The following is a 121,896-nucleotide window of genomic DNA, read 5'->3' on the forward strand; positions in this document are numbered from 1 at the left end:
AGTGTACAGCACCTTTGGGAAGTCCTAATAAGTGAAACAGCACAGATCTGTCTAAGTTCTCTGTTGCCATGTGCCAAATGACCCCAAGATTTAGTGGGTTAAAGCAACAAACATTTACCGTCTTCTAGTTTCTGAGCTTTAGTTGTGCCACCACAGCTTTCCTGGGGCCTCTGGCTCAGGCTCTCTCATTGGCTGCAGTAGGTGTCGTCCAGGGATGAATGCAGAGCTCATGAATGCAAACACATCAATTTTCTTTTCCCTGTCCGTATACAAATGGCCCATGTAAAAAGTGGCGATGGTGACATATAGGATCAATCCCATGAGTTTCTGCTCACTGTGGCTGATCTGAGTTATACCACTGAATTCCCATCAAAGGCTGGCACGTGAGACTGGATATAGCATCATTACCCAGGAGCAGTGGCCGGCAAGCTGGCAGCAAGTTAATTTGATAGGATTCCTTCCATTACAGAGGGCCAGGGGCACATAGTTTGGGTCTGGACATGCCTTCCTTCTGAGCCTGCAGCCCCTGGCAGCACCACCACTCACTTGTGAATTTACAGCAAGTGTAATCCAGTGCACAGAATACATCACAACACATTTTAGGTCAAAGAAATAGAACAATGTCCCAGCTATTCGCTGGTCTTTCCACATGCCCACCACCCAGGAGCAGCTAGCTTCATAGAATGATGGACCTATCTGCTTGGCAGCCAGCAGTATATGCCTCAAACAGCAGCAGAATACGGGACCATCTCAAGCCAAGTGTGCCTGTCCAGAAACCAAGCAAGAGAAGTAGGAGTGGATTTTCTGATGACTAAAGGATGTAAGAAATTTTGCTTCCCATCCCTGTGACCATGGCCTGAGTGCTGTTGCCCAAGAGAGGCTGGCTTCCACTTAGAAACACACTCTTGGTTCCACTGAACTGGCAGTGAAGATAGTACCCTTGACCTCTTCAGGCCCCTGAACCAGCTGGCAGAGAATTATCAACTAGAAGGAGTGGTTCTAATTCCCAAAGGAAACTGTGTAACTGCTGCACCGTGGGAACCAGCAGGATAATGCTTGTAGCCCAAGGGGGTCACTGGTAGTGCTTTCTCACTCAGGGGTCCTGGTCGATGAAAAACCAAAGCAATGCAGTAAATATAAGACTACTTAAGAACTCATATCCTACAGATGTCAAGATTTGGGTCACCCTACCAGGGAGATAACCACATCCAGCTGGAATGACTGCAGATGATAACGGGACATGAAATGGGAAGGAAGCAATGATAACCTACTTTGACCTCTTGACCAACAACCAAAGCAGGTACTGTTGCAGCTATGTTTAATGTAAATTAAAGAAAATGACAGTAAATACTTAACAAACTTCTGGAAGCTTTAGGGATTTCTAACCCTTGGAAAAATGAGAGAAATCATCTAAATGTATATAAATATGTAGGTAGAGAGCAAATTTGACTGTGTAAAATATCTTGAACTTTGGATATCAAAAAATTTTAACTGTGCAAAGTTTATAGTATATATAATGGACAAAGGTTTAAAAACTTTAAGATGTAAAGATCTCACACAAAATGATTTCTAAAACCCTGGAACTCCAATAATTAAAGAAACAAAGAACATGAACACAAAATTCTTAGAAAACAATATGCAAATGATTAAAAATTACAGGAAAAGTGAGAAAAATTATTAGCAATCAAAGAAATAATTTAAAACAATAACAATATTCAAACCAATCAAACTGTCAGATTTTGATTTTTTTTAAGAGAAGATTCAATGCTGCTGAATGAAGCTCAGGTGAAATGAACACCTACACCCATAGTAGGTGGAAATCGGCATCACCTCTGTGGAAATCAACATGGTATTTTGTACCAAGAATCTGCGAAACAGCACACTCTCCGACTCAGTAAATCTACTTTGGAGATGTCCTAAAGAAAGAATCCCAAGCACAGAAAAATCACTCTTTTCCCCAAGAAAAATCATTTTGCATGAAGATGTTCATCAAAGGAAATCTTACTAATAGTGAAAAATTATAAGCAACTCAAATTACCAGTAGTAGAGAAATCGCTAACACATCTTGGTTACAGCTACATGGTGAAACATGCAACCATCACTAGTGTATTTCTATGGAATTTGTAATCACGTGGAGAATTTTCATCCTGCAGTGTTAACTCAGAAAGAACAAGACAACAAAGCTTTACAAACAACTCAGTAGAAAAAAGGAGAAAAAAGAAGATACACCAGTGGGTGTCACTGTGAAATGGTGAGTTCCATCCCTTCTCTTGGATTCTGCTTTCCTGGTCATTGAAATGTTTTTTGTTTGTTTGTTTGTTTGTTTTTTAATCTATGTATTTTATTTATTTTTGGCTGCATTGGGTCTTCGTTGCTGCGTGCAGGCTTTTCTGTAGTTGTGGCAAGCGGGGGTTACTCTTCATTGCGGTGCAGGCGCTTCCCATTGTGGTGTGTGGGCTTCCCTTAGTGGTGTCTTCTCTTGTGCGGAGCACGGGTTCTAGGTGAGTGGGGTTCAGTAGTTGTGGCACGTAGGCTCAGTAGCTGTGGTGCACGGGCTTAGTTGCTCTGCAGCATGGGGGATCCTCCCACACCAGAGATCGAACCTGCGTCCCCTGCATTGGCAGGTGGATTCTTAATCACTGTGCCACCAGGGAAGTCCCTGAAATGTTTCTATAAGGCACATAATAAACTTTTATAATTGAAAAATACTGTATTTTTAAAAATGAGGTGTAATGGCTTTGCTCTCCCCAAAAAGAGAAAAAGAGGGGAGTTCCCCTGCCACCTCCCCTCCATGGGTGAGGCAGTGAGTCAGTCCTGGAGCAGGTATTTGACCTTGGAGGGGTTCCCCACTGGCCACACCCCACTGACCTGCTTCCCCCAAGACCTGCTTGCTCACACCTTCCCTAAACCTTCCCTAAAGTTAAACACAGGTCAGGAGTTGGTGTGAGCTGCCCATAATCCCATAGATTTCAGCAATCCCGCTGAGCAAAGCCACACATTCCTGTCCACTGAGTCCTCGATCCACACAGAGGCCGTGTCAGTGAGGTGCAGGCTCGCCCAGGCCTCTCCACACTTTCCTCCCTGCTGAGCCCAGCAATAGCCTTCACCACCCTTCTCTGTTCAGAGAGGGAATGCCAAAGCCCAGCAATCCCTTCCACTAACCAAGGCTCCAAACACCCACCAAGTCCTAACCATGGCCTCCAAGGAGTTTAAAACTAGGAGTGAGAGACAAGGAGTCTGATACCGGATTCCTCAGCCCCAAGCCATCCCCGCCAGCCTCCCTGACTCTGCCAAGCTGCAGCTAAGCATCCTACACTCAGCTCGGCACCAGCCAGGGTTGTTCTGCCCAGCAAGTGAGCCTGGAATTCATCTGCTGATTCCTTGCCTAGGTTCCAGGAGCCTGGGGTAAGTGCGGACACTGTACATTCTCCCATTGATCTGCACCTCAGTCCCCAAGGTGAGGACTGCACCAGCCCCCTCCCAGTGACACTGGCTGTGTTACTTCCTCCCGCCTGCTGTCCCTGGCTGGAGTCTTACCCCCTCGGGCCTTGGTGCTGCACCTCTCCTGACCATGAGACCAAATTTCAATCCATGTCTACCCCAGACAGAAGTGTGTGAGTACATTTGTTATTTCAGGCATGAGGACTTTCCATCTGGCCGGGACTGGTGGTGAACCGTCTCCACTCCAGCAGAGGAAAGAATAAGAAGAATTACATGTAAACTACCCTTAAGTGGGGTTGCCCAAGGATGGCAGTTACTAGCCCCTGCTTTGCTCTGAGGCTGTTTCTGTAATACTGTTTCATAAGCCCCAGATTATCCTGTGGTTTAGTGATCAGTCGTGATTGACCAGTAGGGAGCACTTCATTTACTGGACAAAGGGCCTGGATTTGATCATCTCAGAAGAGCCTGACTAAACTTTATTTCAATTTTATACGTTTTGTTCATGTCTTCCCTCTACTTCTTCTAAATAGAGTTCCCAAAGACTGGGCCCTAGAATTCAGGCAAATCTGATTGCACGTCCATTGGTTGGAGTACGATGTATAAAGGATTATGATTCTTGGGCCAAGTCTTATCTCACTGGTTGTGTCCTAAACTGGTTCTCTTGTCCCTGCTGTGCAGCACCTTCCACAAGACAGAGGCTCTGACAGCAGGTGTGGCACTGGTCAGAGGGGTGTGGAATAGACCACCTCCCAGACTTAGTTATTAGCATTCCAGCGTCGATGCAAACTTCACCCTGATGGAGACGAAACCACTTTTACCATTCAAGATGCTACACAAGTTTATGCAAAAACAAATGACAGAAAGAGTCCCCTGTACCAAGGATCCTGTTTTCTCTTCCTAACAGCCCTAAGATGTAGCCAAGGCTGGTTATGAAGGAGGACTCAGGGGCCTGGGGGTGAGGTTAAGAGAATGTCCTGAACCCTATGGTTCTTCAGTGGAGGGTAAGACCTGGACCAGGTGCCCTGACCTCACCCTTCACCCACCGCCCTCCAGGATGGCATTGCCTAGCTTCTTGGTGAAAACCAGAGGCATCTCACCAAAGCAGCCTGATGGCTCAGGTGCCAATCACGTACCCAAAATGTTACCACATAAAATGTGAACCAGCTTGGGCCGTTTAGCATCTTCTTTATGGTGTCACCAGCAATGTTAAAATGAGTGGCTTTGGTTCTGAGCCCCATGTCAGGCTTCCCAACCTGGGAGTCCAGCAACAGGAGGAGGAATTCCTAGAGAATCAGACTTTGAAGCCTAATGGGATTTGATTGCGGGACTTCGACAGGACTGGGGGAAAGAGAGACTCCACTCTTGGAGGGCACACACAAAGTAGTGTGTGCATCGGGACCCAGGGGAAGGAGCAGTGACCCCAGGGGAGACTGAACCAGACCTACCTGCTAGTGTTGGAGGGTCTCCTGCAGAGGCGGGAGGTGGCTGTGTCTCACTGTGGGGACAAGGACACTGGCAGCAGAAGTTCTGGGAAGTATTCCTTGGCGTGAGCCCTCCCAGAGTCTGTCATTAGCCCTACCAAAGAGCCCAGGTGGGCTCCAGTGTTGGGCTGCCTCAGGCCAAACAACCAACATGGAGGGAACCGAGACCCACCCATCAACAGTCAAGTGAATTAAAGTTTTACTTAGCTCTGCTCACCAGAGCAACAGCCAGCTCTACCCACCACCAGTCCCTCTCATCAGGAAACTTACACAAGCCTCTTAGATAGCCTCATCCACCAGAGGGCAGACAGCAGACGCAAGAAGAACTACAATCCTGCAGCCTGTGGAACAAAAACCACGTTCACAGGAAGACAGACGAGATGAAAAGGCAGAGGGCTATGTACCAGATGAAGGAACAAGATAAAACCCCAGAAAAACAACTAAACGAAGTGGAGATAGGCAACCTTCCAGAAAAAGAATTCAGAATAGTGATAGTGAAGACGATCCAGGACCCCAGAAAAAGAATGGAGGCAGGGGCTTCCCTGGTGGCGCAGTGGTTGAGAGTCCGCCTGCCGATGCAGGGGACACGGGTTCGTGCCCCGGTCCGGGAGGATCCCACATGCCGCGGAGCGGCTGGGCCCGTGAGCCATGGCCGCTGAGCCTGCGCGTCTGGAGCCTGTGCTCCGCAACGGGAGAGGCTACAACAGTGAGAGGCCCGCGTACCGCAAAAAAAAAAAAAAAAAAGAATGGAGGCAAAGATTGAGAAGATGCAAGAAATGTTCAACAAAGAACTAGAAGAATTAAAGAACAAACAAACAGAGATGAACAATACAATAACTGAAATGAAAACTACACTAGAAGGAATCAATAGCAGAATAACTGAGGCAGAAGAACGGATAAATGACCTAGAAGACGGAAAGGTAGAATTCACTGCTGTGGAACAGAATAAAGAAAAAGAAATGAAAGGAAATGAAGACAGCCTAAGAGACCTCTGGGACAACATTAAATGCAACAACATTCACATTATAGAGGTCCCAGAAGGAGAAGAGGGAGAGAAAGGACCAGAGAAAATATTTGAAGAGATTATAGTTGAAAAATCCCTAACATGGGAAAGGAAATAGCCACCAAAGTCCAAGAAGCACAGTGAGTCCCATACAGGATAAACCCAAGGAGAAACATGCGAGACACATAGTAATCAAATTGGCAAAAATTAAAGACAAACAAAAATTATTGAAAGCAGCAAGGGAAAAATGACAAATAACGTACAAGAGAACTCCCATAAGGTTAACAGCTGATTTCTCAGCAGAAACTCTACAAACCAGAAGGGAGTGGCATGATATACTTAAAGTGAGGAAAGGGAAGAACCTATAAACAAGATTACTCTACCCAGATCTCATTCAGATTCGATGGAGAAATCAAAAGCTTTACAGACAAGCAAAAGCTAAGAGAATTCAGCACCACCAAACCAGCTCTACAACAAATGCTAAAGGAACTTCTCTAAGTGGGAAACACAAGAGAAGAAAAGGATCTACAAAAACAAACCCAAAACATAAGAAAATGGTCATAGGAACATACATATCGATAATTACCTTAAACGTGAATGGATTAAATGCCCCAACCAAAAGACACAGGCTTGCTGAATGGATACAAAAACAAGACCCATATATATGCTGTCTACAAGAGACCCACTTCAGACCTAGGGACACATACAGACTGAAAGTGAAGGGATGGAAAAAGATATTCCATGCAAATGGAAATCAAAAGAAAGCTGGAGTAGCAATACTTATATCAGATAAAATAGACTTTAAAATAAAGAATGTGACAAGAGACAAGGACGGACACTAAATAATGATCAAGGGATCAATCCAAGAAGAAGATATAACAATTATAAATATATATGCACCCAACAGAGGAGCACCTCAATACATAAGACAACTGTTAACAGCTATAAAAGAGGAAAGCGACAGTAACACAATAATAGTAGGGGACTTTAACACCTCACTTACACCAATGGACAGATCAGCCAAACAGAAAATTAATAAGGAAACACAAGCTTTAAATGACACAATAGACCAGGTAGATTTAATTGATATCTATACGACGTTCCATCCAAAAACAGCAGATTACACTTTCTTCTCATGTGCACACGGAACATTCTCCAGGATAGATTACATCTTGGGTCACAAATCAAGCCTCAGTAAATTTAAGAAAATTGCAATCATATCAAGCATCTTCTGTAACCACAATGCTTTGAGATTAGAAATCAAGTACAGGGAAAAAAACGTAAAAAACACAAACACATGGAGGCTAAACAAAACATTACTAAATAACCAAGAGATCACTGAAGAAACCAAAGAGGAAATCAAAAAATACCTAGAGACAAATGATAATGAAAACCGGACAATCCAAAACCTATGCAATGTGGCAGTACAGTTCTAAGAGGGAAGTTTATAGCTATACAAGCCTACCTCAAGAAACAAGAAAAATCTCAAATAAACAATCTAACATTACACCTAAAGGAACTAGAGAAAGAAGAACAAACAAAACCCAAAGTTAGCAGAAGGAAAGAAATCATAAAGATCAGAGCAGAAATAAATGAAATAGAAACAAAGAAAACAATAGCAAAGATCAATAAAACTAAATGCTGGTTCTTTGAGAAGATAAAGAAAATTGATAAACCATTAGCCAGACTCATCAAGAAAAAGAGGGAGAGGACTCAAATCAATAAAATTAGAAATGAAAAAGGAGAAGTTACAACAGACACCGCAGAAATACAAAGCATCCTAAGAGACTACTACAAGCAACTCTATGCCAATAAAATGGACAACCTGGAAGAAATGGACAAATTTTTAGAAAGGTGTAACCTTCCAAGACTGAACCAGGAAGAAATAGAAAATATGAACAGATCAATCACAAGTAATGAATTTGAAACTGTGATTAAAAATCTTCCAAGAAATAAAGTGCATGACCAGATGGCTTCACAGGTGAACTCTATCAAACATTTAGAGAAGAGCTAACATCCATTTTTCTCAAAGTCTCCCAAAAAATTTCAGAGTAAGGAACACTACCAAATTCATTCTATGAGACCACCATCACCCTGATACCAAAACCAGACAAAGATACTACAAAAAAAGAAAATTACAGACCAATAGCACTGATGAATGTAGCTGCAAAAATCCTCAACAAAATACTAGCAAACAGAATCCAACAACACATTAAAGGATCATACACCATGATCAAGTGGAATTTATCCCAGGGATGCAAGGATTCTTCAATATAGGCAAATCAATCAGTGTGATACTCCATATTCACAAATTGAAGAATAAAAACCATATGATCATCTCAATAGATGCAGAAAAGGCTTTTGACAAAATTCAACACCCATTTATGATAAAAACACTCCAGAAAGTGGGTATAGAGGGAACCTCTCTCAACATAATACAGGCCATATACGACAAACCCACAGCAAACATCTTTCTCAATGGTGAAAAACTGAAAGCATTTCCTCTATGATCAGGAACAAGACAAGGATGTCCACTCTCATCACTATTATTCAACAAAGTTTGGAAGTCCTAGCCACAGCAATCAGAGAAGAAAAAGAAATAAAAGGAATACAAATTGGAAAAGAAGAAGTAAAATTGTCACTGTTTGCAGATGACATGATACTATACACAGAGAATCCTAAAGATGCCACCAGAAAACTACTAGAGCTAATCAATGAATTTGGTAAAGTAGCTGGATACAAAATTAATGCACAGAAATCTCTTGCATTCCTATATACTAATGATGAAAAATCTGAAAGAGAAATTAAGGAAACACTCCCATTTACCACTGCAACAAAAAAAAGAAAATACCTAGAAATAAACCTACCTAGGGAGACAAAAGACCTGTATGCAGAAAACTATAAGACACTGATGAAAGAAATTAAAGATGATACAAACAGATGGAGAGATATACCATGTTCTTTGATTGGAAAATCAATATTGTGAAAATGACTATACTACCCAAAGCAATCTACAGATTCAATGCAATCCATATAAAATTACCAATGACATTTATTTTTTTACAGAACTAGAACAAAAAATCTTAAAATTTGTATGGAGATACAAAAGACCCTGAATAGCCAAAGCAGTCTTGAGGGAAAAAAACGGAGCTGGAGGATTCAAACTCCCTGACTTCAGACTATACTACAAAGTGACAGTAATCAAGACATTATGGTACTGGCACAAAAACAGAAATATAGATCAATGGAAAAAGACAGAAAACCCAGAGATAAACCCATGCACCTATGGTCAACTAATCTATGACAAAGGAGGCAAGGATATACAATGGAGAAAAGACAGTCTCTTCAGTAAGTGGTGCTGGGAAAACTGGACAGCTACATGTAAAAGAATGAAATTAGAACACTCCCTATCACCATACACAAAAATAAACTCAAAGTGGATTAAAGACCTAAATGTAAGGCCAGACACTATAAAACTCTTAGAGGAAAACATAGGATGAACACTCTTTGACATAAACCACAGCAAGATCTTTTTTGATCCACCTCCTAGAGTAATGGAAATTAAAAAAAAAAAAAAAAAACAAAAACGAATGGGACCTAATGAAACTTAAAAACTTTTACACAGAAAAGGAAACCATAAACAAGATGAAAAGACCACCCTCAGAATGGGAGAAAATATTTGCAAATGAATCAACAAAGGATTAATCTCCAAAATATATAAACAGCACATGCAGCTCAATATTAAAGAAACAAACAACCCAATCCAAAAATAGGCAGAAGACCTAAATAGACATTTCTCCAAAGAAGACATACAGATGGCCAAGAAGCACATGAAAAGCTGCTCAACATCACTAATTATTAGAGAAATGCAAATCAAAACTACAGTGAGGTATCACCTCACACCAGTTCGAATGGGCATCATCAGAAAATCTACAAGGAACAAATGCTGGAGAGGGTGTGCAGAAAAGAGGACCCTCTTGCACTCTTGGTGGGAATGTAAATTGATACAGTCACTATGGAGAACAGTATGGAGGTTCCTTAAAAAACTAAAAATAGAATTACCATATGACCCAGCAATCCCACTACTGGGCATATACCCTGAGAAAACCATAACTCAAAAGGACACATGCACCCCAATGTTCATTGCAGCACTAGTTACAATAGCCAGGACATGGAAGCAATCTAAATGCCTATCGATAGACGAATAGATAAAGAAGATTTGGTACATATATACAATGGAATATTACTCAGCCATAAAAAGGAATGAAATTGAGTCATTTGTTGAGACGTGGATGGATCTAGATACTGTCATACAGACTGAAGTAAGTCAGAAAGAGAAAAACAAATATTGTATATTAACGCATGTATGTGGAACCTAGAAAAATGGTACAGATGAACCAGTTTACAGGGCAGAATTTGAGACACAGATGTAGAGAACAAATGTATGGACACCAATGAGAGGAAAGCTGTGGGGGGTGGGGATGGTGGTGTGGCGAATTGGGAGATTGGGATTGACATGTATACACTGATGTGTATAAAATTGATGACTAATAAGAATGTGCTGTATAAAAAAATAAGTAAAATAAAATTTAAAAATTAAAAAAAATGATTGGCTTTTTAAAATGTAAATTAGAAGAGATTCAAGGTTCTCCCCATATTATTATCTCTCCCTTGCGTTTTCACATTCTTTCTTCTTTGGAGGAGAAAGAGGCAGTCCTGGAGTAATCAAGCTCCAGGTCACACACAACCTAGGGTCCTTGTAGGAAATTCATCCCTATGTATGTGTCAGGGAATGGCTTCAGGTCTACTCGTTCATCTGGAATGTTCTATTTTTAAATCCTTGCTTTAAAAAGGGATGTCATTTTTCTTAAGTGTTTTAATAGGATGTTTACAACATCGCCTTGAATGTCCACTCTTAATCTTTTTCATTTTTCCACATAAGAAGATAAAGATTCCAAAAAAATACTAAGGGGCAACGTTAGTTTCTGAGACCCAGACCTCTGTGGACCTGACCTTTCCTTCCACAGTCAGCATGAGGATAGCATGATGAAGAAGTTGAAAGTGGTTTGGGGTAAAAATATGTAGTATGTATACTCTCAAAAATTGTTACGATGCTTACATGACTCTTAAAAAAGTTATTTTGCATTTAAAATTTTCAAAAGCTTTAGTCCTTATAAAAAAAAACAGCCTCAAAATAGGTGAAACAAAAACAGATAGAGCTGAAAGGAGAAATAGATGATAAGCGCACAATTATAGTTGGAAACATCAAGAACCCCCCTCCCCGCAACAGATGAACCACTAGACAGACAATCAGCAAAGACATAGCACATATGAACTACACACCAGCCAACAGGATCTAACTGGTATTTCTAGGACATTCCACCCAATAACAGCAGAATACACATTTTTTCTAAGTGCTCATGTAAATTCACCAAGATAGACAGTATACTGGATCATAAAATAAATCTCAACAAATCTAAAAGAATTGAAATCATACAGAATGTGTGCTCTGACCACAATGAAATCAAATGAAAAATCAATAGCAAACAATAGATAAAGCTCTAAATGGGTAGAAATTAAATAACACTTGTGTAAATAATTCACAGGTTAAAAAAGAAGTTTCTAAAGAAATTTAAAAGTATATAGAGCTGAATGAAAATGAACACACAACATAACAAAATTTGTGGGACTCAGCTAAAGCAGTGCTGAGAGGGAAATTCATTGCATTAACTTACAATAGAAATAAGAAAAGTTGTCAAATCAAAAAATTGTTTCTACCTCAAAAGATTAGAAAAATAAGAGCCAAATAAAGCCAAAGCAATTAGAAGGAAGAAAATAAGAAAAATAAGAGTGGAAATCAATGAAATTGAAAAATAGGAAAAAAACAATGAGATGAAAACTAGGTCTTTGGAAAATGAAAGAATTGACAAACCTATAGCAAAACGGACAAAAATTATAAAGTAAGAAGGCACAAATAACATTAGAAATGAAACAGGGGATATCACTACAGACCCTGCAGACATCTAAAGCATATAAAGGGAATTCTGTGAAGAACTTTATGCTTATAAATTTGACAACTAGGAAGAAATGGATTAAGTTCTCAAAAGCTACAAACAACCAAAATTCAATGAACATGGAATAGACAATCTGAACAGCCCTATAAACATCAAAGAATTTAATTTATAATGTAAAATCTCTGAAAAAAGAAATTTCCACCAGTTTTTTGTTTGTTGTGGGTTTTTTTGCAGTACATTGTGGCCTCTCCCGTTGCAGAGCACAGGCTCCAGACGTGCAGGCTCAGCGGCCATGGCTCATGGGCACAGCCGCTCCACAGCATGTGGGATCTTCCCGGACTGGGGCATTAACCCGCGTCCCATGCATCGGCAGGCAGACTCTCAACCACTGCGCCACCAGGGAAGTCCCTCCACCCAGTTTTAAAAGAATAATTAACAACAATTTAACACAATCTCTTCCAGAAAATAGAAAAGGGATAAACTTTTCCCAACTCATTTTATGAGGCCAGTGTCACCCTGATACCAAAACCAGATGAAGACAACACAAAAAAAGGAAAGTACAAACCAATATCTCTCATGAATTTAGATGCAGAATTTCCCAACAAAATATTAGCAAACTTAATTCAACAATAAAAAAGAACTATACACCATGGCCAAATAGGGTTTATTCCAGGTATACAAGGCTGGTTCAACATTAGAAAATAATCAACATCAAGCTAAAGAAGAAAAACCATACATTATCAACTGATGTGGAAAAAATATTTGACAAAATCCAACAGCCATTACTGACAAAACCTCTCAGCCATTAAAAATAGTAGGGTATGACCTCAGCTTGGAAAAGAGCCTCTACACCTATAGCTGATGTCAAACTTGAAAAAGACTGAATGCTTTCCCCATAAGACTGAGAGCAAGGCAAGTCTCTCTGCTCTCATCACTACTGTTTAATATAGTCCTAGACATTCTAGCCACTGAAATAAGGGAAGAAAAAGAAATTAAAAGAACATGGGATGAGAAAGGAAGAAATAGAACTGTTCGCAGATGGTATGATCACCTATGTATAACATCCCAAAGAAACTAAACACAAACTCTTAGAAATAATAAAGAGTTCAATGATTCACAGGATTCAAGATCAGTATGCAAAACTCAATTGTATTTCTGTTTACTATCAGTAAACATACACAAACTGAAATTAAGAACACAATACCATTTATAACCAATCAAAAACCGGAACACTTAGGTATACATTTAACAAAATATTTTGAGGAACTGTACGCTGCAAATGACAACGTTTTGATGAAAGAAATCAAAGAAAATCTAATAGAGAGACATGTTGGAAGACTCAACATAGTCAAGATGTCAATTCTCCCCGAATTGATCTATAGGTTTATGCAACTCCTATCAAAATTCCAGCAAGGTTTTTGTAGACATAGAGAAGCTTACTTTAAAATTTATATGGAAAGGCACAAGCCCTTGAATAGTTAAAACAATCTTGAAAAAGAGGAATAAACTGAGAGGAATCACTCTACCTGATAGTAAGTCTTACTATCTAGTGGCCGTAATCAAGACAAGAGAGATAGATCAATACAACAAGACAGGGGACCCAGAAATAGACTCACACAAATATGCCCAACTGATTTTTTAAAAATAAATGTATTTATTTTTGGCTGCGTTGGGTCTTCGTTGCTGCACACAGACTTTTCTCTAGTTGTGGCGAGCAGGGGCTACTTTTCGTTGCAGTGTGTGGGCTTCTCATTGCAGTGGCTTCTCTTGGTGCAGAGCATGGGCTCTAGGCACGTGGGCTTCATTAGTTGTGTCTCGCAGGCTCTAGAGTACAAGCTCAGTAGTTGTGGCGCATGGGCTTAGTTGCTCCATGGCATGTGGGATCTTCCTGGACCAGGGCTCGAACCCACGTCCCCTGCATTGGTAGGCAGATTCTCAACCACTGTATCACCAGGGAAGCCCACCCAACTCTTTTTTTTTGACAAAGGAGTAAAAGCAATTCAATGGAGAAAAGACAGCCTTGTCAACAAATAGTGCTGGGCAAATGGACATCCACAGGGGGAAAAAAAAGTGAACTATAACCTAAACCTCACCTCTTATATAAAAAATTAACCAAAATACAGCATAGAATTAAACACAAAGCTATAAATCTTTTAGGATAAAAACTTTTAGGAGAAAATCTTTGGGACCTAGAACTAAGCAAGAAGTTCTTCAACTTGCTGCCATGAACATGACACATAAAAGGAAAAGTTGATAAATGTACCCTCCTCCCAAAATTTAAAACTTTTGCTCTGTGAATCCTTGTGTGAGGAAAATGAAAAGACAAACTACAGACTGGTAGGAAATATATTTGTAAACTACACATCCAAAAAAGAACTTGTATCTAGAATGTATAAAGAACTCTCAAATCTCAGTGCTAGCAAACAATCCAATTAGAAAATGGCCAAAACAGGAAGAGACGTTCCACCAAAAGCATGATACACAGATGGCAAATGAGCACAGGAAAAGGTGTTCACCATCATTAGCCATCAGGGAAACGCAAATTCAAACTGTAATGGAATACCACCAAACACCTATCAGAATGGCTCAAATAAAAACCAGGGGCCACAGCAGATGCTGACAAGGGCTCAGGAAACTGGAGCTCTCGTGCGTTTCTGAGCTTGTCAAATGGTGGAGTCGCTCTGCAAAAGAGGGCAGCAGTTTCCTAAAAATCTAATTATGCAACTATGGGATCACCCAGCAAGTTGCCCTTCTGGGCATTTATCTGAGAGGAATGGAAACTGTATGCTTCCATATGGAACATTTGGAAATGACTATATTTTAGAAATGAAGAACAGCTTAGTGGTTCTGCCAGGGATTAGAGACGGGAGAGGGGTGGGAGGTGAGGGTGGTGGATTCATGAAGGAATTAGGTGGGGTTTTGAAAAGGGCAGTTGGAGGGATCCTTCCAGTGATGGAACTGTTCAGTGTCTGCATTGTGGTGGTGGGTACACAGACCTACATGGGTTTTACACAGTGAACAGAGCTAAATACACACACACCACACACAGACACACACCACACACAGACACACACAGACACACACCACATACACATACATGCACACACAAACACACACACCACGTATAAAACACATACATACCACATATACACACATACATAAGCACACACACATAAACAGACACATGCACCACACACACATATACATACCACATATACACACATATATATACCACATATAGACACACACCACAGACACACACACCCCACATACACATACATGCACACATAAACACCCACACATAAACAGACATACCACATATACACACAAGACATATACAACATGTAAACACACACACACACACACACACACAAGAACAAGTAAAACTGGACACACCCAAGTAAGATCAATGCACTTTAACACTGTCCACGTTCTGCCTGTGATACTGCCCCATAGTTTTATAAAACGTCGTCATGAGGGAAAACTGGGCAAATTTCACAAGACCCCTATCTGTATTATTCCTTGTGACTGCATGTGATACGATAATTATCTCAATAAAAGTTTCAATTAAAAAAATATTAGCCCGAGAAGACTGTCGCCTGGCAGGGGGCACTGCGGGGGCATGACCCACCCAGAAGCTGCTGCGCTGGACTGATTATCCATGGCTCTATAAGGAGTTGCGCTTCAGTAGCACTTCGGTAGTCTACCTGAAAAAGAATTCAGGGTAATGATGGTAAAGGTGATTCAAAATCTTGGAAATAGAATGGAGAAAATACAAGAAATGTTTAACAAGGAGCTAGAAGAAACAAAGAGCAAACAAACAATGATGAACAACACAATAAAAGAAATTAAAAATTCTCTAGAAGGAATCAATAGCAGAATAACTGGGGCAGAAGAACGGATAAGTGACCTGGAAGATAAAATAGTGGAAATAACTACTGCAGAGCAGAATAAAGAAAAAAGAATGAAAAGAATTGAGGACAGTCTCAGAGACATCTGGGACAACATTAAAAGCACCAACATTTGAATTATAGGGGTCCCAGAAGAAGAAGAGAAAAAGAAAGGGACTGAGAAGATATTTGAAGAGATTATAATTGAAAACTTGCCTAATATGGGAAAGGAAATAGTCAGTCAAGTCCAGGAAGTGCAGAGAGTCCCATACAGGATAAATCCAAGGAGAAATATGCCAAGATACATATTAATCAAACTATCAAAAATTAAATGCAAGAGGGAGGAGATATGGGGATATATGTATAGCTGATTCACTTTGTTATAAAGCAGAAACTAACACACCATTGTAAAGCAATTATACTCCAATAAAGATGTTAAAAAATGCAAAGAAAAAAAATTAAATACAAAGAAAAAATATTAAAAGCAGCAAGGGAAAAACAACAAATAACATACAAGGGAATCCCCATAAGGTTAACAGCTGATCTTTCAGCAGAAACTCTGCAAGTCAGAAGGGAGTGGCAGGACATATTTAAAGTGATGAAAGGGAAAAACCTACAACTAAGATTACTCGGGGCTTCCCTGGTGGTGCAGTGGTTGACAGTCCACCTGCCAACGCAAGGGACATGGGTTCGAGCCCTGGTCTGGGAAGATTCCACATGCCGCGGAGTGGCTAGGCCCGTGTGCCACAACTACTGAGCCTGCACATCTGGAGCTTGTGTTCCACAACAAAAGAGGCCGCAACAGTGAGAGGCCCACGCACCGCGATGAAGAGTGGCCCCTGCTCGCTGCAACTAGAGAAAGCCCTCGCACAGAAACAAAGACCCAACACAGCCAAAAATAAATAAATAATTTTAAAAAAAAACAAGATTACTCTATCCAGCAAGGATCTTATTCAGATTCGACAGAGACATTAAAACCTTTACAGACAAGCAGAAGCTAAGAGAATTCAGCACCACAAAACCAGCTTTACAACAAATGCTAAAGGAACTTCTCTAGACGGGAAACACAAGAGAAGGAAAAGACCTACAATAACAAATCCAAAACAATTAAGAAAATGGTAATAGGAACATACATATCGATAATTACCTTAAATGTAAATGGATTGAATGCTCCCACCAAAAGACATAGACTGGCTGAATGGATACAAAAACAAGACCCGTATATATGCTGTCTACAAGAGACCCACTTCAGACCTAGGGACACTAACAGACTGAAAGTGAGGGGATGGAAAAAGATATTCCATGCAGATAGAAATCAAAAGAAAGCTGTAGTAACAACACTCAGACAAAATAGACTTTAGAATAAAGACTATTATAACAGACAAGGAAGGACACTATATAATGATCCAGTGATCAATCCAAGAAGAAGATATAGCAATTGTGAATATATACGCACTCAACATACGAGCACCTCAGTATATAAGGCAAATGCTAGCAGCCAAAAAAGGGGAAATTGACAGTAGGAGACTCTAACACCCCACTTTCACCAATGGGCAGATCATCCAAAATGAAAATAAATAAGGAAACACAAGCTTTAAATGATACATTAAACAAGATGGACTTAATTGATACTCATAGGACATTTCAACCAAAAACAACAGAATACACTTTCTTCTTAAGTCCTCATGGAACATTCTCCAGGATAGATTATATCCTGGGTCACAAATCAAGCCTTGGTAAATTTAAGAAAATTGAAATCGTATCAAGTATCTTTTCTGACCACAACGCTATGAGACTACATATCAATTACAGGAAAATATCTGTAAAGAATGCAAACACATGGAGGCAAAACAATACACTACTAAATAACCAATAGATCGCTGAGGAAATCAAAAAATGCCCAGAAACAAATGACAATGAAAACAAGATGACCCAAAACCTATGGGATGCAGCAAAAGCAGTTCTAAGAGGGAAGCTTATAGCTATACAAGCCTACCTCAAGACACAAGAAAAATCTCAAATAAATAATCTAACTTTACACCTAAAGCAATTAGAGAAAGAAGAACAAAAAAACCCCAAAGTTAGCAGAAGGAAAGAAATCATAAAGATCAGATCAGAAATAAATGAAAAAGAAATGAAGGAAACAATAGCAAAGATCAATAAAACTAAAAGCTGGTTCTTTGAGAAGATAAACAAAATTGATAAACCATTAGCCAGACTCAACAAGAAAAAAAAGGGAGAAGGCTCAAATCAATAGAATTAGAAATGAAAAAGGAGAAGTAACAACTGACCCTGCAGAAAGACAAAGGATAATGAGAGATTACTACAAGCAACTATAGGCCAATAAAATGGACAACCTGGAAGAAATGGACAAATTCTTAGAAAAGCACAACCTTCCGAGACTGAACCAGGAAGAAATAGAAAATATAAACAGACCAATCACAAGCACTGAAATTGAGATTGTGATTAAAAATCTTCCAACAAACAAAAGCCCAGGACCAGATGGCTTCACAGGTGAATTCTATCAAACATTTAGAGAAGAGCTAACTCCTATCCTTCTCAAACTCTTCCAAAATATAACAGAGGGAGCAACGCTCCCAAACTCATTCTATGAGGCCACCATCACCCTGATACCAAAACCAGACAAAGATGTCACAAAGAAAGAAAACTACAGGCCAATATCACTGATGAACATAGATGCAAAAATCCTTAACAAAATACTAGCAAACAGAATCCAACAGCACAGTAAAAGGATCATACACCATGATCAAGTGGGGCTTATCCCAGGAATGCAAGGATTTTTCAATATACGCAAATCAATCAATGTGAAGATAAACCATATTAACATATTGAAGGATAAAAACCATATGATTATCTCAATAGATGCAGAAAAAGCTTTCAACAAAATTCAACACGCATTATTATAAAAACCCTCCAGAAAATAGGCGTAGAGGGAACTTACTTCAACGTAATAAAGGCCATATATGAAAAAACCACAGCCAACATTGTTCTCAATGATGAAAAAACTGCAACCATTTCCTCTAAGATCAGGAACAAGACAAGGTTGTCCACTCTCATCTCTGTCATTCAACACAGTTTTGGAAGTTTTAGCCACAGCAATCAGAGAAGAAAAGGAAATAAAAGGAATCCAAATCAGAAAAGGAGAAGTAAAGCTGTCACTGTTTGCAGATGACATGATACTATACATAGAGAATCCTAAAGATGCCACCAGAAAACTACTAGAGCTAATCAATGAATTTCATAAAGTAGCAGGATACAAAATTAATGCACAGAAATCTCTTGCATTCCTATACACTAATGATGAAAAATCTGAAAAAGAAATTAAGGAAACAGTCCCATTTACCATTGCAACAAAAAGAATAAAATACCTCTGAATAAACCTACCTAAGGAGACAAAAGACGTGTATGCAGAAAGCTATAAGACACTGATGAAAGAAATTAAAGATGGTACCAACAGATGGAGAGATATACCATGTTCTTGGATTGGAAGAATCAACATGTGAAAATGACTCTACTACCCAAAGCAATCTACAAATTCAATGCAATCCCTATCAAACTACTAGTGGCATTTTTCACAGAACTAGAACAAAAAATTTCACAGTTTGTATGGAAACAAAAAAGACCCCGAATAGCCAAAGCAATCTTGAGAAAGAAAACTGGAGCTGGGAGAATCAGGCTCCCTGACTTCAGACTATACTACAAAGCTACAGTAATCAAGACAGTATGGTACTGGCACAAAAACAGAAATATAGATCAACGAAACAGGATAGAAAGCCCAGAGGTAAACCCACACACATATGGTCACCTTAGTTTTGATAAAGCAGGCAAGAATGTACAGTGGAGAAAAGACAGCCTCTTGAAGAAGTGGTGCTGGGAAAACTGGACAGCTACATATAAAAGAATGAAATTATAAAACTCCCTAACACCATACACAAAAATAAACTCAAAATGGATTAAAGACCTAAATGTAAGGCCAAACACTATCAAACTCTTAGAGGAAAACATAGGCAGAACACTCTATGACATAAATCACAGCAAGATCCTTTTTGACCCACCTCCTAGAGGAATGGAAATAAAAACAAAAATAAACAAATGGGACCTAATGAAACTTAAAAGCTTTTGCACAGCAAAGGAAACCATAAACAGGACCAAAAGACAACCCTCAGAATGGGAGAAAATATTTGCAAAAGAAGCAATTGACAAAGGATTAATCTCCAACATTTACAAGGAGCTCATGCAGCTCAATATCAAAAAAACAAACAACCCAATCCACAAATGGGCAGAAGACCTAAACAGACATTTCTGCAAAGAAGATATACAGATTGCCAACAAACACATGAAAGGATGCTCAACATCACTAATAATTAGAGAACTGCAAATCAAAACTACAATGAGGTATCATCTCACACCAGTCAGAGTGGCCATCATCAAAAAATCCAGAAACAGTAAATGCTGGAGAGGGTGTGGAGAAAAGTGAACCCTCTTGCACTGTTGGTGGGAATGTAAATTGATGCAGCCACTATGGAGAACAGTATGGAGGTTTCTTAAAAAACTAAAAATAGAACTACCATACGACCCAGCAATCCCACTACTGGGCATATGCCCTGAGAAAACCATAATTCAAAAAGAATCATGTACCAAAATGTTCACTGCAGCTCTATTTACAATAGCCCGGAGATGGAAGCAACCTAAGTGTCTATTGACAGAAGAATGGATAAAGAAGATGTGGCACATGAATACAATGGAATATTACTCAGCCATAAAAAGAAATGAAATTGAGTTACTTGTAGTGAGGTGGATGGACCTAGAGTCTGTCATACAGAGTGAAGTAAGTCAGAAAGAGAAAAACAAATACCATATGCTCACACATATATATGGAATCTAAAAAATAAAGTGGCTCTGAAGAACCTAGGGGCAGGACAGGAATAAAGACGCAGACATAGAGAATGGACTTGAGGACACGAGGAGGGGGAAGGGTAAGCTGGGACGAAGTGAGAGAGTGGCATGGACATATATACACTACCAAATGTAAAATAGATAGCTAGTGGGAAGCAGCCGCATAGCACAGGGAGATCAGCTCGGTGCTTTGTGACCACCTAGAGGGTGAGATAGGGAGGGTGGGAGGGAGGGAGACGCAAGAGGGAGGAGATATGGGGATATATGTATAAGTATAGCTGATTCACTTTGTTATACAGCAGAAACTAACACACCATTGTAAAGCAGTTATACTCCAATAAAGGTGTTAAAAAACATATATATTAGCCCGATAAGAATGTTTCTGAAATCATAGTTCTTTGGGCTCCATGAACCAAGCATAACTTTAAACAATCATTTTCATGGTTCCTTTTCTCAGCAGCCCTCTGTGTGGTTGGTGATGGAAAGTGGTTAAACGGAAACCCCAGCCCCCCGCCCCTCCCGGATGTGACTGCACCTAGAAGATAACCGCCTCCCGCACGGAGGCCCATGGAGGCACTCTGGCTTCAGCCTCAGGGAAGCTGGGGACTGCAGGGGTGTCCTCACAACTTCACAGCTGAAGGCCTGACTCCTGCTCTGGTTGAAATGGGTACAGACTCTGGAATCTCGCCCTGGGCCCTGCCGCCCGTCTGGCATCCATCCTGCCCTGTGGCCAGCACTGAGTCACGGTGGGCACCCCGGGGATGGGGACAGGAAGAAGCTCTGGCTCTGGCCTGGCGGCAGGCAGCCCTCTCACAGGCCAGGAGGAAGGCGAGCTGTGGACCCAGCGTCACAGTCCCAGCAGACAGCTGTCCGTCCGGGACCTGGGAGAGAATCTGGAATTTTCCAGTGACCAGGCGGAAGGGGTGGGAGTGGGTGCCCTCCCCAGAGCGCCCCCTGGTGGCCAGGCCTGGGAAGCGCCTAGGTTTCCCTTGAAGTTCTCTGAGGGTGGGCGTGATAAACAAGCAGCGGTCTGGACCCAGGGATGGTCCCCAACTCCATCCCTTCCCTTTCCTTGCCTTGTCCTCTGGAGTCTGCAGGAAATGAGCACTAAGTTTTAATACTGTGTTGGGAACACCTTTTAATGTACCAACCTGGGGGCCTCCTGCCTGGGGCCAGGCCGGCCCCCCGCCCCTGCCACCGGGGCCTGAGGAGGGAATACAGGGAATCGTGCAGATGTGGCAACTGCATCCCCACACCAGCCGCTCCTGGAGAAGAGGGATGTCAGCAAGAGGCCAAGGCACATGTGGGCTAGACAGCAGACCCCAGCTCTTCCTCCCTCGCCGCTCTCACTCCAGCAAGGAAGTGAGGGCCAGTGGAAGCTTCTAGTTTGCACCTAAGATGAAAAGGAAAGAAAGGGTAAAACAGTAAAAAAAAAAAAAGAAAGAAAAACAAACACCCTGATATAAAAATTATGTCTTAAGGGCTTCCCTGGTGGCGCAGTGGTTGAGAGTCCGCCTGCCGATGCAGGGGACGCGGGTTCGTGCCCCGGTCTGGGAAGATCCCACATGCCGCGGAGCGGCTGGGCCCGTGAGCCATGACCGCTGAGCCTGCGCGTCCGGAGCCTGTGCTCCGCAACGGGAGAGGCCACAACAGTGAGAGGCCCGCGTACCACACACACAAAAAAAAATTATGTCTTAAGAGTCCATTTCCCCAAGTCTGAAAACATGATATCAATGCTTAGTGGATGGATTTTAAAGAGCATCAGTATTGTTTTCTTTTCATTCTTAAAATAAATTCTCTCTCTTGTCGTTTCTCACCCCTTAGTGATATCACTTTGACCATTGTTCTGTGAACTAGACTCTGGGTCATAATTTTTTACAGAATTTCGATCACTCCACGGCAGGCCAGAACACAGTGTAGACATGTAGCAGGGTTTGGTTTTCACACATCAGGCAGTTATTTTGTACTTTTAAGGGGAGAAATATGGATGTGCTTTTAAATACGTCATAATTTTAAATTATAAATGTTATCATTAGGTTGATTTTCACCTACTTCCATACATAATTTGTGCTGGTTTATGAAACAGTGGCTTCAGGTATAGTCCATGGAGGTGGTGCATTTATTTCATAGTCATCATTCGGTCACTCCGCTCGTGTCCATGAGCAGCTTCTGGGTCCTGGTCTGGATATTGGGATGTGCAGGTGAATAAAGGGTAGCCAGTCTCCAGAAGTTGCTCCCAAGCAGGTGGGACAGGCCACAGTTCTTGGTGCGGAGCTGGGCCAGACACAGAGGACGTTGTGTTGCAAGTCACTGAGACGCAACAAGCCAGGCAGGATTTTTCACGCTGTGGGGAAAACGTGGCCCAGCGAGTAAGTAGCCTAAGTTAATTGATTGGAAGCCAGTGTTGTTTACGATTCTGCAGCAGAAACTGGATTCTTCTTGCTTACTGCTAGCACGTCCCTTTGCCTCCCCGGTGCTGGTGGCCAGGCCATCGGAAAATGCACCTGCCCCTGCCCGTTAGATCAGGGCTTGGCTCCCGCAGAAGTATCCCAGCCCCACGGCTGCTGTTGGGAAATTCTCGCAGAGAAGCCTTTGGACATTGAGACCAGTACAGCTGCGCCCACGCCTGGAACGTCTTCCACCAGCAGTGGCTCCCGGGCTGGGCTGTGGGACAGGGTGACAGGGCGGGGGATCCACAGCCAGACCGTCCTGGCATCTTCCTGCACAGCCCAGGTGGTCTCTCCAGGTGAGAATTGGAGGAGATAGACTTCAGCAGATTCCTCAGCTCCCGGCCAGAAGCCCTCCTATTAGAGAAGGGAGGCAACTAACAGATTTTGTAGCCAATTACAGTATTCAAGTTGTTGACCAATTTTTTTTTTAATTTATTTATTTTATTTATTTATTTTTGGCTGTGTTGGGTCTTCGTTGCTGCACGCGGGCTTTCTCTAGTTGCGGCGAGCGGGGGCTACTCTTTGTTGCAGTACGCGGGCTTCTCACTGCGGTGGCTTCTCTTGTTGTGGAGCACGGGCTCTAGGCGCATGGGCTTCAGTACTTGTGGTGCACGGGCTTAGTTGCTCCGCGGCATGTGGGATCTTCCCGGACCAGGGATCGAACCTGTGTCCCCTGCATTGGCCGGCGGATTCTTAACCACTGCGCCACCTGGGAAGCCCCGGACCAATTTTTAATACTCTGTTTCCAAGCTTTCTATAATATTGTTAGGTCTTCTGCAATTCTTATAAACATATTTAAATACAGCCATATCAAATACTAAAGTACCAGAAAGAGAGGGAGAGAGAAAGAGACAGAGAAAGAGAGAGAGAGAGAAGGAGAGGAGCTGTTTCCCAGCCACTGTCCTGGACGTCTGGGCGCAGGTGGGGCTCCCTCATTTACTACCTCGGGACACGGATGCCCCACAGCTGCTTCTTCAGGTCTGAGCCGTCAGGGGAGGCAGCCCACCTCATCTATGGTGTGTTCCTCTGGCTGTGGCTGGGCTGCAGGTTAGGGACGCTCCAGCCATGGCCTTCTCTCCCGGCTCCTGCTGTGGCCTGGCTGCCAGGTGTGAGGTAGGTGTCAAGCTGTTGTAGGCACAGGAGAAAAGGAACAAGATGACAAACCGCTTTACTCGAGAACCTTAAGCCAGCAAACGGCTCCATGGGAACCAAACGTTTCTAGAGGACAAAGTCGATCACGACTTTGAATCACTACTACATCTCAGATGGGTTCAAACTGGTGGCACAAAGTCCCTTTGGACTCAAATGTGAAAGAATGTAGCTTTGCAATTAGTTTACTGCTTTAATTCCTGCTGGTATGATGTACCCCACTGGCCCGACGTGTGGTCTTGGGAAAATCTCGTCACTTTCACAAGTCGGTTTCCTCATCTGCGACTGGAACTAGTGGTAAACCCTGTGTCGTAGGGGTGCTGTAACGATAAAGCAAGTAAGCGTAGGGAACAGGTTTAGAACAGGGTCAGGACCCAGCACACACCGAGTAACTCCCCACCATTAGTATTATCCAGGACCCTTTGAAAGATGTAAGACAGCAAGTCTTTCCCAGCAAGCTAGCAGAAGGAAACCACAACAGGCTAAAGTGCATTGACCCCAAAGTCAAGTTTTCAAAACTGAGATGATCACATATGAAATCTTTCAACTTTTCACAGCTTGGATCTTCAATACGTGAGTTACCACTACTTTCTTTTTTTTTTTAATTGGAGTATTATTTTATGTATAACAGGGTAAATTTAGTGAAGTTATATGGGTTTATTTAAACTAACAAATGATTATGTGCCATGATACCATTATAGACTGAAATCTGAAGAACTTGATGACTTCTTATTCTTTTTTCCTATAGAACATTGTTTTTTTATTGAAGTATAGCAGACGTACAATATTATGTTAGTTTCAGGCGTACAACAGAGTGATTCGACATTTAAATATATTATGAAACAATCACTGGGATAGGTCTAGTTAGCAACTGTCCCCATACAAACTTATTACTGTATTATTGACTATATTTGTGCTGTACATTACATCCCCATGCCTTATTTATTTTACAGCTGGAATTTTGTACCCGTTAATCTCCTTCACCCATTTCACCCAACCCTCACCCCCCTCCCCTCTGGCAACCATCCATGTGTTCTCTATATCTATGAGTCTTTTTCTGTTTTGTTATGTTTGCTCATTTGTTTTGTTTTTTAGATTCCACGTGTAAGTGAAATATTTCTTTCATTTTTGTGTTTGTCTTTCTCTGTCTGACTTATTTTACTTAGCATAATATCCTCAGGGTCCACTCAAGTTGTCACAAATGGCAAGATTCCATTCCTTTCTATGGCTGAATAATATTCCATTGCATATATACACAACATCTCCTTTATCCATTCATCTGCTGATGGACACAAGTTGCTTCCATATCTTGGCTACTGTAAACAATGCTGCAATGAACACAGCAGTGCATATATTTTTTTCCAATTCGTGTTTTTGTTTCCTTTGGGTAAATACCCAGAAGCAGAATTGCTGGATCAAATGGTAGTTCTATTTTTAATTTTGTGAGGAACCTCCATACTGTTTTCCATAGTGGCTGCACCAATTTACATTCCCACCAACAGTGCACAAGGGTTCCCCTTTCTCCACACCCTCACCAACATGTGTTATTTGTGTTCTTTTTGATAATAGCCATTCTGACAGGTGTGAGGTAATACCTCATGATGGTTTTGATTTGCATTTTCCTGGTGATTATTGATGTTGAACATCTTTTCATGTGTCTGTCCACCATCTCTATGTCTTCTTTGGAAAAAATGTCTATTCAGGTCCTCTGCCCACTTTTAAAATTGGATTGTTTGGTTTTTGGCTATTGAGTTGTATGAGTTCTTTATATATTTTGGATATTAACCCCTTATTGGATATACCATTTGCAAATATCTTCTCCAATTCAGTAGGCAGACTTTTCATTTTGTTGATGGTTTCGTTCACTGTGCAAAATATTTTTTTAGTATGATATAGTCCTATTTGTTTATTTTTGGTTTTCTTGCCCTTGCCCGAGGAGACAGATCTAAAAAATAATACTAATACCAATGTCAAAGATTTTACTGCCTATGTTTTCTTCTACAAATTCTGTGGTTTCAGGTCTTACATTTAAGTCTTTAATCCATGTTGAGTTTATTTTTGTGCATGGTATAACAAAGTAGGCCAGTTTCATTCTTTTGCATGTAGCTGAAGAGATTGTCTTTTCCTCCATTGTATAGTCTTGCCTCCTTTGGTGTAGATTAATTGCCTATATAAGTGTGGGTTTATTTCTGGGCTCTCTATCCTGTTCCATTAATCTGTGTGTCTGTTTTTGTGCCAGTACCATACTGTTTTGATGACTGAAACTTTGTAGGATAGTTTGATATCAGGAGAGTGATACCTCCAGCTTTGTTCCTCTTTCTCAAGATGCTTTGGTGAGCTACCACTGCTTTCAAAGAGAGCTGGGCAGACCCACTTAAAATAAAAATGGTCTTGTCACTTTCTGACATGTACAGAGATCTGTGCAGTGACTATGATACAGTGAGGTGCATCAGATGAGGTTTGCCCTTAGTTCTCCCTCCCTATCTTCCCCATCCCCTTCTCACACATGGAGGCTCCCTGGAGCCGGCCCTTCGCCGGGTACCTGGACCCATCTCTGAGCTCTTTGAAACTCACCCATCTTTCCCACTGTTACCTCAGGCAAAGCAACGGATTCATATCCTGATGAAGTCATTTGTGATAAAGCACCACTGGACAGTGATTACTTACCAGGTAACCTTCCTCTGTTAGGTGTGTGTTATGTGGACTGCAGGAGGTGTGTGGGTACAGAAAGGGGTCTCTAATCCTACAGCTGCGTGGGAGATGAATGGGCCCATACAGAGAGGTAGGGACACCTCTGGCCTCTGAACGACTTGAGACTGTCTAGTCTGCCTCAGTACCGTTGTGTGAGGTTTAGGTGGCTTTGACTTAGTACTTTCTTTTCTTACTCTGCTTCTGAGCACTGTGATGTAATAGCAGATAATTCTGATCTGCCGAGAAACCTGTTCTAACAGAAAATTCTGTTAGAATACAAAACCCACGATGGATACAGAAGAGATCAAATTAATTGAGCCTCTTGCATTAAGCTTATATGAGCAGTCAGGATTCATTCAGACAAGCTCGGAGGGATGAATGCATAAGAAAGGGGACATCCTCTGGAAGCAAGGGACAATGATACCTCAAGCACCAAAGGCTACAAAAAATACCAGAAATAAACCTCAAACTATAATCTTACGTTCCCACATGTCAAAGGAGATCCTGGTAGAAAATTGGGTAGGTTCTGGTGCCCGGATAAAAAGGCGCAGACAGCTGCATCTGCACTGACCGCGCTCCTGCAGGTCCAGGCTGCCGTGTCTTTGTTGAGGGGCTAAGGTGTGGATCGCTTTGCAGGGGAGGAAACCAGATGGACAAGGAAACTGTAGCACTTTGGAGGCATTCCTGCTTCTGTTCTTAGTGGAGATCAGAAAGGAGGTTCGGGGTCATTTCAGTCCAATGCCCCTCTGGCTTGTTAGAGGTGACAGAAGAAAATTGCTCTAGATGTAGAGGAACGAAAAGATGCTCCTTCTTTTGGCTCTGCTGTTAGAATCCACGGAAGGACAGGGATGTCTCCATCTTGGCCGGAACTCAAGGTGGTAACCTGCCTCTTTCTCTTCAAGTTTTCAGGTCCCTCTAGAAATGAAAACACAGGTATTATCTTTTTCAGCGCTTCAAGGCATCTCTCTAATATTAAGATGGAGTGAGCACCTGACTGTACCCTGAGTGGAGCGTCAGCTGTTCACGACTGATGGGGACAAAGTTGGCCTCCGCTCCGTGCGGATTCCAGGTAAGTGTGAAATAGCTCCCCTTCCCTGTGCCACATCTCCTACCTGCCACACCCCCGCCGTCTCCGTCATCAACCTGAGACTATTCCATCGTTTCCAGCTCTTAGTATCAGTGTTCCTGTGTCTCTCTTTGAGTTGCAACAATTTCATTTTAAGCGTCCAGCAGAGAGAGAAAACTACTGGATGAAAATGAAGGTGATGCGGCAAGCTTTAGCATCAGCTAAAAACTGGGGTGATTCCCCTCGAGGTGTGAGAGCTATTGGAAGGCCCTCACATCAAGGTTCAAAAGAAACAACTAAAAATGCAGGCCTGGGGCTTCCCTGGTGGCGCAGTGGTTGAGAGGCCGCCTGTCGATGCAGGGGACACAGGTTCATGCCCCGGTCTGGGAAGATCCCACACGCCGCGGAGCGGCTGGGCCCGTGAGCCATGGCCGCTGAGCCTGCGCGTCCGGAGCCTGTGCTCCGCAGCGGGAGAGGCCACAACAGTGAGAGGCCTGCGTACCACAAAAAATAAAAAATAAATAAAAATGCAGGCCCGCTGGAAAACTCTCATGGGAGGGAAGCCTCTTCTGGGTCGTCCCAGAGACGTCTGAAGAGAGGCATGACTCACACAGGCCTTCAGATGCCAGAGGCTGCCGTGGCTGAGATGCTCTCCCAGGCCTCAGGGGAGCCGCCCACCTACATCCAGAAGAACCTGCCTCTCGAGCTCTGGGAGGAAGAAGAGCCCTTTCTAAAATCCCCCCACGTCCTCAGAGTGTGCCCCGGAGACCCCTGCCTCAGAATCTCCAGGGCGTCCGATCAGACCCTCTGGACCCTCAGCGCTAGCGGGCAGCCAGGAGGAGTGCTCTGCGGCCCCGCTTGGAGGTCCACCACTGAGCTTTGCAGGGTGGGGGGCTGGGCTCACGGAGCTGGTTAGACTCACGCCCTGCCCTTGTTAGCCTCGGCGGGGGGCTTCTGGGGGTCCCCTCACCTCTAATATGGGAATGGTCCTAGGGCCCCACAGCCAGGGTGGTGCTGGGGGGAAATGGGCTGAGAGGTCAGGACCCCTCTGTCCGAACCTCCCAGACTGATTTTGGAACCTGGTCCTCCCCACCAGCTCAGGACTGGGCCAGACTTCTTCAACCCACCCCTGCAGCAAGCCTGGTCCCATGGACCCTCTGAGCCTGGGGGCAGCGTCGTGGAGCTGCACCTCCGAGGCTCCCTGGGTGAATGCGGAGGGTCCTCCACTCCCTGTACCCACGTGATGCCCCACCCCTCGGCCCACATGACCCTCACCCCTCTTAATCCTGCTCACGGGCTGTCTGCAGCCACTGCAGCGAGGAGGCTGCTCTTTCAAACGTCTGTTTTCTGAGGGGGTGAGGGATTGGGGCTGAACCGGGGGCCGAAGAGCATTGCACAGCCCTCAGCGCTGGGCCAGGCGGTCAGCTAACAGCAAAATGAGCCCCAGCAGAAGTTCCCGGCAGGCCTATCTCCTAGCCTTGCCCTGCAATGGGCTGGCACTATATGCCTGCAGAGGACACACAGCTGTACGACAGCAGGGCTGGAATTCCAGCCAGGCCCAGTCCTGGGGCCTCAGCCCTGCTCGTAGCTCCTGATTTAAGGCAAATATTCCAGGAGGAAGAAGTGGAAATTAACACCAAGGCACTTGAGGAGTTTGGTCCTTCTTAGCCAAATGCTTTAAATTAAAAGGAGCATTTTAAAGGTCTTGATCTACCCGGACAGAAAGCAGATTACTGGTCACTGGAGGCTGGGGGACAGGGAACAGGGAGCGACTGCTTAATGAAGTCTTATTCCAGAAAATGAAAATATTCTGAAGCTAGGTAGAGACGGCAGCAGCCCAACACCGTGAATGGGCTACATGCCCCCAGATTTTCACTTTAGAATGGTCAGTTTCACTCTGTGTAACTTTTACCTCAAAAAAACCCAAAGAAAACAACAACAACAAAATACACCAAAAAAAAAAAAAAAGTTCTTTGAAGTTGGTCCAAGGCCTGACGTGGGACTCAGAGCCGGTGATCAGGTCCGCAAACATCTGCTGCGCGCCCGTGGGGTGGAAGGCCGGGCTGTCCAGGCTCTCGCTCCCTAGGTGGGTGTCTCCCCCTGTCTTCTAAGCCATTGCGCTGGGGCCTGGAGTAGGCTGGGGCATTCCTTGTCCCTGGGCGTCCCATTCTTCCTCCCGCCATCACCAGGGCTCCCCCTGCCAGCCCTGGTCCTGCCAAGCCAGCCTCACTGACCCATCTTCCTCCTCCAGCACCACCCCCGACCGCCCACAGGGAGGCCCCCCCAAAGCACAGAACCGCCCAGACCCCTCCTGATTGGAGACTCTCCATCCCCCACCTGTCTCCACACCCACACGTGCCCACCTGGCTGGTTCCCGTCCCCCAGGGCTCTTCCTCGGCTGCCCCTCCTCCTTTCCCCAGTTGGTGGAAGCACGTTTCCTTCACGTCCCAGCAACACTCGCCCCGTGTGTGCCCACCCGCCACGCCCACCCCGTCAGGGCCTTGTCTGTGGGATTAGCCCTGCTCAGTCTAACGCCCAGAAGCACGAAGTCACTGCTTGACAAATCGATAACTGATTGGTCACTTCCTGGCTCCAGACAGCAGGACTGGGGTCCCACGGAAGGGATGCCAGAGGTGGACTGACTGACGGGCACCAGCACGAGATTCCAGGGCAGGGGCGGCGCTGCACCCACCTCCATCTGCTCGTGAATCCAGTCCAGGAAGGCGGTGATGCGGGTGTAGACTCCGGGCTTGTTCGCCGCGGCACAGCCAATGCCGAAGCTTGTGGCTCCCACCAACTTCCACACCCTCCTCTCTTGACACACCAGGGGCCCCCCGCTGTCTCCCTGGATGACAAGGAAAGAGCAAAGGGCACACAACAGGCACTGCCATGGTGTGTCCCTTGTCCTGGTGGCAGGATCCCCCCCTTCACTCTATCACAAAATACAGCACGAAGATGGCTCTGCATTCACCCCCCAGTCCTTCTGGAACTGACTTGTACCCCTAATAGTGGGGTCCTTATCCTTTGGGGACGGTCCCCCTCCAGCCGTCTCCCTGCCAGATCTCGGTACCCTGAACCCACGCAGGTCAAGGCAGCTGGGGAAACAGAGGGATGCTCCAGAGGGAGGGTCTGCCTGGCCAGGGGCTTCGGCTGGACCAGGCAGTGTTGGAGTCTCGCCCACTGTAGCTTTGCAGACTGGATTCCCTGGTTCCCACCTGCCCTCTGCCCCTTTGGTCCCTCTGCAAACTCTGAGACCCTTCCCACTGCCCAGCACCCAGGCAGAGGGGAGCGTTGGGTAAACACTGATATCCTGAGCAAACTTCTTCCCACGCCCTGTAAATTTGCTTTTCAGTCAGTCACAGGGACATGCTGGTGGTGGCCTCTCCCACAGGCTGGGTTGCCCCAGCAGAGCCTCGCCTTGCTCACAGCGTAGCCCCCAGGGGTCACCAGGGGCCCCTACCTGGCAGCTGTCCACACCGCCTTTCAGGTAGCCAGCACAGACCATGGAGGGGGAGATGATGCCACCGTACACGTCCCTGTGGTTGCAGATCTTGTTGGAGATCAGAGGCACAGCCGCATGGTTGAGGACCGGGGAGGCATCGCCTGGGTCAGAGCAGGGGGTGGTTCGTGTGGTGCGGGGGCCCCCACCGGGAACTCAGGGGGCCTGCATGCGGGTGGGGAAGCCTGGAGGTGGATGGCCTTAGAGCTCTGCCCCCTGGGGAGTGGGCTGGGGGACCCCGCTGCTTCATGTCAGGGCCACTCACTTCCCTAAGGTCACCAATGTGGGAGGACGGGGGGCAAATGTAGCCAACAGGGTCCCCCCCCCACACGCCCTGCCAGAGCCTGTCCTGGGCCAAGCACTTGACCTACACCAGTCTGTTTAGTTCCCAGAATAACCCAGATGACAGCAGGGAAACGGAGGCATGCGAAGGTACCACTCACAGCTTTGGGGTGGAACCTGGGGGTGGTCAGCAGAAACTTGTACTCCCAAAGGCATCCACATCCCAACCCCTGGAACCAGGGACCGTGTCACCTTCTAAAAGGGACTTTGCAGATGTGATAAGACCTTGAGATGGGGACACGATGCCGGGCTCTCTGGGTGGACCTTAAGTGTAATCTAATCACAAGGGTCCTTCAAAGGGTCAGAGAAGGAGATGTGATGATAGGAGAAGCGGAGGTCAGAGGGGAGAGAGATTGGAAGATGCTGTGCTGCTGGCTTGAAGGTGGAGGTGAGGGCAGAAGCAAGAGATGCAGGGGCCCTAGAGGCTGGAACACGTGGGAACGGATCCTCCCCCAGAGCCTCTGGGAGGATCACAGTCCTCCCGACACACTGATTTATGACTTCCGATCCCCGTAACTGTAAGGTAATACACGTGCATTGCTTCAGGCCAGTAAATTTGGGGTCATTTGTTACAGCAGCGACAAGAAACTAACACATCTGCGGTGGGTCAGCCTCGCCACCCACCCGAACAGATCGACACCCTCTAACTTCACCTGCTTGTAAACTGTGACCTTCACGTATGACAGGCTCGCCACAGGGCACACCCGCCTCCCATTCCTCTCACGTCTCAGTGGCCGGCTGGGGCTCTGCGCTACAGCCCGACCGGGACACGTGGGCGGGGACATTACACTGGGAGCCTGGGGAGCAGGCCCACAGCCCTCTCGGTTCTAGGCACCCTGGACGCAGAATCTTGATTTCAGAACACTGACCTCCATCCTCTGTGGCCCCCCAGCCTGACGTCCAGCACATTTTCCCATCAGGAAAGTGCTCTTCAGAGTTGGGCAGACAGACCGGCTGGATCATCTCTGTTTGGAGAGGAAACAAGAGCTTTCAAACCTGTGGCAGCTGTGGTCTGAGAAAACCATCTTCTCGGTGCTCAAGCCACCTCCCAGAGAAAGGCCAGGCCCCTGGTCGTTTGGAAGCTATTTGCTCAGAGTAGGGACCCCTCGCCCACCAGAGCCCTGAAACTTTAAAACAACCCGAGACCGTGGCAACATGAGGGAGTCTAGACCAGGGCTCAGCATATTTTCTATAAAAAGCCAGCTAGGGCTTCCCTGGTGGCGCAGTGGTTGAGAGTCCGCCTGCCGATGCGGGGGACGCGGGTTCGTGCCCCGGTCCGGGAGGATCCCACGTGCCGCGGAGCGGCTGGACCCGTGAGCCATGGCCGCTGAGCCTGCGCGTCCGGAGCCTGTGCTCCGCAACGGGAGAGGCCACAACAGTGAGAGGCCCGCGTACCGCAAAAAAAAAAAAAAAAAAAAGCCAAATACTTTATATTTTAGGCTTGGCAGGCCACGTGGTCTCTGTTTCAACCCTCACCTCTGCCACAGTAGCATGAAAGCAGCCACGGGCCGTGGTGAACAAATGGGCCAGGCCGTGGCCCGATAAAACTTTATTTACAAAAGTAGGCAAAGGGTCAGATGCAGCCCATGGGCCATAGCCTGCCTGCTCTTGTTCTAGACCATGGGCACATTGCTTTATGGACCAACAGTGTGTGAATATTCCCATCCCTCCTGACATATCTGGAGGCGACGAGCCTGCCTGTCCACGTGGGCTATGTCACATAAGCCCTCCACCAAAGACTGTCACGGGGCCTTCGTGTGCCCGCATTCTGGGACATGCTAAGCTTCCGGGGCAGCTAGAGGAGAGGTAGAAGGGGGAAGGGCACTCATTCTAATTTTTGTCAAAGTGCAAGTGTTGGCACCTCAGTTCTTTATAACCAAGGGTCATTAATCATAATTAACAAACCAACACCACCTTTGCACTTTCTCTTTGTTTCTCTAGAAGTATTTGTTTCCGAGTGTGATACGTAGAGAATTCTGTGTGCTGTGTGATAAACACACTGTTGATTCTGCCAGGTCCAACCTGCTGCTGGTCCTGAGCCAGGATTCTGCTCCGACAAGGGGCCTTGTTTACGACACTCTGCTGCTCTCTGAGCTGCCCTAATCCTTGGGAAGCAGGAGGGGGCTTTTATTTATTTAGGAGTAGGCTCATATGCTTTGCTGCATCTGCAACACCTTGGAAAGTTCTGTCCTGTGTGGCTTTTCTGGTGTTTTTGAAACCTCCGGGAGTCAGGACTTGACGTTTCTGTGGAGAAACAGAGCCTCTGAACTCAGCAGCTGGTTGGGAGAGAACGTTTCTGAGTATTTCCAGGAGCTGGAGATTCCCAGTGTCTTCTGACTTGGAAAGAAAGGGCTGCGGGGAAGATCCCACCACAAGCAGCTGGCTGGCCTGGGAGGCCCTCTCTTTCTCAGCCAAGATTGAGACACCAGGCAGATGGGTGGGGACCTCACCACAAAAAACACGAAACAAGAAAAAGCTCTTTGTTCCCATGTGCCTGAGACCCCCTTCTACCACCCACAGGCACCGGGTGGTCTGGCCTGGGGAAGTCCCTTTAATCTCCAGGTGGTACGAGCAGAAAGGAAGTAGCACAAGTGAGGGCCCCCGTGGCCCCAGCCAAACCAAGTTGACCAAAGTAGAACCACACAGGCTCTGAAGTCAAATAATCATCAGAACCACAGCCCACAAAAGCAGGCCAGGACCTGCAGAGTGAACCTGAACAGGGTGACCGTCTGCTAAAATTGAAGATGTGTGTCTCCTTAAGATGTACGTCTCCTTAAGATGCACGTCTCCTAACACGATGGTCCAAATGACCAGAATGTGACTGAAGATTTCTTATCATACCAAGAAGGGGGAAAATCACAACTTTAATACAAAGAGACGGTCAACAGATGCCAACGTGGGAATGAATCCCGTATTGGAATTATCTGGCAGAGTTTGTAAGGCAGCCTTTATCACCATGCTTCAACGAGCAATTCAAATTCTCTTGAAACAAAGGATAGCAACAAAATGACAGAGACCCAGACGTACCGTTGAAAGTGACAGGCCCGGCCAGCTTCATGAGGGCGATGTCATTGCCCAACCTCTTTGGCTTGTACTTGCTGTGGTAGATGATTTTTTCCACCAGATGGGAGGGGGCTGGACTGTCCAGCAGAGAAACGAGGCCCACCTGGATGGTCCATGACTTGGGGAGGTAGAGACTAAAATGAGAAAGCCCCAAGCACGTTAACCCACGGACCCCTCAGGTGTCCCGAGAGCCGGTGCCAAGGAGATGCCAGCAGACGTCCCCCCACCAAGCCCTGCAGAAGCACAGACCCACCCTATGCATTTCCTAGACAGGCCTTGCTCTTTGCACCTCTGGGCATTTGAGAAGTGAGCTGAACTTTGCTCCCTGTGAGAGTCCACCGGGGTCTGTTCTCCATCAGAAACCAAAGTAGAGGGAGGTGGAAATAACGGGGACGATTGCCCCTGGGTTTGGAAGTATCTTCTGTGGTTTTCTTCCAAGCCACCCCCCTGGAGAGAGACTCAAGGAGGGGTGGCTCTGGGGACACCCCTGCCTACCCTGCACCCTCCCTCTCCCTCTCAGCCACAGCATGGTCCACTGTGATGAGCTACGGGGAGGCCTAGGGCCTTTACGTTGCTGGGTTCCCTCCCGCGAGAGCTTCCTTCCTCTTCCTTCTCTCTTTTCTGTAAAAGCTGTGGGCCAGAGATCCTTAAAATGAGCCCGGGGTCACCAGTCTCACCCAGCTGATGGAGCTGGATCCACAGTGAAGAAGGAAGGTGTCCCGCCCCGGGGACATTACTTTGTGACCATCCGGTCTGTCTTCCTGCTTTCTGGACCTGCCCTGCTGTCGACCACTCAAATCAGCCCTGTCCCAACATGGCCCGGACTGGGATGGGGGTCTGCAGAAGATGAGGACCCCCCGCAAGGAGGTCAGGAGAACTCACTCATAAACACAGTGGGCAGCCGTGACGATCCACACGGGGGTGATGACGGACCCTCCGCACAAGTGGTAGCCCTGGAACTGCAGGCTGGCCTGCCAGGGCCACTGAGCCAGCAAGGACACGTTGCCACCCACGATGCGCGGGCTGGAGCCCGTCCTCAGACCGCAGACTGCAGAGCGAGAGGGAGGGGCAGGGGCGGGAGCTTTGGCAGGAGCACAGGGTGAGGGATGGGGGGGCAGGTCACCTGCGGCGTGGGACAAGCAGGGTGCTGTAGGGGTGCAGTGGGAAAAGCCCGTCAGGACACAGCGCCAGGCGCCCCCTTGCCAGGAACACAGGGTGCCTGCCCAGGCTGGGGGCGGGCACTAAGCAGCCCGTGCACACTTTTCTGGCAGGAGGGGTGGGGAAGAGAAGGTGACAGAGAGTCAGGCGATTGGAGCCACCACGGAAGGACAGGACACCGTGCGCCGTGGTCCTGTCTGCTGCTGAGAAGTCGCCCAGGGCTCTCTTCACCAACCTGGCAGATGGGGGTCACAGAGTTCCCACCTGGCCCCTGGGAGGAAGGGACTGCCAACAGAGCGGTCCAAGGAGCGGGGAGGGGGGACGGGAGCCTGTGAGCCAGGGCTTCCTTCCGTTTCTCTCTGCGTTGCTGTAACTCTCACCTGAGCACTTCAAGGTAACCACGTAACCCGAGGTGCATCCCTCCCTAAAGTGGAGAAAGAATGCGTTTAATGATAAATACCCGAGGCCTGTGAACTGAACACTTTTTTTTTTACTTAAATCTTGAGGTAAAAGAAAAATAAACTTTACTCCCCTGCTCTTGAATACAGATTATAATTTTAGTCTATTAAAAAAAACCCACAAGAGTGAGGTCACACAATGCATTATAAAACACGTGACTACAGTGAGGTATGGTGTGTGTGACCGGGTGTTGAGTATTTCTAGGCTTTGTATAGCTAATGATAAGAAATGTATAATGAGCTATATTATATAAATATACACTGGTGTCATTTGCATGTCAGTTTTGTGGCTCTCCTGCCACAAAGTCCTTGCAGCCTGGGACACATGCATGTCAGAGAAGACCTCCCCCCACCCCCAGAGCTGAGATGTGATTGCCCAGGAAATGACACACACTGTCCCTTGCGTGGGTGGGTGCTCATGTTACAATCCAGCCTGGGATCCCTTTGTAGATCCCTTTGTAGATTTCCTGCCTTTAGAGCCCCAGTCCTGTCACATGATCATGCAAGAAAAAGCTAGTGTCACCAGACTGAGGTTTTAGGACCCAAGAGATGAGCTGTCCCTGCAGATTTCACGTGGGTTCAGGAGCGACTGTCAATTGCACAATAGGCTGACAGGCAGGTGTTTCCTGGAGCAGAGAACACACTCCTCTTGGGGTTTGGTCCAATGAGTCAGGAAGAGCACATGGAACGTGGGTTCAGAAAGCCTGACATACCTCTGTGCACCAGACAGGTGACCCCTGTAAGCTTCAGGTACCTGACTGTCATTTAAGGATACCTCGTTTTACCTTCCTTATGACTTCTTTGGGGAAACATGTAATACAAATGGTGAACATTAAAGTATTTTGTAAATAAAGAAGGATACGTTTCTTTCTTAATTTCTTTCTTTCTAATATTTTTTCTCCTCCCTCCCTCCCTTCCTTTCCCCTAACACATCAGCAGCGCCCACTGTGTGCACGGTGCAATGCTGCATTTACGACACGCGCATCACGGGACCCCTTTACCATCCTTCCTCCCTCTGTCTGTTGGGCTGTATTTGCCTGGCTTGGGATTAAGTTCTTGTACCCCAGCCTGGTGCGTCCACCCTTCTAACCAAAGTGGCCAAACCCGCACCTTGCACTTGGAGAACACAACCTCATGCACAAGTCCAGCGGATGAGTGGACATAAGTGGGCACAGCACCACCTGGCCGCTTACCTCACGTACACCGACTGGTGTAAAGTGGTCACTTTGTCATCTGGCAAGAGGTGATTGATGGAAACGAAGTCCTCTCGGAACTGCTCCTCCAGTGAATCCACTCTGATGGTGTCCGAACTCACATAGCTGCAAGCGCAATGCAAACACAGACCTGATGTGTGGAATTCACTCTGTAGCAAATCTACCTGGGCTCAAGTCACAAGGATACAGGTATCATACTGGGAGGGGAGTCATTTTGCAGCCCCAAACCGTAAATGGCTTCCTTCTGCCAACTTAGCAAGGTATTCCAGACCTGGAAGAGTCTGGGGCGACCCTCTCCCCACAGCCCATCCACCCACCATGGGCTCCAGCCACATGCGAGGGAGGACCACTTCCTGACGTAGCTGGGGGGGACACTCCCTGATGCATTGAGCTGAACTGACCTTTGCTTGGCCTGAAGCGGGCCTCAGAGGGAACAGAACACAGAATTGGGTGGAGTGTTTTCAGGTGAGCACCGAAGTGGGGATGCTGAGCGCCCCAGGTACGATAGGCTGGGGGGCGGGGATGAAAGACTTTCCCAGGCTGCCCAGAGCTGGCAGGGCTCCCGTTACAGAGAGATGAGCACGTAGACGGAGAGATTCGGGGGCACCAGGACAAGTCAGTGTTTAAAGGGTCAGGAAACAGGTCTGGAGAATGATGGAAAAGAGGGAATAATATTTTTCAAATCAGTCATCCAAAGAGTTATGAGATGGGAGGTCGTGGAATGAACAAAAGACGGAGTCGCTGGCTTGCTTCACTCACGAACTCACCAGCTGATCAAGCATGATTTCATCAGGTGATTGTAAACGCTGGGGGGCGGCGCGGGCAGCGTACGTGGTGTACAAAGTGCAGCCAGGTTTGAGTTTTGAGAAAAATGTAATCTAGGCAGCAGCAATGACCCTTCCAGCCTCCCCAGGTATTGCTCAACCCACTGATACGTCAGGCACCAGATGAAAGAGCCGGATGTTACCGAGATGGAGATCCTGATACAGGTGGACCGGGCCACCAGTGGGGCGGTGAGGGTGATGCAAAGGGACCCCAAAGGCTGCACCTGGAGCCCCATAAATTGTCAAAGTCTCAGTGGTAACAACAACCATGACCACAGACTCATAGGGCGTCCCTGCAGTCCAGGCTGGCTTCAAAGCCCCAAGATCACTTGACCCTCACAGCGACCCTTTAAAGCTGGTATTATTATTCGCCTTGTTTTTGAGGCCTCAGTCATGTGACGGGGCTGCAGGTGTGCTGGGATTTGGACCCAGGCAATCTGAGTTGCCAGTCTATCTTTTATTCTTTATCACAGACCTCTGACACAGGATGCTATAGAGCAGAGGGGATAAAGGAGGGCTTTCAAGAGAGAAATAGGAGAATAAACAAGAAAGGGTACAGAAGCAAATCTTAGAACTGAAGAAACAGGGAAGAACAGAGCAAGTTCAGAGGGAAGAAAATGGACAGTGTTGAGGGGACAGACGGGAAAATTGCACACTCCAGACTTGCCCTGAGATGCAACAAGGAAGGAGCCTCTCCGCAGACGGCTGGGGTGCAGAGACGCCTGAGCACTGCCGGGAAGGGTTGGAAGAAGGAGAGAGGGGCTGCTGGGTCCTTCTGCAGGACAGGGGGGAGGCCAAGGATTCAGGGCGGGGAGGTGGTCCAGGAGGGAGAAGCAGGGGAGGCAGATGGGAAGAAGAAGGGACGCCCCCTAGTGAGTCCAAGGAACTACCTCCTATGGAGCAGAAATGCCCAAGGGAAGCTTTCAGCTGTGAGCCGTGGTGGTGGGGTTTGTGTGTCTGTCTGTGTAATTGGCGTGTGTGTGATGTGATGTGTGTGCATGGTGTGTGTGGCGTGTGTGTGTTTGTGGTGTGTGATGTGGGCTGTGTGTGTGTGGTATGTAAACTTCCTCCTTGCCTATGAGGGGTCAAGTCTACATAAGTCCTGAAGGCAATTGTGTGGGTGTTTTTGCTGTTGTCGTTGGGCTTGAAGTGCAGCTGATTTCTGAATCCATGTTGTCACGGGTGAGAAAAAGGCACATCTCAGGGATACAGGCTGGAGGGTGGGTTTCACTGGCTTTGGAGAAAAGAGTTGAGAATATGATGCAACAGATTTGCAAGTCAGGGCTCCCTGCTCAGAGCGTGGAGGTTTCAACACCCGTTTCCTTGGGCGCCAACAGGGATGCCCACTTCCTGAGGAGAGTGTGGGTACTCAGAGCCTGCTGGTTTTGAACTCCAAGAATCCGGCACAAAGAGGAGCAGAAGCGCAGTCCTGGGCACCCGAGGAAGACAGCAGCTACCAGGGGCCCGAAGGAGGGGCCAGGAGGAGGGACGGGGCCGCATCAGGGCCAAAATGTGTCGCCCCAGTGCAAAAAGTCACATAAGGAATGCAGAACGTTGAAACATGGAGATTCCACTGCAATAGTTCTTTCTTCTACCTGTTTCTTTCTTCCACCTGTTTCTTTCTTCCACCTGTTGCTAATCAACTGTTTTGAATAACTGGACATTCACTAAATTGCTGACTTTTCGAACTTGGCTCCCTGGGGCTCCTTGGGAAGTGGGACCAAGCTGGGTGGTGTCGGGAAGCTGCCCAAAAGCTGTGGCCTGAGGAACTGGGGGCTCAGTCCTCAGCTCTGAAGCTCTCTATTGAATGTTTGCATCTAGGGTCCTGACCTGAGACGCCCCCAAACACGTTAGGTCCCATGTGACCTTGAGCAAGTCACTTAGCATGTTGGGACCTTGGTTTGCACGCCTGTGATGTCAGGCATCGCGGGGTTGCCATGGGGATGTCCAGGTGCCTTGTGCGTGCTCAGCTAAACGGCAGCTGTCTGCCCTCATCGTGATCACTGCTCATGTCCTGCCCACTGCTGGACACTCTCTGAATTACCTTGGAAACCCCAGCTGGGCACAGGCGACAGTAGCGTGGTGACTCTTCCAGTCCTCAGAGCACATGGTCCTCCAGGTGGCAGCCGTGAACACCTGGAGTGCGGCATTCTGACCGCTCACGCGGACTGACCAATGCACAGGAAGACAGGTCGTTAGTGGCCTGAGGAGCTCTGAGACCCGGAAGAATTTCTCTGCAGCCAGCCTAGACCCTCCCGTGCTGAGTCTGACCTGCCCCTGGTCAGTGCCCCACCCACGCAGGGCGGCCACAGTTCTTATCGTCTGTACCCCTGAGCTCTCTTGGGGTTCTCTTCTGCTTGCTCACCAACCCAATTTTAGCTCCATGTAAGGACCCTCCCTTAATACCCAGCCCAGGGTCTCCTGGGCTGAATGCCAGTTGGATCCCATGACTTAACAAAGGCATTGCCTTGGACCCATGTCTCAGATGGGGAAGGTCAGGGTCGGGTTGTACTGACGTCCTCCTGCTTCTGCTTCTGAAAAGGCATGACCTTACCACATCGGTACTCATCTTCCCCGTCTTTGCAGTCGGACACTCCGTCGCATCTAGCCGTCAGCTCAATACACTTAAAAGACGACCGACACCTGTACTTCCCGGAGCAGTCAAAGTGGACTGAGGAAAGGAGGGAGGGGGTCGGGGAAGGGCTGCTTCAGTGCACAGCACTGACAACCGCGCACCTGCCATGCGGCCTTGAGCTTGCCCAAGCGTCATGAAGGCTGCATTGAAACGGCACCACTGCCAGCATCCTGTTTCCCTCAGCCCAGTTTCTGTTCCAGATTCCAGCGGGTGGGGCAGCTGTACCCCACCGTGTCTCCCTAAGTGACCTCAGGCCACAACTCAAGATGAATTTAGACTCCGGTGGCTCAAGGTCCAGAGAGAAAGTGCATGGCTGTGGCCGACTGGCTAAGCCGGCTGAGCAAGGAGCCTTGAGAGAGGACCCCTGGCCCCCACTCTACCTCCTGCCTTCTCTGACCCTGGGCGAGAGGTGAGGGCCCTGTGGACCCCAAAGCCGAGCACGTGGAGAGTTAAACTGATCTGAGATCCGCCTATTTGAAGAGTAAATGCGAAATTGTTCCCTATCAGGGACCATTCAAATGACTCTCTTTCTCAAAAGCCACTTGCACCTTATTTGAAACCCAGCTTGGCCTGGCATGAATGGCCTCCTTGTCTCCTCCACCCGCTCCCACCCTCTCCTGCCTGTGGGTTCAGTTTCATCAGCTGCCTTTGGCCACTGTTAACTGGGCAGAGGCTCCTTGGTGACGAAACCTCCACCACAGCCAAAGGCCCCGCTGGGGCCCTGGTCGGCTTCACGATCCTGCCGGCAAATAAAGCTCAAATCAGCAAACCCAGAGGGTGTTTGCCTTAGTAATTAGGGCTGTGTGGCGGGCCCGGGTTGGTGTGAGGGGGGAGCCCGTGAAAGTCTAAACGCCTGAACAGGTATTTGAGAACCTACTAAATAATGGATGGTACTCACTGCCCAGACCAATGGCCAGCGCTAATATCAGTGCAATTATCCCGATGACAATGATGGGAAAGAACTTCAGTGGCAGCAGAGACAGGAACTGGGCAGCCACCGCATCGGCATCTAGAAACCAAAAAGCGGGGAGAGCAAAAGGCCACGGAACAGCGAATCTGAATGAAATAAAACAAAATTTAGCTCTTCATCCCCCCTGCCCTCAGTGCAGAGACTGTTCCAGCCCAAAGGGAGTTGACTTCGAGAAATGGCCGCCTACCCGGGGGCAAGTTCTCTAAAAGTTGAGCCCCAAGCTCCCCAACACCAGCCCAGCTCCATCCGTCCTCGGTTAGGGGACGGTGTGATGGGTTGAATTGTGTCCCCCAAGAGACATGTTTATGTTCAAACCCTCAGAACCCAGAATATCATCTTATTTGGAAATAGAGTCTTTACAGAGGTGATCAAGTTAAATCAAGGTCATTAATGTGGGCCTTAATCTAAAATGACTGGTGTCCTGATAAACAGGGGAAATTCAGACACAGAGACAGACACACACAGAGGGAAGATGATGTGAAGAGACAGGGGCAGAAGGCCGTGTGAAGAGGAAGACAGAGATGGGAGTGATACATCTATAAGCCAGGGAACCCATGATTTATCAGCAAACCCCAACATCTAAGGTGAGGCAAGGAAGGATTTCCCCTGCAGGTGTCAGAGGGAGCAAGTCCTTGCGGTCACCTTAGTTTCAGACTTCTAGCCTCCAGAGATAATAGATTTCTCCTGTTTTAGGCCACCGAGTTTGTGATGTTTTGGTGGCCCTAGGACACTAATATGGAGGGGAGGTAGAACCCCAACTCCCAAGGATGTTTTCCTACAGAGGAAGGCAACATGTAAAACCCAAGCAGGGTGCTTTCAGGAGAGAGACAGCTGGGATCTCTGAGAGGGTCACCAGATGATGTGCGGGTCATTCTCCACCAGTCCTGGGCATAGACACCGAGGGCCTTTATTCCAGACCATCTCTTGGAGGATGCTGGCAGAGCAAACAGCTTAGAAGACAGAGATGGTGTCCTTCTCCGGAGCAAGGGACAGGTTTTTATTTACATCTGGCTTAGTAAATACCACCTCTTCCTTTGGGACAAAGCTTGTGCAGGTCTGTTTGAAGCCCATTATAAAAGATGTGGATTCCCTCAGCTCAGGGCTCCTCAGCTGTGGTGCAGACCCGCTGCATGTACAGCGTGCACCTGGGCCGCTCCACGTTGCTGCTGAGGGACGTGGTGGGCAAGCGTGACCTACTCAAACAGGATGCTCGTGCCACCTGTGCTGTGCGTACACGTGTCTGACGGAAGGGCTGTGTCTTCTGCCAGCATCCGTGGGACTGGGGCAGGCTGACTTGTTAGCTTGCAAGTAGGGTAAAGCCCCAGACCCTTCCCAGTTCTTGCCTATAGAACAAGGCTGATTTGGTAGAAAAGAAGATGTGAAGAGCTTAAGATACCCAAAAGTGCAAGCCTCTCTGGACAACAGGAGGATTTCCACTGCAACGTTTACTCTCAGGAGAACAGGCCATTTCATGCAAATTATCTCATCAATCCTGAAAATACATCTATGCTGAAGTTGTCCTCTCTTATAATTAGGAAGGTTAGAATGTAGGGAGGGGAGGAAGCTTTCCAGACCTCACATGACGACACAGGACGGAGACTGCCTTGGCCTGTTTTCCTGCTCTTGGAGATGTTGGGCCGAGAGTCTCCCATGGAAGAGCCAAAAAGAGGCTCCCTGTCTGTCTTTGGAAACCCACAACTTCATCCTCTGGCTATAAAGACTGCGATTATAAAATGGTCAGTACCCTTCCCGGTTGCCCAAAACAGAAGTGAATTAGAAAACAAAAATGGAAAAAAGAAAGCGATGAAATGGGAGAAAAAGGAGAAAAGAGTAAACAAGGAAAAAGCAGGAGCAGAAAGGGAAGAATGGGGGGATAGGAGATGCACATCAGACTCTGTGCTGTGAGTGTGGAGCGGGGCAGAGGGACCACCCGCACGGTCCTTGTTTAGCCTTGGATGCAGGAGCAGGTGGCTTGCTTCAGGGTGTGCTCTCAGCACCTAGAACGGCACTAGCCATTCCACGGTCCTCAGTAAATGTTAGTAGATTGAAGGAATGGATGCATGGATGGATGGATGGATGGATGGATGGTTGGTTTGGGGATGGTTTCGGGATAATGAACATGGTTTTATCTCAAGGCCAGAGACCAGTTCCTTTCAGGATGACCCATTTAGAGTCAGCAAAGCAGACCCCTCCCCTCCACCTCCCCCGCCTCTGGAAGCCTGCCCCAATCAGTCACTCTCCCTACTGAGATGCCGGCTCTCCAGTCACACTTTAAAACTCAGCAGGAACCCCAGAATGACTTCTCATCATTCTAGCTGTTCTGTATCTATGAGTGAGGTTTAGGAAGTGAGCCCCAGTTGTAGATCCAGAGTGTCCTGCAGTTACAGCGCCTCCTGCAGTTACAGCGCCTTTGGATCCGCTCACATTTGCCACTTTACGGCTCCTCGGCCGCGTGCCCTGTGGTCCCACTGTGGTCCCCCTCCTCCTTGCCCTGTCTTTGAGGTCATGCTTGGAATAAAAAGCAAAAGGTATAGCATCTCTTCAAAGGAGGAATGCAAATGATAAACAAGCACACACACAAAAACCCTTCAACCCCTCTGGAAATGAAAAGAACACCACAAATTAGACACAATTACATATCACCTTTGCAATGTATTATTACTACTACTACTATTTCCACTGCAGTCCAAAGTGAAAGGAAATGGATCTCCACTTAACAGTCAATAAGAGTATAAATTGTGTCAACTTTTTGACAGTCAAATTGGAAATATGTACCAAAAAGCTAAAAAATGGATAAAATTTTTGACCTATTAATTCCACTTCTAGGAATTTATCCTAAAAAGTCATCATAGATGTACACAAATCTCTATGTAAAGGACACTTAAAGGAGCGACCTTGAAAATATTGATGCACGGACAGATGGAGACAGCCTAAGTGACCAACAAAAGGGAGGTGGTGAAATAACAAATGGCATAGAAATATCTAAAATGATAGAGGACAGGGGTCGGCAACGTGTTTCTGTGAAGGACCCGATCATAAATGTCTTAAACTTTATGGGCCATAAGTGGTCCCGTCACAACTTTTCAACTCTGCAGCTATGGCCTGAAAGCAGCCAGACAAAATGTGAATAAATGGATATGTCTGTGTTCCAATAAAACTTTATTTATAAAAACAGACAGCGGGCCAGATTCGGTCCAGGGGCCATAGTTTGCCAAGCCTTAAAGGCTATTTAATTATTTAATGTCATGGAAAGATGAACATAATATTTTTAAGTTAAAAAAAAAGCTTCAAAATCATACAAATAGTACAGGCAGACCTCGTTTTATCACGCTTTGCTGATATTGCAGTTTTCATAAATTGAAGCTTTGTAGCAACACTGTGTAGTCAGGTAAAGGCTAGCATTTTTTAGCGATGAAGTTAATTGTTTAAGTTAAAACGTAATTTTTTAATTAGGGTATGTACATTGTTTGGGGGCATAAGGCTATTGCACACTGAATAGACTATGCTATCGAATAAACTTGACTTTTTGTACTTATGGGGAAACTAAAAAATTAGTGTGACTCATTTTATTGCAATATTTGCTTATTGCAGTGGTCTGGAACCAAACCCAAAATATCTCTGGGGTCTACCTTCATATTTCACTTCCAAAGAGAAATACAGATATGTTGATAGGAAAAAGGCAAGAAATAAATTATAAAGTGCTAATAGGTTTATCTCTGAGTAAGAGTAAAATTGTGGTTCATCTAAAAAAAACTTTGATTAACTGTATTTTCTAATTTTCTCTCATAAACAATGTATTGGTTTATTTAAAAAGAAAAGTTTAAAAAAGTTTTTATTCCTTCCCATGACTAGGAATTAATCATGAAGAAATGATCAAAACTTAGCAGAAAAGAATATGTATAGTGCTATCATGTTATGATTTATATTATAAAATATTAGAAACAATTATATGTCAAATGATGACCCAAATGGCTATGTAAATTACACACCTACCTGATCCTATAAAAAAGGGCATTTAGAAAACCAAAAAGCACATGGAAGAACGCCTGTCTGCACCTGCACTGCCTGTGAGTGTATACTTATGGTCAAGGACATGGAGAGAATAAAGAAAATGTAAAAACTAGCTAAGTTTGGGTGCTTAGGTAACTGCAGGATGTTTTTTCTTCATTTCCACTGATGCTAAATTTTGAAAAGCATTTGTAAGTTGTGTATATTTTCCCTTACTTGAAACCTCTTCTCCCACCTCCCATCAGTCCACATCCGCTGTCCAGGTGGTTTAAAAGGAATCGTTAGTGCGGCCCCCATGCCATGCTTTCTGGAACCCTAGCCAGGGGCCCCAGATGTCCCTCTGCCCAGCCCCTGGGTTCAGCCTTCCCGACTGCAGCCAGGACCAGGGAGCCACAGCTTCCTGTGACAAGTCCTGATAGGGTCTTTGCCAGAAAGATCCTATCCAGGCACGAAGGAGTCTGCCATTTCTCCAAGCATTTATGACCCATTTCCAAAACCAACTTTCCTTCCTTCAGTTGCTAGGAGCAACTCCGTCACCTGCTGTTGAATTTTAATCTAGGTATCTGATACCGTGAGGGCAACCGGCTTATTTTAAGTTTTCTGGAAGGGCTGGTGACCACTGATTGTCAGGAATTCCTGGAGGGCTCAGAGATTTCCTGGCCAGGATCTGACCCCTAACTCCCAGGGGCAGTGGGAGCCTGGATTTCTGAAAACCTCCATCCAGAGAATACCAACACCTGTCTCCAGGGAGTTGGCAAGAGGCTAACCAAAGTGACGGCCCCCCTAATGCCCCTTCTCTCCAGGATTCTGCAAACACGAGGAAGCGGCCTGTGGGTGTGAGGGCTCCTGGGGAGATATTTCTCCAGGGGAACACTCAGCCACATCCATCATCTATATGGGGGAGGGGAAGCAGGGCAGAAATGATCCCTGGTGCCACCTACCTGGTGTAACAGGACTTATTTTCAAATCGTCAAGGCCAAAAAGCGATCTGAAGGAGAAGGGGGCTTCGGCAGCAGGTGGGTCATTTTCCCCCATGGTGACTATTTCAGGACCTCGGAGACCAGGCTCTACCTCCACCTCCTTCGCAGGAAAGAATAGAGAGCGTTTGCGTCCCTATTTATAGTTTTAGCATCAAACGAATCTTTGTCGTGTGAAATCTTTGAAGTCTGGCAATCCACATAAAGAGCTTTCAGTGCCGATAAATCAGAACTATTTGTCCAGGGAGAACGCATTTTTTTTTTCCTGAGCCACAGCAAATAACGCAGAAACGTCTAGAGTGAGCGAAACTACGAATGTAATTCTGCCAAACGTATGACTTTCCCATTATTTGTTCAACCAATCTTCAAATCAATTGAATAGCATGTCTCTAGAGATATGCCCTTTTACCATTTAGAAGTTAGTTACCATTATTTTTCAGAAGATAAATTACTTTCAAACCCTTTCCTTCTCTCTTTTGTCCCACTTAAACTTGACCCTTGGCCCGTGCAGGTGATACACCTACCATACTATAAGAAGTCTGGATACTCACATCATGTCCATGCCCCCAAAATGAAGATAGCACCAAGGAAGGGACGCTCACCCACAGTATTCGGAGCTTCCCGTAAACACAACCTTTTCCTGGCTCGCACAGACTTGACCTAATTAAGGATGAAAGTATCCTCGCCCTCTGGGTGCCCAGTCCCCCCCCCCTTACCTCGCAAAGGGAGGAGTGGCTGGGGACTGTGGGCTCGCCCAAAAGCTACACGGGGGATCTGTTTCCTCCAAGAGAATTCCACCTATCGTGACGCCGGACAGGTCAGAAGCCTTTGGAAGTCATTTCCAATAACTCAAAAGAGGGGCAGAGGGAGCAAAGAAACAGTCCGAATGTTCCCGACTAAATTTCAGCTCACTCTCCGAGGAATCAGGCGAGAGCACCCCGGGAAGTTGCTTCTGCAACGTGCTAAAACCTAGACTTTCCAACAGTCATGTAAACATGGATACTTAGATCACCCATTGTTATTTTCTCTCCATTTACTTGTAATGTTTGAAATTCAAAAGGGAACTATTAAGCCACTTAAAACAGACTCTGTCTTCATGCTGTTTCACGTGGCCATGGGAAAATCTAAGCAAGAGTCATGCGCTAAAAATGTTTATTTCATTTCCATTTCGAGAGTAGCTTCGACGAATAGCTTAGGAAACTAATAATTCACATTCAGCATCTTCTACCTTGATTCTTGCTCGTAAGTGCAGCTTACCGTCAGCCTGTGGCAAATTCCACAGCCTGGCTTTAGAACGAGAATAAGAATCAACAGCAAAATGCTTTCTGAAACGGGGAACCTAGGTAAGGGAGTCCCTTCCCAGCAGGTCATGGTTGGGGGGTTTCACATCCAGAAATGTTGAGAAGTCATCTTTCAGAAGCGGCTTCTCTCCCCTGCACCTGCCCCACCCCCACCCCCCACTCCACTCACCATTTCTGGAGCCGCCATCATTAAAAGCAGAAATAATTTCCTTTCTCATTATAAAAGCAAGCGTGATGGTAAGCAGGCTGCCAACAGGAGAGTCCAACCGGGAAATATTTCCACCGAGGCACTCAGCCTTGTCGACTCAATCATCACGCAAATGGCTTGATCACGGGCCCCTGGGTAACCCTACCTGGCAGTGACTATCAAGTAGCCACTGGTGGTTGACTGCAGAGACCAGAGAGGGGAAAATGTGGCTTGCCTTTAATTAGTTAAGTAAGGTAAGCAAACCTTTTCAGAAACTTCTCATAAGAGAGGCTTTGGGACACAGGCACTCCTTTTATTTAAAAGAACAGGCAGGTCCTGCCCGCTGCTGAGCAAGGTCACCCAGCAGGGCAGGGAAACTCTTTGGTGGGGCTTTCGAGCCCCCTGTGTGCCCGACCTCAGGTTTAGACTTGCAGCGCTCTGCAGACAAAGGACAGGGGACCCGCAGCCAGCACTCTACAGAGACACCCTGCCCGCTCCACTCTGCAGAGTCCTCTGCGTCCCAAGAGGCTTCTGCACACAATACGGCTTAGAGATGTGTTATCAGGAAAGCACAGAGCCCTGCTGCTGTGGGCAGGGGACTAGGAAGCCCTTTGGAAGGCCAGGGTGAATGTGAGCTAGATGAGAGTCGTGCATTCACTGATTCAGCAAACATTGATGGGCCGTCTGCCATGAGCCAGCCGTCTAGACTCAGAGCAGGTGGCAGAGGGGACAAAGCACTCACCTGTGGTCTCAGGTGATGACAAATAGTAGGAAGAGATGAGGCCAGGAGACGTTTAGATAATGATGGGACGGTGTGGTGGAGGAAGGCCTCCAGGAAGGAAGTGATGTTTTCGTAGAGCCCTTGATGATGTGGCAAAGTGGGTCTCGTGAGCCTGATACTAACCAGGACTCTTGGCCTCCTTAACCAATAGAAATTGATAAGAGGCCAGACAAGAAATTCAGGCAAGGCTGTATCGGGGCTCCTGTGGCCACAGGAAGGAGCAAAAGCAAGTAACAGGTTCCCCTGATTGCTCCCCGAGGGGGGTTGAGCTGTTTCTTACCTGGGGTGAGGGGAGGGGTGTGTCCAGGGGTCAGGCCAGAGGGTGGCTCAGGTGGTCTGCCCACGCTTTTGGTGGTGTTGAGTGCAGGGGGCACGCGCAGTGCCCTGCTTTTGCTCCCAGCTCTTCAGAAGTGGCAGTTGGGGTTTTGTTTTTTTTTTTTTTTTGGTCTTTTTGTATTTTTTGAATCTTGTCCAGAATTTGTCCTAACTGTGCATGCACGAAGTTATTTTTAATCCTTTATAGTTTGTTTGCATTTTGTTTCTCTAGGAGACGTTTGTCCAGGTGCAAGCACTGCAGCAAAGGATCCCAGGTCCCAGCCTGTCTCCAGCTAAGAGGGGAGCTTGCTCCAAGCATGGGACCATCAATGCCAAAGGCCCAGTGGAGAGGATGAGTTAGGAGTGTTGGAGAAACTCAGGAAAGCCTATGTGCCTGGAGAGGCCAAAGGGCAGAGCTTGGAGAGCCCGGGCTCCTGGAAGGACTCTGGTTTGGCATCCATGTGAGGGAAAGGGTGGAGGAGCTGATGTGGTAGATCCCCGGGTGTGGTGGGGATCGACCTGTGTGCACCAAGCATAGGGGCAGGTTTGTGTGTACAGAGAACCAGTAGGAGGCTACTGAAACCCTGGGCCACCACGACTGCAACCAGGGTGCTGGTGGCGCAGGTGGAGATCAAGGGCAGGGTTTGGGATTGATTTTGAAGGTCGCCTTGGTGGGATTTGTCAATGGCAACAGTAGCCAAAGAACTATATTCAGCCAATCGTGAATTACTTCAGTCTTGTTTTCCCACCTCCGAGCACCTGCTCACATATCTCTCAGTGTCTTTTGCATTTAACACCAGGTGTCCCTCAAGCCCATACATCCCTTCTTTACATCTGTCCTAACTACCCCTCCCCAGTCCCTGAAGGAGCATTTGCTCTCAAAGACAGCAACAGGAAACTTAGAACTTAATTCTTTCTTTGCTTTTACCTGAGTGTCATAGCTGGCGCTCCCAAGTGTGGTACAGCTCTCGAAGGAGAGAGTCTAGAATGTACTCTTTGGGTATCCAGCCCAATGGTGAGTGTATGATGGGCCTCCATGTCTACGAGTTGATTGTAAACCTAGATGGATGGAGAATACTGAGTGGACATGCAGAAAACCAAAAGCAGCCACGAGGGCATATTACCATGTGTTCACATGTTGGCATGTGGGTCACATGAAGTCAAAGATTGGGACAATTCACCAGGGAATATTAGGGAAAGAACCCATGAAGGGAGCTGGACTTCTACCACCATAAAGTAGCTTTTCAGAAAGGTTACCTACAATTCAATTCCATCAAACTCAAAATAAAATGTTAAGGAAACAGAAATCAGCATACGTAGGGCTGGCAGATATTCACCAAGCTAATGTCTTCAGAGGTCCCCGTTTGAAGGTATGAGAAGGGGCATCCTCCCCTGAGGACTGCTCTGGAAGCTGTGAAGCCTTAGTAACCATCTTCACACAGCTTGAGTTACAGGTGTGGTCTGTTTCCACCTTGATTCCTTTAGTGAGTGAAGGGAGGCTTTGGGGCTCAACCACAGTAGAAATCGTTGATGAGGAAGCTTTAGTCTTTTCACTGTTGGCCTTTGAAGATAACTTTGCAATCTAAGAGAAAGGAATTAAGCTAGATAGGGCACTTCCTGGTTTACACGGATAAGATATTTTTTTTAAAAAATTTCCATTTTAATGTGCTATAAGCACCATGGTTCACAAAGTGGCTTACTATTAGAAGAGAAAAGTATGTTTGAAGAGAGGCTCTATTTCAGACCCCAACTCTACTTTTTTCCCTTTGGGTAACAAGCTTTGCCTATTTTCAGACATTCAAATTTAAGATCTATAATTCATTTGATTTTGAAATTATTTCATCTTTTGAAATCCTCAAAGGAAAAAGATATTACTTTAAAATATAATTTTTACTTTTCACATTTAAAGGTGAAATATCAAAACTCTTTCCTCTGAGGTGGACGAAAATATAAGGAGATGCACTATATAGGTATATGTCATATGTATTCAATATTTGGTGTCCAAACCAGTGCAAAAAACTAAGGAAGAAGGAGGAGGAGGAAGAAGAAGAAAGAGAAAAAGAAAAGGAAAAAAGGAAAAAGATGAAAGAAAAAGAAAGGAATAAAGGAAGGAAGGGAAGAAAGAGGGAAGGAAGGGAGAATTTTTAAAAGAAAAGAATATGTACTGGTTAGAAAACAAGAAATACAGCTAGTATTATTCATAGACAAAATTATTTTTGCACAAAGAATATCTTTAAAATTCTAAAGATAAACTTTTAGAATGAATAAATAAGTCAAGTAAGACTTGTGGATGGATATAAGTTGAGTGTAAAATAATGTGAAATCAATAGTATTTTGATTTACCAGCAACAGAGAGTAGGAACATGAAATTTTTAAAAGATATACTTTACAGTGCCTCAATAATAATCAAATATCTAAGAATAATAAAAGCAATATTGTAAAACCTTGTGAAAATTAAGAGGGAAACCTCACTAAAATGGAATTGGAAGGCCAGAAGTGGGAGTTCTCACAGACACACAGGTAGACGTCAATTACAGGAAGAATTGTCAATTACAGACCCCAGCAGAAGGGTCACCAAAAGGAAAGAATCACCAATTATGCGCCCCAACAGGAAAAGATGCACATTGTGTCTCCTACAAGAAATTGACCACCCCGGTAACTCAGCCAGGGAAAAACCATCATCACCCTGAATTCTCACTTTTATCCAATGGACTTAGTTCAAAATAAGCCCTTCCAGCTTCCTCCTTTTTACTATAAAATAATGTTCCTCTCCTTTGTTTATTAGACCTGCCTGTGGTTTTTACTGTGACTTACTTGTCCTGAATTGCAATTCTCTGTTATTCTCGAATAAACCCATTTTTGCTGGTAAAATAACGGACTTTTATTTTTTAAGATAACAATCTGGATACAGAAACTATGGAACAGAATTGGAAGTGCCTGGAAATTTGGCAACTTACATAAGATGGTCAAATTCCTTGAAAAACAATTTAATAAAACACAAGAAGAATAGTCCTATATTGCTTAAATAAAGTAAATCCGTAGTTTAAAACTTCCCAAAAAAGAAAATTCTAGGCTCAGATGACTTCACTGATAAATCTTTTCAAATATTTAAGAAAGAAATTATACCAAACTTACAAAAACTCAGAATTTGGAACGAGGTAACACTTCCCAACTCATCTATGAGGCCAGAATAAAGCTGACACTAGGGTGACCAACTGTTCTTGTTTTCCTGGGACAGAGAGGGTTTTCCCAGGATGGGAACTTTCAGTGCTAAGACCAAGAAAGTCACAGGTAAGTCAGAATGAGTTGATCACTGCTGATACCAAAACCTGACAAGGAAATTACAAGAAGGGAAAACAAAAGGCCAAGCTAACTTACAAATATTGATGCAAAGATTTTAAACAAACTATTAACAAATTGATTCCAGCGATATATAAAAAGGATAACATATTATAGCCAAGGAGGTTTTATCTTTGGAAAACAAGATCGATTTAACATTCAAAAGTCAATTGGTGTAAGTTACCTCATTCATTGAATAATAAAGGAAAACAATATGATCACCTCAATAGACGCAGAAGAAGCATAAGATAAAATTTAATATTCATTAATGAAATTTTAAAACACTTCAGTAAACTAGGAGTGAAAAGGAATTTCTTTTATTTGATAAAGAGTACCTACCAAAAAGGCACTTTTATTCAACATGGCATTGGCGGTCTTTGCCAGACAATATGGCAAGAAGAGGAAATAAAGTTTATAAATATTAGAAAGTGAGGGGAAAACTGTCCTTATTTGAAGATTACGTAATTGTGTACATAGAAAATCCAAAAGCATCTACCAAATATTAGAATTAATAAGTGATCTCAGGGCTTCCCTGGTGGCACAGTGGTTGAGAGTCCACCTGCCGATGCAGGGGACACGGGTTCGTGCCCCGGTCCGGGAAGATCCCACATGCTGCGGAGCAGCTGGGCCCGTGAGCCATGGCCGCTGAGCCTGCGCGTCCGGAGCCTGTGCTCCGCAACGGGAGAGGCCACAACAGTGAGAGGCCCGTGTACCGCAAAAAAAATAAATAAATTAGTGATCTCAGCCAGATTATTGGATGTGATGTCAATACATAAAACTCAATTGTATTTCTATACACTGGCAGCAAACAAATGGAAACTGAAATTATTTTTAAACCATAGCATCGAAAACATACAACATGTACGAATAAACTTAAAGACAGAAGTACAAGACCCTGAAAAGTACAAAGCATTACTACAAGAAATTAAACAAATAGAGAGATATACCATACTCATGAAAGACTTAACATCGTTGAAATTGATCTATGGAGTCACCGAAATCTCCAGCAAAATCTCAGCGGGCCTTTTGATTGGTGGAAATTGGCATATACTGCTTTTGATTTTCCTCTGGATTCCTTCCCTTTCCTTTTTTAAAATCAATTTTATTGAGGTTTAGTTTACGCACTATAAAATGCACCCATCCTAAGTGTTTAGTTCAGTCAGTCTTGAACATCTATGCACCTATACAGTCACCACCAAATCAGGAAATAGGACATTTCCATTATCCTCCCAAAACCCCTGCATACACTAGTCTTGGTCAACCACGTGACCTGCTTTCTGTTTCTATAGATTAGTTTTACCGTTTTTAGGATTTAATTTAAATAAAACCATAGAGTATGCATGATCTTGTGTCTGGCTTCTTTCAGCCAACAAAATGTTCTTTTAAATTCATCCACGCTGTTGCATGAATCAGTGGTGTGTTAGTTATTATTGATAAATGTTATCCCATGGATTGAATATACCATAGTTTGTGTATCCATTCTCCAGTTGATGGACATTTGGATTCTTTCCAGTTTGGATCTCTTGTGAATAAAGCCATCATGGACATTCATATACAAGTCTTACTGTGGACATACATCTTCATTTCTCCGTGGCAGATTGCTAAGAATGGATTGGTCATATAGCAAATGTATGTTTAACTATAAGAAACTGTCAAAATGTTTTCCAAACTGGTTGGACAATTTTGTATTCCCACCAACAACATTATGAGAGTTCCAGTTATTCCACAGTCTTGTCAAAACTTGGTATCGTCTGTCTTTTCAATTTTAGCTCTTCTAGTAAGTGTGTTGTGGTATCACGTTGTGGTTTTAATTTACATTTCCCCAATGACTAATGATATTGAATATCTTTTCACATCCTCACTAGCCATTCATGTATCTTCTATTGTTAAGTGTCCACTTAGATCTTATGCCTATCTTTAAACTGGATTGTTTGTTTTCTTATTATTGATTATAGTAATATAAATACACACAATAGATACATTTTCAATTACAGTAAGTCCCCTACATGTGAACCTTCAAGTTGCGAACTGTCAAAGATGCAAACGTGCGTTCGCATGTCCAATCACGTAAGTTAGTTCACGTGTCTAGCGTACATTGTCACGTGCGAGCATCCTCTACAAGTGGTTGTGCTTTTGTGTACTTTACTGTACAGTACTGTATAGAGTACAGCAGTATAGTGTCTTTATTTCAAACCCAGGATGTCTGGAAGCAAGTGTAAGAGCAGGGGTATATAGCCGATTGTGTTAGTTGGGTACCTAGGCTAACTTTGTTGGACTTACTAACAAATTGGACTTACAAACGTGCTCTCGGAATGGAACTCGTTCGTATGTAGGGGACTTGCAGTATATTATATTATATTCTCTATATATTCTGGATATAAGTCCTTTGTCAGGTGTATATAGGATGATATTCTCTCCCAGTCTGTGCCTGGCCTTTTTATTTTCTTTATGTGTCTTTTCAAGAGCAGATGTTTTCAATTTTGATGAAGTCCAATTCATCAATTTTCTTCCTGTATGATTCATGCTTTTTATGTACTAAGAAAGCTTTGCAAACTCCAGCATAGCAAACGCTTTTTCTTTTAGAAGTTTCACAGTTTTCGCTTTTACATTTAGGTTTATCATACATTTTCGGTTAATTTGGGGGCATGATGTGGAGAAAGGGTTGAGGTTCATACTTTTCCCATATCCATATGCAGTTTTCCGGCACTATTTATTGAAAATATTACCCCTTCCCCCATGAATTACATTGATCCCTTTGTTGAGAATCAGTTTGGCTACATATGAGGGTCTTTCTGCACTCTCCAATGGCTCACTATGGCAACCTGATTTTTAAATTTATATGAAAAATCAAAGGGCCCAGAGGAGCAAGACAATCTTGAAGGAGAAAACACAAGTCAGGGCTTCCCTGATGGCGTGGTGGTTGAGAGCCCGCCTGCCGATGCAGGGGACACGGGCTCGTGCCCCGGTCTGGGAAGATCCCACATGCCGTGGAACGGCTGGGCCCATGAGCCATGGCCGCTGAGCCTGCGCATCCAGAGTCTGTGCTCCGCAACGGGAGAGGCCACAACAGTGAGAGGCCCGCGTACCGCAAAAAATAAAAATAAAAAGAAAGAAGACACAAATCAGAGGCCTTAGCATTATAGTAATTAAAATAGTGTAGTGTGGACACAAAAATAAACAAATCAAACAGGAAAACAGAGTCAGAAACAGACTAATACATATTCAGTCTACTGACTTATAATAAGCATTCTACTGCAATTCACTGGGCAGAGGATGGTCTTATCCATGAATAAAGAAAGGTATAGGGAAATAAGTGAACTTTTATGCCTACCTCCCACCATATAGAGAATGAATTCAAGGGGATCATAGAGCTAAATATGAACCGCAAACATGGAAAAGCTCCAAGAAGGAAACATAGGAGACTATCTTCGTCAATGTTGGATTAACAATGATTTCTTAAATAAGATGTAGGAAGTTCTAACCATAAAAGAAAAGATTGCTACATTAATTTTTATTCAAATTAAGAACTTTTGTTTTGCCCAAAGACATTAGTAAGAGATTAAAAAAGCAAACCAAATCCTGGAAGAAGTTACCTGTAAAGGCATCCAACCAAACACTCATCTCTAGGGCTTCCCTGGTGGCGCAGTGGTTGAGAGTCTGCCTGCTAATGCAGGGGACATGGGTTCGAGCCCTGGTCTGGGAGGATCCCACATGCCGTGGAGCAACTAGGCCTGTGAGCCACAACTACTGAGCCTGCGCGTCTGGAGCCTGTGCTCTGCAACACCGCGATAGTGAGGGGCCCGCGCACCGCGATGAAGAGTGGGCCCCGCTTGCCACAACTAGAGAAAGCCCTCGCACAGAAATGAAGACCCAACACAGCAAAAATAAATTAATTAATTAATAAACTCCTACCCCTAACATCTTAAAAAAAAAAAAAAGACTCATCTCCAGAGTTTCCACAAATTGATAAGCAAGCACAAACAATCCAATTTAAAAATGGCAGACAACTAGAGGAGGCCCATCCCCAAAGAGGAAATTCAGATGGTCAACAGCCTGTCTCATGGTGGTCAGTGTCACTGACATTTGGGGAAACGCAAATTAGAACCACAGTGAGATACAACGACGCAGCCCCAGACTGGCTGAAAGACTGATAACATCAAGTGTGGGCAAGGACGCAGAACAGAAGGAACTTTCATCCGCTGCTGGCAAGGGGGCAAGTTGGTACAAGTGCTTTATAAAATTGCTTAGCAGTTTCTAATGAAGGATGCACATGTCCTATGACCTCACTATCCCACACCTAGACGGGTGCCTAACAGAAATGCATGCATGGGGCACTCAAACACATAGACAAGAATGTGTGCAGTGGCAAAACTGGAAACCCCCCAAATGTACATCAACTGAGAACTAGAGAAATAAATTAGGGTGCATTTATCTGATAGTTCACAGCAATACAGTGAACCATGGCTACACTCAATAACGTGGATAAATTTCACACTCATAATTTTGGGCAAAAGGAATCAGACATGAAAGAGTACATGCTATACGGTTCTGTTTATGTCAGATTCAAAGATGAGCAAAATTAATATACAAGTGAGCACAGCAGCTACATTTTGGGGGAGGGAGGAGAAAACGAGGAGGCTGGGGGAATGATGCTGGGGGCCAGGGGTTTTCTGAGGTTCTGGTGATGTTCTAGAACAGGGTTTCTCAACCATGACACTGTTGACATCTTGGTCTGGGCCCTTCTTTGCTGTCATATACGCTGCAGCATTCCTGCCCTCAGCCCACTGGGTGCACGTAGCAAACACCCCCTCCTCCATCTGTGACAACCAAAAATGTCTCCAAACATTGCCAGCGGTCCCTGGGGATGGGGGCCAAAATTCCCCTGGTTGAGGACCTTTGTTTTATTGCTGGTCTTGGAGGGTTAGGTTAGCGAGCTCACTTTGTGAAAATGCATTGAGCCGTACACGTAGGATTCATCAGCTCTTCTGCATGCATATTAAACTTTAAGAGTTTTTTAAATTAAAAAAAAAAAAGTCAATGAATAACTAGAAGAGCCAAACCTTTTAGAGCTAGCAGGGACACTAGATGCAGTGCCTTGCAGATAAGGAAGCTAAGATACAGTGGTTCAGAGTTAACCCCACACCGGCTTCCCCTCCTCCACCCTGCCCCCTCCCTCTCAGGCCGACTCGCTCCCCAATACAGCCCAAGTCAGAGCCAAGGCCGATCCCCTGCAGGTACTCGGTTGGACCTCTAGACTCCAAACCCCACTGTGGAAGGGGCTTGGTTGACCTTACACCCATACTCTGCACAGAGAATTCTGAAAACCAATAGCTCATGCAAACAGGATATTAGCTTTTGTCAGAAAGATCAAAACGGGCTTGAGGTTTTTCTTCTCAGCCTCAGCCTCCCCTGCCTCTCCCTCCCCACTTTATCTGCTCGCTTCAGTCGGCATCAGGAAGAGATGGCAGCGGGCGAGACTCAGATCTATGCCAAGGTTTCCAACAAGCTCAAGGGCCGCAGCACCACCTCGCTCCTGGACCCCCTCCTGGGCATGGGCTTCCCGGCACACACCGCGTGAGTACCGCCCTGGCTGGCCATGTGCCCTGGACCCTAAGCTGGCCCCTCTGGGGCCACCAAACTGCAGGTGGCTCAGAGCACTTACTTCCTGTCAAGGGGTGCACCGTGCCGGGCCAGAGACTGGCTCAAAATGAGGCCTTTTCTGCTTTTATAAATGACACGATCTTTGCCTTTTAAAGACAAACTCTGCTGGCTGGTGATGGAGGGACCTTGAAATTTGTGAAAATTGGAAGCAGGGTTTGGAGGGGCCTGGCTGTACCTCCTCTGTGGGCAGCTCAGTGAATCTGAGACAGCTTTTTAGACTCGAATTTGAAAGCCCCAAAGCCGGGTGGGTCTCTGATGCTGGGATCTCTTGAAATACACAAGAATGTAGTTCTAAATGTGCAGGGAAACCCCTTGTCCTTAGGGGGGGACTCTCTTGAATGTCTGATAATGGAGCGAAATGGTTAAGGAACTCCCCGAGCAGGGTGGACATGAGCCTACTTGTCCAAGGAGAAGGGCCACACAGAGACAACTCCACCTTGAAGGTTACCCTCCGGGAGAGGACAGGGTCCCCCAAAACAATGAGCTTGAGACTGACATCAGGTTGCAGCTTCCACAGTGTTCTTAGATCTGGTGCTTTTCACGTGTTTATTCATGTGGGAAATACATCATAAGTCCCCTTAGGTAACCTCGGATTTGGGGGGGGGGCAAACTCTCCTTAGACAGATGACAAACCCTTGCCCAGCTGCGTGGAATGACTGAGGCTGGACCCCTTTCCTCCCCAGCCCAAATCAGGACTTTGTTGTCATGGTATGCTCATAGTAAATTGGGGGTCTGTGAGACGGGAACAGAACCAGGCGTGTGCAGGGTGCTTGCCGTGGGCCGGACACCGTCCGTCAGGGGCAGATGGGGACACCGAGGCTGGAGAGGGCAGATTCTGGAGGGGCAGGGCTGGAACCCCACTCCCAGTAACACTCACGCTTGCAACACTCACGCTTTATTATGTGACCGAAGCCACCATCGGAGACATACTCAAAATTCCTTCCAGTTTAAACAGCTGCGTGTTGGAGGTGGAGAAACGTGTTTTAAACGTCTCAATTAGGCGAGAGCGCCCAGGTAAGGCTCCTGTTAACGTCTCCAAGCAGCCTCCTCCCCGCCAGTATCCTCTGAAATAGCAGCGCTGGGCACTGGCCATCTTGGGTGCCTGGTCAACTCCAGCTATTTCCAGGCTGAATTCCCGGATGAGTTACCTTCACCAAACTCCATCTGTCCAGTTCAGTCGCCTTCAGTTAAACTCCATTCAGTGTACATTCATCCCAGTTTCAAGGATGATTGAGACTTGGTTGGGCCCAGGGAGCTTGTGGTCCAGTTGATCAGGTAGATGGACTCAAGTCCATTGAGATGAGGGGCAAGGTGGCCATATGTGCGGTGGGGAAGTGCAGGAGAGCTGCACGGGCATCCTGCTTGGGTGGTTTGCGGAGGGCTTCCTGGAAGAGAAACCTCTGAGCCGAGCCTGGAAGACCCAGTGCCATTTGCCCCAGGGCATGTTGGCACCGGGCCTAATCTTGGCAGGGAGGCAGGTGTGCAAGCCTGGGACATGGCCCTGCACAGCCGACTCAAGGGTCCAAGAGCAGGTCCACCTGGCTTGGGAGCAGGTGCGTTGGGGAGGGATGGGGACGCGGGATTCAGGTGTGGGTGGACCTCAGGACAGGAGCCCTTGGACTCCGTGCCAGGGACTGGGGGTGGGGGCCAGGGAAGGAAAATGATGGGCTGAGATGCAGGGCGTCTGCGTTTCCAAAACCACAGTGATGCCACGCGGAGGGCGGAGGCCTGGGCGCTGCATCTCACTGTGAGGTCTGGCCGTCCAGCCCCTGGGGGGGACCCCCTAAGGTCCCATGTGCTGCAGGGACACTCCTGTCTCTCTGACCTTTTCCAAAGAACAGAAGGCAGGTTCTGAGAGCTCCTCGCGTCTCCCTCCCCACAGGCTCAAGGCGTTGGCGGCGACTGGAAGGAAGACGGCGGCGGAGGCGTCAGACTGGTAGGTGCGGTGAGGTGTCTGCAGGGTGAGCGCTGGGAAGTGCCCAGGACACTCCAGGGGGCGGGGAACCTCCATGCCGCCCACCCAGTACCCAGGGAAAGGAATAAAGAGGCCCCGGTTAAAATGGAAAACAAAAGAGAGAGAACTTTGAACAATGTTTTCTTCACTTAAAAGTCTGATTTAATCCAAACGTGCCTGTCAGTGAAGAGTAATTTCCATGTGATTTGTTGAGTGAACAGGGCAGAGCCATTCCTGCTGATATGAATGCGAGGTTGCCACCGTCTTCACCTCTGATGGGGCGAGAACTTGCAGGCGGTGCTGAATGCCCCCCAAGGCCTCGCACGTTGCCTCTCAGGGTGCCAGGTGCCTGGGGGCTGGGGGGAGCTCTGGGTTCCAGGAGCTCTGCGGCTCTGCCAGCCTCCTGCTGCTACGGGCCTCGGTTTCCGACCCTGGGAATCAAAGAGGACACCCCATTCTCTAAAACTCAGTCCCGCCCGCGTGTGGCCTGATGCCATCATCCTTCCCCTGGTGGGAAGTCCCCTCGTGCTCCGCCCCGGAATAGCTGCAGTGAAAATCAAACAAAAACCCCAGGTCCAGCCAGGCTGGGGTGCCCTCCCCAGAGCAGGATGGCAGACACAGGCACCAGGCCTCTTAGGGCTCAGCGTGTCCTCGGCAGGAACCCCCTCCTCCTCCAACAACTCTAGGCCAAGGGCAAAAATGCCCGCCCTGTACGGGACAAAGGGAAGCACCTGGGACCCTCTGGGCTAGGCTAACCCTAAAGTCCATTGGAATTAAAAACCAAACCCACTGCCCTGAGGGTCGTGCTAGTGGTGACTCAGCCAGAAAGCCCAGCAGACCCGCCGAAGAACAGGGAGGTGGTGGGTCCCCGAGATTCTGTGAGAGTGGGCGCAACCGCACTCCTAATCGGGGGCGGGGGGGCTGCAAATCAGGATGCCGTTAACAGCAAAAGGCGGCTTCGAGTGTTGGTGAGAATGAGGGGAAGGTGGTCTCTCGCTTTCTCAGCTGCAATAGCGGTGAATATCAACACTGAAAATGTGTAGCTGCCCCCCAGAAGTTCATGTCCAAGTACATTCCCTGGAGAGACACAGAGGACCTAAAAGGACATGTACAAAGATCTTGATCACAGAGCTGTGAAATTTAAAAAAAAGAAAACAATTTAAATGTCCATCAATGGCATGGGTGGATGAGATATGTAGATGGTGCACTGTTATACAGACCTTAGAAGGTTCATTCTGACAAACTTCCCCAGATGTATGTGTATCAATGTGGAGACATTACAAAAACACAGGGTTGAGTAAAAAATGCAAGTTGCAGAATTATTTGAACAATAGCTTATGATTTATATAAAACACACACAAGTGCTATCTGGATTGGTTACCTAAATGTCTCGAAGAAAACAAAGCAGGTTAAGACTTGAGGTTTCCTCTAGAAAAGGGGAAGTGAGCTACAGTGGAAGGGGTATAGCTTCCTCTATTGGTATTTTTTTTTTATTAAGGAGAAGGTATTTGTGTGTATCTTATGTTTTCTCCAGTGGCTGTACCCTGATTCCTAAATTCAATATTATATCACAAGCACTTCTCTGAGTCATCAAAAATTATTCAAATCCATAATTTCCAATGACTGCATGATAAAGTTACTACCTTTTTTCTCGTTTTTTCCTTCTTTCCTATTATAAATAACCATACAATAAATATGTTATATGAAGTCTTATCTATACTTTTTGCCTCAGATAAATTTCTGGAAGTGGAATTATTAGTTCAAATGGAATGGGTATTTTAAGGCTATTGACACATCTTAGCAAACTGCTATATGTAAAGGTTGCAGAAATTCATCCTTAAGTCTCACTGCACCTTCGACACAATTAAGCCTAACTTTCACCCTCTCAAAGACATTCTGTTAATTTGACAAGTGAGAAAATTAGTGTCTCATGGTTGCCTCAATTTTTTTTTTTTTTTTTTTTGCGGTACACGGGCCTCTCACTGTTGTGGCCTTTCCCATTGCAGAGCACAGGCTCTGGACGCGCAGGCTCAGCAGCCATGGCTCACGGGCCCAGCTGCTCCGCGGCATGTGGGATCCTCCCGGACCGGGGCACGAACCGGTGTCCCTTACATCGGCAGGCGGACTCTCAACCACTGCGCCGCCAGGGAAGCCCCAATTTTTTTTTTATTATTGGTGAGAATGAACTTGAATTGGGGGCTCTATGTCATTTTTCCTAGTATTTTTTTTCTTAGTATTTAAAATAACTTTCTGAATTGAAAGAAAATATAGTAGCCACCTAAGTTCTGTCTAGTTCTTTGTGGCTTTGATTTTTACACTTAATTTGAAGTTGGAGATAAAATTAAAGTGTGAGTTTTTTCCCACAAAATTTTCAACCCTAAGGAGATGACTGGCCCACAAAGACCATTAGAAGACCAGGTTTTGAGTGTTTCTGTCACGTTTCTCTGCTTTTCTGGGTCTTCGGCCTGGGAATCAGACTAGCCAGGATCTGAGACCTGGCTGGACACTGACCTGCTCTGCGGTCACACTCAGCCCCATGCTCGGCAAGTCCCGCCCGGGCACGGACACCTCTGCTCTGCACGGCCTGCTGTTCTGAGTCGCTGTCACCACTATCCCGTGTCCTCCATGGGGAAAGACTCTTTTGGCCACGACGCCAGGTAAAAGTGTCCCATTCTCTGTTGCAGGCTGCACTGCCATTGCAATGACCCTTCTCTCGACGACCCCATCCCCCAGGAGTACGCCCTTTTCCTCTGTCCCACGGGACCCCTGCTGGACAAACTTCAAGAGTTCTGGAGAGAGAGCAGGCGTCAGTGCGCGAAGAACAGAGCCCATGAGGTCTTCCCTCACATAACGCTCTGTGACTTCTTCACGGTGAGTCGATCCAAGCAGTTTTTCATGCTCATTAACACAGCAGCTGAGTCATTTTCTGCCAGAACTAGGTGGTGATGGGGCATAATTGAGGGGTTTCCTTTCACAGGGTGGTCCACAATGGTGGTGTTAGCTGGACTCTTTGTGTGAAATATCCTTTACTTTCCTCCTCATCTTCATCTGGTCAACTTCTATTCATCCTTCAGAACCCAACTCATTTATCCCCTCCCTTTTTGAGTCTTCCCCAGCTCCCCAGGCAGAAGGGGTTGCTGCCCTTTGTGCTCCCACCATCCTCTTGTTTCTAAGTCTAGCGGCCCTCTTTCCCTGTTGCATGGCCACGTGTCTGGTTCAGCTCTGCATCCCTCACTGGACTGAACCACTCAAGTGAAGGAGGATAATTCACTTGCCATTGCCCCCCAGAGACCAGCACCATGCCTCACACAGGTGTGTGATGGATCAACTAAAGGACGGGTTGGCCAGCCACAGATGTAGGACTTCTCCCTGCCTGGGGGACCAGTTCTCTGATTCAAAAGATGTTCAGAGAGCCAGCTGCAGCTCCCAGGATGGGGTCCTGGGAAGGTGAGAAGGACCTGGGATGCTCAAAAGACAAGAGGGAGGCATGAGAATGAGAGAAGGAGGGGCAGACACCACTGTGGCTCCCGACCAGAGACAAGTACAGAGGGCACACCCTGGCCCCACCCCGCTCTACTGCCAGCAAACTCTAAGGGTCCCACCGGGGCCCAAGGAGCCCTCTGTTCCAGGCTCCTTTGCGCTGCACGGAAAGGGGGATGCAAACCTGTGCAGGAAGGCTTCCAGAAGATGCCCAGGAGAAGCAGCATCTTCCAAAGCCCTTGACAATCATCCTCATTTGCCAGGGCCAGTGGGGAGGGATGCCCAGGTTCTGAAACCAGGAAAGTCCCAGGCAAACCAGGGTGAGTTGGTCACCCTACTTGCACATTGATGGCGTGTGTGACAGGCTCCTTCCTGGCTTGTCCTAGGAGCTCATCAGGGGAAGGAGAGGCAGTGAAGGCAGCAACGAACATGACCTTAGAAATGGACACACCGGGTCCTGACAGCCAGAGAGCTGACCGGGGCCCCCAACTCTTCCTCCCAGCCTGTCGAGGCATGTCCATTTGTGCACGCACACACACAGACACAGACACACAGAGACACACACAGCATCTCACACAGACACACAGACACACCACACGCACACACCATGTCACACACACAGATATGCACACAGAGACACACACAACATGACACACAGACACACCACACACACACACACACACACACCATGTCACACACACAGATATACACACAGACACACAGAGACACACACAGCATCTCACACAGACACACAGACACACCACACGCACACACCATGTCACACACACAGATATGCACACAGAGACACACACAGCATGACACACAGACACACCATACACGTAGATACACACACACACATTTCCCTCCTCTCGAGGTAGCTGCCCCCTCACACCCACCCCACGTCCCACACTGCCCTGGTGGCTGAGCGCCCCTTTGCAGCACAGGAGTGTAATAGGGATTCACTCTTGCCTTTGGTTCTGTAAAATAACGCTCAACCACCGCACAGCGCCGTCATCCACAGGTGGGTGTGTAACGCGGCTCCTTGCCCCCAGACCACACGAGGTGAGTGCCCTCCAGGCACCGTGTGCTTCCCAGGCCCTACGAGGACTGCAAAGATACAACAGAAAGGGTTGAATTTAGCGCGCTCCTGGTTAGCAGGGGGGCTGAGGGTGCGCATTAACAACGATGATAAGGTTCATAACTCAGAGAATAAAGAGGGCTGTGGGAAGCCCAGAGGGAGCCCGCTGCTGGGGAGAGCGGGATTTGGCCGGCTCCCCAAAGGGGGTCGCTCTGTCAGGGTTCCACTGGGGTCCCACACGGGCGCGTGGAGTCGTTCCCACTGAGCAAGGAGCCAAGGGCTGTGTGGCCAGAGGGCAGGTGAGTGGGTGACAGCAGGGTTGAGGGGGAGCTTGTGAGCCAAGACCACGTCAGAGGAGACCCCGTTGGGGGCAAGGATGGCTCGGTCACTGGCCGAGTGTGTGGCCTGCTGCCGGGTCTGAAGGTCAGCAGCTGAGGGGTGGCTACAACCCTCCTCAGTAGGGTAGGTTCTGAGCGGTGCACCCCGGGGCTGCCTTGGTGTCTACAGGAAACCTCCAGAAGCCAGTGATGCAGCGCTGAGCCCAGCTGTGGGCCACAGGACCGGAGGACGGGGCTCAGGATGTGATGCGGGGTTGGGTCAACTCAACATGGAGTGAGGCACATGTTTAGAGGGACAAGGGATGTTTGACCTGGGCACTCAAAGGCTATTCTATTCCAAAAAGAGCTTGACCTGAATTCTGTAAGAAACTGGGGACCAGCTATAGAACGGATCCATCGCCCCAAACGCCAGGACTAGTTAAGTTATGTTACAGCATCGTGGACAGAAAGGAGGCTCCCGAGGCTGCCTGACTTTTATTAGCTAAGGTAACAGGTGACGTCCTGTCTCTGTCCCTCAGTGCGAGGACCAGAAGCTGGAGTGTCTGTACGAAGCACTGAAGAGAGCCGGGGACAGGACCCTGGGCGCCTTCCCCTCGGCCGTGCCTCTGGTGCTCCATTCTTCCGTCAGCTACCTGGGCTTCTTCGTGAACGACAGCACCGCAGACATCATCCAGGAATTTGCTGTGATGTTCGCCACGGAAGCTTCCATCTTAGCAGGTAGGCAGCCCCAGGCAGAAGCACACGCGGGGCCCGGTTAATAGAAAGTGGTCCCTTTGTGCCTGGGGCTGAGCCCGCCACACTCGGATGCGATGGGCAGACCCCAGGGCAGCAAGAGTGAGGCTGTTTCCCCGATGCAGCGACGGTCATCCTACGGGCTGGCCGGGCACAGGGCTGTCTGCACCCTCACCAGGTCACTTCCACACCCACCTGGCCCTTTACAGCCAGCAGCTATGACATGGCCTTAACCTGAGGCTGAACAATTAGCTAGAACCTCCGTAACGGGCCAGGATGTCCTGCAAAAATGTGAGCTTCGTCAGACAGAGAAAGACAAGTATCATATGACATCACTTATACGTGGAAAAAAAAATGGTACAGATGAACCTATTTACAAAACAGAGTCACAGATGTAGAAAACAAACTTACAGTTACCAAGGAGGAAAGGGGTGCGAGGGATAAATTGGGAGATTGGGACTGACATAGCCACACTTCTATACACAAAATAGATGACTAATGAGAACCTGCTGTATAGCACAGGGAACCCTACTCAATACTCTGTAATAACCTGTACGGGAATAGAATCTAAAAAAGAGTGGATATACGTATATGTCTAACGGATTCCCTTTGCTGTACAGCAGAAACTAACACAACATTGTACATCAATTATACTCCAATAAAAATTAATTAAAAACAAAACAGAGTGAGCGAATAGAAAGGCTCAGAACTAGCAGAGGGCTCTTCTCTGAGTGGGAATAGCCTTGTCTGCATCGATGCGGTTTTTCAAAACACTCAGCCGCGTTCCAGCTGCTGGGAAACTGTCCCAGGAGGGACGGTGTGTGGTCACATGATGACAGGGGATCGTAGGCTGGGGCACCGCCCCCAGCCCCACGCCCACCAGAGGCAGGCCTCCTCACCAGGCCAGCGCTGTATGTAGAACGCAAGTCCTAGCTGATTCATTTTAACGTTCTAGGTATGAGCGTAGTCTTGTCTCCTTGGCCTCTTGGGGGGAAAATTATCTAGACTCACTTTGCAAATCAACCAAATTCACTTTCCTCAGACACCAGCCCCGGTCTGGAGACTGAGGTTCCGGCTGGGGTTTAGCGGGAAGAATTCCAGACTTGACCTCAGCTGTGAATTTTCCCTCGTCTCTGGTTGGTGATGGGACCTGAATCATGTCCTCTGACCCCTGAGTCGTTTTCTTTCTCTGCAAATGGCTGGGGCTCTCGCCCTTTACACAGTGCGGCATGTTTGGGGAACTTCCCCGTGGTCCTGGTACTCAGAGGTGCTCCGCACAGCTGTGCTTTGCTGAGTCTGAAACTCGAAAAGGCCGCAGCACCCTGGTAGCAGGACCCCTCCCTGCCCCCTGCAGACATGTATGCACGCAGGTGCCGGTCACATGAATAATTTCCTTAGTCCCAGATCTCCATTTGGAGGCTCGCTTGTCGAGTCTGGGATCATATTTGCAGCTAATGATAACCTCACCCATGTCCTTGCGGATTGCCTCCCTTATGTAAACGTTGAGTTCAGGGGATGGTTCTTGAATCTCCTTGTCTCTAGAAGGACGACGGACATGGCTCCTGTCCTGATGCAGTGTATCAGCCACTTGCCTCCGAGCAGGCCTAGTACCTCACTTACTCCCATGCCCCCCAAAAGTAGCTCTGAATGACCACTCATTTAAAAATAGAGTGACCGAGGGCTGTGCAGGGTAAAGTGCCTGCCCAAGGTCACTGTCATGGGTTGAGAAGTGTCCCCTAAAATTCAAGTCCACCAAAACCTCAGAAAAGGACCTTATTTGGAAATAGGGTCTCTATTAGATGTAATTAGTTGAGGTCACACTGGAGTAGGACAGGCCCTAAGTCCGGTGTCCTTGTATGACGAGAAGACACAGAGACACAGAGGAAAGGCCATGTGACCACGGAGGCAGGCATTGAAGGGATGTGGCCACAAGCAAAGGAATGCTGGGGCCACAGGAGCTGGAGGAGGCTGGGAGGGCCCCTCCCCGGGAGCCTTCAGCGGGGGGCACTGCCCTGCAACACCTTGGTTTTGGACTTGCAGCCTCCAGACGCATGAGAATAAATTTCTGTTGTTCTAGGCCACCCAGGGTGTGGCCATCTGTGACAACAGAGTCCCCAAGCCAGTGGGTGGTGGACCTGGCATTAGAGCCCAGCCACGTCCTGCTTCACGCCTCCTGGGCTTCATGCTGACCCGCTCCGCACCCCGGGAAACCGGCTTTGACCTCACATCCGTCGCCCACCCCTTAGCAGGCTCCGCCCTGCCCTCCACGGCCGGCACCCTGGGCCTGACCCTGATGGATCGGGAGGCACCAGGCACAGCTCAGCCAGCGAGCGTGATCCTGGCCAGCTCACGGTCCCCAGGGGCATGGGCCACACAGAGAAATAGACAAGCGCCCATTCAGATCAGGTGACTCAGTGATCTCTCCGACGATGACCTCAGCGGGCCTTTCCCAGGCCACGCTGACTCATCCACGGCAAGGCCGTCCCCCCACCTCGTCTGGAACACCCAAGAAAAGGAATTTCCCCGCCACCCACATGCTCTCTTGCTTTGAGCTCCTCTCCCCCGCAGCTCAGGGCCTGGAGACCTCGCCAGTTTCTCTTTTGCTACCAAAGGCTCAGATAGAGGATGGGAGACATCAATGGGGTTTTGCCAAGTCTGGGCTCCAGGAAGTGGGTGCATCACCCTTGACGTTTTTCAGGGGGAAGACGGATCCTGTGTGTTGCTAAGTGTTGCCTGTGAGAAAGGTAGCAGGTAACTAAGATTTACTGAAAGTTTCCCGGGGACCTTACGGTTAAGAGGTCGGTTTCCCAGGACAGCCCGTCCAATCCTCAAGTTGTTGCTGTCGAAACTGAAGCTGAGTCAGACCAGGATGGTCCCCAAAGTCAGTTGCCAAACGGGGCAGCTGGGTCTAAAGTCAGGTCTATCCGATTCCAGAGTCTGTGCAGTTCCACTAATCACCGCCTCCCCGGAACAAAGCTGCTTTGTGACCTGGCTGAAACCGGATCCTGGCTGCTTCGGGGACACTGCTGCCCACTAACCTGAGGGCCCTGGGATGGGGTCCAGGAGGGCTGGGGCCATGAGGGCAGAGGTCACTCCAAAAGACCAGGGCCTGGTGGCGCAGGGGTTGAGAGTCTGCCTACCGATGCAGGGGACGCGGGTTCGTGCCCCGGTCCGGGAAGATCCCGCATGCCGCGGAGCGGCTGGGCCCGTGAGCCATGGCCGCTGAGCCTGCGCGTCCGGAGCCTGTGCTCCTCAGCAGAATATTAGAGGCACTGCGATGCCTGATGGAATCTCATTGCTTAGGGCATTTTCTTCCAGAGACTCCGCAACTGAACAAAAAGCCATTGACTGGAGCGTGAGCCCACCCGTTCAGGCCACTGTGTCACATGCACACCCCGGGGGATGAAGGAGATTTGAATCAATTGTCGGGGCAATTAGCTTGCAAATTGATGGGCCACAAACAGCCGCCCCCAAAACCTGTGTCTCTATACCCTCTGCTTTCCTGCTTCTTCGTAGAATCTGCGAGTACCCGGCCACCTCCTTAGCGAGGTGACCTCTGTGTGGTGGCCCGTCTGGGCCAACTCCTTGCCCTGGCGGGGGAGCGCTGGTGTGGGGAGGGGAGTGGGCAGAGGCAGGAGGTGCGTGTGTAAAGGCGTTTGCACCCCCAGCCCGGGCTCGTGGCCGCCCCGGATGCGGAGACCCCGGGCGTGCAGTGCGGACGTCTGGGTCAAGGTGCCTCGTTTGCGTGATTTCACAGACTGCACCGTGAAGCCCTGCACCAAGCAGCTGCATCTCACCCTGGCCCACAAGTTCTATCCCCACCACCAGAGGACGCTGGAGCAGCTGGCCAGAGCCGTCCACCCCGGCCACAGCTGCCAGTGGACGGCCGCACTCTACTCCCGGGACATGCGCTTTGTACACTACCAGGTGAGCGAATGCAGGCGGACGGCTGGACTGGACCCCGCCATGGGAATAGGTGAACGCTGCCCTCCTGACGGAGCCCTGACCCGCAGGAGCCCTCGGATGGAGGTATTTCAGCAGAAGGACGAACTTCTATCCCTTGTCTAAAATCATTCTGTGGCCTGCGTTTGGGAATTAACATTCTTTTGTATATATGAGTCACAGACACAGAAATTTGGGGAAAAAGTGGAAACATTTCTGGTATTAAAAATGGACGGTTGCAAAGATTTATGAATACATTGTGCTGCTTGCTAATCTGTTTAGATAATGATTTGAGTGAAGCCTCGGTTCAAGACTCCCTCCCCATGGGATTGGTTGCTTTAGATAGAAAGCTTGTTACGCTCCTTTCAGACCCATGGAACAAGTATGAATGAATCCACCGTGTTCTGTGGTGTGGGAGAAGCTGTAAATAACCTCACTCCAAGGGGGCCAGATGTGAACATCTGGTTATGCTTTGAGATTTTCATATAAGAAATAAGTAAACAGAGATAAATAGGTAGGTAGATAGTAGACTGATAAAATAGGTAGATAGATGATAGAGATAGATTGATAGATAGGTAGATAGATAAATTGATAGGTAGATAAGAGGTAGATAGATAATAGATTAGCTAGATAGGTGATTGATAGATACAGATAGGTAAATAGATGATAGATAGATAGATAGATGATTGATATGTATAGATAGATGATAGATAGAGAGATAATAGATAGATGATAGATAGATAATCACTAGAGAGACAGACGATAGATAGATACCAAAATTCATTTCTGAATGTATCTGAACAAGTGTATACTTCCTTTCGTCATATTCTACTGTCATCAGACAGAGGCTTGGATGTGTCTTGGAGACACAGAACCCATCCTTGCTTGAGACATGAAGACACTTTCCTCCATTCTAGACCCTGAGGGTCCTGTTCCAGTACAAACCGCAGAACATGGATGAGCTGACCCTCAGCCCCGGTGACTACATCTTCGTGGACCCCACGCAGCAGGAGGAAGCCAGCGAGGGCTGGGTGTTTGGGATCTCGCAGCAGACCGGCTGCCGGGGCTTCCTGCCCGAGAACTACACGGAGCGAGCTAGCGAGTGTGACACCTGGGTGAAGCACAGGTGAGCGCCGCTCTGCCCCTGCAGCCTCTGAGAGCGTCTTTTTGGAAACAGTGGCCATGGTGCTTGTATGCTTCTAGACAGTTCCATTGTTGGTAAAAATTGCCTTCTCCGTGCTGGCAACATTATCCCTGCAGGTATATGGTAAATATCTTGGTTGATTTGTGGTTTTCCACTGAAAACATTCAGAAAACATCAATTACTCTACAAAACTTTTCTGAGATCATAATCCCAAAAGGACTACAAAATACCACTTCCTTATTATGAGCATAACAAATTATAGAAGCATACAAGCTCCGTAGAAGAGATAATTCAATTAAAGATAAGCCAGTGAAATAAATTATGATACATCCATACAATAGAATACTGGAGGTTTTTAAAAATGATCACAGGGAAGTATTTTATGTACTGATATAAAAAAATCCAAGAGAAGTTGCAGAACAATGTGTATAGGATAGTACTAACTGTGGGGAACAGATGCATTAAAACATTACCATCTGTACTTCTATCTGCACAATATGTATTTATATGCACGTTCATACGTAAAAGTTTCCTGGAAGGGAAGATGTCTATAAACGTCTAACAGTGGCTACCTGCAGGATTGAGGGTGGGAGTTGGGAGAATGGAATGGGAATGGGAGGGAGACGTTTCACCCTCTACCACTGCATAATTTTTAACTTTGTGAACCATAGAAATGCATTACTTATTCAAAATCTAAATTAATCAATTTTAAGTTTAAAGAAAAGAATATAAGGAAACTGGGTCAAAGGGAGAATAAAGGGAGAGAAGTCAGACAAACCCAGGGCCAAGCTCTGTGCACACCATGCATGCTGCGGGCCCCAGGCTCCGAGCTCTCCCACACCCAATGTGGAAAGGGATATGGCTTCCACGAAAAGATCACTGCCATCCCAGGTGTGGGTAGACCAGTCGTCCCGGAGAAGCACAGTTTTGCAGGTGTGGACATGGCCATGTGTCCACAACAAAATCACAGGACATTGGTGTCACGAGGGACTGCAGAGATAATCAGGTACATCGTCATCCCTGAGAGCTGAGAACACTTGGGCCCAGGGAGGTGGAGGGGCCAGAAGACATCACGCAATCAGGGAAGCACTTGGTTCCTTTTAGAACCAGCTCAGACCATCACCCGGTCCAATGAACCATTTAAGGAGTAACAAGGGAGAAGATGCCGGTTCCATCCCAACTGGCCATCTGAGGTCCAGGTGGTGTGGGCTCCCATCTGGCCCCTGTCCTCTAGCAAGTCCTCCAATCCTTGCTCAGGACGAGAGAGCATCACTGTCGCCAGGCAGTCGGCAAACTGGATGTTTCTAGAACTATGCAGCTAAGATTCCGGAGAAAATGAGTTTGTGGCTATCGCATCTTTCACCTCACAGTTAATCTATTATTAGTCCCCTGTCACCAAAGTAACGGTTCCAGCTTTTAAGCTGAACATTTCTGGGACTATTCCTTCTAGAAACAAGTTTCCCCTAGGAATTGATAAGTATTAACAAGAATTATAGCAAAAGAAGAGAAAACTAAGTACTGGGCTGGGCTGTGGGGTGTCTGATTGGCTGTGTTTTGGAAGCACCCCAGCTGTGCTGGGGAAGAAGTAAGACAAACCGTGACATGTGATTATGGGTCAGAAGGACAGAGAGCCAGCACTGTTGTCGGACTCAGCTGTCCTGGCTAAGTCTTTTAAAACGGCCCAAAGTGTACTTTATTAAACTTCCAACTTTTAAATTCAGAAAATGGCCCTAGAATGTCTGGACACCTTACTAATTGGTTGAGCAGAAATGCCGTCCGATGATACTGTCCCAAGGCTACTTTAGCTGTGGGCAGACAAACTGTTGTTTATAGACAGTGGATAAATATCTCTGACAGTGTCAGCACGGAATCCACACTTGGGACGTGCAACCCAAGCAAGAAGAACTATTGGCCTTACATCAGTGACCCACCACCAGTGCGACAATTCAGCCTTTATGCCAGTGGTTCAGGGTCTCTGGATTTACTCAGCAACAAAATGACCCCACAGCATTTGCCTGTTACTTTGAAGAAAAAGATCAGAGGTGACCACTGTGATATTGATGCAACATAGTCATGCATCACAGCAGTTTTCAACCCTCCACAGACAAGGATGTATGTAGCATAATCTCGAACAAGGAGCCATGAACGTTAGAGCTTAGAGGACACTTTGTCCTCTTTGAGCCAAGATGAGAGAACCAACCCTGGAGCAATACATGCTCAGCAACTTTCCAAAACCACAGAGCAAGCTCCTGGCAAGTAGCTCAGACATAATAGAGATATTGTCATGGGCTGCATTGTGTCCCCCGAATTCGTACGTTGATATCTGAAGCCCCAGCACCTCACAATGTGATTGTATTTAGAGATGGGTCTTTAAAGAGGTGACTAAGGTAAGATGAGGTCACAGGGTGGGCCCTAATCCAATTTGCCTGGTGTCCTTATAAGAAGAGGAGATCCGGACGCAGACACACAGAAGGATGATCGTGTGAGGACACAGGGAGAAGACGGCCGTGTACACACCAAGGAGAGAGGCCTCTGGAGGAACTAACCCCGCCCATACCTCGATCTTGGACTCAGCCCCCAGACTGTATGAGAATAAGTATCTGTTACTTTAGCTGCCCTGTCCACGGTACCTTGCTACGGCATCCCTAGCAGACACAGTCCACACAACCCCACAGACGGCAGCTGTGCCCCTTTTAAAAGCCAGGGAGAATTTAAATACATCTATTTCTATGGTGTAAGTTAAGCAGTAAGTGGGTCTCCGACGTTTCAGGAAAAAACAGAAGTATTAAAATGCTACGTTTTCTCTTCTCATCACCAGCATCCCCATCGTAATCAAGGTTGTATTTCATTTGAAAGAGTAGCAAAAAAAAAAAAATTCAATTTTCCTCTCCAGCTGTAAGCTTCACAGATGTTATTTATAGATAAGGAGGCTTCACTCTCTGCCCCGAGGGCCGGGAGCAGGGTGCGGGAGGGCCACACCTCGCCCTCAGGAAGGGGAAACCCACCAGCATTTCCTGTGTCAACATGAGACTCTGCAAATACTGAGAGCCTGCTCACTAGAAGAGGGAAATGTCAATGGTCTGCATATGGGGATCACGTTCTTGTCTATTTACGACCAGTTAAAGATGTCCAATGTGCTGACATCTGACGCTGTGAGAATATGAGCCTGTAAATCTATTTGACCTGGATCCTGCTGTTACGGACCAGGGCTCTTAGCTTCCTTAATCAATGGAAATTGATCAGAGGCCAGACAAGAAATTCAGGCACGGCTTTGTTGGGACCAGTGCTGCCACAGGGGGGAGTGAGAACCAACAACAGGTTCCCTTGCTTGCCTGCTCCCCGAGCGGGGGCGAGCTAGTTCCTTATATGGGGTGAGGGTAGGGTGTGTCCAGGGGTCAGGCTGGAGGGGCGACTTAGGTGGTCTGCCCACCCCTTAGGTGGTGGTGTGTGCAGGGGGCCTGCGCAGTGCCCTGCTTTTGCTCCCAACACCCTGTTTCTGCTCCAGGCTCTTCAAAAGTGGCAGTTGGGTTTTTTGGTCTCTTTGTATCTTTTGGGTCCAGAATTTGACCCAACTGGGTATGCACTCAGTTATTTTTAGTCCTGTACAGTTTCTTTGTATTCTGTTGCTGGAGGAGAGGTGTGTCCAGGTGCAAGGCCTGCAGCAAAGGGTCCCAGGTCCCAGCAAAAGGTCCCAGGTCCCAGCCTGTCTCACCGCCAGTAGGATTTACCGCTCAAGACAGGACAGGCAACAAGATGGGAAGAGAAGGTACGACTGGCAGACAGTTTCAGAAGTGAGTTCACTACATCGAAACACCGCATGGGCACTGAGGGTCCCGGGCGTACGGCTGTGATGGTGAAAAGCAGGTGGCCTGAGCCTGTGGGCCCCTGAGATGCAGGAGAAATGATGCCACTCCCAGCTCAGGACCCGGTTAGGGTCTCAGGATGGAGGCCTGGGAGCCATCAGCTTTACGAGAACTGGGGGACTTGGGGCCACTGTGGGAGAGAAAGGCAAACATTTACAAATGGGCCGAATAAGTAGAAACACACCACGTTCATGATGGAGCAAAATGAATCCTCCCAGAGCCATTTCCAGGTTTAATGAAATTCCAGGGAAAATCCCAATGGGATCATCTGTTGGAACTTCACTGAGTGATTGAAAAATTTATCTGGGAGAATAAATAGGCGAGAAGAGCTGAGAACACTTTGAAAAATAAAAGGGATGAGAGGAGATATTTACCCTACCAGATATTAAAAGCATGTTATAAATCTATAATATGGTACTGACTTGAGGGAAAGAGAAAAAATAGATCCGTGGAACAGAGTAGCTAACAGAGCAGGAGACCTGGTATATTAGGAGGTTCCTATCTGATAAATACATCAGAAATAGGAAAATAAATGGGTGTAAAATAAAAGATGTTCTTTATGACCTCACAGCACACACTGATATCAGTTTAATTCTGAGTCAAGAATTAAACAGAAAAAGAAACTCATTTAAAAATAGAAGGCAGTTTAAACGACTGTATTTCTGATTTCTGGACTGGGGAGAGCTTTGAAAGCAGAGAAGCAGTGGAATGGATCTTAGGGTGAGACTTGACAGATGTGTCTTTAATACTGATTATTAAATGCTTAAAATGTAAGCCTTCTGTATGTTAAAACTCATAAAGAATACTACAATTTAAAGAGCAAGATGAGAACATGCTTTCCAGAGAATAGGAATAAAGATGACGTTCCCTTACCAGTCACTCACGTGAGCGGACTGTCTGCCTCCTTCTCTTCCCCCGTAAACTGGAGGCCCAGGCATCCCTGGACACTCTGCCCACCCGTTAATTTGTGTCCAATTTTTTCATTGAACCCAGAGGCCACCTACTGCATTCCTCACTCCTATCCACCGGGACAGGTGAACGTCAGAAGGGTGTCCACCAGCTCTGGTCACCTGCAGCCTCTGGGCCCACGTGCCGTTCTCCCCACAGCACACTGTGATGCTGGGTCCAAACTCCTAGCCAGGGCCACCTGTTCACGGCGCGTGGCATCCCATCCCTCCTGGGCATCCCATGCCCTCCAAGGGCATCACGCCAGCATCACCTGTCATCCCAAGGCCCTCCCCAATGGCTCCCACCAGCAAGCAAACATGCTGTCATCTTAAAAAAAAAATCAAGCACAAGCTCTCTTTTTCCCATTTCCCTCTCTAGCTACTGTCCATTTCTCTCCTCTGATTGTCTCTTTTTCACTCAGCCTTGTTTGAAACTAGCCCACATGCTCTAAAGCAGACAGCTCCTGAGGACAGCTTCAGTCTAACTAGTCGTCCTTTTACGACCACCAGGACAGGTGTTCAGATCCCATGGGAAAGGGAACCAGAGGTGCTTGTAAATTGTTTTTAACTAGAGTTTACAAAGATGGCCTTTCGCTTTCTAAAGGGAATCTCCCCTGGGAACCTGGCCATTTCTTGCTCTTGGAGGATTTGCATCCATGACGGTCGGCGCCTGGCCCCTCCCCTGTTCCTCACCTCGGCACCAGCAGCCACTCGCCTTCTGGAGTTCTCACAGCTCTGGTGTGCCATGACCTTTGCCCTCAGTGGTCCTCAGAGCTCCCAAACGGCTGCCCACCCGGGGCACCTTTCTTGATCCCCTAGACGAGCAGCAGTTTCTTCTCCACCTGCAACTGCTCGGGCACCATGGTCACCCGCCCGCCGGCTAATGCATCTGTGCCTTTCCTGTGTGTTGCCATGGTGTTTAATGTGTCTGTTCTGCTCCCTTATCCCTGTTCCCAACCACGAGCATCTTCACACCTTTGGTTATTTTAGAAGGCGATTCTTAGAGGATGATGCACTGGTTTGCTCGGGCCTCATAACAAGATATCACAGACATGGTGACTTAAACAGCGGGTGTCCCTTCTCTTGCAGCCCTGGAGGCTGGAAGCCCAAGCTGAAGCTGGTCCCTCCCGAGGCCTCTCTCCCGGGTGTGTAGATGGCCGTCTCCTCCCAGTGTCCCCACATTGTCGTCCCTGTGTCCTGATCTCCTCTTCTCAAAAGGACCCAGTCAGATTGAATTGGCACCCACCCTAGTGACCTCATTTTACCTTCATCAGCTCTTTAAAGGTCCGACCTCCAAATAGGGTCCCATTCGGAGGTTCTGGGGGTCAGGACTATACACCTGAGGGCACACAGTTCGGTCTGTAACAGGTGGTGACGGAGAACGTGAACCACCACCACTGGCTCAGGAGCTGCTATGTGCTGGGCACTGAGCCGTTTTGAACCATTGTTTCATTTCATCCCCACGATGACCCCACCCACCTGTCGCGTTGCATGCGTGCTCTCCATCACGTGACGACCGGATGCTTCCCGGGGTCGTCACGACACTGATCTCTTTCCTCTCCCACAGGACGTACACCTTCGGTGTAGCCCCAGACCCGAGCTCCGGGAAGGACGGTGAAGCCAGCAGCAGACGGAACGGGGAGCCTCAGCCTCTGCCCGTGTCCCAGAGCAGCAGCCTGCAGTCCCTACAGGTGACGGGGCCCTGAGGTCAAATGAGCCGCTCACAGCCCGACTCTGTCAACTCCGGGTAGACTCGGCTTCTCAGGGGCAGCTTTCATTCAGACACTGCTGCCCTGAGCTCAGACCCAGGTGGGCCAGCAAGGGCCCCATCTCTCTGCTACCAGGTCCCCCTGCTCCGTCCACCCCGGGCAGAGGGTGACCCCCGCACACACGCGCACACTGTGAGCCTGACCACTGTCATCATGGCACTAAGTCACGGGGCAGGAAAGGGGCAGAGACCCAGCCCTCCTGGGGGGCCACACTCTCACCCTAACTCTGCCATCGGCCAGCTGCCTCCTTCCCCAAGAGCCCACCGGCCCCCAGAGCTTGCCTCCAGTTCAGACAAGAGCTGAGCGCAGGGCAGGGGACCCTGGGAGGACAATGGGGGACCTCTTTAGCTGGGCCTTCAGGGGGTGAACGGCCTGGGTGGAGAAGCTGCAGACTGGGAGCCAGAGGCCTGCCAGCCCCAGACCGATGAAAATGGGGCCCCCGGCCCAGACTCTCTGGGAATGAGGGGGGCCGGCCTGGACTGGGGCCGTGGGCTCCCTGAGGCTGAGCCCCCCTTTCAGATTGAAGGAGGGGAGGAGCTGGCTTGCAATCCTCAGCCCCGAGCTCGAGCTCGGCCTCTGTCTGAACGCTGGTGCTTTAAATGAACGAGAACCTGACACCGTCCCCCATAACAGAACCCTCCCCTGGCCTGAGGTCACTCCATCCAGGTAGTGAGAAAGAAAAACTGGCCATCGTTTTGCTATGGTCGAGTAGTGGGCTGAAAAACGTCTCCAAAGAGGTAAGGTCCCAATTCCTGCCACCTATTATGAGGAAAATGGTCTTTGCATGTGGGACTGAGATAAGGATCTTGATGGGGAGATTATCTTGCAGGCCCTAAACCTAATCACAGGAAACAGGGGATGTGATGCTCATAGACGAGGAGACAGGCACACAGGGAGAAGCCACGTGACCTCGGGGTAGAGACTGCAGCCACTCGGCCACACGTCAAGGATGCTGGGGCCACCGGGACCCTCCCCTAGAGCCTCTGAGGGGGCCTGGCCCTGCGACACCTTGGTTTTGGACTTCCGGTCTTCAGAACTGGAAGAGAATAAGCTTCCTTTGTTTTCAGCCCCCGCAGTTGGTGCTTTGTTACAGCAGTCCCAGGAAAGGCATCCGGCGCCTTCTGTCAAAAGATCTGATGTGGGCTTCCCTGGTGGCGCAGCGGTTGAGAGGCCGCCTGCTGATGCAGGGGACACAGGTTCGTGCCCCGGTCCGGGAAGATCCCACATACTGCGGAGCGGCTGGGCCCGTGAGCCATGGCCGCTGAGCCTGCGCGTCCGGAGCCTGTGCTCCGCAACGGGAGAGGCCCGTGTACCGCAAAAAAAAAAAAAAAAAAAAAAAATCTGATGCAGCCCTGCTGTTGTGTGGACCCAGGGCTTAGTCCATTCCATTCCCCACGGACCTTTCACTTTATCATAATATTCCTGATGCAAAGCTCTGCATTTCAAAGTTCAACTCCTCCGTGCTCTTCCAGGGAAGAAAATGCCCCCAGTCCAAAACCTCAGCCCAAGGCAGTGATGTGCTTTGAGACCATCAGGGAGCAGATCCAGGTTGGGAGCACGTGTGTGTCCTGTGACCTACCGGGAAGATACGTCCTCGGCAGGGGGAATGAAATAGAAAGGGGGTCCTGGTGTCCGTGCAGGCAGTCCCACAGCCATACTTCAAAATGTAAGACAGCAACGGGACTTCCCTGGTGGCACAGTGGCTGGGACTCCGTGCTCCAAGTGCAGGGGGCTCGGGTTCGATCCTCGGTCAGGGAACTAGATCCCACATGCACGCCACAACTAAGGAGCCCATGTGCCGCAACTAAGAAGCCCACATGCTGCAACTAAGACCCAGTGCAACCAAATAAATAATTTTAAAAAAATGTAAGACAGCAAGACGACCTTCCCCTTGCAGCTGCCGGAGGTCGCTGTTTGCATCCTGGACCAAACATCGGCGCCCTCCACCACAGTATTCACTTCACCTTGACCTTGTGCCCATTTTGAAGACTCGGCCCCAAGGCCCCGAGAAACTACATATGGAGACTTTGACCGTCCCATCGGCTCACAAACACCGCATTTCATGCGCCCGTCAGAACGTAGTCAGGTCCACTGAGAAGAACACTGCATGTCAAGCAGCTGGAGATCCTGCACCCCCCCGGGGGGGGGTGGGCCCCATGAGGGGTTGGGAGGGTCTGGCTGGGGCTGCCCGTGGTGTCGGACCCAAGAGCGCTTGTGAGGCAGGTGCAGTTTGCCTGAGACCCTACTTTCTGGTGTCTGCCCTTCTCAGCAATTCCCAACCACTTTCCAACATGCGGGGACTCTGCTGGGGCCCCTTCGTCCTTCTTGATGAACTTGAAGACGTGCTGGGGGGGCAGCCAGAGGTGCAGACCCTCGAGGCCCCACCCCTGTCGGCAGAATCAATCCCAAGGGCGTGGTCAGTAGCACTGGCTAGTTTCAAATGAACGCCGTGTCTCTCGGGGTGTTTACCTGTTAAAAATACCTACATTTTCCTCTCCAGTATTGGGGGGAAACCAGAGTGTGATTCTGGGTCTGGTGATGGAGTTCACACTGAGGAGGGCCACATCTCGTCACCTCTTCCTCACCTCACTCAATAGCAAAGATAGAGGGACTTCCCCGGTGGTCCAGTGGTTAAGACTCTGCACTTCCGATGCAGGGGGCGAGAGTTCGATCCCCGGTCGGGGAACTAAGATCCCACGTGCTGCGCAGAGCAGCCAAAAGAAAAAAAAATAGCAGATACAAAACTATCAGCTTCTCTCATTTTCACCCCGAAGCCCACCTTCAGAGGGATGTGAGGCCAAAGATGGGGAGGGAGAGAATGGGTCCACCTGAGGAAGAGGAGTGGTCAGGGCAAAGCAGACCTCTGGCTGGAGCTGTCTCCTGTCCAGACGCCCTCCCCCTTCTGACCATCCCTGGTGACCGTGGCTCCAGGCATGACCAAGTCCCGTGTCTTCCCTGGAGTCCCCCCAGCCCACCTCCTGTGGCAGGCACTGTCAGCTCTGCCCCTCGTCCTCTGCCACCTGTGACTCATCTTTCCATGTTGGTCCAGAGGCCCCAGTGAGATCCGAGGCCCCCTAAGTGGGGCATCTGTGGACGACGACTTGTGTCCCAGCATCTGGCATGCGTGTCCCCAGACCCTGACGGCGCGAATCCCCAGAGGCAGCGGGCCTGTCTGATGTGGAATTTCCCATCCTGCTCCAGAGTCGAGTCCCCTGAATGGTCTGGGCCTGGCACTGGGCAGCATCACCCCCGCCCCCGGGGCTGGGAGGCGAGCTCCTTCAGGGTCCCGGCCCAGCCTCAGCGCCTCCCTCGAGAGGTTCTCTGTCACCTCTGGGGCTCCCAGGGGAGGCCTGTGCCTCACACAGCTGTCCTGGCGGCTCCACGTTGGCTCCACCCTCAGCCTCTGCAGGTCACTCTCACCTCTCTGGCCATCTCAGCTCTCCCTCATTCTCTCCGTCTTTTTTGCAGAAAATGTGCTCAGGCTTCCTCTCGAGGTCAACCTCTCCCTCCGACATAGCACAGCGAGGAGAAGGTTCAGCCCCAGCTCCCCTGAGGAAACCCCCAGCCACCCCGCATATAGAGGCCCCCTCCTCAAAGACCCCCCACGCCACAGCCTGGAATGCAGCCCTTGGGTTAATTCACCGAAGCACTGACCTCCCCAAGAGCAAAGGTGGACATGAGCCCCGCAGTTTTGAGGCCCAGAGGCCGTCTGAGCCCCTGCCCAAAGCAAAGGGGGAGAGCTCCAGAGAGCTCTGCTGTTTCCACAGCTGGACCCTGCTAACCTCCTGTCGATGCCTTTCTCTCCCCAAAATAAATGAAGTAAAATAAAGTGCTGTTTTCCCCTAGCACTCAGCCAAACAGAAAAACGCCAGCTATGGGAAAGAAGGACCAGCAAGAAAGGAGAAGGAAGGGGTAGATGCAGGGCTTCTCCCCTGGGTGCCCAGAGCTGAACACACGCCCTGGCACCCTGGAGAACAGGGTGAACCACATTTAAGCAGAGAACCACATTTAACACACCAACACTGGGGTGGTCCCAGAGGGCCCCTTGGAAGAAAACGACTGCCAACAACAGAGGAGACTAGGATGGATGGATGGATGGTTAAATGATAGATAGATTAGATAGAGAGATAGAGAGATAGATAGGTAGATAGATAGATAGGTAGAGAGATAGATAGATAGATAGACGATTGATAAATAGATAATAGATAGATTTTATAGATAGATATAGATATAGATATACACACACAGATGGTCCCCAACTTACAATGGTTCGACTTACAGTTGTTTGACTTTAAGATGATGCAAAAGCAATATGCATTCAGTAGAATTTTGAATACTTGAATATTTAATTTTCCCGGACTAGTGACATGTGGTCCAATGCTCTCTCTGATGTTGGGCAGATATCAAATGATATTAAATGCATTTTTTACTTAAGATATTTTCAATTTATATGGGTTTATTGGGATGTAACCCCATCCTATGTTGAGGAAGATTTGTACATATCTAATAGTATATACATATATCTATTATATATAATAGATATTATGTAATCTATAATATTAATAATAGTATATAATATAGTACATTATGATATATAGTATATATATATAGTATATTATAAAGATTATAATTATATTATATAATTGAATTACAATTACATATCATATTATAAAGTAATAAATGTATATATCATTATATTTAGATAGATTCAGATCATTTCCTAAGAAGTCACTATGGAGGGGTGAATATTTGTGTCCCCCACCAAATTCCTATGTTGAAATCTTGTTGATCAATGTGATGGTGTTTGGAGGTGGGGCTTAGGTCATGCGGGTGGAGCTCTCATGAAAGGGGTTAGTGACCTTATGGAAAAGACCCCAGAGAGCTCCCTTACCCTCCACCGTGTGAGGACACAGTGAGATGTTAGCCCTCACCTAACTGTGCTGGTGCCTGATCTCTGGCAGCCTGAGACTTCCAGCCTCCAGAACCATGAGACACAAATTTCTGTTGTCTTTAAGCCACCCAGGGTATTTTATTACAGCAGCCCGAAGGGACCAAGACAAAGGGTAAGAACTTGGAAGAGACAGAAAGTAGACAGTTGATGTGTCATGAAGTGGGTCATTTGTTCCACTTTCTTTTCATTTCCTATGTGTGCTGTAGTGCCCAGAAAATTAAAAGTTGCAAGAAATTAGAGATCACCTGCAATTCCTAGCCCCTTCTCATCATAATGATCCTGGTAAAATGGGCTGTAGCTACTGAGCGAGGAAGGAAGAGACGTGGTGTCCAGGCCACCACTGGATGAGGGGGAGAAGCTGCTGGAACAAGTCTCACAAGGTGGGTGTTCACTCTCACGTGCCTTTCTTTCCACCATTCCAGGCCACCATACTGAGGAAAAGCGTCCTGGTGGTGCGCCATGGGGAGAGAGTGGACCAGATCTTCGGGAAGTCCTGGCTGCAGCAGTGTTCCACTCCCGACGGTAGGTGCAGTCCTGGAGAATCCAGAGGCAGGAATTAGACAGAGCTAACAGATGAGATCACGTCTCAGACTTCTTAGCCAGAGCCCCTGGGGCACCATTCTTCAGAATGACCATGCATAGACTGTTCATGTGGGATAGACACACGCTCCGTCTCTCTCCACAGGCATTACATGTGTGCATGTGAGCGTGTATGCATCTGTAAGTATCTTACCTCAAACGCTTTGGGGAAGATGGAGGGATGGTTTTCAATAGTAAGCAAGTCTGCTGGAGTGACACGTGGACAGCCCTGTGTGTCCTGGCAGCACACACGTGGCATTTGGTTAGTGGGTGAGGCACTGCCTTGAAAGCCAGTCGCTCTGACCGCAGTCACGGACCCTCAGCTGCTGGCGTGTACCCCAACTTGCAATCTCACAGCTGCATCTTTCTGAGGTCATCTTCCCTGCGGTGGTCGCTTCCCTACAATGTCTGGCCGTGCTATACTCAACTGAAGGGCATATATTTTAACATATTGGGTGCTTACCCCAACTTCACCCCTCTGGATGCCAAGAACTGAGAACAGGGCTTGTAAACACAAAATGCCCACAGTCTCTGTACTGATCCACAATTGTATCACACACATCCCCTAAAGGAAAGTCCAGAGTGCCACTATTTCTGAGCCATGGATAATTATATAAATGAAAGTATTAAATGAACCTAGTGATAAAATCCATTCACAGTGGCTGGACTTGCTGAGCCCTTGGGGATCCCTCCAGGAGCCCAACAGGCCAAGAAAGGGGGAGGTGAATAGGGGAAGCATTGGCAGATGACCCGAATGCAGAAGAAAATTCCTGAGCAAATGACATCATGACTACACCTATCGCCAAGAACCCACAGAACTAATGCAATGCTTGTCTCTACAAAACAAGACCAAGTAGAGGCACAAAGGCTCAAGGAAGAAATAGGTGGCTCTGAAGATGCATTGGCATTCAAACAAAGAATTATAAGACACTTCTTGCAATAAAACAATTACTAAGACTACAGACTGAAATGGCACACACGTCAGTATGTATATGATGGTGGTGGTGGTGTGAGAACCAGACCAAACAACCAACATCAAAAAAGAGTGACTGAAAAAAAAAAAAAAGTGACTGGACTTCATAAAAAGAGGGAAAAGATTTGGTCATCTATGCAAAAGATCAAGTCACCTATAAGGGAAAATATTTTAAAGGCACTGGAAATTCCCAGCTTAGAGGAAGCTGCTGATGGGTCTTCTACCAGGTAAGGAAGCCCTGGTAAAGTGCGTTGTGACTGTCTACTTGGTCTGAATTCTGCAAGTTGCAGTGTTTGATCAATTACAATGACGGGTATTTGGGGACACTGCTGGCCTCCCCTTGCATTCCGGCGTCCCTCCTGGTTTCTGCTCACTTCTGGACGAAGGACCCACACCCTCTATGGCCCCTGACTTCCCAGCGGCACTGGCCCAGGGCACCCCTATTCGCTCAGACTGTACTCCCGTCAGAACCCAACCACCCCCCAGGTCCTCGGCTTCTTCTGAGCTCTGCCCTCTGCCTCCCAAAGTGATCACAGATAAAGCATCAGTGAGGGCAAAAGACCTCAGTGGAGTAGTTTCACATTTGGGGATGACAGATGCCCTTGAGAATATGACAGAAGTGACGGACCTTCGCTTTGAATGAAGAACAAATACCAGCTTTCCCTGCGGGCACACCTAACACTGGCATTTAATAAAGGTCTGTAAAGCTTACGGTTCAAACAAAGTCTCTGCCAGTGGAAATGCCACGGAGGCAGCTTCCAGAAAAATCTTGCATGGAACCTAAAAACACAAGGCATGCAGATAGCCTCCGCCTGCCTCCCCTCGGTGAACTGCTGGGAGGCTGGGGTGGCGTGTTCAGGAGCAAGTGACAGGCCAGCCGTATGACGAATGGCAGGTCTCAGGAAAGGCAGGTTGGCTGCTAGAATCTGTTGTAGCCAGGAGGTTTGGGGGCCGCTTGGGAGGATGAGAGGGCTTGGTGTGGTGTGGCGGGATTATCCATTTATCCGCAGGGATAATTGGATAATCTGAGGATGAGATCAGACCTGACCCTATTGGCCACTACCTCTGAGCCAGGCTCCGGGCTCCAAGCATTATCTTGCTGATTCGTTCAGACAACTCTGTTGTTTCCCGATTTTTATTGATAAGGGAGATTAGTCAGTTGCCTCTACACACACAGCTAGTAACTGGTGGTGCCAGGATTTGCACCAGATCGTCCAATCTTCGAGCCCAAGGTCAAACTCAAAGTGAACCAAGGTGCTCTGAGCCTCTGAATGGGTGGTGGTGGTGGGGAGTCCCAGTGGAGCCCCCTGATGTCCAGTCCTACCTCAAGCAGCTGACTAATAATACACAATGCAGGACCCTCTCCCGCCATCTGTATTCTGTCCCGTAGGCAATGGGACATCTTCAAGCTATGGGGATGGGTTGAGTTTCATCTAATTAATTAATACCAATTTGCGATTCTTATCGAGTTAAGCTAAATCAGTCTCGGCTCTTAATCAGGAGAATTGTATGAATGACTCTTCATGGGGGGGGGCGTTGAGAAGACAAAGAAGGTCTCATGGTTCCTATGGCTGAAACATACGTTTTCTGTGTTTGAGGGAATGTGTGGTGGGAGTAGGACTTCCTCCTGGAATCCACATCACAGAGCATGCTCAAGAAAAAACACAGTCGACCACAATGTAATAATTACCATGTTTCAAATGTGGGTCTTGATCTTCAGAGTTTAGTGGGACAAATGTGCACTAACTCAGTGGAACTGAGCATCTGGTATGTATTTATGCTTTAGGGAAATACTACCGGCCAGACCTGAACTTCCCTCGCAGTCTGCCCAGACGGAGCCGAGGTATCAAAGACTTTGAAAACGATCCACCTTTATCGTCCTGTGGAATTTTCCAGTCCAGAATGGCAGGTATGTTTGAGGATCATTCTAGTAGGAATAGTCACAATAGTTGTAGCAGTGATTATCACTCACGTGTATTGAGTCCTTGCTACGTGCCCTTGGAGGTCAGATCCCCCCTTTATATAAGGGCACCAGTCCTCATAAATTGCTCGTCTTAACTTGATCACCTCTGTAAAGACCCTACATTCAAAGAAGGTCACACTGTAAGGCATGGGGTTAGGACTCCAACATGTGAATTTAGGGAACAGAAATCAGCCCATCACAACATCCACGGAAACCTCACTGGGGTTGGTACCATGCAGATTTTGTACTGAAGAGATGTCCTTCTTTCCCAAAGACCAGGTCCTCTAATTTTGCAAGAAGAAATGTGATTTACAGGCTTGTCCTTCCATGAGCCCCAGGGGGCTTGAGTTTCCATTACTACAGATGACCATGAACTTGAAACAGCACCCACTTGATGCTCACAGTTCTGTGGGTCAGAAACACAAACACAGCATGGCTGGGTTCTCTGTTCAGGGTCTGAACTCTGATATCAAGCTGCTGGCTGGGCTGACTTCCCACCTGGAGCCTCCTGGAAGCAGTTCCACATTCATTGGGCTGGTGGGAGAATTCAGTTCCTTGTGGTTGTAGGACTGAAGTCCTCACTTCCTTGCCTGGTGACAGCAGAGGGTCTGCTGGATTCCTAGAGCCCACCCACCTTCCTTGCAACATGGCCCCCTCCATCTTGGAAGCCAACAATAGAGAATTTATTGCATGTCAAATCCCTCTACCTTTGGTTTTTAAAAAATTTTTTATTAAAGTATAGTTGATTTACAATATCATATAAGTTTCAGGTGTACAGCAAAGTGGTTCCGTTTTAGATAGATAGACAGACAGATAGATAGATGTTCTTTATCAGATTCTTTTCCCTTATAGGTTATTACAAAATATTGAGTCTAGTTCCCTGTGCTATGAAGAAGGACCTTGTTGGTTGTCTGTTTTATACACAGCAGTGTGAATATGTTATCTGACTTCTTTTCCGTGACTGGCTGGAGAAATCTCTGCTTTTAATGGGCTCACCTGAATGGGTCTGGCCCACCTGTGATAATCTCCCTTCTGCCTTATAACATAACCTGGTCACAGGGGTGCTAGCTCACCGTACTCACAGCTTCCACCCACACACCAGGGGATTATACAGGGTGTGTATACGGGGTGGTGGTGGGGATTCTTGGGGCCACTTAAGACCCTGCCTGCCACGGGTAGTAAGCCACCTGTTGGAGTTGCCACCATGGGTAGCTACAGTTATGAAGAGAGCACTTCTCCACCTGCTGTCTTCCAGGGGAAGCTCTGCTGGACAGTGGCATCAGGATCACCTCCGTCTTCACCTCCCCAGCCCTCCGCTGTGTGCAGACAGCCAAACACATCCTGGAAGGTCAGTAAGAACTGTAGCTAGCTTCTCATGTGGCCTTGACCTCATGACTCTTCTCCTGGGGGAGACGACAGTGAGCAGAGGTGAGACTGGGGTGGGTGACCACGAATGGCCACACAAAGTCACAAGACAGCTGTGAACCAGCCCTCGAGGACTGTTAGGAGGCACTGAGCCAGTTAGCATTTCTGGACGGTCAGGATTGTAATTCGCCTTTGGCCTGCCTCTGCCATGTGTTTTTTAAAAAGCTGGGGGCGAGGGTGTTCCCAGAGAGCTGAGAACTGCTGTGATCCCTTCTCAAGTCCAAAATGCAAGACTCCCTGGGCAAGGGAATCGGCTCCTGGGAGCTGTTCGGCACCATCAAAAGCTGCTGTGTGATCAGAAGCCAGTGGCAGACCCTTCTGAGCGAGCGTCCACCTACAGGAAGAAGCAACTTCCTGCCAGAGATGGGCAGCCTGCCCTGGAGGTCCTGGTTCCACCCCTCCCAGTGTGGGGAAGGGGGCACAAGACCTAGGTCGCCATGCATGCACGGCCGGTCCTCCACAGTGATGGGAATGAGGGCAGAGCGTGTGGACACAGGTGTAGCAGGTGGGCACATGTGGAGGAGGTGGCTTGCCTCTGCTTTCTCAGAGACACAGGAAGTCAGGTCACCAGGTGAGCATGAGAAAGGGGAGTGCTGAACGTGTGACATGCTTATTGGGGAGGGGGGCCAGGACAGGGATGGGGAAGTACAAGGTGACCATTGGGCAGCACAAAGGCCACTTGACGTCATGGGCACAGCCTTACACGGAGACCCATCAACTGGGCTGGGGCTGCCCCCAGGCATGGGCCAGGAGGAGCGGAAGGACCTGGGGCTGTAACCCCCGGACGGGTTTGAGAAGTGAGTACGATGAAGCAAGAAAGGGTGCGAGGTGCACAGGGAAGGGCCGTGGAGATTGAGTGGAGATTTTAAGCTGTGTAAGGTAGGGAGTTAGGGACTGGGGGAGGCCAATGATACCAAGAAAAGAGTCAGCTCCGTGGAGTGAAATCCCGGGAGGTGGCTGGAGGGTTGGAATCCGACACGAGGGACAGGAGGCTACAGAGAAAGGAAGGCTGTTTGGAGATAGAGAAAGGGATGGCACTGAGCTTAGAGGGGATTGCAGCTGCTGGGAATGACCTACTAGATCAAGGTCAGGGAGGAAGGACATCAGTGGAGGAAGGGGACAAAGCGGAAAGAGGCTACTGCTGGAGTGGTGTCAGAAAGAGGGCAGCAAGCGGACCTTCACGGGAGGAGCTGTTGAAACGATGGCGGGTCCGCCAGCCCGAGCCCCTCCCCAATATCTCCTCCACGTAGATCAGAGAAGCTCGGACAAAGCGCCTTCCCAATTCTGCCATGCAGCTGGGAATCCCTCCCAGGGATGGACCTGATCCTTGCACAGGACCCGTGTGGGCCCGTGGCCAATCCAGTCCTTTCCTACCTTCTCATTAACGTGCTGTTTCTTGATCCACTGGCTAAGTTGTGAGGGTAGAAACCCATTTCATCACCGTCCACTTTCCACACATTTAAAACTCGGAGGTCGTCTCTGTGCATCGTCAGCCCTGCAGACGTCCTCCGTTTGTCATTTCTCATCCGAGCATGACAGGGGACCCTGGACTCCCCTGCACGGTTTCTCGGGTCCCTGAAAATGGAGAAACGCCCTTGGTTTCCCCCACTGTTGAGATGTGCACGTTCATTGCTTTGCTTCCCTGCAGCTCTGGGCTCTGGACCCATGGAGCTGAGGGCAGGTTAACGCACAATGTCAGCTGCTAAACAAACCCGGGAGGGGCGCAGGACCCTGCCGTGTTTGCTCTGTTTCCATTTGATAACTCTTAATAAATAGGACAGAAGAAAGCAAAATAGATATGAAGTCATTCTATCCCCGGAGAGCTCAGGATCAATATATGTGTAATTAACTCACAGCTACAGTGATCAGATGTGAAGAAAGTAAGAAACACGCACAAATACAGGATAAAAGGTGACAGGCTCATCCCTGATTCTCCTATGCCCCCCACCCGCCTTTAAACCCGCCATTTAATGGAACTTATTTTGTTTTAACCCATCCGAGAGGCTGATACTTTTCCACTAACCTAAAAAAACACTTGAATTTCCATCTGAGGCTGGCAGCCCACAGGTGAGCGGGGGTGACACCTGCAGATAGCCTGTGTCCAGCCAGGCCAGCACGCGGATGTCTCTGACGGTGACTACTTCCTCTGAGTCGCCAGACCCTTTCCTAATGATGCTCTCGGGCTCCCTTTCCCCACCCAGCCTCCCAGCCATGGTCACAATGTATGAAAAAAAAAGATAAAGGAATATTCTTTTGGCCTTAAACGAATATAACTGAGAGCTTCAAAAACATTTTTCATAACTTTATCCCCTTTTGGTTATCATTCATGTTTCTTCATTATGAACGTATCTGTTCCAATTTCTCTGACTTCTATTCTATTATGTGGATCTCTTGCATTTAAAATAAAAGCTCCCCAAAATGTTTTCTGACCATGATCATGTCAATGTCTTTAACATGATCTCTCATTGACTTTTACTCTATATGCAGGTGGGGAGAGGACGACAAAGTCAGTTAAAAGAGCATAAATCCATAAATCCTGTGTTAATCCAGAAAGCAGGATGCCCGGCCTTCTTCATATGTCCTCGAACATGACCATCCTGTTCCCCAGAATGCTAAGCTTTATCTCACCACCATGTGTCCAGACGGACCATTTCCCAAAGTGTGACCCACAGAACAGGAAGAGGGCCCAACGCCATTTGGGACACTCTCCAGACTCCTTTTTTTTAATTTTGTAGAGTATTTTTTTCAATTTATTTTTTATTGAAGAATAGTTGAATTACAATGTTGTGTTAATTTCTGCTGTACAGCAAAGTGACTCAGTTATATGCATATATATTCTTTTTCGTATTCTTTTCCATTATGGTTTATCACAGGATATTGAATGTAGTTCCCTGTGCTCTACAGTAGGACCTTGTTGTTTATCCAGCCTATATATGATAGTTTGCACCTGCTAATCTCAAACTCCCAATCCATCCCTCTCCAAACTCTTTCTTCGTGTCATCTATTCCCGGTGGACACGAGCCCCTCACAGGCTGCGGGAGAGCCCAGGAGCCCCATCATCCAGGCTTAACTCTCTTTTCTAAATGTGCTTTGCAAAGGAACCCATTTCATGAGCCTGAAATACATTTTGGGAATGGGTTTTATTGCCAGCATTTCCGTTTAATGTCATTTTCTCCATTTCGAATAAAAGCATTAAGGTCTTGTTTTTCCCCCACTCAAAAAGAGGTGACTTTAGTTTACAGGTCTCTTACTGAAGGTATTAAAAAAAATGTCAGCTTATGGAATGTGCTTTTCTGTAGCAAACATATGTACTATTTTTGGCAAAACAGATGAAGTATACTTAGATGCAAATATGATTATATGAAGTCTTGTCCAAAACAACTTCACCAGTTAGATTTTACTGAATTCATGACTTCCATTTCCAGTTTTGTTTAATTTACAATAGAAAGTGGAGGTTTTTTCTCATTAAAAAAAAAAATCCTAGGGAAGGGCCAGTTGTGAGAGATAGAATGTTCCAGAAGGTGACTCCCATCCACCCTCCGCTTCAGCTCAGTCCGGGGTAAGTGTTTACCAGGATGGCGCTTCTGTGTGACTAACAAGCTCCACGATTGCCCTCGTCTTTTCCTCAGATCATTGGACCAGCCAAGTCCTCACAGGTGCAGGTTCCTTCTTGACCCAAGGAGGAGCGCGGGTTCCGCGTGCTGTGGGGCTGCATCGGGTGACCAGGATGAGCTCCAGGGAGGCTGCTGCCAGTGGCACCTCCCAGATCCCAAGAGACTCTGGCCCTTCCTGATGAACAGAGGGTCATCACTCCTCTCATACCCTCCAACTGCCCGGGGGCTTTTGTCTGAGAAATAGTATAAAGTCAGATTTTTTTCCAAAGGTTTGATTTAGACCTAGGAAGAGACATCTTTACAGAAAGCCAGAACAGACGCCGAAGATGATAAACACTTGTATTCTGTTGAATCCAGAGCTCAAACTGGAGAAGAAAATTAAGATAAGAGTGGAGCCCGGAATCTTTGAATGGACCAAATGGGAGGCTGGCAAAACTACCCCGACCCTCATGACCCTGGAAGAGCTGAAAGGCGCGAACTTCAACGTCAGCATGGATTATAGGTGAGCCGCCTCGCGTCGTCTGCTGCTGGGGTTTTCTCGTTCTTGTTAAAGAAAAATTACTCCCGACGCTTGGTAAAGATACCAAGGAAGGCTTTATTCAAGAGGGACCGCTGCAGTGGGGGGTTGCAGAACGGGAGGAAGATCAGCTTCCCCTCCGAATACAAGGCCAAGTGGGGATTCTTCCTCCCAGGAGCAGGGTGGGGCGATGGGAGATTCTTAAGAGAACAGGGTGATTCTCGCTAAACGGAACCTAAAAGGATCCTTTCCGCAGGCAGGCCAGGGGATCGGACACCTCCTGGGCTTGGAGGGGAAGCCGAGTTTGCTCGGATATCCAGAGTGGTCAGATACGGGGGTGGGCGATTCTGGCTAAACTGAGTCCACAAGGTTGGCTGTGAAGCCCACAGGTCGGGCCAGTTGAGAAGAGGGTCGGTCAGTCTGGCTGGAGTTCGTCAGCCAGAGAACCTGCATCTCCCTCTGCCCGCGGCTGGCCGCCATCACAAGCCCTTGTGGCTGGTGCGCAGTGAGAAGGCACGCTGGAGGCCCAACGCCAGCTCTTTGCTGCTTTTGAGCACAAATCTGGAGGCTTCCTGCTGACCGCGAGCCCTGGCTAGAGGCGCGCCGTCACCTTTCTTCTGTTCCCCTCCCCCTCCTCCAGGCCCGCCTTCCCCCTTCCCTCCCTCCTGCCCGCCGAGCGCTACGAGGATTACTTGCACAGGTGTGCGGTGAGCATGGAACAGATGGTCAGCATCCGCCCGCAGGATGGTAAGTGCCCCCGTCGTCCTCGGGTACCAGCCGCCCTGGGGGTTGGGTTCTCACCTCCGGGAGGGAAATGATGGATTTTTGAACCTAGGGATGCCCCAGCCTCCCCTGCCCCATTTCCCTGCCACTGGAGTGCTACACCGCTGCCTCTGCATAGACACGTGCCCCCCGACCCAGGCCCTGGGGCCCCTGATTTCGGAACCAAGACCTGATGGGATCCAGGACAGAAGGGTCCACACAGACCACCCAAGCCCACTTCCTAGGAAACAAAAGAAACTAAGGAGCAAACAGCCAAATGTGGGGTCATGTTTAAATGACAGTTCGGACAAAGCGTCTGTTTAAGTTGATGGTTGAGACCATGAAAGAAATTTGAACATGGAATTTAAATCTGGAATCTGAATATGGAAGTATTTGAGAAATATTAATGCTAATTTTGTGAGGCGTGATAATAGCATGGTTGTTGTGTAAGAATGAAAAGTCCTCATTTGGAGATGCAAACCGAGGTATATCCTGTGAAATGACTTGGTGTTTGGGATGTGCTTTAAAACACTTCACTAAGTGTCCATCAACCAATGAATGGATTAAGAAGATGTGGTGCATATACACAATGGAATATTACTCAGCCTTAAAAAAGAATGAAATTTTGACATTTGCAGCAACATGGATGGACTTGAAGGGCGTTACACCAAGTGAAATTAGTCAGGCAGAGAAAGACAAACACTTATATGTGGAATCTAAAAAATACAACAAACTAGTGAATATAACAAAAAAGAGGCAGACTCACAGGTATTGAAAACAAACGAGGAGTACCAGTGGGAAGAGGAGACGGGGAGGGGCACGATAGGGGAAGGGGATTAAGAGGTGCAAGCTATTAGGTATAAAAGAAGCTACAAGGATATATTGTACAACATAGGGAACATAGCCAATATTTTATAGCAACTAAATGGCGTATAGCCTTTAAAAATTGTGAATCAGGGGCTTCCCTGGTGGCGCAGTGGTTGAGAGTCTGCCTGCCGATGCAGGGGCCGCGGGTTCGTGCCCCGGTCCGGGAAGATCCCACATGCCGCGGAGCAGCTGGGCCCATGAGCCATGGCCACTGAGCCTGCGCGTCCGGAGCCAGAGGCCACAACAGTGAGAGGCCCGCGTACCACACACACACACACAAAAATTGTGAATCACTATACTGTACACCTTATATAATATTGTAACTTATACAGTATAATATTGTACATAAAATATACTTCAGTAAAAATAAAATAAAAATACTTCACAGAAAAGGGTGTGGGGTAGCAGACAGATGATAGAAGATGGGCAAAATGTCAACAACCGTTGGAGCTCCCTGATGGGAGCACGGGGATTCATCAGACCCGCTTTTGGGGTATATATGAAAATGTCCGTAATAAAACTCGAAAAACGAATCCTATAAGATTTAAGTTAGCAAGTGCGTATCGAACATCAGCAATGTGTCAGGTACCAGATAAAGCATCATGGGAAAAATCTAAGCAAAGAAGACACACGTTCTGCCCTCAAAGGGTACGAATATTGTTGGAGGAAAAGGTGCAAACGTCTGGAGTATTAGGAATATTAAATAACATGAAAAAGAGCTCAGAAGGAGTCGATAAGGGACCACCCGGCCCGCTTGCCCCACCATCGTTCTTTCCATCCCCTGTCCAAAGGAGCTCAGGGGACCAAAGACTCTGATGACCAGGACCTCAGGGACAGCTGAGCCCCTGCCCTCCCGCCAGAGTCCCCAGTGCACCGTGGGGCACAGGCTCTGAGACCTCAGCCTTGCGCTGTCCAGCACCGCACGCACACCCGGCCCCGAGACGGGTCCATGTGACCTGTTTTGACTGATGGGCGCCCTGGGGAAGGTGCGTTTGGAAACCACACCTTAGTGGCCTTTGACTCATTATCAGTCTCCCGTTGCTCACAATTATCGCTACAGGCCATCAGAGGACAGAATGAAATGAGGGCCTTTCCCGCACCCAGGCCCCGCCCTGGCCCACCTGTCTGCACCTGACCCAGGCTGAAACTCAGTGTCCACGGATGACCTTCCTTCCAAGCATCTCCCTACGGTCTTGAGGGCTTCTGGAAGAGGACGCAGAACCATCGCTTCATTACCTCTAGGGTCTACTGACCCCTGCCCGTGACACAGGTGGCCGCGGCCTGCTGCAGGGATGCAGACCCATCCACCCATGGCTGAGGCACCCAGGACGCAGCACCTGAGCCGTGGAATGAGTAGGGTTCGGAAGGCAAAGGCGGGGCCAGGAGGAGGCAGAGACGTGTGGATCTAGCGGACAGAGCAACGGAAAGTCCAGTGGGGCTGGAGGGTAAAACCTAACACCTGCCAATCCTGCGGCACTGGCGGCCCGTCACAGGCTTTACCTGTTAGGTCCTCACCCTCCCGTGCAGTCTGAGATATCACCTCCACTGACACCATGTGACTTGGAAGCTCAGAGTGTCTAGGAGGCCGCCGTGTCCAGGTGGCCCGGCTGGAGAGCACAGGCCAGGGGTCAAACCTGCATGTCCGGCAACCTCACCATGACCTTGGAGGCCAAAGAAATGAGTGTGAAATTACTCAGAAATAACACAGGAGAAGCAGGCGGGGGCTTGGCTCTGGGGGTCACACCGGAGAATTTATAGCCACATTAGGGGCAAATGAATAGATCGCTCTGTGACTCTCAGCTTTCCAGGGAAGCTCGGGTTCTGATTCCGTCCTCAGGTGGCGGGCTGGGTCCGGCCTTGGGGCCTCCGTGGCTCACGCGCGGGTCTAACTCCCAGCCTTGCCCGCGCCCGTCACCTTTAGGAGACTCACTCGGCCCTGGACTCTGGAGGTCTTTCTGTAAAGAGAGTCATCCGTGGCCCCTTTGGCACTGAGCAGCTGATCTTTCGCAAGCTCACAGACAAGGCCTGGGCGAGGCCGCTCAGCGCACGGCGCCGGCCCATCCCTGAAGCTTGCGGGCGGGTGCAGCCACCCGAGCCCCGCACAGGAGGCGACGGGCTCAGAAGAACTTCTACACAAACGAGAGGCCAACTGCCAGTGTTAATGAGCTCTTACCAACCACGCCTCCCTCCTACCCGGGGTCCCTCAAGGCCTCGGGGCACCACGAGCTTGTTCCGCCCGACAACTTTGCCCCCCCACCGTCTAATAAGACGCGTTCTCTGTGCCTGCTCTGACCTCGGGGTGTCTTTCCTCCCACAGTGGGCGTCATCCTGGTCGTGGGCCATGGCTCGGCGCTGGACTCCTGCACGCGCCCACTCCTTGGGCTGCCGCCCCGGGACTGCACAGTGTTTACCCAGCTAGTGAGGAAGGTACGCGCCCCCTCGTTCGTGTTTCTGCCGCAGAAACAGGCAGCCCGACGATGCGGCATCACCACACGCCCCTCTCAGGACGAAGACAAGCGTCCTGACAACCCAGGGCAGCAGGGACCCACCTGTCACCTGAGAACGTGCCCGCCTGCTCTGACGCAAAGGGCAGCCTTGGGCAGGGAGCAGACGGGGATGTTTGTCATCTTTACCATTATGGCAACTGTGGCCATTTGCTACCCACATAATATAAAAAACAAGACAGAGAACTTTTATTATCAGGTCACATGATAATTCCTGTCACTCCAGTAGTTGAGCACTTGGTCCAGTGGGGGGTGAGACATTTGGATAAGAAGAGAAAGGGCGGTTGCTGGGCTCACTTGCTCTGGGGACTGGGGGGCTGACGGACAGAAGGGAGCCCCTCCCTCTTGCCTTTGGAGTCATCCAGCCTCGGAACACACGAGCTGGTCAAAGCTGCTGGGGTGCCTGGTGCCGGGCCGGGGCCGTATAAACACATACTGAAAAAGCAAGCAGGTGACGGATGTGTAGAGAAGGATAACGGGTACTTTGGACCAAACTGGAGCATCACCCGGCAAAGCAGAGGTGACTTTTATCCAGATGGCGAGGTGAATGGAGGCGGGAAATTCAGGACTCAGACCGCGCCCCCATCCCTGCCCCCTAAATCTACTCAGGGCCTTGCTCCTGCTGACATCACCACGTCTCCCGTCCCCGCGTACTCCGACGTGGCCGCTCCTATTCTTGCATCCCTTCCCACCCCGGGGCCCCCTGGGGGTCCTCGTTATCCATGCAGACAGCAGTGCTGCACACGCCAGACGCTGACTGAGACTGCATGTCAATTGCATGTTGACACTGTTCCAAAATCCCATTAGTCTTTGTGGCCAAATTCCCACCCACTCCCCTGACCCTTGGCCTCCCCTCTCGAGATGCCAGCCTTGAACTTCCACACTCCCGCCACCTTCTTACACTGAGGATTCAGAGTCCACCCCACCCCATCCCCAAGTTAGCTGGACTTGCCAGTTCATATCAGAAATTCATCAAGGGCTTTCCCAACCAACGATGCCTTAAAGTCAGGGGCAGCCGAAAACGGACATTCAGGAGCCCACCCCCATCACACTCATCCCCGAACCCTCCCCCCAGTCTCTACACACAGGAGGAGAGAGTGTCCCTGAGTCAACGCCAGCCCCCACTTGCATCCTGCCCCCCAGGTTGGAATTTTTGCACGTTTCTTCTAAGCAAGGAATTTCCAGACATTGAAAAGAGAGGGGGAAAAAAGGAAAGCAGAACATGTAAACAAACAAAGCCGTAAAAACAAAGGTCTGCTCCAAACCATTTATTTTACAGGGAATTGAGGTCTGAAGTTTCGCTTTGTCCTTTAATCTTGGGTTTGAAAACACAATACCTGTACCCTTTTGTGACGCTGAATTCGAGAATGGAAGCCGCTCTTGAAGCAGTAGGGTAGACAGAAGGGGTTCTCAGTCTCAACACTGTTGACATCTGGGCGGGACGATGCTGTGCTATGGGGACTGTCCTGTGCATTGTGGGATGTTTAGAAGCATCCCTGGCCTCTACTCCTGAGATGCCGTAGCACCCCCAGCTGTGACCAAGAGTAAGGTCTGCAGACACTTCCCACTGCTCGTGGGAGGGGCGGGGAGGCCCCACTGAGGGCTGCTGCGTTGGATGTTAGCGCTGCCCGTGGGAGGGCGGGGAGGCCCCACTGAGGGCTACCGCGTTGGATGTTAGCGCTGCATGCAAGGCATCGTGGGGACGTCACGCCAGCCTCCAAGGCTGTTGCCTTTGGAACAAGTCTGAAATCCATGGACCTGGTATAAAATAATAATAAGTGATTTAACTCTGTTCTAGATCCCTTCTCTGGGTATGTGCTTCTTAGAAGAAAACAAAGAAGAAGGAAAATGGGAGCTGGTGAACCCTCCCGTGAAGACGCTGACTCATGGCTCAAACTCAGCGTTTAACTGGAGTAACTGGATCCCGGGCAACTAAGAGCCGCCTCTATGTTTGCATAATTCACAATGATGAAGAGGGGAAACGCTTCGCAGTGGCTGTAGGATACTGTTATTTCGAAGAGGTCATAGTCTCCCCTAGTGTGACTTGTAGAAGCACAAAAGGCACTTTTAGATACCAGAGTGTTTGCCCTCTGTGGACCGTCATCCTGTGAGCTTAGCTGTGGGGATGCCACCGTGTACCATGTGCATTGGCCATGTGGCTTGGAGGGGAATGAGGAACCATGACACTGACCCCACAGAAAATTCTACTTTACTTTATATGTTTTTATTCATCAAGTTCCCAATCGTTTTTTTCTTTTTCTGTTTCAATCACTCTTTGGCTATGTCCACATAGGCCAAAAGAGGTGGAATATTGAATAAAATGTTGCAAGGAAACCACCTACCAGATCAAAACCGGGAAACAGGCTTGGTGACCACAGACTAGGTATTAGCTTCCTGTTGCTGCTGTAACAAGTAACTGCACAGTACTGATTAGAGACACAACTTTTTAAACACACACGTGTTTACTCTGTTACAGTCCTGCGGGTCAGCAGTTCTGAAATAGGCCAGCGGGTTCCTTTCCTTCCGCGGCCCTGGGGAGAGTCTGCTTCCCTGCTTCTCCAGGCTTTAGAGGTTCCTGCATTCCTTGGTTCACAGCACCTTCCTCTGTCTTCAAAGGCAGCAGTGGTGCCCCTTCAGATCTCCCTGTTCCTCTACTTACAGTCACATTGCCTTCTGCTTCTGACCTTCCTGTCTCCCTTTTGTAAATTCCCCTGGGATTACATTGAACCCACCCAATAATCCCAATAATCTGGGACTATCTCCCCATCTCAAGACCCATAATTTAATCCCACCTGCAAAGTCCCCTTTGCCATGTGATGTAACGTAGTCACAGGTCCAGGGATTAGGATGTGCACAGCTCTGGGGCCGCTCAGTCTTCAGCCCACCCCAACCCCAGTCCTTCCAAGCACTTCCAGCTGCTTATACAGAGGCCAGGGTGTAAGGATTTGTGACATCCGCCCTTGGTGCAGGTCTTATTCAGCTTCTCTTTTTCTCCCTTTGCTCAAGTGGAGGGGGGAGGGGAGCTTTGCAGATGGAGGCAGTGGGTCCTGCCCTAACTAATAGGAAGGAAAAACCAGAGAGCCCCCAAGCCCACCAGGCACAGTGAAGTATCCAGAGATGGTGTATCCAACGGTGCTCTGACTTTGAAGAAGCTGGTCCAGGCAGTCGAGGGGGGGCCCCCAGCGGTGTCCTCTCACCCCAACCGTGCTGAAGAAACAGAAAAAGTTCTCCAAGTGCTCAGAGGGAGGGCACAGTCGTGGTTGGATGTGCTACACCACCACCTCGCAATCCCTCTGCATTCTCTCCTGGGTATCCCAGTGCCACACAGACCTTCCTAATCACGATGATGATAAAAACTTCACAAATCAAGCAAGTGGGGTTTCCATAGTGGTCACTGCTCTGGGGTGGTCCACAAGATGTCCAGGTTCACCCTCTCACGGGGGAGGCTTCCGGGTCTCACGCCCCTGGGTGATGAAGGGGGCAGACCACGACCTCATCTTCACTGGGCTGCTGATGGGGGTTTACACGGGACGACGAGATGGGTTTGAATCTCGGAGCTTGAAGTCAAGTGTGCAAGAAACACTGTTTTCTTGATATTCTCTAATTCTTCTGACTAGCCCCCCACTTCTGCTGCAAAGATAGAAAAGCCCACTTCTGTCATTCTCGGCTTCCAGAATGACCCTCACTGTGCGGGGCGTCCTTGGGCACAGAGCTGTCCTGCGGAGGGGTAAGGATGGAGGTGCCTTTGGAAGCTTTTCATTATTTGGTGTAAGTTTTCAACTCTATGAACTAATAAGGAACCAGAAAAGAAGGAAAGAGGGCTTCCCTGGTGGCGCAGCGGTTGAGAGTCTGCCTGCCGATGCAGGGGACGCGGGTTCGTGCCCCGGTCTGGGAAGATCCCACGTGCCGCGGAGCGGCTGGGCCCGTGAGCCATGGCCGCTGAGCCTGCGCGTCCGGAGCCTGTGCTCCGCAACGGGAGGGGCCACAGCAGTGAGAGGTCCGCGTACCGCAAAAAAAAAAAAAAAAAAAAGAAGGAAAGAAAGATTTCTGAGCACTCTCCTCTTTCCTCTTTCCTTTGGCCCTGCTGGTCCTCAGGTGTTGACAAGCCTAGTCTGAGCCCTGCTGACGTCATCTGGAAATAGATGTCCTGTGCCCACAGGCGCCCACCTCCGATCCCGCCCACATTATCTCTTTGATTTCCTCACCCGTGAGCTCGAAAACACAAACCTGGAAAGGGGCCCTCCACCGTGTTTTGCTTGCTGCCCCCCACACGGTGGAGGTTAACGTTGTTTAATAACTTTGCGGCACAGTGACTGGGGCTCCTCCTGGCCAGTACTTGGCTCCTTCGGAAGATGAGAGGAGGCTGAAAGCGGGGGGAGGAGCTGGCCTTGGGCTGGGCTGCAAAGGAATTGAGGGGCCTGAGCTCATGCCTGTGACAGAGAAGCCCTCAGCCACAGGTCTGGGGCCACCCATCCCTGCAAACGCTGCTAAGTTTCTCTGAGAAGAAAGAGCCGTCATAATTTTCCACTGAAGCAAGTCTTATTTTAGCACCAAATTTGAGATGCTTTAGGTATGAGTCATGTTGGTGAATTTTATGGGTTGAATCCTGTCCCCCTAAATTTTATAAGCTGAAGTCCTAACCCACAGCACTTCAGAATGTGACTTCTATTGGAGATGGGTCTTTAAAGCGGTGATAAAACTACAATGAGGTCATTGGGGTGGGGCCCTAATCCAAGATGACTGGAGTCCTTATAAGAAGAGGAGATTAGGACACAGACATACAGAGGGACAATCATGTGAGGACATGGGGAGAAGAAGGCCATCTACATGCCCAGGAGAGAGGCCTCAGAGGGACCAGCCCTGCCCACACCTCAATCTTGAACTTCAAACCTCCAGAGTATAAGACTAAAATAAACAACTTTTTTTTGAGCCGCCCAGCCTGTGGCACTTTGTCAAGGCAGCCCCAAGACTCTACTACAGAGCATAGAAAACATTGATACAAACACCAAACATGGATACTTCTGAAGGGCTGGTTACCGGCCAGGGCACGCAGCTCAGCGCAAGGCCCGTAATAAATGTCACCATCAACCGAGCCTATTTAAAGCGCCCAGATCCATACACGACCCCTCCTGACTTTTTCTGTACTTATTTTCAGTTAACATAAAAATCTAACTCCCTGTGGGCAGGTCTTGTGAGGAGTAAAGGCCAGAACCTTGGTCACCTAAAGGTCCTCCCTCCCTGGCCTTGGGGAAGAACGAGGTGCAGGGACATTTGTGCTGACCCCCTCTTCCCACCCCAGTTATTTCTGGGAGTCCTCTGGGGAGCACGGGTGCTCAGGAAGGGATCTGTGGGACACTGCCCTTCTCAGCCCCCAAGATCAAGAGCCCCTAGTGGCTTTGCCATCCTACCGTCTAGAGAAAGGCACCCACCTAGGGTCACGGTCCACGCTCCCAGAACCTCCTACACAGAGCCAGGCTGGGGGTCTCATCCTCTCCAAGTCCCTTTGTCACCCAGTCTCGGGGGCTCACAAAGGCCTACAAACAGCCCTAACTGCTTCTTCCACTCCATCAGACCCCCAGATCAGTCCAAGGAGCGTGGCAGAGGAAGTGGGGAACAGAGGTGTCCCTCCTACCCACGTGCAGAGACCCTGCACCCTCTGGCCACGCATCGAAAGCCAGTTGTCAGTACTTACAGATGGTGGGACCATAAGCCTGGAACCCTAAGAAATGGATTGAAATCCTCGTACCCCAGGAAGAGAATTCAGCAACATGGCTGAGCTCATGGGTAAGTTCAAACATCAATAGCTTTTGTTTAGGGCCACATCCTTAGGAGATATGACACAGAGAATGTCCCGTTTGCATGGCCCTGACAGCACAACATGAAACACCTAGGAATACACTTACAGGACTCATGAGAACTTAACATACCACCGAGGGGCACAGAAGAAGGCTGGAATGGTTGGAAAGGCACGCCATGTTCCCCCATAGAAAGTAAGACTCAACATCACAAGGATGCCATCTCCTAAATTCATCCACAGGGTGATCACAATCAAATTCAAATCATGAAAATGACTTTTGAGGGAGAAATGAGTGGATTCTGAAGTTCATGAGGAAAAACAAACTTCCAGGAGGAATAACTAACAAAATCCAAAAGGGAGTGTTGGGATAAAGAGGGGAATTAACCCTAACAGATATTAAACACATTATATTTTTTTATTTTATTTTATTTTTTGCAGTACGTGGGCCTCTCACTATTGTGGCCTCTCCCGTTGCAGAGCACAGGCTCCGGACACGCAGGCTCAGCGGCCATGGCTCACGGGCCCAACCGCTCCGCGGCATGTGGGATCTTCCCAGACCGGGGCACGAACCCGCGTCCCCTGCATCAGCAGGCGGACTCTCAACCACTGCACCACCAGGGAAGCCCCTTAAACACATTATAAAGCTACTGTAGTTAAAACAGTGTGGCAGAAGTGCTGAATTTTAGGCAGAGCGATCAGAGGTATAAATATAGAAAGGCAGGAATCAGCCCTGAAATATAGGCGTTTATGTATGTTAAACTGGGTAATGGAATGACTGGGTGGTGGGGCGGAAGATGATTAAGTCAGTGATGTTGGGACAATAGGGTCGCCATCCGGGGAAGAGAAGGTTGGAGTCGTTCCTCACTCATTGCAAGGAAAAAAAAAAAAATCAAAGGTTTAAATGTACAAAGTAAAATTGTAAAAGTACTAGAAGATACCATGTGAGAACTTTTTAAAAGTATCTCAGAGTCGGGGGAAGGCCTTTGTAACCATGACACAGAAATCTGGAACTATAAAAGGAAAAATAGATAAATTCAACTAAAATATTCTCCAAATCTGCTTTAAAAAGCACCTTAAACAAAGTTCAAAAGTACAAGCTGGGAAAGTACAAAATTTAAAAGTACTACAAGCGTAACCCTACCCCCAGCCCACCCAGCCTCCTCCCTCTGCACCGCAGGGACCCCGATGCCCTTAGCCATGCTCTGCCTCGCTCTGCTGTTTGCTGTCACTTGTTTGTGTAGACATTGCTTATTTCAAAGGGTGCAACGGTGACCACGTGCCAAGTTCACCGCAAGCCCAGGACCTGGGCAGGGAGTGGCACCCCGTCACCTCTGTGACAGTGATTCACCTGCGAACCTGCTCCATTTACGTGGTCCAGGGTTTCCCAACCTCGGCACTGCTGACACTGGGGAGGGATAATTGCTTCTTGTGGGGGCTGTCCTGTGCATTGTGGGCATCCAGCAGCATCCTTGGTCTGGACCCAGTAAGATGCCAGAAGCACCCCTCCTCCCCATGATGATGACCAGAAACGTCTCTGGACATTGCGAATGTGTCTGGGGGAGCAAAATCACCCCAGTTGAGAACCACTGATGTATCCCCTTCCCAGAGATGCCGAGAGCCCTGTCCCCAGGTGATGACACGTGAGGTCACCCGGGCTCCCCAGGACCCACACACGTGTGCCGGTGGAACCCCTGCTGGGTACACGTGCTATCATGGAGACAAATGCCTTAACCAATAGGTCCCTATCTTGAGCTGAGCAGCTTGTGTTGCTCTGAAGGGCAGGGCTTTGTGCATCACAGGACAGAGGAAGCCCGGGGGTACCTGTGAACAGCTGTGTGAGCCTGGGGGGCTGCACAGAGGGGTGGCCGAGACCAGCAGGGGAGAGCTCTGTCAAGTGGGTCTTTCTGTCCGGGTGGCCGAGACCTGGTGACAACCCAGCCTTGTTTCTAGTCTTTTAGTCCATTTGACCGAGACCTCCAACCAAATTCTAGAAGTTGAAAGTCTGTTTTTGTTTTTTTTAATTTTTACTTTATATTGGAGTATAGTTGATTTACAATGTCGTGTTAGTTTCAGGTGTACAGCCAAGTGATTCAGTTATACATGTACATATATCTATTCTTTTTCAGATTCTTCTCCCATATAGGTTGTTATGGAGTATTGAGTCCCCTGTGCTATACAGTAGATCCTCATTGATTTATCTATTTTATATATAGTAGTTACGTATGTTAATCCCAACCTCCTAATTTATTCCACCCCCCACCTTTCCCCTTTGGTAACCATCAGTCTGTTTCCTAAGTCTGTTTGTTTTGTAAATAAGCTCCTTTGTATCGTTCTTTTAGATTCCACGTATAAGTGATACCATATGAAAGTCTGCCATGAACGCCCAATGGCTGTAGAGTCTTTGGACACAGCGCATGGTCCCAAATCAGAGTAATCTTCCCAATCCCTATCCCGTGCTTCCTCCCTCCCCCAGGCCCAAAGGGCCAGCAGACAATGGATACACACAAAATTAATAGAATTGCAAGAAACAGCTTCCAATAACGAAGGAGACATTAATTATTCAACGTCACCACCAGCATTGTCCGGAGGAATCAAATTGGGTTTGGGAGACCTGGGTTTGAGCTCCGATTATGTCTTTTACTCATGTGACCTCGGGTACCATTTCTGTGTGTTTTGCGTGCGCCACTGTGACCTGGCATTGGGTAACAGCATCCTACCCTCTATTCAGGAGGAAGTGGCACCCTCTTAGCAGTGAGCACTGGGGGGCTGAGCTGGGGTGTCTGTGGCGTTTGCCAATTTCCATGATGCAAATGCTCCTCCCACCGTGGTGGATTCTGAGCCATCATCAACGTTTTAACAGTCGGTTTACAAAATGCCTGAGAATTTCAAAAGCCGCTCTCCTGAGCTGGCGTGAGCCGGCTGCAGCCCACCACTGCTCTGTGGGGAGAGGTCAGGGTTAGTGAGAGGGGCTTCGACTGGCCTGCGGGCACCATCGCAGCCATGTGCTTCGGGCTGGTGCCCACTTCCTGCTAAAGAAAATAAGCCTCCTTCACAAAGAGGGGGACGGGCAGGAGGAGGGAGCTAGAACCGGAGAGTGAGGAGACCATGGCCCTGGGCTGGGACGAAAGACTTGGCAGGAGAGCCGGGCCAGGGGGTATCAAGTGAGATGGTGTGCTGGGCTCTGGACAGACGTTTGGCTCCTAGGATCCCTCCAAGGTTGTGTCTCTTCCGGGTTCCGGGTCCAACCAGCGACTCTGGCGCCTGGACCCTGCCTGGGGGGAGCCCCACCGCTTGCCTGTACCCAGTCTCCCTGTTCAACTGGGCACCACCTGCTTCCACCCCCTCCTGACCTGCTGTCCCCCCTACACACACACGAGAAAACCACACACTTCCTCCAAGGCAAGACAAAGCCTGCACACTCCACGCACTGAGTAAAGTCTGGGGGGTGGAGATGGCAAACTACCAAGCTGAACTTGACTTTTAGAGACGTCACAGATTTTACAGGCTTCTCCATCGCAAAGGGTAGTAGGAACTCAGCTGTGTCGAAAGGTCTTCGCAAGTCTCCGCAGAAAATTTCCAGAATCCTTAGCTTCTCATCCCTGTTTGGTTCCAAGTAAATGCCACTTCCAGCTGTTGAATACCATTTGCTTCTAAAACTGAAGCCCCCCCAAAAGCTAAGAATTAGACACACACACACATACACACACATGATCTCCTCAGTGGAGCAGAGACGTTCTTGGAGAAATCATTCCAAAAATGAATGATCTGGAAATGTCAGATTTCTCCTTCTCCCTCCAAAAGTGTTTCTTTCAACTGGTAACTCATTATCTTTCATTCTGTTCCACTCACAATAAGGTGAGAATCTGTTAGTGCAATAAGCAAAGTGTTTTCCCAAGAAGCTACAGCACATAAATCCCAAAGGAGAAATGCTCTGAGTGAACTGCAGGTAGGCTCTCCCCCAAAACCCTTCCCAGAAAGGCAGCCCAGCTGATTTTAGCGGTTGATTCTGGAAAGTACACGTTTTACTGCCTTCAGTGATCCTTGGACCATTTTGCTCTCCTTGCTCGGGGTGCTGACGGAAGGGAGGACCCTCTACCCTGGCTCACGTCGACATTACTAAAAACCGGGGGTCCCAGAGCTTATTATCTGGGAAAACACAACCAGTCTTTGAGGAAAAGCAAGGAACCCTGAATAAGCCATCTATCAGCTTGCTTCTCAAACATGCAGTGGGATGGGCATCACCTGGGCGCATGTTAGAAGTGCAGAGTCTCAGGCCCCTCACTCACCTGCTGGGTCAGAAGCTGCATTTTGACTCAGTCCCCAGCAGGTCTGCATGAAGTGAACGTGAAGAGGTGCTGTCTGCCTTGAAGAAAATATATTATGTCACGTGCCATGCGAAGATGAAAAGGGACACAGCAGAGAAGGGAACACAGGGATGGTGACACAGCATTTGTGATAGGAATGTGCCACCACGCCCTGAGCCTCTGAGGTCCCAGTTGACTGCTCTAGCGTCTTCCTAACTAGTCCTCTTCCTTCCTTCCTTCCTTCCTTAAGATAAGTGAACCCAAAGAGGATGTGGTGCATGTACACGATGGACTACTACTCAGCCACGAAAAAGAATGAAATCATGCCATTTGCAGCAACGAGGATGGACCTGGAGATGATCATACTAAGTGAAGTAAGTCAGACAGAGAAAGACAAATATCATATGGTATGACTTATATGCGGAAACTAAAAAAACGGTACAAATGAACTTATTTACAAAACAGAAAGAGACTCACAGACATAGAAAACAAACGTATGGTTACCAAAGGGGTGGAGGGATAAATTAGGAGTTTAGGATTAGCAGATACACACTACTATATATAAAATAGATAAACAACAAGGACCCACTGTGTAGCACGGGGCACTATATTCAATATCTTGTAATAACCCGTAATGGAAAAGAATCTGAAAAGAATATATGTGTAACTGAATCACTTTGCGGTACACCTGAAACTAACACAACACTGTAAACCAACTCGACTTCAATAAAAATAAAAGATAAGTGAACCCAGATTTTACCACTAGAGGGAAAGCTTTCTTCCGCCCTTAAGACCTCCTCGGAAGCCTCACAGTTTATGTGAGATGAACATAGGCATCATCTACATGGGCAGCTGGAGGCCCTGGAGACACAAACTTAGACTCAGTCCCCGCCGTGCGCAGGACATGCATGGGTGAGCGAGCAATGGGACATCATCAGGGCGTGCGGGGGTCTGGGGAACCCCAAGGAGACCGCCTCACCTGATCAAGTCTGAATGGGCACATCTTCAGTGCCCATTCACTGTTACATAAACGTCATCCTGGTCGTGTCCTCTGGCTCTGCAGCCCAGCCCCACCGAGGAGGCCTGAGCAGCAGCGGGAAGATAGCCAACCAGGAGGCTGGGAGAAAACACTGGTCACTTCATGTGAGCTAGAGATGAAACAAAGCTCAAAAAGAGAGCCGGCCCCCAAATTGAACCCCGGTGAACTGAGTACAGCTGTCCACCCCAGGGGTTATAAAGAAAGAAAAGTGGCCCAAGCAGTCCTTGTTCACAGCAGACTGGTTCTTGACTCAGGATGTAAACCCAACCTGGTCCTGGGCCCTGCTGGGTGGATGGACTCATCTTTCAGGAGCAGTGCAGGGGACGGGGGCTTGGTTATCACACCTGACAGTCGCCTGTAGAGGCTCAGGAAGAAGGACACACTGGAATCTGTGGGCTGGATGGGTGGATGAGCTGGGCCAGGCCTGCTCCGGGGTGGAGAGCTCACCCTGGGCTCTCACCCTGCAAGAATCCAGGCCTCCAGCCACCCTGCCAGCAGGCGCAGGGGACAAGGGAGGGAAGCAGGGCTACGGCCAGGCCAGGACGTCATCTGGGGAGGACATAAATCATCTTGCCATGTCTATGCTTCTTGAGTTTCCTGTTCCATCTCGCTTGTATAGAGCACGGAGCAGGACACTGGAGCTGGGGAACCTCTGTGGACTGTTTGCAGTCATGATTGGCGTGGGTGACGTCAGAGCCCGTGAAGTGGCCCAATCTGGTCATTAGGTCACAGTGGTGCAGAGGAGCTAAAAAGAGCACAAGTTTCAAGTCAGAAAACTCTGAGTTAAGCCCACACTTGACACTCACCTACTTTGTGACCTGGAGTCATTTAATTATCTAAACTTCTATTTTCTCACCTAAAAAATGGACATATGTTAGTACCTCCTTCATAGGATCGTTGTGAGGTGAAGCTAACCAATGTTCTTTACATAAAATATTTAGCATAATGCCTAGAACACAGTGATCTCAATTTGTGTTGGAAGCTCTGTTATTTTTTATATCGTAGCTTCGATTACCAATAAAACCACTCAGGTTTTTTCTAGATTCCCTCCTCCACTCTGGCCCTGTGAGCCTAGATGTGGAGTGTTTAAGGGATATTTACATGGGGTATTGTGAACCGAGAGGGAAGCAGGACCTAGAGCTTGAGAAAATTGATTTAAATCAATTTTTCTATGCACTTGGATTCAAAAGAATTATATACAAAAAGGTAAAATAGTCATTTGTTGTAATCAGAAAGTTAGAGCAATTTAGAAGAGAAAATGGCTCCTGAAAAGAGCAAGATGACAAATAACAGTAGCTTCTACAGAATGCTTTTTATTTTCTTGAATCATTTTCTATTCTTTCAGTTTATGCTTTTAACACTTTATAAGAGGATGAGTAATACCATCTCAGTATTAGTGAAAAGGTGTGGCTTTTCAAGTCAAATACCTCGTAAGTGATGGAGCCCAGGTGAGAAGAGATGGGTACAGGTTTAGAAACATTTAGATCCAGTATCAAAAGTGAAATTGGGTGCTGGAAGTAATTGCTATGGCCCTCGCCTTCTCACCATGAACAATGAGAAGGTTCATCAAAAATATAGGAAACAGGTTTTTCTCAGATGTTGGACAACGGGCAGTGCAGCAATTGTCCATCTTACTGACTGAAGAGAGGGTTTCCAGGTCAGAGTACAGAGAGCGAGAACCTAGGTAAGCCCAGTAGGCTGCCTGAGTAGATGAGGAGGGGTGAGAGTTTGTAGAGGCAAGGAAGCAGGGATTCACCAGCACCAGACAAGAGAGTGGCACAGAGAGAGCTCCAGGGACATGTGGATGGTAAACTTCAATTATCCAGTAGAGCACTTACTTAAGTCAAATTCCTTGAGATGAAAACTATAATGACTGAGACTTAAAAACACATTGGATAGAACTGCAGAAGAAAAAGATTGGTGAATACGAGCACATAACAGTAAAAACTAACCAAATTGAAACAGAGAGAAAAATGACCGACAATGAAATGAACAAAGCATCGGCGACTTGTAGGAAAATATTGAGCAGGCTAGTACGTGAAGAACTGGAGTCCCTGAAAGGGACGGGGGAAGAAAAAATATTTTTGGAATGCAAGAGCCAAAATGTTTTAAAATCTCATGAAAACGACAAACCCTCAGCCAAGAATCTCAACAAACTCCAAGCACAAGAAATATAACGAAAATTACATGAGAAAAAACTATAATCAGATCGTTCAAAACCAGGAATTAGGAGAAATCTTAAAAGCAGAGAGAGTAAAAATATACAGAACAGACAGAGACACAAATTTAAGAATAACAGCAGACTTTTTGTCAGAAACAATACAGGTAATGTTGGGCAGCATCTCTAAGTACTGAAGGAAAAATCTGCCAACATAGAGTTCTATACCCAGCGAACACGTGCATCGAAAATAAAAGTGAAACAGAAACTTCTTCAAATATAAAAAGCTAAAGAAATGTATCACCAGCAAACTCACAGGACAAGAAATCTTAAGAAAATTCTTCATCAGAAGGAAAATGATGCCAGATGGAAATCTGAATGTACACAAAGGAATAAAGAGCATCTACAACGTTAACTGCATGGATAAGTATATAATATTTATTCTTATTTTTAAGAGACTGTGGGATACATAAACAAAAATAATAACAATGTAGGATGGGGTTTATAATATCTGTAAATTAAAATATAAGACAACAGTAGCCTGGGAACGGAGAAGTAGAAATAGGGTTCTTATGTTACACAAGAACTGATACACTATCACTTGAAAGCGGAGTGTGAAGAACTAAATATGTGTACTGTAGACCCTAAAACAATGACTAAAAGAGAAGACAAAGATTTATATCTAATAATCCAAGAACAGAGATAAAGGGAACCATAAAAACAATCTAAAAGAAGACAAAAAGGGGGGAGAGGGTAATAAAATGACAGTTGGTATTTAAACCTAGTCACATCAATGATACCATTAAACATCAGTAGTCTAAACATACCCATTAAACAGCATAGCTCAACAGATAAGATAAATAATCAAGACCTAACTGTATGCTACCTACGTGAAACCTCTTTTGCCTCTCTTTAAAAATTATTAGAAGTAAAAGAATGGAGAAAGATATACCCTGCTAACTCTATTCAGAATAAAGCTGGAATGGGTATATTGATATTAAACATTTCAGAGCAAAGATTATGGCCAGAGATAAAGAAGTAATTTCATCATCATAATTAATGAGTCAACTCATCCAAAGAATAAAGCAACCTCAAACATTTGTACTACAGATAACAGAGCTTCAAAAACTGATAGAACTGCAACTGTGGAAAAATCCACAATTCTAGTCATGCATTTCAATCTCTCTCATAATAATTGATAAAAACTAGTAGACAGAAAATAAGTAAGTACATAGAATTTGGCAACACTATCAACCAACTTGGCCTAATCAATATTTATAGAACACTCCACCAAGCAACAGCAGAATTCACATCTTTTTCAAGTGTGCATGGGCCATTTACTAAGATAGACCATACTCTAGGCTAAAAAACAAGTCTTGGTAAGTTTAATAAAAGTACTCAAGTCATTAAATGTATGTTTTCTTACCAAAAAGGAATGAAATGGAAATTGATAACAGTAAAATATCTAGAATATTTGGAAACTAAATAACCCATCTCTAAATAACGCATGGATTAAAGATGAAATCAAAAGGGTAAATGGAAAGTTTTGAACTGAGTTAAAATGAGACTACGAGGTATCAGAACTTGTTAGATGTCATTAAGGCACGATTTGGAAAGAAATTTATAGCACATTAAATGTCATTCTTAGAAGAGAAGTAAAGTCTAAAAGCTATGAGCTTAGCTTCCACCCTAAAAACTAGAAATATAACAGCAAATTAAACCCAACATAAGCCAAAGAAAGGAAATAATATAGATCCAAGGATTTATCAATGAAATAGAAAACAGAAAAACTAATAGAATCAATGAAAACAAAAGCTGGCTCTTTGAACACATTCAAGAAAATGCATAAGCCTCCAACAGACTAACCAGAGGGAAAAAGAGAGAGAGAAAAGACAAATTACCACTATCAGGAGAGGTGACATCACTACTGAGTTGGCAGATATTAAAAGACAACATTATGGGGCTTCCCTGGTGGCACAGTGGTTGAGAGTCTGCCTGCTAATGCAGGGGACACAGGTTCGAGCCCTGGTCTGGGAAGATCCCACATGCCGCAGAGCGACTAGGCCCGTGAGCCACAACTACTGAGCCTGCGCGTCTGGAGCCTGTGCTCCACAACAAGAGAGGCCGCGATAATGAGAGGCCCGCGCACCGCGATGAAGAGTGGCCCCCGCTTGCCACAACTAGAGAAATCCCTCGCACAGAAACGAAGACGCAGCACAGCAAAAATAAATAAAATAAATTAATAAAACTCCTACCCCCAACATCTTCTAAAAAAAAAAAAAAGAGGAAAAAAACAAAGACAACATTATGAACAACTTTGTGCCAACAATTTCCAAAACTTAAATAGAAAATTTCTTAAAGATGCAAACTGTTGAAGCTCAACCAGGAAAAAATAATCTGAACAGTCTTATATCTAATAACAAAATTGAATTTGTAGTTAAAAACCTTTCCACAAAGAAAAGTACAGGTCCAGAAGACTTCACTGGTGAATTCTACCAAACAATGAAGGAAGATGAACAGTCTTATATCTAATAACAAAATTGAATTTGTAGTTAAAAACCTTTCCACAAAGAAAAGTACAGGTCCAGAAGACTTCACTGGTGAATTTTACCAAACAATGAAGGAAGAAATAATACCAATTCTAAACAAACCTTCCAGAAAATTGAAGAGAAGGGAACGCTCACCAACATATTCTATGAAGCCAGCATTACCTTGACAACAAAACTAGAGAAAGACATTTCAAATCAGAAAACTACAAATAAATATCCCTCATAAACATAGTTGCAAAACGTATTAACAAAGTTTTAGCAAATCAAATATAACAATATATTAAAAAGGTGATATATCCTGACCAAGTGAGGTTTACCCCAGAAACTGGGTTTATCCCTTTGTTGATGTCCTTATACCCTATTGTTATTCAGTCTAACTTTGCCAGAACCTCTCCCAGCTTTGTATGTGATTTGAGCAGTCATTCAACATAAATGTAATCAATTTCATGAAATCCTACATCTTTTGCAAGATTCAAATTTTCATGTTGCCATCTGTTGGTAATAGACTCGTATTGTATTGTGGAAAATTTGACAATCAGAAAAACTGATTGCCAGAAGTGTGGGCAGGATGGTCAAGGGCAGAAAGATGCCGGCACTGACCAGGGCTGGGTGTTGAGTGAGGATGCGTTCTGGAAGTGGCCGGTGCAGTGGCAAATACGGTCAAGGAAGCCAGACCCCTTTTGCTTCACTGTGTAACAGGGAGTCCTAGGAATAAGCATCCCACTCTAAGCCCCACCTCCAACACACTACCTGGCAAGCAGCTGGCTTTCAGGAAGTATTTGTTGAATGAATGAATTGAAAATTATGAGAAATGGCATAAAGAAAAACAAAAGAGTGCTAGGAGATAGGACATTAGGAGGGGCCTAAAAGAGACTGGGTCAAAGAAGGCCTTTGTGAAGAGGTGAAAGGTAAGGGTGGTGTGAAATAATAGAAAATATATAAATTGGTCTCTGCACCTGGCACAGAGCTCCTGAAACCCTAGTCATTTTCTAGGTGATGAGACAAGGTGAACTTGTTGACAGTTTGTCAACAATTAAGACAACTAGACAATTAGAATTTGTTCTTATATTTGGTCTTTGACCGCAGACCTCCTAAATCCCTTGGAATTTCCTGGGTGATAGGAGTGTCTTTTGTTCTAAGGAGGTGACTCTGGGCTCCTGAATGGGGGCTGGTCTCACCAGAAAGACCAAGCCATGATTAGAACCTTGGAATTTTCAGCCCCTTTCTCCTCAACATTCTCCAGAGATGGGACAGGGGCTGGAAATGGAGTTAATAATCGATCATGCCCTTGCGAGGAGGCCTCCATAAAATCCCAACAGTCTGAGGTTTGAGGAGCTCCCAGTTTGTGCATTTGGAGGGTGATGCACCCCAATTCCATGGGGACAGAAGCTTCTGCACTCAGGGACCTCCCAGACCTCGCCTTTGTACCTCCTCATCGTGTTCATCCGTGTCCCCTATCTCATCCTTTAATAAACTGGTAAATGTACATAAGTGTTTCCCTGAGTTCTATGAGCTGTTCTTGCAAATTACTGCATCCAAAAGGGAGGCAGTCATGGGAACCTCCAATCTGTAGCCAAGTCGGACAGAAGTTGTGGGTCACCTGGGGACCCACTCCTTGCCATTGGCATCTGAAGTGTGTGGGGGGCAGTCTCGTGGGACTGAGCCCTTAGCCTGTGGGATCTGATGCCATCTCCAGGTAGGTAGTGTCAGAACTGAGTTCAGTCGTGGGACACCAGCTGGGGTCACAGAAGTGCCGGGTGTGGAGAAACCCACACATCCGTGTCAGAAGTGCTGTGAGTGTGGCAGTCATGGAGAGTAAAGGAGAAATGCAGGAGGTAGATGGAGCTTTTCCTAACACGTGTGGCTTTAGAAGGGGCGTGGCAGGGGCTAAAGGGTCAAGATTCAGCGGGTACAAATCAGAGGCGGGAGACTCAGACTCCGCTGGTGAGGTACCCCGGTGGCGTTTGTCTCTGGAACTCGCATGATGGCAAAGGAGACAGGGAGCAAACACGTTGCACCCTCTGAACCAGCCCCGCACCCCTGGGTCCACATGCTGCCCGAGGAGGGTGGCTGAAAGATCATGCAGCACCCAGGGTCTGCAAGCTTGCTGGAGGGTTTCCAGAATTCCTGTGCTGCGTGCTCTTTTTAGGTACAGAAATAGATGCTTTTTGCTGTGAGATTCCATTACTGTAGACATCCAGCAGCAGCTCCGTTCACCCTCCATGCCTCTCTTTCTACAATCCTTTCCACCCTCTTTCCCTTCTCTGCTTCCTGCTCATTCACAGCAGCCTCGCTGAGGCCCTCCTCTTCCCCTGTCCCCCTGCCTGCCCACCCCAAACTGGGACCAAACCAAATCAACAACCAGAACCAGTGTGCAGGCACCTGGCAGGAGAGCCCAGGAAGCTGGACCCCCGGCTAGAGAGGAGGGGTGAGCCAGCATCCAGACCACCCTTCTGGGCTGGCGGAGAGGAGAATGGGTAGAGTAGAGGGGCTTCTCTGAGGTGCCCCAGACACCTCACTCGGGAAGGCAGTTATGCAGGGAAGGGCCCTGGGATGGGCTCCAGCAGAGGGGGCAGCTCTGAGGAGGTGCCCTGGGCTGAGGTCCAGGACACCAGAACCCACGGACAGCCCCGGGTGTCAGAAATCCTGAAATATGAATCACTCACATCTTGAGATCAAGATGAATGTCTTCCTCATTTCATTTATGGTAAAGACATTCGGTGAACAAAACTCTCCTCTACCCAGCATTACGCACTGAAGCTTCCAAATTCAGTAAGCTCCTTCCAGACCTAGCCCTCCTGCAGATAACAGGAGATAAACTCTGGAGAAGTTACCAGACAACTATCTGACGCCAATGGAGTGAACAAAAACTGGCCAGGACCTGACAGAGAGCTGACACCTGGAGAGGAGATATAAGGGTGAGCTTCCATGATTATAACTTTAGCCTGGGGCAGTGGTAGCCACACAGAGTGACTAGATGCCGATAGAAAAGGGCACCTCTCTGATCTGAAGAGCTAGAGGACCGGGCTCAGGGCCACCACAGCTGCTGGAAAGTGAGCAGAAAATCCAGGAGCAGAAAAAGCCAGAAAGGAGGAACCTCAACTTCTGTGGATAAATCTGCCCAAATTAGATCATCAGAATTTCAAACTTCTTCTTGTCAAGGACACTGTCAAGAAAAGAGGCAGGGCTTCCCTGGTGGCGCAGTGGTTGAGAGTCTGCCTGCCGATGCAGGGGACACGGGTTCGTGCCCCGGTCCGGGAAGATCCCACATGCCGCGGAGCGGCTGGGCCCGTGAGCCATGGCCGCTGAGCCTGCGCGTCTGGATCCTGTGCTCCGCAACGGGAGAGGCCACAACAGTGAGAGGCCCGCGTACAGAAAAAAAAAAAAAAAAAAAAGAGGCCAGCCACAGACGGAAAGCAAACGCGTGTCTGATGAAGGAATTACATCCGGAAGAGATCAAGAACTTCCACAAATCAAAAAATAAGACAAGCCAGTTAAAAACTAGAAAAAATATTGAACAAACATAGAATGTTATGTAAATATCCAATAAGCACACGAATAAATGCTGAGTCGTTAATATTAGCTAAAAAGGACATTAAGGGGAAAAATTGATGAAATTTACATAAGGAGTGGGGATTGGGGGAATCATACCAAATTACATCAAGGTGAAGTTTCCTGATTTGGATAATTCTACTGTGGTTATGTAAGAGAATGTCCTTGTTTCTAAAAAATACACTGAAAAACTTAGACATATCTTACATTCAAATGGTTCTGAAGAAATAGTGTATATATATACTATATATGTATATATACTATATACACATGTATATAGTATACATACATATATATACAAATAATAGTATATAATATACTATTATATTATTAATATACTATTATAGTATATAATATATACTATATATAATATATATAATAGTGTGTATATATATATGAAATAGTATGTGTATAGATATATATAGCATATCTATAGTATATATACTATACTATAGTATATATAGCATATCTATAGTATATATACTATACTATAGTATATATAGTATAGATACTATATAGATACTATACATACTATTCTCTTTTCCTGTCAGTAAAGCAAATGGGGCAAAGATGTAAGTAATTAAGTCATTGCTGAGCCAGGTTAAGGAGGATAGGGGAGTTCCTTTTACTATTCTTGCAATGTTTTTGTAAATTTGAAAATACATCAAAATAAATTATGAAAACACTGAGGAAGATGTAATGAAATTTTCAAGGACTAACAGAGTTGTGCCCAAAGGGCCAGAAGCCAGCATGAAGGGCTACCGCTGGCCAAAGCTGTGTCTGTTTCAGCACGATAAAGAATAAGAATTGTAGTGGCTTAAAACACATGGAGTCCATGAAAACCCAGGAGTCCATGATGACGGCTCAGAAAAGAGAGGTCCAGACAAACTAATCTGTTACCATCTGAAGCATTTATCGAACTAATGGCTTGCTTTTAACATTGGTAATTCAAAGGAAGGAATTAAGTATTTACGCTGTCTTCCCAGGAGGACTGTATTTCATGGGAACCAAATAAATGCACATTTTACAGCCTGATAAATGCAGAAGGAACGGTAGTTAGAAAAACCATTTTTTTAAACCGTAATTGTAGTGGGCTGAATGGTGGCCCCAAAGATAGCAGGTCCTAAACCCTGGAGCCTGTGAATGTTACCTCATTCGGAAAAAGGATCTCTGCAGATGTGATTAGAGATTTGGGGATTATCCTAGATCATCCAGGAGAGACCTAAACCTAATCACACGTGTCCTTGCAAGAGAGACAGAGGGAGGTTTGATACAGATGTGAAAGGAGGCATCGACGCGGTGATGTGGCCACGAGTCAAGGGACGTGGGAGCCACCAGAAGCTTGAGCGGCAGGAAGGATCCTCCCCCGGGGCCTCTGAGGGAGCACGGCCCCGCCGAGACCTCAGTTTTGAATGTCTGGCCTCCAGAACTGTGGGAGAATAAGTTTTAGTGGTTTAGAGCCACCCAGTTTGTGGTAATTTGTACAGCAGCCCTAGGAAACCAAGACAATAATGAAACTAACTCAGACAAAGGTTATCCACTAGTGTTGAAACTGCCAGGTAAGTGACTGTGGGGAATTGGACGGGCACACAGAGCCAGAATCACACCAGGCACACAACTGAGCAGCAAAGGGGACCAGAGGGGTATCGGCCACTGCGCTAGACCAGGGTCAACCATGACGGCGGGTCAGCCAGGGTCACCACACCTTCTGCTTAACGAAGTGGGGAGTACACACGACCACAAACGGTGAATCATCACGCCTTTAGCTGTAACTGCTAGAACATAAGGAATATGGGGACAGAAGAACAAGCTAAGAGAATCCAGACACATGGAGAAGGTCAGATAGTCTGCCAGGGAGTGGCTCAGTTTCTTCAAAACCAGTGTTGCTAAAAAAAACATTATAAAAAACAAAACCAAAAAACCCCAGCGATGTGAGAGGGACTGTACAAAATAGAGTGTGAAGGGCAGAGGGGATTTATCGTGACTTCAGCTCACCAACCTGGGCCCTTCCAAGACCCTGACTGTGCATTCATGTGGTGACTTTTTTTGTGTAGTTGCAGAAGCAAAGTATTTTAACCATAATCACCTGCGTCCTCCGTCTCTTTTCTCCCGGCTCATTCAGACACGTCCTCACGATGGGGTCACTTGAACAATCAGGGGCATTTTTAGAATCCGTTTAAGGGAGCATTGAGTGAGCTGAATTGAGGATAGACTTAGGAGTTTGGGTTTGGTAGAATATATGTATCTGTGTGTGACAGGTTTGCAGTAACTTCCACGTGTAGTTCTGTCATTGCTAGCTGTTCTGGAAAAGCTTCCAGAAACACTCCTGCCAGCCATTTGGATAACTTACCCAGGCTTCTGACACCCCAGGGCGTGGGGTCAAAGGTCAAGTCTCAGTCTGAACTTGTCTGGTGAGTCCAGCACCATAGATGTGGGAGTGGAGAAGGAGTACAGGCTCCAGGCTATGGGAAAGTATTTCAATCATCAGATGTGCAAAGCTGTAAGGGAGGTTACTACTGATGCCAGATCAAAACAGAGTATCTCCTGTGGGGAATGTGATGATACAACGTATACAATTTTTTTCTTTTTTTTTTTATTGAAGTATTGGTAATTTACAATGTTGTGCTAGTTTCAAGTATACAGCAAACTGACTCAGTGATATATATATATATATATATATATATATATATATTCTTTTTCAGATTCTTCTCCTTTGTAGGTTATTACAAAATATTGACTATGGTTCCCTGTGCTATACAGTAGGTCCTGGTTGTTTATCTATTTTATATATAGTAGTGTATGTATGTTAATCGCAGCGTATACAATTTTTGAGGGACTCACACGCAGTGGGGTTTATCACAGTGCTTGTTTGGAATGCCACGCTGGAGCAATTTTGTGAGTAGCAACACGCCCGCAGGGGAAGATAAGCGTTTTGTGCCCCTCGACCATTGGTATTTCATAAACCACGCTCAAGGAACAACTAATTTTCTTGCTAATGTCCCTATAGAAAACCTTACAAAATTACTGTCGTAAGAAGAGGCAATCAAAGAACATGCCGGCGAAAAAATTGTAGGAAAAGAAATACTAGAGAATTGTATTAGGCAATGAATTAGCAGCAGTAGTCTGACGGTTTTCTAGTTGTGCTATATGTGGATTTGTCACCTTTTAGCTCATAATCATTTTGAAATTTCTCATTCTGAATAAATATTTGCTTCATGTAACTTTATATCCATAGTGCTGTGTGCTGTTTCTTACAGAGGCCCCACGTTCAGGGGCATAACCACCAGATGCAGTGCGTGACCTGCGGCTGGGCAGACCGGCTCCCAAGGACATTTTGGGGTGAACTGGAGACCCTTGCCCTCTGAGTGACTCTGGGAACAGGGGAGGATGGGTGAAGCCGAGCTGGAGAAATGGGAGGCGGGGGCTCCTCCGGAGTTCATGATTTCAGAGCAGTGCGGCCTGAACTGGTGCTGGGAGAGAAAGGCGGGGCCAGGAGGGATCAACGCAGGCAGACCTCAGAGAGACTGCAGGTCTGGTTCCAGATGACAGCAATAAAGCGAACATCGAGGTAAAGCTAGTCACGTGAACTTTTTGGTTTCCCTGTGTATATAAAAGTTACGTTTACACTATACTGCAGTCTATTAAGTGTGCAGTAGCCCTAGAAAAACAATTTATGTTGGTGGGAATGTAAATTGGTACAAACATTATGGAGAACAGTACGGAGTTTCCTTAGAAAACTAAAATTAGCAATCCCACACCTGGGCGTATATCCGGAGAAAACCATAATTTGAGAAGATACATGCACCCCAGTGTTCACTGCAGCACTATTTACGATAGCCTGGACATGGAAGCAAACTAAATGTCCATCAACAGACGAATGGATAAAGAAGATGTGGTACATATATACAACAGAATATTACTCAGCCATAAAAAAAAGAACGAATAATGCCGTTTGCAGCAACATGGATGGACCTAGAGATTGTCATACTGAGTGAAGTAAGCCAGACAGAGAAAGACAAATATGATATGCTTTTATCTGGAATCGAAAAAAACTGGTACAAATGAACTTATTTACAGAACAGAAATAGAGTCACAGAGGTGAAAAACAAACGCATGGTTACTGGGGGGAAGGTGGGGGAGAGGGGCAGGGAGGGATAAATTGGGAGGTTGGGATTGACATATACACACCACTACATATAAAACAGATAACTAATAAGGAGGCCGAGTATAGCACCGGGAACCAGGGTCCACCATCTAGAGCACAGGGAACTCTGCTCCATACTCTGTAATGAGCTATATGGGAAAAGCATACAAAAAAGAGTGGATACATGTATGTGTGTAACTGACTCACTTTGCTGTACAGCAGAAACGAACACAACATTGTAAATCAACTCTACTCCCATAAAATGTTTTAAAAATAAAAATCAGTGTACATACTTTAATTTTAAAAGATTTTATTGCTAAAAATGGCTAACCGTCATCTGAGCCTTCCGCGAGTCAAAATCTTGCTGCTGGTGGAGGGTCTCTCTTGGATGTTGACGGTGGCTGGCTGGTCGGGGTGGTGCCTGCTGAACTTTGGAGCAGCTGTGGCAGTTTTTGAAAGAAGACCCCAATGAAGTTTGCCACGTCAACGGACTCTTCCTTTCACGAATGATTTCTCTGTAGCAGCAGTGCTGTGTGATAGCATTTTGCCCGCAGTAGAACTTCTTTCAAAGTTGGAGTCAATCCCCTCAAATCCTGCAGCTGCCTTAGCAACTAAGTTTATGTAACATTCTAAATCCTTTGCTGTCGTTTCAACAGTCTGCACAGCATCTTCACCAGGAGTAAGATTCCATCTCAAGGAACCACTTTCTTTGCTCATCCATAAGAAGCAACTCCTCAATCGATTAAGTTCTATCATGAAATTGCAGCAATTCAGTCCCATCTTCAGACTCCACTTCTAATTCTACTTCTCTTGCTGTTTCCACCACATCTGCAGTTACTTCCTCCATGAGGTCTTGAAGCCCTCAAAGTCATCCACGAGGGCTGGAATCAACTTCTTCCAAACTCCTGTTAATGTTGATGCTTTGACCTCTTCCCATGAATCACGAATGTTACGAATGGCATCTAGAATGGTGAACCCTTTCCAGAAGGTTTGCGACTTACTTTGCCCAGATCCATCAGAGGAACTATCATCTATGGCAACTACAGCCTTCCGAAATGTATTTCTTAAATAGTAAGACTTGAAAGCTGAAATTACTCCTTAATCCATGGACTGCAGAGTGGATGTTGTGTTAGTAGTCATGAAAACAACGCTAATCTCACTGTACATCTCCATCAGAGCTCTCGGGTGACCAGGTGCCTTGTCAGTGAGCAGTAATATTTTGAAAGGAATCTTTTCCTCTGAGCAGTAGTTCTCAACAGTGGGCTTAAAATATTCAGTAACCCATGTTGTAAACATATGGTTTTGTCATCCAGGTTTTGTCGTTGCATTTACAGAGCACAGGCAGAGTAGATTTAGCATAATTCTTAAGGGTCTTAGGATTTTCAGAATGTTAAATGAGCAATGGCTTCAACTGCAAGTCACTAACTGCATTAGCCCCTAATGAGAGAGTCAGCCTGTCCTCTGAAGCTTTGAAGCCAGTCACTGACTTCTCCTCTCTAGCTATGAAACTCCTAGACGGCATCTTCTTCCAATGCAGGCTGTTTTGTCTACGCTGGATAGCAGATGTAGCCACCTTCAATAATTACTTAGCTAGATCTTCTGGATAACTTGCTGCAGCTTCCATATCAGCACTTGCTGCTTTATCTCCTACTTCTATGTCAGGAGACGGCTTCTTCCTTAAACCTCATGAACCAACCTCTGCTGGCTTCAAACTTTTCCTCTGCAGCTTCCTCACCTCTTTTAGCCTTCACAGAATTGAAGAGAGTTAGGGCCTGGCTCTAGGTTAGGCTCTGGCTTAAGGGAATATTGTGGCTGGTTTGATCTTCTATCCAGACAAGTAAAACTTTCTCCATACCGGCGATAAAGCTGTCTCGCTTTCTCATCATTCGTGTGCTCACTGGGGCAGCGCTTTTAATCTCCTCCAAGAACTTTTCCTTTGCATCCACAACTTGGCTGTTTGGTGCAAGAGATCCAGCTTTTGGCCTGTCTAGGCTTTCAACATGGCTTCCTCACTAAGCGTCATCATTTCTAGCTTTTGATTTAAAGTGAGAGACACGTGACTCTTATTTCTCTTGAACATTTAGAGGTCACTGTAGGGTTATTCAATGGCCTAATTT

The 121,896-nt window shown here is 47.4% G+C and overlaps 2 protein-coding genes and 1 non-coding gene across 5 annotated transcripts; 1 reads left to right on the forward strand and 2 right to left on the reverse strand.

The window, feature by feature from the left end:
• Positions 1-27,933: 27,933 nt before the first annotated feature.
• Positions 27,934-48,738, reverse strand: TMPRSS3 (transmembrane serine protease 3). Of its 2 annotated transcripts, XM_060149469.1 has the most exons (14): positions 47,775-47,930; positions 47,215-47,353; positions 42,194-42,304; positions 41,215-41,331; positions 40,705-40,828; positions 37,816-37,941; positions 36,545-36,588; positions 35,889-36,054; positions 34,971-35,140; positions 32,813-32,908; positions 32,597-32,599; positions 31,563-31,705; positions 30,795-30,947; positions 27,934-27,951 (listed from the first exon to the last, which is right to left on the reverse strand). In XM_060149469.1, exons 1-14 carry the CDS (start codon positions 47,775-47,777, stop codon positions 27,934-27,936), a joined length of 1,413 nt encoding a protein of 470 aa, XP_060005452.1. In that variant the 5' UTR covers positions 47,778-47,930. The 2 variants fall into 2 exon arrangements, with proteins under 2 accessions (XP_060005452.1, XP_060005451.1); XM_060149468.1 differs by lacking the exons at positions 32,597-32,599; positions 47,775-47,930 and adding an exon at positions 48,712-48,738.
• Positions 48,739-58,631: 9,893 nt separating this feature from the next.
• Positions 58,632-98,424, forward strand: UBASH3A (ubiquitin associated and SH3 domain containing A). 2 transcript variants are annotated; one of them, XM_060149471.1, is made up of 14 exons: positions 58,632-58,747; positions 60,717-60,770; positions 63,473-63,659; positions 66,203-66,401; positions 70,174-70,343; positions 71,276-71,484; positions 77,880-78,003; positions 83,455-83,554; positions 86,371-86,493; positions 87,803-87,895; positions 91,944-92,088; positions 92,744-92,850; positions 96,050-96,159; positions 98,035-98,424. In XM_060149471.1, the coding sequence occupies exons 1-14, from the start codon at positions 58,635-58,637 to the stop codon at positions 98,170-98,172; spliced, it is 1,872 nt and encodes a 623-aa protein (XP_060005454.1). In that variant the 5' UTR covers positions 58,632-58,634; the 3' UTR covers positions 98,173-98,424. The 2 variants fall into 2 exon arrangements, with proteins under 2 accessions (XP_060005454.1, XP_060005455.1); XM_060149472.1 differs by lacking the exon at positions 98,035-98,424 and having other exon boundaries at positions 95,654-96,138.
• Positions 76,735-76,862, reverse strand: LOC132521417 (small nucleolar RNA SNORA61). The gene has a single exon (XR_009540867.1). It is a non-coding gene; the product is annotated as a small nucleolar RNA SNORA61 (small nucleolar RNA).
• Positions 98,425-121,896: the final 23,472 nt, after the last annotated feature.

This window comes from Lagenorhynchus albirostris, chromosome 5 (genome assembly GCF_949774975.1).
Source record: "Lagenorhynchus albirostris chromosome 5, mLagAlb1.1, whole genome shotgun sequence".
In the NCBI taxonomy this organism is placed as follows: Eukaryota; Metazoa; Chordata; class Mammalia; order Artiodactyla; family Delphinidae; genus Lagenorhynchus; species Lagenorhynchus albirostris.

Excerpts from the sequence above, each read along its gene's own strand:
- TMPRSS3 (XM_060149468.1), bottom strand. The coding sequence starts at position 48,738 with ATGGCGGCTCCAGAAATGGTGAGTGGA. Across the intron at positions 41,332-42,193 it reads GCTGGCCATTGGTCTGGGCA|TCCACTTTGACTGCTCCGGG; the intron begins GTGAGTACCATC and ends TCCTTTCCTCAG. Across the intron at positions 37,942-40,704 it reads GCCCAGCTGGGGTTTCCAAG|CTATGTGAGTTCGGACACCA; the intron begins GTAATTCAGAGA and ends TTGCGCTTGCAG.
- UBASH3A (XM_060149471.1), top strand. The coding sequence starts at position 58,635 with ATGGCAGCGGGCGAGACTCAGATCTATGCCAAGGTTTCCAACAAGCTC. Across the intron at positions 83,555-86,370 it reads GCAGTGTTCCACTCCCGACG|GGAAATACTACCGGCCAGAC; the intron begins GTAGGTGCAGTC and ends TTTATGCTTTAG. Across the intron at positions 87,896-91,943 it reads AGCCAAACACATCCTGGAAG|AGCTCAAACTGGAGAAGAAA; the intron begins GTCAGTAAGAAC and ends TGTTGAATCCAG.